General features: G+C 41.2%; 3 protein-coding genes and 1 long non-coding RNA gene across 10 annotated transcripts in view; 3 read left to right on the forward strand and 1 right to left on the reverse strand.

The window, feature by feature from the left end:
• Nucleotides 1–15554: 15554 nt before the first annotated feature.
• Nucleotides 15555–32089, forward strand: LOC130458875 (processed variable antigen-like). The gene is made up of 5 exons (XM_056825872.1): nucleotides 15555–15671; nucleotides 15964–16323; nucleotides 31294–31358; nucleotides 31771–31838; nucleotides 31977–32089. Exons 1-5 carry the CDS (start codon nucleotides 15555–15557, stop codon nucleotides 32087–32089), a joined length of 723 nt encoding a protein of 240 aa, XP_056681850.1.
• ZBTB21 (zinc finger and BTB domain containing 21) lies at nucleotides 30583–81822 on the forward strand. 6 transcript variants are annotated; one of them, XM_056797053.1, is made up of 5 exons: nucleotides 30583–31838; nucleotides 41456–41506; nucleotides 48094–48148; nucleotides 64351–64505; nucleotides 74495–81822. In XM_056797053.1, the coding sequence occupies exon 5, from the start codon at nucleotides 74508–74510 to the stop codon at nucleotides 77655–77657; it is 3150 nt and encodes a 1049-aa protein (XP_056653031.1). In that variant the 5' UTR covers nucleotides 30583–31838; nucleotides 41456–41506; nucleotides 48094–48148; nucleotides 64351–64505; nucleotides 74495–74507; the 3' UTR covers nucleotides 77658–81822. The 6 variants fall into 6 exon arrangements, with proteins under 6 accessions (XP_056653031.1, XP_007493119.2, XP_056653033.1 ...); XM_007493056.2 differs by lacking the exon at nucleotides 64351–64505 and having other exon boundaries at nucleotides 30584–31838; XM_056797054.1 differs by lacking the exon at nucleotides 64351–64505 and having other exon boundaries at nucleotides 30584–31834.
• An 8237-nt stretch (nucleotides 81823–90059) lies between these two features.
• On the reverse strand, nucleotides 90060–107344 carry LOC103092246 (uncharacterized). The gene is made up of 4 exons (XR_008911743.1): nucleotides 106718–107344; nucleotides 104641–104792; nucleotides 95011–95081; nucleotides 90060–91237 (listed from the first exon to the last, which is right to left on the reverse strand). It is a non-coding gene; the product is annotated as an uncharacterized LOC103092246 (long non-coding RNA).
• A 676-nt stretch (nucleotides 107345–108020) lies between these two features.
• C2CD2 (C2 calcium dependent domain containing 2) overlaps nucleotides 108021–144179 on the forward strand; it is an 88763-nt gene continuing 52604 nt past the window's right edge. For both annotated transcript variants that reach the window (XM_056797058.1, XM_016433113.2), the window contains exons 1-6: nucleotides 108021–108272; nucleotides 118736–118831; nucleotides 126887–127006; nucleotides 130154–130258; nucleotides 136839–136961; nucleotides 137541–137664. In XM_056797058.1, coding sequence (XP_056653036.1) covers nucleotides 108021–108272; nucleotides 118736–118831; nucleotides 126887–127006; nucleotides 130154–130258; nucleotides 136839–136961; nucleotides 137541–137664 — 820 coding nt within the window. The remainder of the gene's footprint in view (nucleotides 108273–118735; nucleotides 118832–126886; nucleotides 127007–130153; nucleotides 130259–136838; nucleotides 136962–137540; nucleotides 137665–144179) is intronic.

The raw sequence follows: 144179 nt of genomic DNA on the forward strand, positions 1-144179 counted from the left end.
ACATTTGTTAATGTGATTTCCCCCATTAGAATGTAAGCCTCTTGAAGGCAGAGACTTCTCTCTCTCTCTCTCTCTCTGTCTCTCTCTGTCTCTGTCTCTCTCTCCCTCTCTCTCTCTCTCCCTCTTTCTCTCTCCCCCCCTCTCTCTCTGTCTCTCTCTCTCTGTCTCTGTCTCTCTCTCTCTCCCCCCCCTCTCTGTCTCTCTCTCTCTCTCTCTGTCTCTCTCTCTCTCTCTCTCTGTCTCTCTCTCCCTCTCTCTCTCTGTCTCCCTCTCTGTCTCTGTCTCTGTCTCTCTCTCTCTCTCTCTCTCTCTCTCTCTGTCTCTCTCTCTGTCTCTCTCTCTGTCTCTCTCCCTCCCTCTCTCTCTGTCTCTCTCTCTGTGTCTCTCTCTCTGTCTCTCTCTCTCTCTCTCTTTCTCCCTCCTTCCCTCTCTGCATATATATATGTATGTATGTATATACACACACACACATACACACTATCCTCAGCACTAGCTATATGTCTGGCTTAGAGGGAGTACTTACAAATGTCTGACCTTTTACACATATGTATTCTTCCTCATGGGCAACGAGGTGACACCGTGAAATGGGGTCACGATGATTGAAAACTACCATCAGCGAGTCAGCATTTCACAGTAATAGTAGGTGTCTCTGCTTTTGCTGAAAAAAAGGGGGACAAGAATGGTAAAGACAGAAAAACCGGAGTTCAAATCAGACCCTACCATGTGACTATGCGTATGTCACTTTAATGGTCTCTGCCTCGGTTTCCTCATCTGTAAAATGACACGGAGAAGGAAACGGCAAACTGCTCTAGTCCCTTTGTCAAGAAAGCCCCAGATGGGGTCACGGAGTCCGACACAACTGAAACACTAGAAGAACAACAAAGTGTTCCTCCTAACACGTAACCTCTAGAACTAGCCATCCCACTGTCGGGTTTCATGCGAACTTAAAAAAGGAATAGAAGGTGGGGCGGCTGTCATTATGGCCCGAAGGGCGGCAGTAAAAAGAGCTGGTTTCCAAGAGCGCAGCAGGGAGATGCCGTGTGTTCCCCTTTAAGCGGGACAGCGTCAGCACACAGAGCCCACGTAGCCGCCAGGTAGGTGAAGGGAATCGCTCCCAGAAGAAACGGGCAGCGTGTCCACTGCGGGGCGTCATGGGATCTGCACTGAGGCAAAGCTGAACCAAAGAACGTGAGGCTGGCCACAGCTTTGGGAGGTCTCTGCTGATCACTGAGCGGCCCAGACGACGCCTCTCTCCGACCCTGCTGTGCTCAGCCCCGTCTCAAAAATGACTTGTAGTGGGGAACAAAACTCCTCGTGAGCAAACTCAAAATGGCAAAAAACGAAGAGCAGACTTTACGGATCACAAGGAAATAAACGTAGTCCACCAAAAGCCTCTGAAGGGAGTATTAAAGCATCCCTGGGAACAGCCTGCGAAGAACGGTAATGAGCTAACCAACTTGTCTGAGTATCACGGAGTACTATGAGAAATGATGAATGCCTGGAAGGCAACCTGGAGCTCTGCCCATAGACCATACAACTGGGAGTCCCCTTTGATCCTACAATCTCACCATTGGTCGGTGTGCCAAAAGGATCATAAAAGAGGAAAGGGACAGAAATCTCATGGCCGCTCTTTGTGGGGTCAATTGAGGGGTCCATCTACTGGGGAATGGCTGACAAATTGGGGGCTGTGATGGCGATGGAACCCCCCAGTGCTATGAGAAATGACCCACAGGAGATAGAGCTGGAAAGACCTCCATGCACGATGCAGAGTGAAATGGGCAGAACGGGGAGAATGTACACAGGGCAAGCATGCAACGATCTGGGACAGTTCGGAAGGACTTATGGCCCAGCACGCTATCCACCGCTAGAGAAAGAGCTGTCGGAGACAGGAGCGGATCAAAGCATACCATCTTGGCTTTATTTTCGGCTTTGGGTTTTCTATGAATATTTTCTTACGAGGACCTGTATGGAAGGGTGTTTTGCTTGATAATACACATATAACACAGATCAAATCACCTACCGTCTGATACAGGGGAGGGAAGGATCTTATCATTTCAGAAAACATGTTGAAAATATTTATTACATGTAATTGAGAAAATAAAATATCTGAATAAATTTTTGAGAAATAAATGTGATGATCAGAGAGAAGCAGAAAATTTACATGAACTCATATAAATTGAAACAAGCAGAGCCAATGAACATATGCAGAATGATGAAAACAATTTAAGAACAACAATAAAAAATGAATGCTGCGCAATTACAAAGAACAAGTTTGATTCTAAAGAAAGACGGTCCTGCCCTCTGCAGAGATGAGAGGTCCATGGGTAGCCTCTGCTTATATTTTTTCAGTGTATTCAAGTGTTGCTGATTTTCCCCCTCTTTTATCTATACCTTTTCTCTTTAAAATGATTGATTAAAGAGATGACTTTCTGAGGGGTGAGAGATGGAGATGCTGGAGTAAATTTGCGATACAAAAACAAAAAACATCAATAGAATTAATTGAAGAACAAATAATGATTGAAACTTAGGGGTTGGCAAGGCAAGCTTAAAAATACTCTCAGTATTTGAGGGCAGGAATTCAAGAAGATAGCAGACTACTGAACTGGTTTATCAAGGGTTCTCTTGGAGAAGGGAAGAGAGTATACGTAGCTAGGGCAGAAGTGATGATGGCCTAGGAAGACTGCGGATTAAGGGCCTGGCTGTGTGGGTTTTAAAATGAATAATAACTAAATATTATATTTTATAAAGTTTTATTAATAATAACAAAAGCAAAAGAACTGCCTGACTTCAGCCCGGTCGCAGTTTCAAAAGAGGACGAGGGAGGGGTTACAGCCACTTAAATACAATCCCACAAAACATGGGACACAGGAAAAATGGAATTTTGGGAAATTCTAAGCGACTTCTTGAAGTCCAAGGGCTCAAAATCTCCATTTATACAGTTGTCATGATCTGAAATTGAATGGCCGGTTTCAACGCTGAGGGAGAGGAGGAATAGCACTAGACTGCAACTTTCTCTTGTCTATGATGTTTAGTGGCAACTCCTACAGCCTCAGGCAAGATGGGGAGCAAGAACCTTTTCTGACCACAGAACTACCATCTCTTGCTATGAGTGTCCTTTGGGAGAAGGTGGCAAGGGCTCAGCAAGGCCAATTTTTATGTGCCAGCACAAGATGACTCCCACCTACTTCTGTCCACAGGATCCCCCCAAATTGGATGTGGAGAACCTCTGGTGCAAAGAGGAACAACCTTCCCTTTGACTTCAGGAAAAGGAAGACGAAATGTAGCGAGGAGGCCTTCTATGCATGTTTGAATTCCATTTCCTACTCTGCAATCTCTTGCCAAATCTCTAGCTTTTGGAAGGAAGAGGATGAATAGTGAAATGGGGCCACGCTCCGACATTCTGACCATGCTCCTTCCATCTACTGCTACAGCCTTCTCTGAACCAAACTTCAACCTGCTTTGGGGAAGAGTGGCCCCTTTAACTCAAGAAGGAGCATTTTTACACCTGCTTATTCTCTGCATACCTCAGTGACTCTGAACCCTGTTGGTCATCATCCAACCTTATTTCACATCTGCCATCCAGTTCCTTATTCCCACCTTTACTGTCGATGCCCCAATCCCACGTTCCCAGCAAAGAGCATCCTCCCTTCTCAGTGGTCGAAGCAGAGAGCGGGAACACTCCTTGCTGTCTATTACCACCTCTAGATTTTCTCCTAACTTAATAAACTCTCCTCTTTGGAGAGACATACTATTCCTCTGTAGCACTCAACCAAAATCCTGGTAGCTCTTGTCTGTAAGCCTCCATGTTTCTCTCCTTTCTTTGATGAGCTCAGACACAGCTCACAAGCTTCCTTCCTTCCCAACTCTCATAGGGGACTCCAGCATAAATACTGACTCTCCCCCAAACCCCCTAGTTCAGCCCACACATGTCCCAAGACCTGCTCTCCCATCCCACTTTAGCCAGGATAAATGAAGCTCAAGCTGTTCACCTTGCCATCACTCACAGATGTACCACCTCTATGTTCCAAAAATTCCAAAATCCCCTCATCCAATCAAAATCTTCTGGCTTCCCACCTCTCTGCACCCCTTTACCAAACCCTACTGTTCACGGTGACTTGGCCCCTGAATCCTCTCCTAGACCACCCTGCTGAAATACTCTCTCCTCTTTCTTCCTTCTTGACTCCTTGGTGAGCTGATTCCGTTCTTTTCTCTTGAATTCCTCGCCCCCTTGACATACTAATTTCACCTTGCCTAGCTTCTCTCCGCCTTGCATCAACTCCCAGCATTTGCTGCCTTCATTTCTCTATAAGTGCTTCTTTAAAAGGCTGAGAAAAAACACAACATTCTGACTGGGCTCATCACAAATTTGTTACACAGTCTCAACTGGGCCCTCACAGCCAGTAGGAAATCTTACTCTACTCATCAGCTCACTATTCCACTTTCCAGAATGGCTCGTTCAATCTTCTTAGCTCTCCTCAAACTTACCAAAATTCTTCTATAGAAAACAACTGAGACCATTCACGGAGAACTTCACTTCCTCAGATACCCTCACACTTCTGCCACTATCTCCTCATCACGCTTTTCTCACGTCGTGGCGTGGCATTTCCTCTACTGTTCAAGGGACCCCATGTTCTCTCATCTCCAGGAACAGCCTTCCCAGGCTCGTCAGCCCCACTCTTATGTTTCCTCAATCTTTCCCTGGCTATTGTATTGCTTACAAACATGCCCCATCCTCAAAAAACTCATTTAATACTTCCCTGCCCTTTGCAGCTAAACTCATGAGAAAACTTCCTACCACAGGTATGTCTACTTTCTCTCCTCTCATGAACCTCTCACAATCTGGCTTCCAACCTCAAATCTGCCCTCTCCATAGACCAGATTCAATGGCCTTTTCTGCGTCCGTATTCTCCCTGATCCTCTCTTTTCTCTAGGTTTTGGGGATGCTACCTACTCTTTCCTAGTTTTCCTCTTACAGTCCGACTCTTCCTTCTCACTTTCCTTTGGCACACCCTCATCCAAATGTGTCCTGGGTCCTCTTCTCTTCTCCCTCTACACTACTTCACGTGGGGATCTCATCAGCTCCTGGAACTTATCTCTATGGTGATAAATGCCATCCCTATTTATTCTGCTCTAGCATCTCTGCTGACCTCTAATGTCTAGCATGCTTTTCAGACATCTCAAACACGATGCGCTATAGACATCTTAAATGCAAAGTATCCAAAACCAAACTCATTTTCTTTCCCTCAGATCCTCCCCTTCTCTGACTTTCCCTATTAGTGTCAACGTCAATGCCGTCCTTTAACTCCCTAAGGCTTCCGAACCTTCCTCGGTTCCTCAGCATCCCTCCACCTAATAGTCAAAGCATAACTGCCCTTTGGTACAGTGCTCAGCACTTCATGCCTAGAATATGTAAAAATTAAATTATATCTCAACGATAAAAATATTATATCTTATGAGGCTTATTAAGGATCATTAGAAATCAAGGAATACAGAGGATACAAAATAAAAACCACGTGCCCCCCGCTGATTAGCCCAGTTAAAATCTCCGCACTTGGCTTACCACCATACTAGCTGCATCATTTGCAAAGGAAGAGAGCGTGGGAGGCATGACTGCCAGTTAAATAACAATAACGTGATCTCGCCAGCATGGAGACTCAGGAGTGATTATAGGCAATTCTGGGAAATACCAAGGACTTCTGGGGATTGAAGTCAAAGGCTCAAAATCTCCATTTATACAAATATTATAATAGCCTTTTGATAGGTCTGCCTGCCTGAAGTCTATTCTCACTCTAATACATCCTCTATTCCGACATCAAAGTCATTTATGGGTCTTTCTTTATCTCTTCTGTGCTCAATAAATTCCGGTGTCTGCCTTATGCTTTTAGGATCAAATATAATGCCTTGCATGGCATTCAAAGTCCTTCATTACCTAGACCTCCCCCACATCTTTCTAATCTTATACCCCTTTCCCTACTCTTCCATATAGTTGACACTGGCCTCCTTGCTATTCCACAATAAAGATACTCCATAATCAAAAAAAGGGAGTAGGTATCATTTTTAAAAAATGTTTGGATTTTCTTTTCTATATTTGATAAAAGGAAATACGTCTAAGAATGATTGTTCCATCTCCTTCCACAGTTTTTAGATTTTAGTTATGCCCCCCATATTAGTAATGTTGTAAAAGATAACAGAATGAAAAGAAAAAATTTTAAAGTATGCTTCAAATCTGCAATTCTTTCTCAGGAGGTAGATAGCATCTTTCATCATAAATCCTTTGAAATTGTCTTAGATCATTATATTGTTGAGAATTGTTGGGTTATTAACAGTTGATCATCATCAGATATTACTGTTACAATGTCCAATGTTCTCTGGTTCTGCACATTTCATTTTGCATCAGTTCATGTACATTTTTCCAGGTTTTTCTAAGAGTATCATACTTACCATTTCTTACAGCACAGAAACATTCCATCACAAACATACACAGTTAATGTAGCAATACTCCAATTAATGGACATCCCCTCAATTTGCAATTCTTTGCTACCACAAAAAGTAGTTACAAATATTTTGTCACATATAGTTCTTTTCTTTGTTTTTTTTTTATTTCTTTAGGGTAGTAGCGGTATTGCTAGGTCAAAGGTATGGACAATTTTATAGCCCTTGAGGCATAGTTCCATATTGTTCTCCAGAATGGCTGAAGAAGTTCACAACTCCATCAACAATGCATTAAAGTCTCAATTTTCCCATTTCCTCTCCAATATTTTAGACCTCATATTTCAAGTAATTATTGAGGAAATCTGCCCTGATATCATAGAATCAGAGGATAAAATAGAAATTGAAAGAATCCACTTATCACCTGAGAGTCCAAAATGAAAACTCTGAGGAATATTATAACCAAATTTTAGAGTTCCCAGGTCAAGGAAAAAATTATTGAGATCAGCCAGAAAGAAATAATTCAAATATCACAGAGCCACAGTCAGAATAACATGACATTTAGCAGGTTCTACATTAAGGATTAGTGTGGAAAGGAAAACTGAATCAAGTTCTGGACTTTCTGTCACTAAGGTAGAGCAAACAGCAGTTGAAAGGTTAGAGTGAAATTGATGAACAGTATGACAGTTGGTGGGGGAAGAGGACTCGGAGAGTGACAGTTGGTCTCAAGGGCTCTCTTTCCTGGCCCTCGGACTGGAAGGAGCGCTCTCTCCCTGTCTCAGGATAGAAGGGCCTCTATTCCTGAACTTTTCCCAACTGTGAGCTCTACCTGGATTCCTGTGATCATCTCTTCGAACAAAAGGATTTAAGGGGAGTGGTTTGAACTCTATGGCTGGTCGTTAGGGGCGTCAGCCCGAAGAGACAAGTCCAACCAGCTCTGAAGGTCAGAACTTTTCTTCCTCTTGCTTTCTACTGCTAAAGACTTTGAACTTAAGAAAGCTAGCACAGATTAGCATAGACAGGAATAAAAGAAACCCTCCACCAGCCTTCGATGCCTGGCCTCAGCTCAAAAGCTGAGAGAGACTCAAACCCAATCTAGGGAAATCCCGATTCCCTCTTCCCTGATACCACTTCACTTTTCCAACAATTCCTTTAAATATTACATTAGAGAGCTGGAAATATGATATTCCAAGGACAAAGGAGTTAGGAATATAACCAAGAATCACCACCCCAGGAAACAGTATAATTCGGGTAAATGAATATTAGTGAAATAGAAGAATTTTAAGCATTCCTAATGGAAAAACTAGAACTTAATAGGAAATTTGCCTTTCAAATATAAGACTCAAGAGAAGTGTAAAATGGTAAATAGGAAAGAGAAATCATATGATATTAAATAGATTAAACAGTTTATATTCCTCCATGGGAAGATGATACATGTAACTCCTAAGAACTTTATCAGTATTAGGATATTTAGAAAGAGTATACATAGACAGAGTGCATGAATATTAGTTGACTATGGCTGGATGACATCTAAATTAAGGTTGAGAAAGGAGGATACACTAAGAGAAGAAGGAAAATAAAGGTAGAATGAAGTAAACTGTCTCACATAAAATAGGCAGGAAAGACCTTTTATAGTAAAGGGGAAGGTCGAGGTGGTGGACAATGCTTTAACCTTATTCTTATTGGAAGTGGCCCAAAGAGAGAATAGCACATATTCAGATAGGCATAAAAATCTATCTTACCTTAAAGAGAAGTAGAAGGGGGAAAGAAATAAAATCAGGGAGGCTGATAGAAGGGAGGGCAGATTCAAGGATTTGGTGATCAGAAGCAAAACAATTTTAAGAAGGGACAAGGTAAAAAGAAAGAGAATCATAAATAGGAAAATATAGAATAGAGAGAAATACACAGTAATCATAACTGTGAATATGCCTGAGATGAACTCATCCCTAAAATGAAAGATTTAAAGCCAGAATCTAACAATATTCTGGATTACAAGAAACATGCTTGAAGCAGAGACACACATGGAGTAGAAGTAAGGGTCTGGAACAGAATTTATTGTGTTTCAGCTGAAGTGAAAAAAAGCAGGGGTAACAATCATGATCTCAGAAAAAGCAAAAATAGATTTAATTAAAAGAAAAGCAGGGAAACTACATTTTGCTAAAAAGTACCATAGGCAATGAAATAATATAAATACTAAAAATAGATGTCCCAAATGTTATAGGTTTCAAATTCATAAAGGAAAAGTTGATGAGTTATAGGATGAAATAGACAGTAAAACCATACTAGTGGAAGGACTCAACTTTCTACTTTCACAGCTAGAAAATGTTAACCAAAAACAAAACAAAACAAGAAAGACATTAAGAAGATGAATAGAATTTTAGAAAAGTTAGATATGATACACCTTTGGAAAAAGTTGTGTGGGAATAGAAAGGAATGTACCTTTTTTTCCCGTGGCACATGGAACATATACGAAAATTGACAATGTATTAAGATTAGTGTAAAAGCCTCACAAAACCAAATGCAAAAAAAGCAGAAATAATAAATGGATAATGCAGGAAAAATTATATTCAACAAACTAGACAACATGCCAAAATTTGTGGAATGTATCTAATTAGGGAAAAATTATATCTATAAAAACTTATATCAATAAAATAGAAAGAGAGCATATCAATAAATTGGTCATGCAACCAAAAACACAAAAAAGAACACATTAAAAATCCCAAATTAGATACCAAATTAGAAATCCTGAAAATCAAAGGAAGGATTAATAAAATCAAAAGTAAGAAAATCACTGAATAAATAAAACTTGGATCTGGTTTTATGGGGGGGAAATATAGATGAAACAAATTACCAGTATTCAACAAAGGGCAATAGAAACATAGATTAAAAATTAATTAGAAACCAAATAATCTAATTCTAAAGAATGAGTGGTCAAAGCACAAATCATAGAAACATTGAATGTTACTCTAGCTATTTAAGTTCTTGAAAAAGGAGCTCTTCATGATTTGATCTAGGAAGCTTTTTTTGTGCTTTAGTTGATTAATGGCCAGACTCTTTAAGCATCTTAAAATTTTTGAAATAGAATTTCCCTATCATTGGTTCTTTGGAATTTTTTTTATTATTAATGTACAAATGAAATTGATTTTTAAGCATCTCTTCTATAAACCTGAAACTGTTGAAGTTATCTTAATTAGTATCTTTGCAACTGTAGCTTTTTGGATTCCTTATTGCATAGTAAATATTTTCTCCAGTTACTCATTTTTATTGTATATGCATTTTTATTATAATTTTATTTTCCATAATTTTTCTTAAAAAGGATTTATCCCCCTCATTCTTTCCTTTCTGTCTGTCCTAGACTTTTATTCTTTATTCATGACCTTTATATTTACTCCATTTTTTATCCTGTTTATCATAGAATTAACACTTGGGATGTATCCATTTTGAGTTTCCTAAATAGTTTTTGTTATTGTCTTGTTCTCTGGCTTTTGTGCCTCATTCTTAGAAATACCAGTTGCTATAGGTGATAGAGGATCTTATCAAGGGATAAGATCCTTCCACTGTCCTTGATTATGTTCATTATTTACCTTTGTCTTCCATAGCTACCTTCACTCCCTCTTCTCAGTGTCAATTACTCCAGGTCATGTTGATAAACTTGTGGCACATGTGCCAGAGCATTCTGGAGCATACCAGAGAGGCTGCTCCCTTCCCCCTCTTTATGCATGCCTGAGGATATTGCTCACATGACCCATCCCTCTACCCATCAGCCCAATGGGAGTACTTCCTCCCTCCCCCATCTAGGATAAGGTGGGTGGCTCATGTGTGGGGTGAGAGTTGCAATTTATGCACTCAGTCTCTAAGGTCTCTAAAAGGTTCACCATCACTGCTCTAGGGCCTTGATTCCTCTTTTATTAAGGTTTAATAAGTGGTCTCTCTAGGCACCAGATCCTTGCATATAGTAATCATTATAAGGTCCTTGACTACTTTATTGAATATCTCTTTCCCAAAGGAGGATTCATCAGTAGTATCTCTTCCTACACCAGAAATAAAACTTACCACTTTCTTTCTCCCTGTTTCAATACCTCCCTTGTCTCCTCATTCATTCTCCTATAGACTCTCTTCTTCCTAAGAGACTAAAGGAATTGTTTTCCCTTCATTAGCCTTTAACTAGATTAGGGTACATCAGCTATTTCCTTCCCTCCTGACTTTCATGTGTTCTCCCATTCTGTAATTTAGTCCCACAAAAAAAAAAAAAACCAAAACATTGATTCAACCTGTAGGTCTATGGTCCATGATATTCCAAGCCTGTTTCTCCACTATCATTTCTGACTTCTGCTTTTATTCTTGTTCTCTCATGTATATTTCTTTTTTAAAAATATTTAAATTCCAAATTTTTAAAAAATAAGCATTTCCATATAACAAAGAAAAAGAAAACAGTATACAAATGAAACCACAAATCTATATATTTAGCTTACTTTTCTTCATATCTATATAATAAATCCTGGACCACAGGTATCCCAGCCCCTCTCCATCCTTCCCACATTACAAAAGATATTCTTAGAGTGGTCAACATGTACATATGAATTAAGTCTTTCATATTTCACTTTTCTGTTCACTTTCTGGAGGGTACATTTAGTTTATTCTTCCAGCATTAATTTTGTGGCTGTATGTAATGTTCTCCTGGTTCTACTCATTTCACTGTTCATTATATATTTATTTATTTATTAAAACCCTTACCTTCTGTCTCAATCCACTGAGCTACCCAGCTGCCCCCCTGATGTTTTTTTCTTATTAAGTTTATTTATGGTTTCTTCAATTTTTCTAAAATGGATTTATTTAGGTATTTTTGCTCTGATAGTCTAGGGAGTTTATTTTCTGTAAGTATTCTTCTATTTCACATTCATTATTAATTTAATGTAATTGAGCATAACAACTCCTAAAATTGATTTAATTTTATATTAATAGCTGGCATTTACTCTTTTCATCTTTAATGCTAGTGATTTGATTTTCTTCTTTTTTTATGAGATTAACCAATGATTTATCAATTAAATTTTTTTTTCATAAAACCAACTCACTTATTTATTAATTCAATGATTTTTTAATATTTTATTTTATCAATCTCACCTTTAATTTTTAGGATTTCTAATTGGGTATTTTTAATTTATTCTTTTTCTAGTTTTTTTAAAAATCACATTCCCAATTCATTCATCTTTTCTTTCTCTATTTATTTAGAGATAACTTTTTCTCTAATTACTGCTTTTACTATTTCCCATATTCTCTATTTTGCTATGTTGCCTCATTATTATCATTTTATTTATTGAAATTATTTGTTGTGTCAATAATTTGTTCTTAAACCTACTGATTAAGTTATTTAATCTCCAATTAATTTTTACTTTTTGTTTCCAAGGTCCCTTACAATTTTTATTTCATTATGGTTTAAGAAGGTTGCATTTAATATTTCTGCTTTTCTACATTTAACTATAATATTATGTGCCCTAATACATGATTGATTTTTGTGAAGGAGCTATGTACCACTGAAAAGGTATACTCCTTTCAATTCTCTCCAGATATGTCATTTAACTTATCTAAAATTCTATTCATCTCTTTGACTTCTCTCTTATTTATTTGGTTAGATTTATCTAGTTCTAAGAGGAGGAAGATTAAATTCTTCCAATATAATTGTTTTGTTATCTATTTCTGACTGTAATTCATTTAATTTTCCTTTGAAAATTCAGTTGCTATAACATTTGACCCATATAGATTTGAAATTGATAATGCTTCATTTTCTATGGTACATTTTAACATACTATCATTTCCCTATTTATATCTTTTGATTATATCTATTTTAGCTTTAACTTTGTCAGAGATCATGATTGTTAACCCATTCTCTTTGTATCTGCTGAGGTATAGTATATTCTGTTCCTGCTCTTTATTTTTACTCTATGTATGTCTCTCATTTTAAACATGTTTCTTATAAACAACATAGTGTCAGGTTTTGGTTTTTGATCCATTCTGTTTTCACTTTATGGGTGAATTCATTCCATTCACATTCCATGGCTTAATTACTAGCTGTGTATCTCCCTCCATTCTGTTTTTCCTCACTGTTTATTCTTCTTTGCTATACCTTCACAGATGTTCAATTTCTTTTGTCTGCAATATCTCTCCAATTTGCAATGCTTCTTAGAAATCTTCCCTTTGTTCTTCTAGTTCCAAATTGACTTGCTTTTCTACAGATCCCTTCTAGTCTTTCCCCCCATATCTTTTAGTTCCTATACTGTCCACCTTTTCAAAAGTCCCTACCTTATTCCTTGTATTATTTGTTATGGGTTTCATTCTAAAAATCACTCCTGGGGGCAGTTGGGTAGCTCAGTGGATTGAGAGCCAGGCCTAGAGATGGGAGGTCCTAGTTTCAAATCTGGCCTCAGACACTTCCCAGCTGTGTGACCCTGGGCAAGTCACTTAACCCCCATTGCCTTACCACTCTTCTGCTTTGGAACCAATACACAGTATTGATTCCAAGACATAAGGTAAGGGTTTAAAAAAAAAATAATCACTCCCTTATCTTATACAAAGTCCCTCCCTTACCCCTCATCTTACTCCCTCCCATATCTTAATATCTAATCCCTTCTCAGTATCCCTCCCTTTTCTTATCTCTTTGCCCTCCTTTTTCTTAATATGTTCTTCCTGCTCTTACTTCCTGAATCCTTCAGCTTTCCTTTGCTTGTTCCCTCCCTTGTCCTATTCTAATCCTTCCCTTTCCATTCTATTTTCCTTTACATTAAGAAGATTTTGACTCTTGTAGTTGTGTTCCTTGTTCTCTCTTTATCCAAGATCTGATAAAATTGGGTAATATTCCATATAATATACTAGTTCTCCACTCCCTCTTTCCTTCTCTGTGGTGCTCATTCCCCCTTGATATGAGACAGTCATTCCACCTTCTTCCTGATCTACTGCACTATGATTTTGGCTCATTCCATTGCATTCACCTTGACTTCAAGTTTTCCATCCACGTACACCCCTTCAAAATACCTAGGCAATGATGCTATTCCCAGGAGCTCTAAACAATATTTTCCCATATAAGAATCAAACATTTTGACCTTTTGGGTCACTTGATTAATCTTCATTATCCTTATATATTTCATGAAGATCAAATTTTGAGTTCTGGATTTGTTACCCAGAAACAGTTGTAACTCCTTTAGTCTGTTCAATTCTATTTTTTATCCTTTATAATTATGCTCAGCTTGCTAGATATGTTCTTTTTTATTATCAACTGAGTTCTCTTGCTCTATGAAATGCTGTGTTTCATGTCCTGCATTCTTTTAGTGTTGTGGCTGCCAGGTTTTGTGTTATTCTGGCTATAGCTCCACAGTATTTAAATTTTTTTTCTTGTTGCTTATAGTGTTGTGGGGGGTAGAGGTGTACTCCTCAGGTAATGGAAGGATACCTTTCTTAAGAATGCAAGACTCCAAAACTTAGCTTAAAGGTAAAGAGAGAGATTTATTAGTAATGTTGGGTTTTGGGCCGGCAAGAAGCATGAGTGGAGTAACCTGGGAGGTTGCTCCCAGAATGCCTCCATTCTGGGGTTTTTATAGTCTTTTACAGCAGTGAGGCCATGACTCTGGAGCAAGGGGTTGGAGGGAAGAGTTTTGTCTGAAGGCAGGGGGTGATTCTCGTGATTTGGAGGACAGATGGATGAGGTGTGTCTTTGTCCACTTCAAATCAATGGGACAATCAAAAGAGGACAATCTTCTCAGGGTTAAATGTTTGGGTTGGGAGTCCTGGGGGAAAGGAGCAAAGGAATTTCCCAGATAACAGTTTGCCGAGTTTCTGGGGGTACAAGGCCCATGCTAGTAATAGTTTTTCCTTGACCTGGGAGTTACTGAATGTAGCAGTTTCATTTTTGTGCCTTTTCATCTTTGGATCTCTTTGAGGAAATGATTGTAGCTTCTTTCAATTTCTATTTTAGCTTCTAATTTGATTTGATTTGATTAGAACTTTCCAGGAGTCCAACTCCTTGATCTGGATTCCAAGACTTCCATAAACTGTTTTCAGTATTCTTATTTCTCTTTTAAATCATTCAGGAACAATGACCTCTCCAGAATCCACAGGGTCCCCTCCCTCCTCAAATGCTGACCCATTGTCCAACTGTTGTAGTGGGATATTTCCCGAACTCTTTCACTGAATTTGGAGGACAAATTCTCTTCTGTTATGAATATGCTCCTCAGTGATTTATTATTCTTTCTTAAGGTCTTCGAGTTTTCTTCTGAGCTCTCTAGTTATCTCAGTCTTTCCACTGAATCACATTCTCACTCCCTCTTCTTGGAGAGCATTTTTCCTGGGGTCTAAAAGTGAAAATGTCTCAGACTCTTTCCTCACTTGGGTCACTCGACTCAGACTCTGTTTCCAGTGATTTCTTGAAAGACAGAACTGGTCCCAGGCAGCACTTGGTTTTTTCTCTGAGGCTAAGCACACATATACCTACATCCCTTCCAACCGCCCCCCACACATACACCCTCACCCTTTCTCTCTCTTGCTTTATGGATGGTTGGAAGGAGACTTTGAAATTGTCTCCACTTTCCAGCTGAAAAAGTCTGAACTTCAAGGAACAAGATTCTTACTCCAACCCCTCCCCTGCCCCCAGCCCAGCGTTTCCAGCTTCCTTTTGTGTGCTGTCTTCTCATTAGATTGTAAGCTCAGTGAGGGCAGGGGCTGTTTTTTCCATATTTGTGTGAACACAATACAGTGCTTAGCACAATGCCTGACAAATAATAGGCACTTCATAAATGTTTACTGAAGCAAATAGAATGAGCCTGAAAAGAGAAGAGGCCTGGATCCTGGAAAGGCAAACAATCAGCAACAAAGGACCTGGGATCTGTCTGCAGGGGCCATATGTAAGTGGGGAGTGCCGAAGAAGCCTGGGCACGACACATGCACAAAGACTGGCCGCCAGGGGGATTCCAGAAAACAGGCCTTCATTAAGCTCTTCTGTTGTTCATGGGGTTTCCTTGGTAGATCCTGGAATTTCCTTCTCCAGTGGATGAAGGCAAATCTATGTGTTGCAAGTGGTCGGAATGGCTGGTTCCCAGACAGATTAGGCAAAAAATGGGAAGGTGATAGTTTGAGTAGAGATGCCTCCATTTGATTGGGCTGGAGGTGATTTGTGGAGCAGATCCCGGGAAGTCAAAGAAAAACTGAACCAGTCTGTGCTGAGGGATACAGAGGTGACGTCCAGCTTACAAGCAGAGGTTGGTACCAGCTAGATAATACAGCTAGAGCAGACCAGAAAAGGTAAGGAGACTGGACAGGTGAAGGAGACTGGACAGATGAAGGAGCCTGGACAGACAGGTGAAGGAGCCTGGACAGATCAAGGAGACTGGACAGGTGAAGGAGCCTGGACAGATGAAGGAGACTGGACGGACAGGTGAAGGAGCCTGGACAGATCAAGGAGACTGGACAGGTGAAGGAGCCTGGACAGATGAAGGAGACTGGACGGACAGGTGAAGGAGCCTAGACAGATGAAGGAGACTGGACGGACAGGTGAAGGAGACTGGACAGATCAAGGAGACTGGACAGGTGAAGGATATTGGACAGGTGAAGGAACCTGGACAGGTGAAGGAGCCTGGACAGGTGAAGGAGACTGGACAGGTGAAGGAGCCTGGACAGGTGAAGGAGCCTGGACAGGTGAAGGAGACTGGACAGGTGAAGGAGACTGGACAGGTGAAGGAGACTGGACAGGTGAAGGAGCCTGGACAGGTGAAGGAGCCTGGACAGATCAAGGAGACTGGACAGGTGAAGGAGCCTGGACAGGTGAAGGAGCCTGGACAGATCAAGGAGACTGGACAGGTGAAGGAGACTAGACAGATAAAGGCGACTGGACAGATCAAGGAGACTGGACAGGTGAAGGAGCCTGGACAGATAAAGGCGACTGGACAGATAAAACAGAGAACCAGAAATGAGGGAGTTGTCAAATCCCAAGTTATCATGGAGTCCAAGGAGAGATGGAGAGAGCCCAGAAGCATAGTGAAGGAAGCAATTAAGGAATAGAGGAGCAAAATCCAGTGTCTCAGTGGGGAAGTGATAGCCAAATAGAGGAGTCCTGATTGGATGAGGCCAGAAGTGGCTTAAAAGTCTTGACTAGCAAAATAGAGCAAAATCTGACAATTGGAAGTGAGGAACTGGGGGGTGGGGGTGGGGGTGGGGGGGAGCAGAGTTCAAGTTAAAAATGGGAAAATAATGGTCCAAGGAGAGGTGGCATGGTTGGAGATGGGGGTGAAAGAAGCAGAGACCTACGTCCCCGCAATGTGAAAAGATGATGATCTAAGATGAAAGCGACATGGGCATTGTACCCCCAGAAGCTCAGGCAAACTATTATCAGTGAAATTCCTTTGGTCCCTTACATCCTCGTGACTTAGCCTAAAACATCCAATGACCCCCATAGGACCCTGAGATGACTGTCCTCCTTTAGATTTAAGATGGACAGAGAGATGCACCTCCAGGCTACACCTCGATTCTAGCAGGCTGTATCTCAGACAGCTGTCTGTCCCCTAAAACTAAGGAAGCTTTTATGAGGGTCATTCCCTCTGTCTCCAGGCAGACCCCAGTCAGATGACCAAACCCCTAACTGAATGCCCGAGGGTTTACCACTCTAGAGTCACGTCCACGCCATGACACAGCATCTGTTGTAAAGAGTATAAAGTCCCCAGAACTGATGTCGTCTGGGGGCAGCTTTCCCGTCCATGCTGTCCTCCCAAGGAGCAGCCTTCCATCTTGCTGTTCCACCTGTGCCCTCCTCCTGGCCATTCTCGACACTACTCTCTAAATTAATACATTTCTTTTTTTATTTGAAGCTAAGTTTTGGAGTCTTGCATTCTTGCAGAAGGCATCCTTCTCGAACCCCAGGGGGCACCTCTTCACCCCCTCGACACAATGACTGGAGAAAACCAGGGAGTGCAGTGTGGGCCTGAGCTCTACCAAGATAAAGCAAAAGCTGAGCTATTAGAACCCAGAATCTACTGGAGATTTGATGGTCTGAACAGATACAGAAGAGCGGGAAGGTGCCAGGGAATGGCAGTGGGTATTGGTTAAGGCAAAACCCATGTATCAGACTGAAGTGACTCCTGGGTTAGTTTAAACTTAGCAGTGCCCATGTAATGGGTGAGAGTGGGCAACACCTGACCGGGCACAAGTGACGTCCAGATGACTGACACGAGCCCTGCTGGGGCCAGGCGTGGAATACCGATTACCAGGGCCAGTGGAGAGTCTCACAGACATCTCACAGAACTGATGGAATATGGGTTGGAGCTCAAGTTTCAATTAAGAAGGTTAGATCAAAGACGCCATGGCTTGAGGGGACAAGAACGTCAAATGGAGATCTAGGCTCTGCCAAGATATAATGGAAGTTACCACTTTTTGTCTCTCTCTTTTTTAAACCTTTTCCATTTATCAAACTTTACTAAATATTGGTTCCAAGTGTGGCAAGGACTAGGCAATTAGGGTCAAGTGACTTGCCCAAAGTCACACAACTAGGAAGTATCTGAGACTAGATTTGAACCCAGGTCCTCCTATTTCTAGGCCTGTCTCTCTATCCACTGAGCTGCCTAGCTGCTCCAGCCAACCTACTATTGAAAGAGTTTGGGGGAAAATTCAGATTTTCAGTGCCGTAGTAGACAGTTGTAAGGATGGGGGCAGGGAAAGGTTTGGAACTCTGAGGGGAGGACTGAGAACCAGTGGCAGTTGGGGAGCAAAGGCTGCTGGGAAGGAAAAACTGTTCTGAGAGGATTCTGGAGAGCCTCTGGACTTCTGGTCTAGAACTTGGACGTGTCAGGAGTGGTTTTGGGGGGCTGAGGAATCCCAAAGCCACCTGAGAGGTTCCTGCTCCTTCCTTGAAGCTTATAGCTGATCTCCCTCCAAACACACATCTACTTCCCTCAACCTGAAGAAAAGACATCTGCGCCCCTGGGGGGGGGGGGGGGGGTTGCTGTGCACCCTCAGAGGAGAGCCTGGCTCCCTTGTCCTCCCCTGCCTTCCTGAGTTTATTCCGTCGTAATTCTCTGGGGCCCAATAGATCAATAAGGTCAAGAAGGGAAGGGACGGTCAACATGCCTTTCGGATTCAGGAGCATGCAGGACTACTACAGGCCCCTCTTCCCTCTTCGCTGATCCTGTTTACCTGAAAGCCAATAGAAAACCTTCGCCCAGCAGTCAGAGTTTGTGGAGCGTCTCAGTACAAGTGAAAGGGGATAGTCCAAGAAGGAGCGCCTGGGGCCGCCGCCTCTGAAGTCATCCAGCGCATCAGCCATTTCTCCTGAGGACACAGTAGGGCATCCCGGGGAGCGGGGGCTCTTCCTACTCTCACTCCGCTCTTTCCCCTCACATTGTTCCTGTAGCCCTGACCAGCCTTTCACTGACATTCCACCATCATCAGCGAAGGAGAGTCTTTATAATGCCAGGAAATATCCATTTCTACCCAGTCTAAGCAGAAGTGGTCTGGCCAAAGGTGCCGAGAGCCTCCTGGAGCCCCGCACCGGAGGACACTCTCACGTGATCCACCCTCTGCCCCGCAGCCCCATGGGAGCTAACACGTGGCCCAAGGCTTGCGGCGTGGGCACGTGGTCTCTAAATCACTGCCCTGGAGGCTTGGGTTCTTGCCTTGACTCGGAGATGAGGGGCAAAGGCACAGTTCAAGCCACAAAGGAAATAAGGCTCTCGGGAGAGAGAGCCTGGGGTGAAGCGGGCCTGGAGGTCCAGTGGAAAAATGGACCCCAGCAAGTTTTTGTAGCCAGGGCAGAGTTTCCGCTGACCTGGCAGGGAGGGGACGATGACTCACGGTGGTCTGGTGTGGAGGGAAGCCTGGCTGCAGAAGGCAGATTAGTAACGCAGAAGCGATAGTCTAAATAAAGGCGGTATGGCTGGAACCAGAGATAGGACCGGAGGCGGATGGCTCGATTTCAATCTAAGATAAGAAATTGCTCAACTAAAAAGCAAGAGCTCCAATTTCAGTTCTGTTCTTCTCAAATTCTAATCCATTACCAACTAGACCTCTTCCCTGCATTAGAGTGTTCCCTACAGGAAGAGAAATCTGCAAGAAAAATCCAGATTATTCTTTAAGAACTATGTATGTAAATTCCCTCAGAATAAACCAATCTCTGGGTGATGCTTATTTGGTTTGATTGCCCTAAAATGTTCGAATTCTTCTGTTTCAAGCTAAAACATGGAAATATATCCAGTAGAGGGGCAGCTGCGAGGCTTAGTGAATGGAGAGCCAGACCTGGGAATAGGAGCTTCTGGGATCAAATAGGACATCACATACTTCCTACTTCTGTAACTGTGGGTGAGTCCCTGAACTCCAATTGCCTAGTCCTTATGGCACTTCTGCTTTGGACCGGCTACTCAGTATCAATTCTAAGACAGAATTTAAGAGATGGAAAAAAATTAACTAAAAAAAATCAAAAAGAACACTAGATTCTTAATTCCAAAGTTTCCCTGGGATACTGAGCTGTTGTTAAGAAGTGAAGCACTCCAGTTCACGTTAGCTTATCATCTACCAGAGGAATCCTGACAAGGCAGCAGGAAACATACAATAGCGGCCCAGACAGGCAGCTAGGATCTGAAAAACTTCATGGATAATCTGGAGGCCAGCTTAATGATTCTCATTTGATTTTAATTGTTCTCCATTTTTAAAAAGTTTTTAATCAAAGGTCATAACATTTTTAAATTGGGGAAAATCTACTTGATTCCAAAATAGTTCTAATAGAACACTGATCAAGTGAAAAAGTGGAGGTTTCAATTTGTTAGATTCCTGCCTATTAGAAGAAAACTTAAAATCCTTCAGGAAACACATAATCCAACCCCAGCGTTTGGAACTAGGAATTTGGGATGATCTTCATATCAAATATGTGGTACACAACTGAACTCACAGAATCTTATTTGATTTCTGTGACTTAAGAATCAATGGGATAGGAGCAACAAGGTGGCTCAGTGGATAGAAAACCTGGCCTAGAGATGGGAAGTCCTGAGTTCAAATTTGAACTCAGACATTTTCTAGCTGTGTGACCCTATGCAAGTCACAGCCCCAATTGCCTAGACCTTTCTGCCTTGAAACTGTTTTTTTATTCTAGGACAGACCTAATACACAACACAGAAATCTAGTTGATTAATTGTTCCCAATTTCTTGAATTTTAAGACTTCTACAGTATTAACCTAATCCAACTACACATATGATACATTCTTTGGGGATCAAACATGAAATAAGGCCCAATGAGCACGTTTTCATTGGGTTTCCACTGCTCTCAAAATTGGAATTCTTAAGAATGTGATCAAAGTTTAAGGCTAAGGATCGCAATACTATAATCCCATGTGGTTCCAAAAAAATACCAATACGCTTATTTGGTAGAGAGTTTCGTTCGCGTTAGGTTGTTAGCAAAAAGCTAGTACTTGAAAACTCTATAGGAGAAACCCAATGTAACCTGTAGAGATGGAGGTGTGTAACATATATGGTGGTTCTCTAATTGGACTACGTAGACTCAAGACCACCAAGTTTCTTGCTATTTCCTTGGTTTTGTCGTCAGTTGACAGGACATTTATTTCAAGCGACTGCACGCAAACCAATTGTGGAAGACACTCCACCCCAATACCTTCATCAGAGTAGGAGGCTCCAAGAGCGAGGAGAGTTCATTTCAGGTTAGATAACGACAGATATCGGTACTGCTGAAAAACCTGCAAAGGAAACTCAATACAACTGAAAAGCAAGAGACGTCATTTCATTACCAGGTTCCATTGTGAGTAGTGAGTTAGAAACCTAACCAAACTGAAATATTATAGGAAGATCTAAGTAACAGGAATCCTAAGTACAATGGGGATTAGGAAGAACTTGGAAAGAAATAAAGCAGGATGAGTGTGGAAGCTGGAAAAGTATCCAGAGGAAAATGAAGCCAGCCAGTGCTAAAGCGGGGAAAACGTCCTGAGGAAAAACGTCTGAACGTGAGACAAAATCCCTGTCTATTAATGAGCAATCTCAAGGAGATCGTGTTCAAGTGAATGGATATTGTTTTATGGGGCCTATAATGATCTTCACCATTTAAAATCCCTTTTCTTACTGAGAATCGTGAGGCCATTCAAATGATGTTCATTTGAATGAGCCTCTTCCAAGGCAAGTGCATTCATACAAATTTTAGGAAGCTGGATCTAGGCAGACTTCTCTTTGGCCGATCAGGGAGTTGGCCAAGTTTCCATTGCTCCAGATATATAGTGAGACCTCTTTTACTTATCAGCTCTTACTACACACATTCATTAACAAAGTCCCTCTTGTAAAGCTGGAAGCCCTGGTGGGTCTTAAAGTCCAACCCTCTCATTTTACAGATGAAAACGAGGCTCAGGGAAGCTAAATGACTTAGCCAAAGTCACACGGTAAGCACCAGGGGCACGATTTGAGGCCAGATAGTCAAATACTCTTTCTACTGTTAACAGGCAGTATCAGCTGTCCAGGTAAACGATTAAAGAGAGAAGGATGATTTGGAATGAAATTTCCTAGAGAAGGGCATGAATGGGATGAGTGATTGACAGCTTATTGTCAGATAGGAAATGAGGAAAAACTAGGGATAATGTCAAGGGCTTTGGAGATGAAGGAAAGAAAGAATAAAAAGTTTATAGAGAATGTTTTTAAAAATCCGTATCTTATTTTTCAACAGCAGCCAGTTTAAACATCAATCTCAGTTGTGTATCATAGTTTCTCCTACTTATTTAGTTTTTATATTTATTTAAAATATTTTTCCATGGTTACATGATTCACATTCTTTCCCTCCTCTCTTCCCCCCCCCCCCCCCCCCCCGGAGCTGATGGACATTTCCACTGGGTTATACATGTATCATTATTCAAAACCTATTTCCATGTTACTCATATTTGTAATAGAGTGATCATTTAAAGCCCAAACTCCCAATCATATGCCCATCTAACCATGCGATTAATCATGTTTTTCTTCTGCTTTTTTCCTCCCACAGTTCTGTCACTGGACGTGGATAGCGTTCTTTCTCATAGTCCTTTGAAAATGTCGTGGATCATTGTATTGCTACTAGCAGAAAATTCTGTTGCATTTGATTGTGTCATAGTGTTTCTGCTTCTGTGTACAATGTTCTGGTTCTGCTCATTTAGCTCTGTATCCTCCAGTTTATCATTCCTTACAACGCAATAGTATTCCATCACCATCAGATACCATAATTGGTTTAGCCATTCCCCAATGAAGGGACATCACCTCGTTTTCCAATGTTTTGCCACCACAAAGAGCGTGGCTATAAATATTTTTGTACAAGTATTTTTCCTTCTTATCTTCTTGGGGTAGAAACTAAGCAGTGGCATTGATGGATCAAAGGGCAGGCGGTCTTTTAAAGCTCTTTGAGCATAATTCCAAATTGCCTCACAGAAGGGTTGGATCAATTCACAACTCCACCAGCAGTGTATTAGTGTCTCAATTTTGCCACATCCCCTCCAGCATTTATTATTTTCCTTTGCTGTGTTACAAGGGAATCACTTTAAAAGACTGATATATATTAATTTAAGGTCGCCAAGGAATCAGCTATGAAATTCCTAAATGAAAACTTAAGTCAGCCGTCAATCTTTTATGGAGTTTAATTACAATAGGAGGAAGTAATTAGAGATAGAGAGAGAGAAAAGGGAGAGAAGGAAATAGGGCTTAAATACCCCTTCTGTTTAGGCTGGGCCAAAAGGCCCAAGCCCTTAGATAGCTGGGGCAAAGAAAAGATAGGGTGGAGATTTATTCCAAGTATCTCCATTGTATCAATTCTAAAATCAATCATGACTCAAAGAAATTCCTGTTCTATGCTTAAGCATAGGTCAAAGTCCTTTCCATTGTTCAGCAAAAGGTTTCTGTCCTCAAGTAATCTTAAGAAGGGAAGAGAAGGAACCTCCCATGCCAATGGGGTTCCCATTCCAATAGACTATCAGTAAGAAATTTTCCAAGTATGAAATATCCCAATGGTGAAATTTCCAACATTTATAAGTCTAAGGAATTTTGAGGTTTACAGCTGTCATATTGGCCAATCTGCTAGGTGTGAGGTGATACCTCAGAGTTGTTTTTATTTGCATGAACTTTTTCATGTGATTATTGACAGTTGATTTCTTCATCTGAAAACTGCCTATTCATATCCCTTGACTATTTGTCAGTTGGGGAATTGGCTTGATTTTTTTGTAAATTTGACTTAGTTCTTTATATATTTGGGAATCTCATTTTTATTTTTAAACAGCCCCCCTCTAAGAGATTTCACTCAGAAACAATCAAGGCCTCCATATTAAAAAAACTGATCCCAATTGTATTTCCAAACGAAAAGTAAGTTTGGAAATCAAGCCTTTGGTTCTTTTGACTTTGAGGAACTTTCACTGCAAAAGGTTTTGTGGGTTTGGGGGATAAGACAAGGGTTGGGGCAAGTTCTCTCCCCATCTGAATTACTTTCTCTTATCACCTAAACTAGAAGCCTTTCAGCAATTTTTTTAGTTTGGAAGGTCTCAAATAGATACGAAAAACCTATGCATTTGATATGAGATAAATTTGGTGCATTTGTTCTTCTGTAGGGACACAATCTGACTTTGGAAACAGCTTCATGGGTTGTAGAGTAGGGGTGAGGAGGATGTATGCAGGAGGACCAATCCCGTTCAAGAACCCCGCAAGCAAGCCTCTTGGAGCAGTGGCAAAGTTTAACGGGTGGGGTCTGCAATTTATAGGGTAAATGGTGTAGGTAAAGGGATTCGGTAAGCTTCATACAGAAACAATGACAAGTAATGACTGATAAGGACAATGGAAATGAACTACTTCAGTGACTCTCGACCAGAGTTTCTATTGGTAATAGACCAAAGGTAAATATGTAGCCATCTATCTTGATTCTCAGGGAAATGTCTGGCTTCATTGGGTAGAATGAGGACAGCCAGTTGTTGCCAAGTACAGGAAGGGTTTTGGGGGCCTCATGTGATGCCTGGGTGGCATGACTGATTTTGGCCAGACCGATTTTACTGGGGTCTACTTTCACTACTGGGGGCTACAAGGTAGAATCTTTCTTAGTTATCCTCATGAGCGTTTACAATAAAAAAGCTGAAATTATAATTAAATACAAAATATATTTAACAAAAATTCTCTGTATAAAACTTCAGAAAGTCAATTGTTTCAACTAAAAATAGTAAATACATATTGATTTAATATTTTTCAATATTAACATTCTTTAATTATCAAATAATTATTCCTTATACTACTTATGAATTATCATCAAATAATATTTAAGCATTTAAATATTATTTGGTTACATCAAAGAAAATGTCTAGATACAGTATATGCTATTGGTGAAGGTGTAAACTGGTCTATTCATTTTGGAAAGAATTTTGCAACTATGACCCTAAATTTACTAATGTGCATATCCACTTGACCCAGTGATAATACTACTAAATCTATATTCCAAGGAAATTTAAAAAGAAAGAGAAAAGGATAATATGTACAAAAATATTTTTAGCAGCACTTTTTGTGGTGGCAAAAAACTAGAAACTAAGTGGGTGCCCATAAATTGGGGAATGGCTGAAGAAATTATGGTATATGGAACTTTCGGGTAAGCATGGGGGCAATCTAGACCCGGGACGCTTCCACTCCCCAGCACCCAACAAAATAGACTACCTCAAAAGAACATAGAAACCATTTTCAGAAGAACGGAGAGACTCAACAGTAGGGCGCAACATTGAAGGTACGTGGGGTTTGAGCATTTCCACACTATAAGAGGGTGAAAAAGCTCCCACCCAAACGCGGGTCGATCTAACCTCCCCCACCCCACCTACGGAGCCACAGTCAGAGCCAGCTCGTGCCAGAATATCAGCAAGTGAGCCAGGGACACCTCTAGAGTGAGCAAGGGGCACCTCTAGGTCCTTGGGAGCTGACCAGGACCTCCGGGGACATACCCCTGAGAGCAGTTACACCGGAAACCCCTGCACACTGGGGAGCGCAGACTGTGTGTGCTCTTGTGAACAGCAGAGACTGCAGAGATTCGAGAGCTTGCCTCAGGCAAAAACCTTGCTCCTTAACTCCACAAACAGAGAACCTGCCCAACTCACTCAAATGTCTGACTAAAAAGGGAAGGAAAAACCACCATAGGGATGGCTAATTGTGCCCAGGACCAACAAACACCCTCTAAGAAAAACAGGAAGAAGGTATTGACCCTGGAAAATTTTTACGGAGGGAAAACCCAGGCTATAGAGGAAAAAGAGGAAGAAATTCAAACAAAATCAAAACTCCCTCCCCCCTCAATGGAAATTGTCCATAACTTCTAGAAGAATTCAAATTGGAGCATATCAAAAAGATGGAAGCCTTCTGGCAAGAAAAGTTGGAAGTAATTCAAAGAGAAAACAAAAGTCTAAGGACAAGAACTCCCAATTGGAGAAACAGCTGGAAGCCACAAAAAGCAGAATAGACCAAACTGGAAAGGAAAACCAGTCTTTAAAGACCAGAATTAGGCAACTGGAAGACAATGATCTTGCAAAACAACAAGAATTAATAAAGCAAATTGAAAAAATTAACGAATTAGAAGAAAACATAAAATATCTCACTGACAAGGTGACAGATCAGGAAAACGGAAGGAGAGAAAATTTGAGAATCATTGGTCTACCTGAAAATCCAGAAATAAACAGACTTGACATCATAATATAAGAAATCATCTAAGAAAACTACACTGATGTTCTTGAACAAGGGGGCAAAATAGATATTGAAAGAGTTCATAGAACACCCTCAACATTAAATCTCCAAAAGACAACTCTCAGGAATGTAACTGTCAAATTCCAAAGCTTTCAAGCTAAGGAGAAAATTCTATACAAGAAGCCAAAAAGAGACAATTCAGATACCAAAGAGCACCAATCAGGATCACACAAGACCTGACAGCTTCCACACTAAAGGACTGCAAGGTCTGGAACATGATAGATATTCAGAAAGGCAAGAGAACTGGGTCTTCAACCAAGAATTACCTATCCACCAAAACTGACTGTATACTTCCAGGGGAAAGTATAGGCATTCAACAAAATAGAAGATTTCCAAGTATTTGTAAAGAAAAGACCAGAACTAAGTGGAAAGTTATCCAAACACAAAGATCAAGAGAAACATGAAAAGGTAAATATGAAAGAGAAGGAAAAGGAGAAAAAAATTGTTTTTATTCAAACTCTCTTCTTTAAGGGCTACAATTAGATCAAATTATATATATTAATATATGGGGAAAATGTTATTTGTAACTCTTAAAAATTGTTTTCATTATTATAGTAATTAGAATAATCACTCATAGGAAACAATTGGGGCATTAAGGGCTATAAGATTATATGCCAGAAAAAGAAAAAAGGTGAAAAGGTGGAGGGGGCGGAATCAATGATGGTACCAAAAGATACTTGAAGAAATAAAATAAATAGACTAATCTTTGTCAACACATGGGAAGGGGAGGGGAAGAATACTCTTATAAGAAGGAGAGGAAGAGAGTGCTAATAGGTAATACTTAAACCTTACTCCCAGTGAAATCAACTCTGAGAGGGAAGAGCATCTAGATACATTGGGATCCTGAATTCTATCTTGTCCTACAGCATAAGGGAGAAGAGGAAACTAAGGGGGGGGAGGGTAGAGGGGAGGGAGTACAAAAAGGGAGGGAATGAGATTGGGGAGGGAACTTAATAGACCCTAAAAAAAAAACAAGAAGGGAACAAAAAGGGAGGGACCAGAAAGGGAAGCATATCAAGGGAGGGGATTAGGGGGATTGATTAAAAGTAAACCACTGGTTTAAAAGGCTATAGCAAAAAAAGAAAGGACAGAACTAGGAGAGGATATCAAAATGCTAGGGAATTCACAAGTGACAATCATAACTTTGAATGTGAATGGGATGAACTCACCCATAAAACAGATGAATAGGAGAGTGGATTAGAATCCAAAATCCTACCATATGTTGTCTACAAGAAACACATCTGAGGCGGGTAGATACTCACAAGGTCAGAATTAAAGGTTGGAGCAAGACCTATTGGGTCTCAACTGATAGAAAGAAGACAGGAGTTCCAATCATGATATCTGACAAAGCCAAAGTAAAAATAGATCTGATTAAAAGGGATAGGGAAGGTAAATACATCCTAATAAAAAGGAGTATAGACAATGAGGAAATATCACTAATCAACATGTATGCACCAAATGGTATAGCATCCAAATTTCTAAAGGAGAAACTAGTGGAACTGAAGCAGGAAATAGATAGTAAAACTATACTAGTGGGAGACCTGAACTATCAAATTTAGAAAAATCAGATCAAAAAATAAATAAGAAAGAGGTAAAAGATGTGAATGAAATCTTAGAAAAATTAGAGTTAATGGAAAAAAATAAATGGGGACAAAAAGGAATACACCTTCTTTTCAGCAGCACATGGTACATTCACAAAGATTGACCATGTACTAGGTCCTAAAAACATGGCATACAAATGCAGAAAAGCAGAAATAATAAATGCAACCTTTTCAGATCATAAGGCAATAAAAATAATGATCAGTAATGGTACATGGAGAGCCAAATCAAAAATTAATTGAAAATTAAATAATATGATTCTCCAAAATCAGTTAGAGAACAAATCATAGAAACAATTAAAATTTTATTGAAGAAAATGACAATGATGAGACATCCTTTCAAACTTTATGGAATGTAGCCAAAGTAGTACTCAGGGGAAAATTTATATCCTTGAGTTCATATATTAACAAATTAGGGAGGGCAGAGATTAATGAATTGGAAATGCAAATCAGAAAACTTGGAAGCAAACAAATTAAAACCCCCCAGAAGAAAATCAAATTACAGATCCTAAAAATTAAGGAAGAAATTAATAAAATCTTAAGTAATAGAACTATTGAACTAATAAGTAAGACTAGAAGCTGGTATTTTGAAAAAACAAACAAAATAGACAAAGTACTGGTCAATCTAATTAAAAAAAAAGAAAGAAGAAAACCAAACAAACAGTATCATAGATGAAAAGGGAGAACTCACCTCCAATGAAGAGGAAATTAATTAAATCATTAAAAATTATTTTGCCCAATTATATGGCAATAAATATGGCAATCTAGGTGATATGGATGAATACTTATAAAAATACAAATTGCCTAGACTAGCAGAGGAAGAAATAGACTACCTAAACAACCCCTATCAGAAAAAGAAATTGAACAGGCCATCAAAGAATTCCCTAAGAAAAAATCCCCAGGGCCTGATGGATTCACAAGTGAATTCTATCAAACATTCAAAGAAGAGCTAATCCCAATACTATACAAACTATTTGACAGAATAAGCAAAGAGGGAGTTCTACCAAATTCCTTTTATGACACAAATATGGTGCTGATTCCAAAACCAGGCAGGTCAAAAATGGAGAAAGAAAATTACAGACCAATCTCCCTAATGAATATAGATGCAAAAATCTTAAATAGGATACTAGCAAAAAGACTCCAGCAAGTGATCAGGAGGATTATTCACTATGATCAGGTAAGATTTATACTAGGAATGCAAGGATGGTTCAATATCAGGAAAACCATCCATATAATTGGCCATATCAACAAGCAAACCAACAAAAATCACATGATTATCTCAATAGATGCAGAAAAAGCCTTTGACAAAATATAACACTCATTCCTATTGAAAATACTAGAAAGTGTAGGAATGAAAGGGCCTTTCCTAATGATAATAAACAGTATCTATCTAAAACCATCAGCAAACATCATCTGCAATGGGGATAAACTAGATGCCTTCCCAATAAGATCAGGAGTGAAACAAGGATGCTCATTATCACCTCTATTATTTGACATTGTACTAGAAACACTAGCAGTAGCAATTAGAGAAGAAAAAGAAATCGAAGGTATTAGAATTGGCAATGAGGAGACCAAGCTGTCACTTTTTGCAGATGACATGATGATCTACTTAATCCCAGAGAATCAACCAAAAAGCTAGTCGAAATAATCAACAACTTTAGCAAAGTTGCAGGATACAAAATAAACCCACATACATAAGTCATCAACATTTCTATATACTTCCAACATGGATCAGCAGCAAGAACTAGAAAGAGAAATCCCATTCAAAATCACCCTAGACAATATGAAATACTTAGGAATCTATCTGCTGAGACAAACACAGGAACTATATGAACACAACTATAAAACACTTTCCACACAACTAAAACTAGAATTGAGCAATTGGAAAAACATTAATTGCTCATGGGTAGGAAGAGCTAACATAATAAAAATGACCATCCTACCCAAATTGATTTACTTATTCAGTGCCATACCCATTGAACTACTAAAAAGCTTTTTTACTGAATTAGAAAAAACCATAACAAAGTTCATTTGGAAGAACAAAAGATCAAGAATATCCAGGGAAATGATTAAAAAAAAATGCAAAGGAAGGAGGCCTTGCAGTCCCAGATCTCAAACTATATTACAAAGCAGCGGTTATCAAAACAATTTGATACTGGCTAAGAGACAGGAAGGAGGACCAGTGGAACAGATTTAGGGTAAGTGACCTCAGTAAAACAAAAAACAAAAGAAAACAAACAAAAAGAAATTATGGTATATGAATGAATGGCCACTATTATACTTTATCAAATAAGGAAGGGGATAGGCTAAAAGAAATCTGTCAAGACTCATATGATAATGAATGAATAGAGAGCCAGGGGAGCAGAATCAGAAAACTAACTCATAACAATGACCACAAACAACTTTGAAAGACTTAAGAACTCTGACCAATGCAATGACTAATAAGGATTCCAGAAAAGCTATGATGAAACATGTTACCCACTTTCTGACAGAGTTGATGGATGGGCTTAGAGTACACTCCACTTCTGGATATGGCCAATAGGAAATTAGTTTAGCTTTACTATTTGTATTTGTCACAAGGGCATTGTTTTTCTTTTTCTTTTTTCCAATGAAAAGGGGAGAGGAAAGAAAATAGAATTTCAATTCAAAATTTTCAAAATTATTTCTGCTTTCAAAAAAAGTAGTAATTAAATACATGGCCAGGCAGAAATGATAAGCTAGTCTAGACAAAATGACTCTATAGCATATTCTTAATTTCTTGACTTCTTATATTCACTAAGTAGGTAAGAACTACGAATATTATATTTTCATTATATCTTAATATCTTTGCATTCATTCATTAATTCTCAAGAACAGTATGCAAATGACCAAAATTCCAGTATTTTCAAGTTAAGGAATAGTTGTAAGCAAAATACTTTTTAAAAAGGGAAAGACTAAATTGGAATCTACACTTCGTTCCAGGGTACACCAAGATGAATTGAAGACAAGCTTACTTGCAGTGGTGGAGGGAGCTTCCCTTACCTGTCGCTGAAGTATGCTAAGTACTTTTTGTTTAACTGTTGATTCAAGTTAGTTTCTTTGGAGTGCTTGCACAAAATGGAAAATACTCCTACAAAGGCTTGACTATTTTGAGTAGGAAGCACAGTTGTCAACTCGTGTCACCTAGGGGGAATGAAAACCTTTCTTTCTCCCACCCCAGCCCAGCCTTCGTTTCTGGGGGGAAGCGGAGCACAGTAACTGGACCTTAAGCTGGGTTTCGGAGAGAATCTGCACGTTCTAAGGACCTGGGCTCCTCAAAACGATCCCCGAAGCTTCAGATTTCTGTTTTCTCCTAGAAATAGCCTGAGAAGAACCATGTTTTTTGGTGTGAGGCAGGGAAGAGGACCTCTAAGGATAGCTAGTAGGACCACAGATTTAGAGCAGGAAGGGACCTTGAAAGCCACCTATGAGAATTCCACCTCCACCTTTTTTTTTTTTAACATGAAGAAACTGAAGTTGAATAAGACTTCTGGGACCTCCTTTCAAGTGTCCGAAGTAGGATTTGAACCTAGACTACGGGACTCGAAGTCATGGGCTCAGCTGCTCAACGGAGAAAGTGGAAAAGTATCTTCGATTCTCCCAAAGGACGGCCGGCCTCTTTCGGCTTTCAAATCCAACGGTTCCGATGAGAAAAGCGTGCAACAAGGGGCAGGAGTCATTCTAAGTCCAGGGCTATTAATGACTAGCAAGCAGCAGCAGCAGCTTTCAGTTGCTGATTTCAGAACACGCTGCCTCCTCTCGCCTTTCCCCAAGTTTAAGAAACTTGAGCACGTAAACACTTTTTATGTCTCGACCCCCTTATCCTCTTTCTCCCCTCTCCTCAGTCCCCTAACCAGAGGGCGGCTTAGCCACAGCTCCCTCCCCTCCCCCGGCGTGTGGCGGCCAATCGGAAAGCTGCGCACGTGACGAGCTCTGCCTGCGATGACCTCATCCCTGGTGTGGGATGACGTCAAATTCAAGATGGATGGAATCACAGCGGCGGCGGCGCCCGCGAGCTAAGCGTCAGCGACCTGGGCCTGTGGTCCGACTCCGAGCTAAGGGTCGGTGAGTAACCGCCAAATCTTTCGCTGTCTGAGAACTTCAGGGGTCTGTAGTTGGCTTTAGCCTCCCAATAAAACACGGCCTTTCCTGACGTAACTCTGAGGTGATCTCTCGCCTCTTTTTTTTTTTCTCCTCCACCAGCGGGTTGCGGTCCTCAGTGCGCGTGCGCCATGTTCTGGGTCGCGTTGCGCATGCCCGTTGTCCTCACACGCAGTCGATTGTGTCTCCATACTGCGCACGCTCTGTACTGTTAACCTCGTTCTTACTGCGCACGCTCTATTCCCTGACTGGCCTTATCTTTTTTTTTTTTTTGGTTGAAGGCCCTTAGCTAACGTTCTCTCACCCCCTCCACCTTGTTTAAATGAATGCGACTGCGCCTAGATGTCAGCGCACGTTCTTTGCGTAAAGCAGTTGAAACGCCGTCACGTAAATAGCGCGTGTTCGCGTTCTAGGCTAGAGTTAATGTGTAATTGTGTCACCTATCGCCTTCCACCTATAAACTCGGCCCTCTGTGGGGTTCGGGCGCCGGGGCGTGGGAGAGGAGCCCGGAAATGAGCAGCCTGGGGCAATCCCCGAGGCGATTACCGAGGTGGTTCACTCCTCCCGCCTCCAGCTCTCTCTCCTCCTCTGCCGCTGCTGAGCCCGCCCTGCTCTGGGCGCGGAGTAGGTCCCCCCCCCCTCGAGAAATCAGCCACTTCGAAGTTTGGGCACTAAAGACCTTTAAGCACAACAAACACACTGACTCCTCCGACGCCTTCCCCGGAACTCCGTTTCTCCCGGTCCTTCGTCCCGAGCTACGGGAAACGTTAAGAAGACAAACCCTTCCGACTCGGTTCCGAGGGACCCGAGTGTCTGGTTTCGGTTCCCCGAGATTAGAATCTTATTCCCGGAGAATCCCGGGGAGTTTTTGTATCGCCTTCCTTGGTGCCCGGGAAGTGTGTAGGGAGGCTCTGTGGGGGATGGGCTTCCTCCGGAGCTGGAAGGGCCGACGTAAAGGCTTCGTTATTGGATGCAAGTATAGCCAGAAGACGCCCCCCTGACCGTCCGCCGAGCCCTACGGCGAAGCCTCAGGAGGAGGGCGTCCAACCACGTTCTCGAAGGACAGGGAAAAGTTTCGCAGTCCGGGGAGTGGTAGATGATGTAGAGTTTGGGTGGTGTGAAATCAAAGATCTCTGAAGCAAGGAGTTATTAGAGCTGCCGTTGTTTGATTCTGCCTCATTTCAAGGTAGAATGTCCGAAATGGAGATAATGGAGGAATCTATTTTGAGCATTTTTTTAAACCCTCCCCTTCCGTACTGGGTATTGGCTCCAAGGCAGAAGAGGGGTGAGGGCCAGGCCATGGGGGTCAAGGGACTTGCCCAGGGTCACCCAGCTGGGAAGTGTCTGCGGCCAGATTGGAACCCAGGACCCCCCATCTCTGGGCCTGGCTCTCCGTCCACGGAGCTACCCAGCTGCCCCCTATGTTTAAGATGAGATGAAACACATAATAATGGAAGGAAATTCCTTATTGCTTTTTATCAAGTTAGTGATTTAAATTTTGTGTTCTGCATCCACAATTCAGTAGTTTTTCATGGATGAATAGAAAGTGACAGAGCAGGAAAAATGGAGGTGAGGATTTGCCTTTGAGTAAGAAGAGTTGTACTGGCTTAGACTTAGCCGCCAAACCAATGGCGAAGGCCTCAGAAGTTAATCAGCTCAATTTGGGGGTGGGGTGGGGGGGCAGGTAAGGGTCCGAAGAGTGGTAGCGGTTATTCTATTACCTGGAGGCAGTTTTTGCTGAGACTTGTTTTACTTTTGTTAGTGCTTAACTAGTTATGAGTATCGATCAGTTAAACATATCCACGTATTTTTTGTAAATAGCCCTTGGAGCTATAAGCTTATTTGGGTCATGTGCTCACATCAATTTAAGTACATAGATAAAAATCAGCATCTTGATCATACCGAATGTTTGGGCTTTTTTCTGCTTTTTCATGAATAGTTGAAGCAGGATTCAGAAATGCAGTCATGAGGGCTTGTCACTGTTAATGAGGGCCTCAGGTAATATGAGTTATTTAAACCATTTCATTCTCCTAGTGCTTCCTGGGGGGAGGGAAGTTACCATTTCTTTCTTGATTTTGTGATAGTTGGGGAAAGTCTGACAGGTACCCTAGAATTGGAGAAAGCAGGTGTCAAAAGGTTCAGAGGAAGCCTGAGGACCTCTTGGCCCAGAACTCCAAAGGAGAAGGTGGCCAGGGATGGATAAAGAATTTCTCAAGAATGAAATTCTGAAGACACCCAGAAAAGCAGTTCCAGTCAGGAAGAAAAGGGGAATTGGCTAAAGCAGGAATTCTTAGCCTTTATCGTGTCACTGATACTTTTGACAGCTGAAGCTTAATTTTACTGTACATTACTAAGTGAAGAGAATTCTAAATTTCAGTTTGAACTTAGTAAAAATAAAAATGTAATTTTTATTGCTTCTCCAACTTAAGAACCTGAAGTGCAAAGGGGCTGGGTTAATGAAGAGGAAACTCACTTTTAAGAACTGACAGTAACATAGTTTAAAGAATAGTGTGGTTCATCTCCTACCTGATGAGCTTGGTTAATTCATTTAACCTCCCTTGGCCTCAGTTTCCTTATCTATTAAAAAAAAAGGTTAGATTAGGTGACACGTCCAGCTCTAGATTTATGATTCTTTGTATAAATTCAGTGCAATTCAGACATTTATTAAATGCCTTCAGTGTGCCAGGCATTGAGAATAAAAAGATAAACACAAAACAATCCCTGTCTTCCAGTAACTTGCCTTCTGTTGAGGAGAAAACATGTACATTAGTAAAAAATATATAAAATATATGGAAAATATGCACAAAATAAGATTCCGGAGGAAGCCACTAGCAACTGGGGATGTAGGGATGTATTTCCCATAAGGGGAGATACAGAGTTGACCTTTAAGGAAACTATTGTTTGAGATTGTATGAAGAAGCTTGGTAGAATGTTCTGTATGGAGAACAGCAAACAGGTCAGTTTTGACTATCCATCTTAGTCTTAAAAAAAAAAAGTCATGTGGAAAACAAGGTCGAGAAACAGGATGCATAAATATATAAATGCATAGTAAAATATTAAAAAAATAGTTTTGGGTGTACTAAAGTTTGAGCCGTGGGCAGGAACGAAAGCTGAGGACAGCAAAGAATGTTTTGTTTGTTATATTGGGGAAAATATCAAAGAATCGATCGAAGAAAAGATAGAACTGTTGCTTAACTTGGATGACTCTCACTGACCGGAGAGAAAGCAGAGAGCTGTTCGCTTTTTTTTTCTCTGCCAAAGAGAATATCCTTTGATTTAGAAAAGACAAATATGTCTAGACTAATAAAGATTTAAAATTCTATAAGTAAGGAGATTAGTAAGAAAGTACTTAGGTATGGAAAGAATTGGCAGATATGATTGACAAACAATTTTCTGTCATCTTTGAAAGATAGAAAGAACCTTAATGTTAAAGATTATAGTATTAAAAAATGAGAAGAGACGTAGAAGTTGTATCCTTAACAGCTATGAGTAGGAGATTTATTCCTATGAATGATGGAGGCAATTACAAAAGACGATATTGTTCGTTCAGATTAAATGAAACAGAAAAGCTGTAAAGACAGAATTAATGTACTTAGGATAAGAAGGAGAAACAGTTAAATGGGAAAAAAAATCTTTGTCATCAGATTTCTCAGAGAAGGGTTTGATATCTGATAAAATGTGATCAATTAACAACTGTGTGTGTCTGTATGTGTCTATGTATAAGCCATTCCTCTGTAGATAAGCTGGAAAAGGGATATACATATCAAATTATTAACAAACAGAAAAATGCTTCCTCTCGTGAATAAGAAGAGGTTTCCCCTCACATCTGCACACTGGCAAAGATGACAAAATGTGGAAATAGTGCTTTGTGGGTGTAATCTACCTCCACACATTCAGACCAGAGCCTGTTCAATAGAAACTTTTGAGTTTTGATCAGTAGAAGAATTGTTTCTGTTGTGTTGTTATTTTCTTCTAATATAATTTTTAAGTTTCAGAGTTCTTAATTGAATGCCTCCTGTGTAGAGGGCCAAGTAACAGTAGGGAAGAGTTCTAGGAGACAGGATCTCTGCTTGGGGAACTTAAAAGTCTAGGGGAATACAACCAGACCTTACTGTGCCAAGGCATTGGGTTTGGTGCTTTGGGAATAAAGAGTTTTGGACACCAACCCTACTTTGTGTGAAGAATATGTAACCTTACTAGAAAGATAAGCTTTATTTTCATTTAAAAATAATATTGTAAGTCAGCACATGTGAAACACCAAGTACATTTCTCTCTGAACTTTCTGGAGGATTTCAGAAAAGAAGAAAGCTCATTGGAGCGGAATTAGGATGGGATTTCATTGTTTTTATTTCACCTTAATCTGTATAGCTGTAGATATTCATTTTACACATACATATCTATATATGTATGTGTGTTTTATTATTCAGACGGATCTACAGAGAGAAACATTCGCACGATTTCACATATGTAATCAATCTCATTGCTCAAAGATGTAATTCCGTGTAATACACAGTATAGGCAGAAAGCTATCCCCTGTACACAGAATGAACAACATTTTTCTTTCAATCAGCAAAAATCCACTTTCTAATTCTCTCACCTTAAATGCCCTCCCAGTGTGAGAATAAAAGAAAAACACCACCTTCTGCTAGAGCTATAGTCAAGCAACACAAGTTTCTGGATTGCCCCCAGCCAAAAAGACGGTATATGTTTTGCACCTCTATCAGAACAGGAGCCGCCCGTCTCCTGTGGGTCCTTAGCGCATACATTGCTCTGCTGGCTCCCTTCACTTTCTTCCATATCAGCTCGTACAAGTTCTCCAGCTTCTGGGAAACGGCCCCTTTCAGTATATCGTAAAAGAACAGTCGTGTTGGGTCGCTTCATCTGCCATCACTTGTCCAGCCCTTTCCCAGTCTGTGGACATCCCCTCCGAGTCTCATTCTCCGCCAACTCTCCAAAAAAGTGATATTTTCCTGTATCCTTGGGCTGGGGGGCGCTTTGGAGCCCTCCCTCCCTTCATGTTGCCTTTCACCTGTCCTCTCCTTCCCCTCTTCCCTTTCCACTTCTACATCCAGTCGTGTGTGTGTGTGTGTGTGTGTGTGTGTGTGTGTGTGTGTAGCTTGCGCCTTCCTTTCTTCCTTTGACCAGTTCAGATGAGAGTGAGGCTGAAATGCCAGCTGCTCTTCCCACTCTTCTTCCTGGTTTGGTTTTGCAGAAGAGAGGTGAGGGCTAGGCCATGCACAGCAAATGACTGGCCCAAGGTCAGACAGCTGGGAGTGTCTGAGCATAGAGCTCCCATCTCTAGGCCTGACTGAATCCACCGAGTGGAGCCGCCCAGCTGTTTGCCAGCTGACCCGAGGAGATCAGCTTCTCTGAATGGCCCCCCCCCCCCCCCATCTCCCATGTAGTTCTCCCTTTAAGGCTATCAGAATAGAGCAAAACTGTGCCCAGCCCTTCTAATTATAGTCCCTCGGTTAGGCCTGGTAGGGTGATCTCCCCTTATCGCCCCATATTTGAACGGAAATTCTTCCTTCGTGTTTGCCCTTTTATGCGGTGTTTGACGTTTGAAGTTTCAGTACAGCCCCCGTCTTTTTATGGGGGATGCTTGGAAGGCCTTCATTTCGGGAAAGGCTAATTTTCCCTTCTGGGAAAGTTGCTTTTGCTTTCCAGAATGCCTTATGTGGGCTTTGCTCTTTTGTAGTGGTAACTGCCGAATCTTATGTGATTTTTATAGGGTTTCGTTGGCACTGTATTATTTCTGGCTGCCTGCAGCATTCATTCATTCATTCATCGTATCGTTCTCTCTGTTTAGTTTGGACAGTCCAGATTTTGACAGTCATGTTTCTGGCAGTTTTCATTTCAGAGGAGTCAAGTTATTTCCACTTTGCCCTCTGGCCAAGAGAGTTCTGGGTAGTTTTCTTTGAAGATTTCTTGAAATATAGCATCTAGACCTCCCCTTTTATTTGTCATGGTGTTTAAGTAGGCCAGGTTTTTAATTTTGTCTTGTATTTTTTCAGTTCATTTATTTTCTATGAAATATTTTACATTTTCCTTTACTTTGTCATTCTTTTGATTTCACTTTAATATTTCTTGTTGCCTTTTGGAATCATTGGTTTCTCTTTGGTTCATTTGGATTTTCAGAGACTGTTACTTTTGCACGGATTTATATCTCTTGTGCCAACCTGTTCATTCCTTTCCCAATTCTTTCTTCTCTCACTCTTATTTCTAATTCAAATTTTTCTTCAAGCATTTATTTCATTTACAAAAAAATTTCTTGCCTCTTTTAAAAATGCTTTTTAGCTCTCTTCATCTCTTTCCGGAATTCTCCTTTTTCTCAGAAGCTTGCTTGTGGATGTATCGGGGTAATTCTTTTCTCTATTTCTGTTTTAGGGATCCTTGCCACTATAATTGCTGTTTATGTTGGGATTCTTCATTTGTTTGTTCATTCTTCCAGCCAGCTTCTTGGCTTCAGACTTGATCTTAGGGCTGGGCAGCTTTCTTGGGCTCTTGAATGTTTTCTTGTTCAGGACCTCAGGTCAAAGTTCCCAGTGTGGCCTGATTGCTTCCCTCCAGATCTGAGTTCTGCAAATTCCTGGTCTGGCTTTCAGACTGATCCATAGTAGACTGCAATTGTTCGTAGATCCAGCACCCAACACCTAGCTGGAAAGCTCTGCGGGCCCAAATTTAAAAACTGTAAATTCCCCTTTGGCTCGAGATTCCTTCAAACTAAGCTACATGCTGGAATTTACTTAATTCCTGGGTCTGAGCCACATTGTTGCTGCTTGTTTCTAAAGTGTATCCTTTTTCTTAGGTATTTATTGAAAAGATTTTCCCCCAACTTCCCTCCATAGCATAGAGTCCCTTCTTATCTTCTGAGCTGGTGGTTCCATGGATGTAGTGCTGGGCTTAGATTCAGGAACACTCGAGTTCAAATCTGGCTTCAGACACTTGCAGGCTATGTAACCCTGAACAAGTCATAGAACTTCTGTTTGCCTCAGTTTCCTCAACTGTAAAATTGAGATAAGAATAGCATCCACCTCCCAGGGTTACTGTGAGTATCAAATGAGATCATCTTTGCAAAGTGCTTAGCACAGTGCCAGACAGCAGGCATTGCCGTGTTTGCACTCTTTGCCTTATCTCTTAGGTGGGTTAATTTTGCCTGTGCGCTGTTTCAGTTTTGTGTAATCAGAGCTCGCTGATGAATGTGTCCTTTGTCAGGATAAGAATGCCACGTCTGCCCATTCCTGTCAGTGATGTAGGATCGCTTCTCTTCTAAACTTGTAATCGTCTTCTCTTTACATATCCATTTGTAGAGTTTTGAGAAAGTCCCTGCATGGCCTTAGTTGGTTTATACCTAATTCTTCCAGCCTACTTTCTTGTTTAAGCAGAAGTCTTTTGTTCTACCCCAAGTTAAAAAGGGAGCACTTTCCTAAATGATTTCTATTTTAGCTTTATCGGGTACTATTATTAACTTCTATTGTTTTTATTTTCATTATCTCGTCTTTTATTAAACACTTATCTTTTGTCTTACAATCAATACACAGTATTGATTCTAAAGCAGACGAATAGTAAGGGCTGGGCCTGTAATGTTGAACCTTTTAGAAACTGCCATGCTGTGCGCATCCCCTGGCCCCCATGCCTGGTTCCCATCCCCCACACACACACACAAACACCCCACACAGGGAGGGAAAAAAGCGCCCACTACTGAGCTGAGGGGTGGGAGTATGAAAAAATGGCATCAGGTATGGTGGAGATGGGGAAGGGAGCAGCTCCATCCAAGTCCCTCTGCCTTTCTCATAATGAATGGGGGGGGTGGCAGTGCTCGTGCCCACAGAGAGTGCTCTGTGTGCCATCTTTGACACATGTGCTGTAGGTTCACCATCACTGGACAAGGCAGTGGGGGGTAAGTGACTTGCCCTGGGCCACACAAATAGGACGTCCTTGAGGTCAAATTTGAACACAGATCCTACTGACTCCAGGCCTCGTAGTCTATCCATTATGCTTACCTAGCTGCCCCTGCCTCTATTTTTTTACCCAGTACCAGATTGTTTGGATGACTACTATTTTATATTATAGGTAGAAATGCTAATCACCCTTTTCCCTTACCTCTTTTCATCATTTCCCTTGATATTTTGGAGTTTTTGTTTTCCCAGATGAATTTTGTTATTATTTCATTAAGTCTATAAAGTATCCCTTTGATAACTTGATTGGTGAATCAATAAAAGTATAAGCTTTGGTAATATAGTAATTTTTATTATATTGACACTGGCCCAGCCACAAGTATTGAATATTCCTCCACCTATCTTAATTATTCTTTATTTCTTTACAAAGCATTTCATAAGTAAATCTGTAGCGATTGGAATGGGGTTTTGTTTTCTTATATTGCCTCGAGTTTTATTTCTATTATATAGAAACGCATTTGATTGTTGAAAACTTATTTTGAAGCCTGCGGTTCGGCCATTCTTTATGTCACTTCCTGTGTCTTACATGTACCAATGGTGGCTTAAACTTGACTTTGGACCTCCCAGGGGGTCAGTCAATTGTTTCTGATTTGTCACTTGCACACGTGGGTCATAGACCTTCCTCCCCCACACTTAATTTAAGTGAGGGTGTATACAGTCCTGGTTGCTATAATTCTAAAGACTAAACAGAGTGGAGTAAATCTAAAATTCACACTAGGCAATGGGAGTCAAATGACTTTCCCAGGGTCACAACAGCTAGGAAGTGTCTGAGGTCAGATTTGAACCCAGGACCTCCTGTCTCTGGACCTATCTTTCAATCCACCCAGCTGCCCCTTGTAGTTTTCCTTCTATGTTTTAGGGATTAGGACTGTGTTGCAGAAAAGGAGAAATTGTAGTAGGATACCTCATTTTTCAGTTTAAAAATTCATTTATGTAAAGGCAGTTAAACTAGAGCCAGGCTTGGAGACAGGAGGTCTTGGGTTCAAATATGGCCTTAGATCCTTCCTAGCTGTGTGACCCTAAGCAAATCCCTCAAACCTAATTGTTTACTCCTTACCACTCCTCTGCCTTAAAACCAATACTTAATATTGATGATAAGATCGAAGGTAAGAGTTTTATAAAATAACAATTTGTGTAGCATGGATATTAATTGTCTTTTAAACGTTTAATAGATTTCTTTAGGGAAACCATCAGGACCAGCAACATTCTTATTTGTTTGTTTTAGTAGTTCCCTTGAGATAGGGTAATTTAATTCCTTTATCTTATGTCAGTTTAGGAATTCAAAAGTTTTGAAAATACTCTTATATTTCTTTTTCTTAAATTTTGTTAGCCTAAGATATATCTATGTAAACTATTCTGATTAGTTTTATTTCTTCTGATTCTTCTGATATTTCATCTTGCTAATTTGCTATTTTATTGATTTTATTTTCTGCCTTCTAATTTTTAGTTATGGTTTTATCAGTCTTTCCAAAAAACCAGCTTTGTTTCTGTTTTTCTTCTAATTTTTTTTAATTCTCTACTTTGGGTTTATTTGTTAAATTTATCATTTTAAAAAATGCAAATCCAGTTCTTAATTAATCTTGTCTTTTTCTATTTTGTTTTTATATATATGTATATATACAGGGATATGATTTTCCCCCTGAAGACTTCTTTTGCTGCATCCCAGAAATTTTGGTATGTTGTTTCATTATTAACATTTTCTTTCACATAATTATTAATTATTTCTATGATTACTTCTTTGACTCAATTATTTAGCATTTCATTGTTAAAGACTGAGTCTTATTTTAGGTATTTATCTTTTTATTTTTTTAATCTCTGAATCAACTATTGTATTGTGTTTTTGGACCACTGATGATGTTTTATCTCTGTGACCTAATACATGGCAATTTTTGTAAAAATTCCATGTGGTAATAAGACTTGCATATAATCTTTGTAGTGCCATTGAAAAGATGTGTAAGCTTTTATCTCTATTTTTCCTCCAGCAATTTGTCTAGTTCTATATTTTTTTCTTTCTGTTAGAGTTATCCAAAAATGAGAGGGAGACATTGAAATCTCCTGGCCCCATTGCAGTATTGTCTTTGTATTTTTGTAGTTATTTTACTGTTTCCTTCATGAATTTAAATGTTACTGCATTTGGTGTATATAAATTTTAATACAGATATTGGTTTACTGTCTATTTCCTTTCAAGATAATATATTATCCCTCTTTTGGGGGATAAGAGGAAAATACTTATTTTTGCTTTGATTATGTAACTACAACTTCTTTTTTTTTAATTTAATTTTATGCATAGCAAATTTTTTCCAGCCCCATATTTTTATTCTATGTATGTTTTTGTTTTTAAAATATGTTTCTTATAAGCAACAGGTTGTGAGGTTTTGGTTAGAAGTTGGATTTCTTTAATCCATTCATGGTCTACGTTATGAGAATTAGTTTTATCTTTCCATCAGTTGTCTATGTTTTCTTCAAGTAATGATTTCTTTTCTACTTTATATTAAAAATAGAACTACACTTCTTTGGTTATTGTAACTTAATCTTTTTTAATCTGACTGGTGACACTTGTTCACTTCCCCTCATCCTTGAGCTCCACCCCTCTCCCATTTGTTAACCCTCATCCTTTGTGAAAATTTGCTTAGTTTCTTTTGTTCTTTCATCTGTTTGTTTAAATCTTTTCATTTTTTCCTCTCAATTATATAGAATTAATTAAAATTTTTATTCTTCCTCTTCTCTTCATTTTGTTTTTGTTGGTTAATTTAAAATTTCATTTTCTGCATCTTTTTCTTTCCCTTACTCTCTTTATTATATGTCTTCCTTTTCTATGTATTAGAGAATTTTATTCTTTTGATTTGTGACTCTTCTGCTTATTTAGTCCTTTATTCTTTGTATCCCTCATGGAATTAAAACTTTTTGAGGTACCTATTTTGAGTTCTTTATTAAACCATTTTTTCCTTCTTGAACCAGTTCCCCCTTTTTTTCTAGAGCCTCACTCTTAGTGAAATACCAATTCCTTCCAGGTAATAGAAAGGATATTGTTGGTGGTAGGATTCTTTCTTTGTCCCTGATTATGTAGTTCATTACTGACCTTTCATCTCCTCTTAGTAGTTTTTTTCCCCAAGGTCCATGCTCCCTATTCTTCTGGAGTGTCAGTTACTCTCAGGATCTCAGAGTCCCCTTTACCATTGTAAGGTCCTCCTCTCCTTTTATAGAATATCTCTCTGCATCCATCAGAGCATTAGAAACATTTGAAACAATTGACAGTGGTATCTCCTCCAACCATTTAAATAACATTTCCTTTCTTTTTACCTCTTCTCTTTTAGGCTTTTTGTTTTTCCCTGAGAGACTGTGAAACTATCAGCCTTTGACTCAATTAACACACATCAAATATTCCCCTTTATTTTCTTTCCCTCTTGTTTTTATTCACCCTCTCAATTTGTAATTTAGTCACACAAAAAACATTGATACATCTGTAAATAGGATATTGTATAGGCTAGTTTATGATGTTTAAGGCTTGCCCATTACCTATTTGATTTTTGTTTTCACATTTGTCTTCTTGTATACATTTCAGAAGGAGTCTATTAATGGTCTTTGTTGTTATTTTGTTTTATTGTCCCTGGTTAGTCTGTTCATTTATTCTTCTTGCATTTCTTGTAGTGATCAGATTTCTAAGTAAAAAAGAATATGAGACCATTTCTCTTGAGAATAACATTGTTTATTAATAGGGGCTTGTAATTCCCATAAACAATGAGTGGATCTATGGGGTTGACTAGCTGGCTCAATGTCTAAAGAGCCAGGCCTAGGGACAGGAGGTCCTGGGTTCAAATTTGGCTTCAGACACTTCCTAGCTGTATGACCCTGGGCAAGTATCTTAACCTTCATTGGTTAATCTTTACCACTCTTCTGAGTTGAAACCAATACCCAGTGTTGATTCTAAGATGGAAGGTAGGGTGGAGTCAGCCTTTATTGGTAACTTTTGTAATGAGATCAAGATAATTCAGATAGTTCAACTTCAGTAATAGAGGCTGGACTCTTGCATCTCAGCTCCTCCCCAAGATGGGAGTACAATTTATATAGGAAGGGGCCTGATAAGACTACAGGACAAATATCAGGTAATACAAAGCTTCAGACCAAGTGATGCCTTCCTCAACACTGATTGACAAGCAGGTCTGGGAACAATGGATCACTGAATCAATATAACTTTCAATAGTATGGAAAGCATGCTTTTTTAAAATGTCACTGCTTCTTTCTTCTTGATTGTTTTTTACTTCTATGTATTTACATTCCTGATGGATTTTCTTCTCTTTTGTTTCTTTTTTGAGACTTGCTATTACAATCTTTTTACACACACACCCCCCCCCCCCATTTCCCTCCCTTGTATTGCTTCCCTCCCCACCAGTCCGTTTGTTGCCCTTCTACTTCCCTATAGGGCGCAAATCAATTCTCTGCCCCAATGTATTGGATTATTCTTCCCTCTTTGAGTCAATTTCAATGCATGTAAGAATTGATTATTTCCTGTCTCCAACCTCTTTATCCTTCCAGTGTATTATTCTCCCCCCTCCCACCATGAGCTTCTTTGTGACATATAAATTTACCCCCTTTTATTTATTTTCCCATTTCTTTTAGTCTTAACCTCTTTTTTTAGCTCTAGTTGTGTGTGTGTATATATTTACATATATATGTATTTATGCATACATATATCTATATACATATTTATGTCTTTGCATTTTATCCTATACAGTTTGTCACTGTTCCCTCTAAATGTAATTCTTCTAGCTGCCCCAGTGATAATAACAATTTTTAATAGTTACCGAAGACCTCTTTTCTTAATAGGGATACATATCATTTTAACTTATTGGGTCTCTTAAAAAAAAGTGGGTTTTTTTTGTTTGTTTTTCTTTTTTCCTTCTTTTAAAATTACCTTTTGATGATTCTCTTGAGTTCTGTGCTTGGGCATCAAATTTTTTGTTCAGGTCTGGTCTTTTCTTTACAAATACTTGGAATTCTTCTATTTTGTTAAATGACAATACTTTCTCCTGTAAGAATATAGTCAGTTTTTCTGGGTAGTTGATTCTTGGTTGTAGACCTAGTTCCCTTGCTTTCTGGAATATATTCCATGCCTTTCAGTCCTTTAGTGTAGATTCAGCCATATCCTGTTTTATCCTAACTGTGATTCCATGGTATCTGAATGACTACTTCTTAGCAGCTTGTAATATTTTTTCCTTGGTCTGATATTTCTTGGATTTGGCTATTACATTCCTAGGTGTTGTCAGTTGGGGATTAAGTACAGGAGGTGATCTGTGGATCCTTTCAATCTCCAATTTTCCCTCTTGTTCTAGAATATTGGGGCAGTTTTCTTGGATAATTTCCTGTAGTATGATGTCCAGGCTTTTTCTTTTGTCGTGGTCTTCCAGTAGACCAATGATTCTTAAATTGTCTCTCCTGGAACAATTTTCTAAATCTTCTGTATTGTGAATGAGGTGCTTCATATTTTCCTCAATTTTCTCATTCTTTTGATTTTGTTTTATAGTGTCCTGCTGCCTTGTGAAGTTGCTTGTTTCTAGTTGTATTCTGGTTCTTAAACACTGGATTTCATCCCCGACTTTTTGGTCATCTTTTTCCATCTGGTCTGATTTTCTTTGGAGGCCATCTTTCAACCTCTTTACCTCGTCTTTCATCTCCTTTGCCTCATCTTTCATCTCCTTTACCTCATTTTCAAGCTGGTTGATTTTGGCTTTCAAGACACTATTTTCTTGTTTTAGTTCAAGTGCCTCTGTTTCCAGATGACTTATCTTAGTTTTTAAGATCTTTTCCCAGTTGTCTTGAGTTTTTTCCAGAGCCTGCATCCAGTTCACTGGGGTTTCTGTTTTTTTGCTTGGTGTTCCCTCATCCTTCTCTGTTCTGTTCTCTCTTTGTTCATTTCTTGTATAGAAGCTGTTGATTGTAATTTCTTTTTTCTTTTTCTGTTGTTTGCTCATATTTACCCCTTATTTACTCCCTGCAGTTGCCTGAGCTGTTGCTCCTCTCTTTTTTTTTCTTTCTTTCTTTCTTTCTTTCTTTCTTTCTTTCTTTCTTTCTTTCTTTCTTTCTTTCTTTCTTTCTTTCTTTCTTTCTTTCTTTCTTTCTTTCTTTCTTTCTTTCTTTCTTTCTCTCGTTCTCTCTCTCTCTTTCTCTCTCTCCCTCCCTCCCTCCCTCCCTCCCTCCCTCCTTTCCTTCCTTCCTTCCTTCCTTCCTTCCTTCCTTCCTTCCTTCCTTCCTTCCTTCCTTCCTTCCTTCCTTCCTTCCTTCCTTCCTTCCTTCCTTCCTTCCTTCCTTCCTTCCTTCCTTCCTTCCTTCCTTCCTTCCTTTCCTCCCTCCTTCCTTCCTTCCTTCCTTCCTTCCTTCCTTCCTTCCTTCCTTCCTTCCTTCCTTCCTTCCTTCCTTCCTTCCTTCCTTCCTTCCTTCCTTCCTTCCTTCCTTCCTTCCTTCCTTCCTTCCTTCCTTCCTTCCTTCCTTCCTTCCTTCCTTCCTTCCTTCCTTCCTTCCTTTCTTTCTTTCTTTCTTTCTTTCTTTCTTTCTTTCTTTCTTTCTTTCTTTCTTTCTTTCTTTCTTTCTTTCTTTCTTTCTTTCTTTCTTTCTTTCTTTCTTTCTTCTTTCTTTCTCTTTCTTTCTGCTTTCACCCTTGGAGCTTTGTCAGTAAATCTCAGTGTAGTCTGTGGGGGAGGGGTTTTGGAGCTTGAGCTTCCCTGCCCTCTGAAGGCTTTGATGGAATTAAGTCCAGCTGGGTTGCTGGATGTGCCCTGAGGCCAAAACCACAGGAAGGGGGAACAATATGGAGTGTCTCTGCTGCTTCAACTAGGCTACCTGCTCTGAGGTTCTTGTCCAACTGCTTTCCCACTGGCTGTGTTGGACTCTCTGAGCCTCTTACAGCTTTGCCCACAAGGTGCTCCCTCCATACCAGCTCCTTTGCCTGCCCAGAGGTTCCCACTGCTGCTCGAGGCTTAGGGCTCTAGATGGGGGAGGGGTCTTGGGACCTTCCTTCCTCCTTCCCCTTAAACCTGAGTGTTCTCAAATTCATGCTGGGGGATGGGGGGTTTATACCTTTTAAGTTGAGTCCTGCAGGAGGGTTCCCTGGCTCTGTCTTGTTGTTAGGTTTGATTTTCAGTCCTCTAGGAGCAGTCAGTTTGTAATCAGTAAGGAAGGGTTTTCAGAGGTCTGAACATTTGCTGTCTCTATGTTGCCATCTTGACTCCCTCCTAGAGTCGAGACTTGCTATTACAGATTAAAGTTTGTGATATCGAAATCACTTTAAAAGACTGATATATATTAATTTAAGGTCGCCAAGGAATTCAGCTATGTAATTCCTAAATGAAAACTCAAGTCAGCAGTCAACCTTTTGGAGTTTTTAATTACAAACAGGAGGAAGAAAGGTGAGAGAGAGAGACAGAGACAGAGACAGAGAGAGAAAAATAGGACTTAAATACCCCCTCTCCTTAGGCTGGGCCAAAGGCCCAAGCCCTTAGATAGCTGAGGCAAAGAAAAGAGACCAGTCTCTATCACTCACGTGACCAAAATGGAGAAACAGTCTCAGGGGCCTCCACCTCCAGACTCCTTCAGAGCAAAACCTCTCAGAGCAAAACCTCTCAGAGCAAAAAACTCTCCTCCTCTCTCCTCAGACCCCGCTATCTTTAAGGAAACCATCTAAGTTCCCTCCCCTCAGTTCTCACATCTACCAATCACTGTCGATGTCTCCCCTGTGCCAATGGTGGCTCTAGTTTAACCCAGGACCACCCAGAGGTCTGTGGCTTTGCGCATGTCTGTTGAAGGTCATATTCTCAAATAATTAAATCTTGATCTTTGCTGCAGTCCTTCCTAAATCCTGTTACTCTAAGTAGGGTGGAGATTGTAGTTTCCAAGACCTGGTTCTGTCATTCCAAGTATCGCTATTGTATCAATTCTAAAATCAATCATGACTCAAAGAACTTCCTGTTCTATGCTTAAGCATAGGTCAAAACCCTTTCCATTGTTTAGCAAAAGGTTTCTGTCCTAAAGTAGTCTTAAGTAGGGAGGAGAAGGATCCTCCCATGCTAAGGGTTTTCACATTCCAATAGAGTTCTTACTATCAGTAGGAAATTTTTTCCAGTAGGAAATTTTCCAATGGGGAAATTTCCAACATTCATAAGTCTAAGAAATTTTAAGGTTTACAAGTTTTTCCATTATGCCAATTATTTCTGCTGTGTAGCCTATGCATTCTGCTCTAATAATTTCAATTTCTCTTTTAAACTACTCAGGAACAGCATTCTGTGGTTCCATGCCTTCTGCAAATTCACACCCCTGCCTCATCAGGTATTCAGTCATTTTCTCTTGTTATGTACTGTTTATATATAGATGCCTGAACTCATTAACTAGAACAGAAGGCCATTTCCTTCTTTTGCTAGTAACTTCTCTGTAAGTTTATCTGATTATGTTCAAGATCATTTTTTCCTCCTGAGAGTTTTAGTCTTCTTAGTTTTTTCCCCTTATTTTCTACTCCTCTGAGTCCTTCCCCTCTGATGATAGTTTCCCTGGGGACTGGATTCCAAAACATCTAATCCTCTTCCCATATTGGACAATTCATGGATCAGTAATAGCCTTTTCCTCTGCCCCATGTGACCTCTGGGAGCATAGAGCTGGTCCCAAGTGGATACAGAACTCTCTCCTTCCCTTTTAGTGGATTGCCACATAGCCTCACACACACACGTCCTGCTCTCATGCCCTCTGTTCTCTGGCTCAGCAACATAGAGCAGGGTCATACTGCTACTATTGTAGCCTAAGTAAATTTATGTCTTTGGGAGTTTGGCTTTCCCCAGCCCTGGGAATTGGGTGGGTTCAGGTGTACAGTAGAGTTCCATTTCCCCAGCACATTTCTGTCCGGTACTTCCTTCTTCCACTCTGGACAAGTACAGAATGTTGCCATGGTGCTATCATGGGCTAAGAGCAAGTTTATGCCATTTAGAGCTCTTATCTGTGATGCACTGGGAGGAGGGAGGAGTATTGAGTGTCATTCTATTGCAAGCCTATAAGTTTAGTCAGTTCGCACAGCTTTGCTAATGGAATTGCATTATGAGGTGGGAGGGGGATAGTATCAGTTAGGTTAGTGCTGAGGGATTTCAAGCGAGGCATTAGTTCATGAAGGTTTTATTTGGGGGGGGTCTTAGTATTCTAGACTTCTAGCATACAGTTTCTATGTTAGAGAGGCTTGAGAGGTAATGAGGATCAGAGAAATTGGCTACATACATCCAGTTGGAGCTGAACATTTAAGAAAAGGCAGTATTTCAGTGGAAAAATGGACTTCCAAAATGGGAAAATGATATGAACAAAATTCTAAAGGTGTGTTCAAAGGATACCTGGAGTATAGATTTTTGAGTAAGAAAATAGTGAACAGGAAGGAAAAAATAGTTGAGTAGCAGATTGTAACGTACTTTTAATATCAAGTTTTTGTACTTTAATTTGTAAATAATGGATATTGAAATAGTGGGAGAGACAGAGGGGCTTTAAAATGCTAGGACCAGGAAACCAGTTGTTGTTGGGGACTGATTTCTAGGTAGCACCTTCCTTCTTCTTCCACTAATGTGGACAACTTTCATGGAGTCTTGCCTTGACCAGAAGGTGAGTCAACCCCTCCCAACTTTCTCCTTCGACTTTGAAATCCTCCCTCCTATTATAAAACTTAGAGACAGTCTTCTGTAAACTAAGATATCTAATTTATTTCTTGGAGAAAAAAGTCAGGGAGAGAGAGGGGTAGAGGGAAGAGGTGGGAGGTCCCTAGATATCTTTTTCCTATCAGCTGTTTAAGGCTTTGGCCACAAAGTCTCTTCAGAGCAATGGTTTGACTTTCCCCTAAGGGAAAGTTAGTTTTAAATCAGCAGGTGTCTTCAGTGGGCAAGAACTGCCTTCAGCTCAGCCAGGTAGAAGGGGTATCAGAAGAGCAGCTCTCCTCCCTAGTCCTTGTCAGAGTCTTTGGTAAGAGAGTGACCAGAATCAGCCCTAGCCAACAGTTTTGCTGCTTTTGAATCTTCCATGGAACTCCCTTCCCCTGCTGGCTGAATGTTCCATCTGCCCCTCCTGGGTCCATCTTCTTTAAATCTCAGATTTTCCTCTGCTTTGGGCCATTTCTCTTGATTATAATCCCCCATTTCTGTTTTCAAACAAAGGCAACCAGGCTTTGTTTGCCCATTATTTATACTCACCCAAATTATATGCTAATTTATTCTGTTTATTCTATGAGAATATACTATTCTAAATATTCCGCCCACCCCCACCAAGCAATAAATCCTAATGTATCTTCGCTATCCTAAATCTGTCTAAATCCAAATCTTAAGATTTGGGATGGTAGGAAAATGGGAGAGGTCGTGAAAATCAAATTCCAATGCAGACGTATGTTTTTAAACACAAATAACCACTTCTACAATTAGTAACGTTTTTGTAACAAAGTAAACTTTCCTTCACAATGAACATTTTCTAAGTAAGAACTTGTATAAGCTCTAGTAACTCCTAAGGTAACTATGTCTCATATAATATCATTCTGTCCCTAATATACCTTGAGTTTCAAACTTCCCTAATTGAAACTTTCCCTGTGTGTTACATTTTAGTATACTAAAATTTTTTATATTAGTAGATTAATTTATTAGTATTTTAGAAATGTACATTGTTCTTTCTATACACATTTTACATATGTACATGAGCTCACAATGACCAGAAGTCATTGTGACAAGAATTGTTTTATAATTTTCTGCCTGCCCGAGTCCTGCAGAAGCTCAATTAATATATCAGTATGAAATATGTATGTGCCCTAATTATCAGTTGTTACATTCTTACCTCATCCATGCGTCCTCTTCATGCTATGCTTTTGTGTGAATGTATATGCATTTACCTATATGTGAAGTTAACATGTACGACGAATAATCTCACCTTTATCATCAGTCCTTGATTTCAAAATTCTTCTGGTATTCTTGGTGTTGGTTGCATGAAAATGTACAGGTCCTGAGCCTTTCTCTTTACAGCATTCACTTTTTGCCTGTCGTCTCACCTTGATTGAAGTCCTATGTGCTCTGATGATTTTAACATACAGGATCATACATGTGTGTAAGATTGACTTTTCTTCATGTGTTCATAGGCATGGAAGTAAGTATGAATTCTTCATGTGTGCATGTCAATTTTCTATGGTGTGAAATCTTCATGTGTGGATGCATGTAATTTATTTATTTAATTTGAGGTTTGATATTGAAATTTTTTGTAATTAGGTGTATGGTTCTTTGGAGTTTTGGTGTTATGGAGATTTGAATATTGGAAGATTTTGTTATTTGAATATTTCTAGAGATAGAACTTTCTTTTACCCTCAATATATCCTTTCTTGTTGATATAGATTATTCACGATGTGTGTTTTAGCAGAGATGTGTTTGTGTTTTTCTTGTTAATAAAAGTTCGTTTGACTATTAGCAGAGATCTGATTCCTATCTGGAGCCATTCTCTTTATACCTGAGATTATCTCAAAGTTTTATGCAGTGCCATTATTCTGTTTTGTCATCTTTTACTCTCATTTTTCTCATTTATAGGGACAATTAGAGTTGCTGTTAGGGCATTTGGCATTACTGTAGATTTTCCTATATTTCCTTTTGGTTTCTATTCAGCATGTTTACTCTAAATCTTCTACAGAGCTGTCAGTATTGTGAGCATAATGCTGTTTTACATGAGAGGCATGATACCATGGCTCCTTCCCAGAAACTTTATTGAAAGTAGGAGTAATCATAACTACTTCTAGAGGGCTATTCCATCTAGGTTCTATAGATGTTTCTCTAACAAAATGCTTCACATACACTTTATCTCTAGGCTTGATATTGTGTAGTGAGAAATCCAGTGGTATCCTTTGTACTAATAATCCTAGCTTTCTTAATTCTTCCAACCTATTTTGTATTTCTGCTAAATAGGTATGGAGTTGGCATTCTCCTTTTAGCATGGATACATATGATGGTTTTGTTGTTCTACCATGCCATAAAGGTTGACCATATAGAATTTCGAACAGGGAGATATGCAAGTCATCTCTGGGTCTAATTCTCAGTTGAAATAAAGCTAAAGGAAGAACATCTGTCCACTTTAAGTGTGTTTGTGCACAGAGTTTTCCTATAGTAGTTTTCAATTCCTTGTTCATGCGTTTGACTTCCCTGAATTCTGAGGTCTATATACATCTTGCAAACTATTTTTTACCCCCATGTTCTTATACATTTCTTGTAGGATTTGCAAAGTGAAATGCGAGCCCCTGTCTGAGTCTATAACATCAAGAATGCTATACCTAGGAATTATTTCTTTCAGTAATGATTTTATTACTGTGGCTGTGTTGTTGCACCTAGCCGGATATGCCTCAATCCATCTAGTCAAACGATCCACTATAACCAATGCATATTTGAATCCCTTCTCATTTGGCATGTTAATGTAGACTATCTGCAGACATTGGAATGGCATGTAACTTAAAGGTCTACCTCCCAATGCTACGTTCTTAAAATGACCTTGATTGAATTTCCTACGTATGCCATGTGTCTGACAAACTTTTAATAGCATTTGTAGATATTCCTGGGGCTGTGCAAAGTCTCCGTACCACATTGAGAATGGATTTTACTCTGTAATGATCTTTGGAGTGAATCACATTGCACAGATGTTGGCATAGTTTTCTAAGGAGAATTGACTTCCCACCTTCAGCCAGCCAGATGCCTTTCTCTAATTTGGCTCCTAGATGGTTTTTTTTGTTTGTTTGTTTGTTTGTTTTCCCATGACTGAATGTCATCCCTATGGTAAGCTTTGGTAAGATCGTGCTTTTCCACCAGGGAAAGATTCAGAACATGGTAGGGACCAAATCTGGCTGCATATTTTGCTGTTATATCTGCCCTTTGGTTTCCCAGGGATATCTTTTCCTTGCCATAGGTGTGTGCTTTGCAATGAATAATTGCAATTTCCCTTGGCAACTCCACAGCAGCTATCAGATGGGATATCAGGTCTTTATATGCGATTTGTTTTCCAGCTGTTGTAATAAAATCTGTTTTTCCAACTAAAAGCGTTAGAATGAACAAGTGCAAAAATGTAAGCGAAGTCTGTGTAAATAGTAACTCTTTTGCCAACTTGAGAGCTTGGAGCAACAGTTTTAATTCCCTTCCCTGGGCACTGACATGACTAGGCAGTGAAGCATGCCATAACGTCCTATCATCATTCACTACTGCTGCACCTGTGACCCTGTGTCCTCACATATGAGGATCCATCAGTGTATAACTCCATATCTGGGTCACTAAGGGGTGTATCTTTAAATTATTTCCTAGGCTTATATATCATTTCTACCTCTTTGTTTCAGTCATGTAGTGGTTCACCTCCCAAAGGCAAATCTGGAATCAGAGTAGCTGGATTTAAAGGTGCACACCTCTGAATGGCTATGTTGTCCTTCCCTAGCAAAATGGCCTCATACTGAGACAGACTGGCAGATGTGAATGCATGCATATCCTGTGACCTTAAGAGTTTTTCATTTTGGTGCACAGAATATACACATTCAACTTGCATCCCAGTACAATGTCATTTGCTTCCTTTACCATGAGGGCGGTTGCAGCAATGCTCCTCAAGCAGTGTACCTGTGCTACCTTGTTGATTGTACTGTAGAATGCTATAGGTCTTAAATTTAACCCCAAATATTGTGCCAACACCCCAGAAGCTATGCCCTGAGCATCATGAACATACAAATGGAACTCCTCATAATTTGGTATCCCTAACACTGGAGTCGTGAGAATTGCTTGCTTTAATTTTGACAAAGCATGAAGGTGTTCTTTTGTTAACTGCAACAGTTCTTTTATCACATTCTTTGTCAAGTCTGTCAAGCACTTTGAAATATGGGAATACCCTATGATATACTGTTGTGAGAAACCTTCAACCCCTAGGAATGCTCTGAGTTGTTTCTTAGCCCTAGGGATGCCTAGTTTCTGTATATCAGCTATTCTCCTGCTTGAGATTTTCCTGGTGCTCTCTTCCAGGATAAACCCCAAATATTCTACTTTTGGGAGTACCCACTGAATCTTCATCTTAGAGACCTTGTGTCCTCTCATATATATCTCTGTCAGTAGTCTTTTCAAGTCTTCTAAACATGTCTTAGGATCTGATGACGCTAGAAGTAAATCGTCAATATAGCGTACCAACTTGTGTGCTTGAACCTGATATAGTTGCGAGGTCTCCCCGAAGCAATTGGCAGGAGATAGAGGCTGATTCACAATAGCCCTGGACTAGACGAGTCCAGTAGAGCTTATTTTGTCCCCACGAGAAAGCAAAAATGTTTTGGGAGTCAGGGTGCAATGGTATTGTGAAATATGCTTTGCTCAGATCAATCATGGTGTACCACCGGGTATTGGATGGAATTTTTGTAATAATATCATTTGGTGAAGGTGTAATAGTGTGAGTCTTCTTTATAAAGTTGTTCACTGCCTTAAAATCCTCAACAAATCTCCAGGGAAAAGTGCCATCTTCATTTGGTTTCATTTTCTTAATAGCTAAAATTGGACTATTAAATTCCGACACTGTTGGTCTTAAAATGCCTTGCTCCAAAAAACTGTTGCTGATTGGAGTTATGCCTTGAATGGCTTCCTTACTAAACTTGTATTGCATTGTCTTAGGAGTTACACCATCTTTGACTTCTATTTTAACCAGTGCTGCAGACTTAATTCTACCCACATCATTCTGATGTTTTGCAAAAACCCCTTCTGGTATATCTTCAGGAATTTCATACGTTGATGTTAATGCATGTAGTTGTTCAGGTTTTTCCTCTAATTGCTCCAGATATAGCAATGGATAATGCTTTAGTGAATGTTTGGGTAGATGTAAATATATATTTCCAGACTGTTCACATTGAAGGGTTGCCCTGATTTGACATAAAAAATTGCATCCTTAAAGGTTATCTGGACATCCAGGAATTAGGAGGAAAGTATGGTCAATGGTGGACCTAGTTTAACATTGTACTTTTGATCTCTGGGACCTGCTGTATTTCCCCAGTAGCTCCTGCCACTGAAATCATACCCCCTACAGTGGTATCTCCTGGGAATGTCTTTAGCCTTATATTGCTTTTTCCCCACCTTACTCCACAATATAGTTCAGGTCTTTCAGTTGTCAATGAACAGTTGTCATGTTGTTAATTTGCACTGACCCTTCATCATCAGTTGACTGTATGGTAGTACTAATTAAAATTTCTTGGTTTAATTCATTTCCTGACTGATCTTCTGTAACACTCAGGTCTGTAATGTGTTCCTCTGTCTTTGAACGTGAATCTAAACCATGGATATCTGCCTACTCTTTTTTTTCTCTGAGATGGTCAGACCTCCCCCCCTGCATTCAGAACCATGGCTTCATGGAAGCTTTTTGAATCTTGAGCCACCATGGCAGTTGTTGTGCCCTGCATTCCATCCATATTTTCAAATCTAACAGTTGCCATATTTCCAGTATCTTGAATTTGATTTTCAATATCAAGCCCATTACTAGATATATAATCATTGAGATTTGATTTTTCTATATTATAATGTACAGGGTGAAAGATCTTATCTTCAGGATTCAAGCTAGTTCTAAATCTGTACCAAGCAGCTTTTTGTACTTTTAATCAGTCCAAGTGGGGATTTGTTCATGTCTGTGAGAGTATTTACATTGTATTTAGGTTTTAAAGATACAATTGTCTTAGTATTAGAATCATTAGAATTATCTGTGCAGGCACATAACTGTCTTGGTTTAGAGAATTAAAATTTTGTTTCCTTGTTGTTGCTATCAACTTATGGTGTTGTTGATGCAAGTTTTTATGACTTTTTCTTCTCTGATCAATCCCTAAACCAAATCTGCACCCGAAGAAATTTTCCAGATATGTTTTGATTTTTCTGGTTTTCTCTTGTCTAGTTACTATGCTCCCTGTGTATGAACTTTCTACATCTTGTTTCATCTCTGCTATTGTGTGTTTAATCTCCATATCTATTCTCTCTGCTTTTTACTAATGTTTTGTTTTGCTCCTTCAAGGGAAACTCTCACAGAACACATAAATTCATGTGCAGGTACCACCCTTGTAATCTCTTCTCCCTTTTTGTATTTTGATTTCAAACTTTTTAGTCTATTATTATTATTATTATTATTTTAAACCCTTACCTTCCACCTTGGAGTCAATTGACTCCAAGGCAGAAGAGTGGTAAGGGCTACGCAATGGGGGACAAGTGACTTGCCTAGGGTCACACAGTTGGGAAGTGTCTGAGGCCAGATTTGAACCTAGGACCTCCCATCTCTAGGCCTGGCTCTCAATCCAATGAGCTACCCAGCTGCCCCCAGTCTCTTATTATTTTTGACACTATTCCAAATCCTTTATCCCAGGCCCAATCTTTTTCTGTATTAATTTAGGGTCCTGGCTTCATGCTGTATATCTCCCTTTTGCCACTATATCAGAGTATTGTGGTTTTGCTCCAGATTGTATAGCTTGACTACATTGATTTCAAATCCGTTGTTTCCAAATTTTTCAGAGAGCAGTGTGTGCAGCAAGTGTTTGTGGACCTGTAATAAGTCTTGTGCTGATTTCTTGTGCTTTTGTTATTGCCCTATTCTTATTTTTTCTTGAGATAACAGTCTTTTACAATGTGGCCAACCTGTTTACATAAAAAACACTTTCTTGTTTCTCTCTGACTCCTCTGGTTTTGATAAGAGGGTCTAGAGTATGTTTTTATTTCATTTAAACTCTTTAATTTCTTCCATTTCCTTCTGCTTCAAAGATTCTTCTGTATTGTGTAGTTTTTGTTTTAGTTCATCCTTTTCTCTCTCTTGCTCTCTTTATTTGTCATACAGATATGTTTATGTGTCCCTCAGTTCTGTAATTGAGATTGAATCATACTTGGGGAAGAAGTTTCTAAAAAAGTTCCTCAACTACATGTTACATCCCCTTAAGAACTGTCTCTTTATATGGGCCATTGATTCCTGCGAGTCCATATTTATCCCCATGATGGACTCAATACTTTCTGATAACCTATGTTATCGTATGTTGTAGGGCGTTCATTTTTCTCTTGCATCATTTTGTCGAATTTGTTCCATGCATTGGACTTTGAACAGAAAGATTCAATTGCTTGCAGAAGATCTTCTCTGCATTTCCTCAGACAAGCAAAATTTGATGGTCTGGCAAAGTCAAAGTCCTCTCTTTCATTTGCCCTGGGCCAGTCTGTGAAGGTGGCATCCTGCCTAGTTTTTTCTACAGATTGCCGTTATTCGTGGGGGCTAAATACTTCTGACATAATTAAATCTGTATCATCAAAGTCAGGCTCAAAGATCTTGAAGACCTGTTTCAGCTCTTTTATACATTTATAATGTTTGTACAGAAATTTTGCTAGGACCAGGAAACCAGTTATTGTTGGGGACTGATTTCTAGGTAGCACCTTCCTTCTTCTTCCACTAATGTGGACAACTTTCATGGAGTCTTGCCTTGACCAGAAGGTGAGTCAACCCCTCCCAACTTTCTCCTTCGACTTTGAAATCCTCCCTCCTATTATAAAACTTAGAGACAGTCTTCTGTAAACTAAGATATCTAATTTATTTCTTGGAGAAAAAAGTCAGGGAGAGAGAGAGGTAGAGGGAAGAGGTGGGAGGTCCCTAGATATCTTTTTCCTATCAGCTGTTTAAGGCTTTGGCCACAAAGTCTCTTCAGAGCAATGGTTTGACTTTCCCCTAAGGGAAAGTTAGTTTTAAATCAGCAGGTGTCTTCAGTGGGCAAGAACTGCCTTCAGCTCAGCCAGGTAGAAGGGGTATCAGAAGAGCAGCTCTCCTCCCTAGCCCTTGTCAGAGTCTTTGGTAAGAGAGTGACCAGAATCAGCCCTAGCCAACAGTTTTGCTGCTTTTGAATCTTCCATGGAACTCCCTTCCCCTGCTGGCTGAATGTTCCATCTGCCCCTCCTGGGTCCATCTTCTTTAAATCTCAGATTTTCCTCTGCTTTGGGCCATTTCTCTTGATTACGATATCCATTTTTGACCTGGAGGATGACTTGGTAGTGTAGAATATATTTATTTTAAAAATAATTTTATTCATTCGTTTTTACAAGCACTTATTATCTCTACCCAATCCCCTACGTACAATGAACAACTTTTTAAAATAATGAAATGCTTATAACATATATAATTCCTCAAAAACAAACTCCTACATTGGCTTTGTTCAAAAATATGCGTCAGTCAGTCCTTCACTTCTCTGGCAGGACATGGGGTAGCATGTTTCATCTTAATTCTTCTAGAATCATAGTAATAAATACAGATTATAGTTCTGAAGTCTTTCAAAATTATTTTTATTGTATAAAGTATTCCTCAAGTTTTGCTTATTTCATTCTGCTTCTGTTCAGAGATCTTCCTACTTCCCTCAGAAACTGTCCATTTTGTCAATTCTTAATGGCCTAGTTTTCATTTTATACATATGCCATAATTTTTTATAAGCCATAAAATGTTATGAGTATTTCCCAATAAGTAGTCACCCTCTTAATTTCTATTTTTTAAAAAATAGGCATTCATTTTATTAAATAGTGAGCCTTTCCCTAATACCTAGAACTTTGGGTTTATCAGACACTAGATTACTATGCTCATTTTTTTTCTGTATACAGTAGGGCCCCTTTATCTATGGTTTTATTTTCTGCAGTTTCTTATCTACTGTTAACCAGAAGCACTGGAGGTCAACCCAGAAGTCTATCAGTAAAGCTTAGAAGTCAACTAGGGGAGCTGACTTTTTTTTAGGTTTTTCTTTTGGTGGGAGGATGGGAAGAGATCACAGAGCTGCAGGGGGGGGGGGAGGAGTAGGGAGAGAGAGTACATGTATATGGAGATCAGCAGATGTTCGATTATTTCCAAGGTTTCAGCCATCCTAGTAGGTCTTAGAATATAACCCCATGGGATACATTGGGTACCTAATCAATTCTACTGATCTGTATTCCATTCTCTTTATTACCCCTTACCAAATTATTTTGATGATTACAGCTTTGTATATAGTTTGACAGCTAGTATTAGTAGGCACCCTTCCATCCCTATGTTTCTTAAAAATTCCATTGATATTCTTGACCTTTTTTGTTTTTCCAGATGAATTTGATTATTCTTCTTTCTAATTCTATAATTGTTTGGTAATTTGGTATACTACTGAATAAGTAAATTAGGAAATATTGTCATTTCTCTTATATTGGCTTGGCCTACCCATAAACAGTAGTTATCCGTTTATTTAGATTTCTCCTTATTTATGTGATGAGTGCAGTGTTCCTAACCCAGAACAATGTAGAACTTCCTAAATATGATTCCTGAGGACAAAAATCTTCCCATTGTTGAGATTATGATGTGTGGTTAGGTCTTCTCATCTATCAGTAGTAACCCCTTAGGTAGATGTGAGGTCCGGAATTGGACAGAAAAAAAGAGCAGACGGATTTGTTCTTCAGAAATTAAAGAGTTTTCTTTGAATGATTATTTTAGGCATCTCCTTGTGGCAGAGGCCCATATCAAAATACCTTTATTTGTCTCCTAATATTATATAGCATTGTTATAGAATATTAAGAAATACAAAGAAATAAAAGCAAGGATCAACCAGTGGGCTGTGAAGAAGCATATGATAGACAAGAAGAAACGGCAATATATTTCTTTTTAAAAAACACTTACATATTTATATAAGTATATTTTTTATTTGCATGAATGTTTATTAACACACTATATGTATATCTATATATGTTGGAAAATATAATTCAAGAGAAGAATATTGTATTTTTTTCACTCAGGTTACTTCCAGCTCTAAATCTATGATCTCATGGCGCCTGTCTCTCTCAGATACTTTAGAGATTCAGCCCTGTCTCCTAGGGCAGCTAGGTGGCCAGGTGGAGAGAATGCTGAATTCAAAGTCAGGCAGTCCTGAATTCTTCCTTAAACTTTTACTTTGTGACCCTAGGCAAGTCACTTTCTCTCAGATTTAGCTTTTTGCTACAAAAAGAAGATAATGATAGCACCTTCTTTCTAGGATTTGTGCAGGAATCAAATTAAATAACATTTATGATAAAGCTCTTTACAAACCATAAAGTGCTATATTAATGCTAGTTATGATCATATCTCCTACATCCACATTTAAGCACATTTTCTCATCTATAAAATGGAGGGAAAATAATATGTCACAAATTTTTATAAAAATATTAGCTCTTAGAATGAACCCTCCTGCTTTTTGCTTTGATTTTTTGTCACATTATATAATCAGTCTTGAATCTGAAATAAAACCTTCTAGAACTATACTCTATAATAGTCACTATTAATAATAGATTACTTATTAATAATAGAAACAATATATTTCAAGGAAGAATTACGCAGGAAAAATTGGAAATAATGTCATCAAATAAACAATGGAAAAAGAAAATTGGTTGTTGAAAGTGAAGAACATCACCAGTTGACACCATGTATTAAGAGCCACACGATAACAAAAGTCTAAAAGAGAAGAAGCCTCTAAGATGTTGGGTAGACCCTCTGCAATGATTTGGGGATAGAAGAGTGAGTTTCACAGGATGAGGAGGACTGTTCATTGCAATAGTATCCTGGGAATTCACCTTCTGTGTTTGTATGAAATGAGGCACTCAAAAGTTACTGAAGAGTTCATAAAAGATTTGCTTTGCTTTCATACTGTAAGGATAGGCAGCAAGGATACTGTGGCCCTTAGCCTCCCTGGGTCTCAGCCCAGTGGGTGGGGGAAGGGTCCCAGGAACTTCCTTCTTTCTTTTCCTTAAACCCCAGAATTCAACCTTCTCTGCGTATCTTTGAAGTTGAACGGAGCAGGAGAGCCCCTGACTCGGTCCTGTTGTTGGATTGGTTTTCTGTCCCCCTCGAAGGGCTTTATTTTTGATTGATGTGGAAGGGTTTTCCTAGAGGACTCACCTTTTTGATGCTTCTGAGCTGCCATCTTGACTCCACCCCTCAGTCTCCACTTGGCTTCCCTAGATGCAATCCTGGTCCGTGGGGCAGTCTTTGTCTGATCACTTCTGTCCTGAGGCACTGCAACACTCAGTGTGGTTAGCTAATAATTAAATTCCATTTCTAATAATAAACATAGTATATTTCATGAGGCTTATTAAGGATCATTAGAAGTCAAGGAATACAGAGGATGCACAATAAAAACCGTTTAAAATCCCCGCACTTGGCTTACCACCACACTAGCTGCATCTTTGCAAAGGAAGAGAGCGCGGAGGCGTGACTGCCAGTTAAATACCAATCGGGGTCTCGCCAAGGTGGAGCCTGAGGAGAGATTATGGGGAATTCTGGGAAATGCCAAGGACTTCTGGGGATGAAGTCTGGGGTTCAAAATCTCCATTTGTACAGTTAACTTCTTGACTTTTTGTTTCTGACGAGGGAGGTAAAGTCCATTCAGTTCTCAGGGATAGTTTGTTGTAAAGTAAAAATTACCTGAAGTCCCATGGATTAGGTACTGCTTTCAATCACTAAATCAACAAAGCAGAAATACTTAACTGCAGCAGCTTCATATGGAATATGACTATATGAGCAGCAATAAAAAAATGGAGCTTTACCGAAAGCAGGAGAGGAAGATGGGGGCAACCACTAGCTAATCAAAATGGAAATGTGACTTTTTCCCCAGCCTTGATACTGTTAGTAGTATGATTTTCTATCTTCCCGAAACAATATCTGTACATTCGAAATAGAGCTTGGGGCAGTGCCCTCTTCTTATCCGAGAGGCATCAAGAAATGTGGGTTGTTTCTTTGCCATCATAGAGGTTCTCTTCTGATAACAGCAACAAGAAGCCTGAGCTAGAGTTTCTCTTGTCACAGGCCCCACTTTCATCAAACTTTACGTATTTGTATCTCAGGCCATAGTTTGGAATAACCTAGCGTTTTCTCTTTGAAATACCTTCATATAAGCTTTATGGCAGGCACTTCCACAAGTAGATACAAGTACTGAGAAGCTGTGAACACCACAATAAATCGAAATTAATACAATAACAATGATTAGTGTTATAAAACAGGCTTTTCAAAATTTCCTTGATCCAGCCCAGCCCTGGAACCAATCCCACAGATCCATTTAGATCTCCCTTCATGTTTAATCTCTTGGAGAACTTTTCCATCACTCTCCAGTTTCATTCAGGTGCTGAGAAATAGTAAGGGTTTGGTCAATCATATATATGAAACATTCAGTTAATGTCTGTTATAAGCAACAGATTTTTTATTCTGTAGTCTTTGGGTTTAGCTATCATCTGGGAAATACTTTCACATGACAGAGGCAGGTAGGTGGCTCAGTGGACTGAGAGCCAGGCCTAGCGATGGGAGGTTCTGGAGTCCGATCTGTCCTCAGATATTTCCTGCCCGTGTGATCTGAGTAAATCACTTACTCTGAATTGCTAGTCCTTACCAGTCCTTAATCCCAGCCTTTGGATTTGCCTAGCACTGGGCTAGGGGAGGGGGACAGTGCTTTGGTCTTTGTTAGTGACTTACCAAGTGTGTAGTAGGGCGACTTTAAATTCTTGATTGAACTTAAAATAGACAAAGGCAATACAAATTCCCCTTCACCATACCATGATCGTGTATTTATCTGTACCATATACATATAGTCCACTAACTTAAAACTTCACACTGAAGCACCATTGAACATGATTTTTCTTCAATTCAGAAAATACATCAGATTTGTAGGGACTTAGAGCCGTCTTTATGATCATGAATTATCACTGTGAATAATGGTATTGGAGATTTGTTGATTTATTGTGAAGGCACAGGAAAAAGCAAGTTGATGAATATGTATTGCCTACATAACCTATTGAGTTAATCAGTAAATTTATCTTGCACAGGTATTGACTGCAGGTAGACAAAAAACTGGGCTCATAAATGTTCTTTAACTTTATTTTTTTATTATAAACTAAATCATTAATAGACCTTACAATTAAGAATAACAAAAAAGGATTGTATAAGAGACCATGAACTCATTATATACAATTTTTAAAGAATGTGATAAGTTTAACAGAATAACAAAATTGTTTTATTTGAACCTCATTTGTAATTTTAAAATATTTAATCTTTTTTATTCCTTTTTTAAGCATTGATAAATGTGTAAAAGTATAGTCAAGAAAAATGATTCACTATATTAGTCATGTCATAATTATTGTCTTCTTAAATCCTTTCAGAATTATGTGGTTGCCCAGTAAATTGTCTTCCTGGTTCTACTCATTTCATTCTGCATTGACTCATATAAAATATTAGTATATCAAGGAGTTTGTATAAAGGGAAAAAGAAATTGGCTATAGAAATTTTGTAATGTAGCCAAATTGAAGGACAGTAGTAACATGGATACTAGTACAGATCAATCTTTCAGGAAAGAAGTCATTAAGAATTGTCCAAAATGAGAAGACGTATATTAGTTGTATCACTACTAGTAATTTCACATTAATGAAAATGCAAAGCCAATGAAGTACTTTTTTTTTAGCAAGGATGAGTGTTGAAAAATCCAACACTAAGTGAAAGAGTATTACAAGTGCAAAAAAAAAAGAATTTTTAGCTTATATTCAAAGTAAAATAAAGTTCATGGTAATGCAGCAAAGCACTGTGGCGTGCTCAGGGCGTGTTGGAGCACAAAGGACAGCACGGCCACCCAATGCAGCTGAGGAAGTCTCCAGGTGTAACGACTTTTCGTGCCTCTGGACCCAGGCTTCCCACGCCGAGAGAGTGGGACTGTCTGTGCATCGGCTTTTCCACTGAAATCTCCTTCACGCACAAGTGTTTTTGTGCACACTCATCTATCATAGATAAAAACGCGCAAAGACAATCATCATCCTCGGTTACCAAGAGACTACTACTACTATAGTTCATGGAAGTTCTTCCAGTTCATATAACAATCAATGGTAGTGATTAAAAAAAAAAGAAAAGAGTGTCAATTAAATGCCTAAAAATATACAAAATATATAGCATAAGGAAAACAAAGACAGTGTTGGTACTACCATGATAAGTTGATGTGTACTTTAAAAATAATAAACTGTTCTGGTAGCAAAGACCTGGAAATTGAGAGAATGTCTAACAGTTGGGGAATGGCTAGACAAATTTATATATGATTGTGATAGAATATTATTGTACCATGAGAAACAAAAGCAGATTAAAAAATTTTTTTTAACTTGGAAGAATCTACTTGAAGTAATGAGGAGTGAAACAAGTAGAACCAAGAGAACATTACATACAGGTATAGAATTAATATTTAAAAAATAACGTGTGAATGTCCATCTCCAGAGAATGAACTAAAAGATAGAAACATGAAAGATACAATCTATGAATATATGTCTTTGTGTTTGGTGATACCATCTACAGTGTAGAGAGAATAAGGAGGGACTAAGATACCTGAGAATAAATTCTATTAAATAAATATTTTTTAAAAAGAATAAGCTTTGATATGTAAAATAAAATTCTAAGAAATTAGTATCTGGATATGAAAATTTAATTTATTGACTAGGTTAGAAGTAATCAATAAAGATCAATGATTCCCTTGTTTATCAAAAACAAAGATACAGGTCAAGATGGCGGCATAGAGGCAGCAAACATTCAGACCTCTGAAAACCCTTCCTTGCCGATTGCAAACTAAAGGCTCCTAGGGGACTGAAAATCAAACCTAACAACAAGACAGAGCCAAGGAACCCTCCTGCTGAACTCAATTTAAAAGGTATGCCCCCCCCCCCCCCCAAAAGCCGGAATTTGAGAACACTCTGGTTTAAGGGGAAGGAAGAAGGAAGGTCCTGGGACCCTTCCCCCACCCAGAGCACTAAGCCTCCAGTGGCAGCTGGAACCTCTGGGCAGGCAAAGGCGCTGGTATGGAGGGAGTACCTTTCAGGCAAAGCTGTGCCAGGCTCAGAGCATTCAACACAGGCAGTGGAGAAGCAGATAGAGGAGAATCATAGAGCGCAGAGCGGGAGGCATAGTTGTAGCAGCAGAAACACTCCATATTGCACCGCCCCCCTCCCCCCTTCCTGAGGTTTTGGCCCCAGGGCACATCCAGCAACCCAGCCAGACTTAATCCCATCAAAGCCTCCAGAGGACAGGGAAGCTCAAGCTCTAGCACCCATCCCCCACCCACCTCTGAATTTAATCCCATCACAGCTTCCAGAGGGCAGAGAAGCTCAGGCTCCAACACCCCTCCCCCACAGACTGCACTGAGAGATTTACTGACAAAACTCCAAGGGTAAAGGCTGAAAGAAAAGCCCCAAACCACCAAAAAATGGGAGGAGCAAGAGCTCAGGCCACAGCAGGGAGTAAAGAAGGGCTAAATATGAGCAAACAACAGAAAAAGAAAAAAGAAATTACAATCGACAGCTTCTATACAGGCAATGAACAAAGAGCAAACAGAGCAAAGAAGAATGAAGGAACTCCAAGCAAAATAAACAGATAACCCAGCAAATTGGATACAGGCCCTGGAAGAATTCAAAATACAATTCAAAACACAATTAAGGAGGCTGAAGACAACTTTAAAAACAAAGATGTAAGGCCCTAGGCCATCTTGAATGCTCCTGCTGTTCCTGTGACAACTCATTATTTGGCTCTCCCCTGAATATCAAAAATTGATTCTGAGTGAAAACAATGTGGAGATGGGTTTAAGAGCTTTTGGCTTCTCCCTCATCATTAAGAGGAGAGGATAGCTGAGAAAGTAGCCTTGTCATGAGACTTTAATAGCTCTTATTGATCCAAGGGGGAAAAAATCAAGCTTGTTCTTGTCAGACTCCCCTTTACAGGCCATATTACCTTATACTTCAATATCAAGGACCAAGGGCAAAAGCTCATAGACCCTAGGGTTTAGGGTAGATTTTGTTTATAGAGAAAATAGAACTTAAACTCCCTTCCCAACTTAAGAGATACCTCAGAGAAAGGACATTTCTAGAGCTATCAGAGAAATCTATTTTGAGCTTGGACAGGAAAAGCAAATCTTTATATATAGATTAATATCAAAAATCAAATGATACAGCATTAAAATTAATTTTCCTTAGGTAGATGCATAGTTTTAAGTTTAATTTTTGAATACTTAAATGTTTGTGTTTGATGATTGTCAAGTTCTGACTCAAATATGATTTTAAAATAAATTTAATTTGTTATAAATTTATCTCATTGAAATTTAACATAAAAATGACAAATTTTTGTAGCCTATGTTTGAATTAACTATTAATACATTATAACAATCTGCTTTGGAGCTTACAAAATCATCTGCGAAGTACAGATTGTTATAATGTATTAATAGTTAATTCAAACATAGGCTACTTTAAGAATGACATTTAGTATACAGCATAGGAGATTATATTTTGAGTAGTGCCTTCAATGTTGCCTGACACATTTCAGGAAAGACATAGAAAATCTGTAAAGAATAAGAGGGCTGGGGAAGACAATGGATGAAGATAAGTACATGAGTTGGGGAGACCTGATTTCACACGTCTCTAGATGCTAGCCATGACCCTAGACAAGTCATTTAACCCTATTTTCCTTAGTTACTCATCTGTAAAATGAGCTGCAGAAGGAAATTGCAAGTCTCTCCAGTATCTTTGTCAAGAAAATCTTAAATGGCTTCACAAAGCATCAGACAGGACTAAAATAACTGAGCCACAAACAGCAGCACATGAGAAGAAATGACTGTGATATTCTGCCGGAGAAGATGGGATGGAAGGGAATCGCTTGTTATAGAGGGGTTAACTTGATAAGGAAAACAGCTGCTTGGGAAATGGATTGAAGGAACTGATGATACTGTTGAGAACATCAGAGTGATGTGAAATGAACAGCTAGAGAGAAGAAACTCGGTGAAAGAACTTTTTTCCCCAGTGAATTGTGCCTGGTGCTTTCAGCTGATAAAACAGTGGAAGGAGGAGCTAGATGAGGCTTGAGAAGGAATGAAAGAGACTTAAAGTAGGCTGTGGTGATAGTGAAGAGATGTAGAATAATACATTGATTACTATTATCTTGACCCATTTGAAATGATGTAACATAAGTAGTGGACCCAGCCAGCTTTGCCCAGCATCATGTGAATATGAGAGAGGGCAGAAGATGGTGGCGTTTATAGCAGGGCAAGTTCTTCAGTAGGATCAAAGGGCAAGGAACCCCGGGGAAGAGGACTGCATAAAGCTGAACAAGTTCTTCAGAAGATCAAGATAGGGAAGGAGTGAGAATGTCGCTAGTTCAGAGGCGATGGCCGGAGGGAATTGAAGGGTAGAGGGATTAGAAGTCAAGAATGAAGGTTTGGGAATTGCCAGGCTGAATGACCACAGATTATGATGAGGTCATTTGAGTTTATGAACGTGGATGTTGGCCTCTTGTGGGACTTGGCAAGATTAAGGATTCTGTCTCTTATATGCACTTGGGGTGGAGCGGATAAGTCATGAGAAAGGAATAAAAGTTGAGGACCTGAGAAGTTGGGGTGTTTCAGGGAGTATCCAGTGAAGTGAGCATGTAGTTAATCATGAGTTTCCTTGGGATGGTCTGGGTTAGGCCCCTCTCTAGGGTTTCTGCTCTTACTTTCCCTTTTGCAGCTCTTCACTGTTTCCTGAACCAATACTGCTAATGTTCTTCCACTGTGTTTCTTGGTTATTAACAGATTTTAAACTAGTGTTATCCTTAACTCGTACGTCTCTCAGGACGGCGAGCAGATCAAGACGTTTTCTGGTTGTTGGCTTTAGGACTCTTTTTACCGTCTCATTGTGATGTTAGCTTCACATCAGTTAAACTTGTATAAGAAATAGCATTACTCTGGGTTACCTTCCTTTATCCTCTGTCCATTTTTTAAGCACTGGTAGTTTAATAGTACACTGTATCAAAACAGTTGAGATGCTTTCCATCTATTTTATACCCTCTTGACTGACCACATCTCCTTTCTAAACATGCATCTCTCCAGTACCACCTTTTATTCTCTTTTGTGCTCACAGTTTATGTTGGGCAATAGGTTGACTGTGGGTTTCAATGTTTTTGTTTTCATGAAATGTACCCTAAAGAATCAAAATTATAGATTGTAATTTATGTAACCATGAAGCATCACCTACAAAACTGTTGAGAGTGTTAGATGTCTTCCACCTAACAGGAAAGTCAGGAATAAGTAAAAGTTTGGTTTTCATCAGTTCCTTATACCTCAGTCTTCCACCTATTTTTTCAGTCCATTGACACTGGTTTTCTGGCTTTTTTTACATTTCATTTCTTGGCTCTGTTTATTTTCTTTGTCACCCATGCATGGGCTGCTTTAACTCCATTCTTTCACCAGAGACCCTTCCCAACCCCCTTAATTCTAGTGCCTTCTCCCTGTTAATAATTCTCTATTTATCCTGTATATACATTGCTGCACATATATTTGTTAGCATATTATCTCTCACACTGGATTGAAAACTTCCTGAGGGTGGAGACTTGTCTTTTGCCTCTTTTTGTATCATCAGTATTTAGCACAGTGCCTGACATGTTGTTCTATCCTCCACTATCTCTTGAAATCTGTACCAAGTTCATAATCATTGTTTCCATAACACTATCTACCCATCTCAATCTCTGCTATCCCTTTCTTCTTTTGCCTTCAATCTTTCCCAACTTCAAGTCTTTTCCAGTAAATCTTGTTTTCTTATTATGTAGCCAAAATATTTAAGCCTCACCTTCAGTATTTGACCTGATTTCCTTGCTGTTCAAAGGAGTCTTAAAAGTCTTTTCTAGTACCACAATTTGAAAATGTCAGTTTTGGAATTCTCAGCTTTCCTTAGAGTCCAAGTCTCACAGCCATATCTTACTACTGGAAAAACCATAGTTTTGACTGTATGGCCCTTTGTCAGTAAAGTGATGTTTCTGCTTTTTAATATGATTTCCAGATTCACTATAGCTTTCCTTCCAAGGAATAAGTGCCTTTTAATTTCATGACTGGTAGTCATTGTCTGCAGTAATCTTGGAACCCAAGAATATAAGATCTCAGAAAGCTTCCATTTCTTCTCCTCTATTTGCCAGGAAGTGATGTGACCAGTTGCCAAGATCTTAGGTTTTTTGTTTTTTTTTTAATGTTAAGCTTCAAGCCAACTTTTACATTCTTCTCTTTCACCCTTATCAAGAGGCTTCTTAATTGTTCTTCACTTTCTGCCATCAGAGTTGTATCATCTGCATATCTAAGATATTGACATTTCAGCAACCTTAATTCTGGATTTTGATTCACCCAACATAACATTTTTCATGATGTACTCTGCACAGAAGTTAAATAAGTAAGGTGACAATATACATCCTTGTACTTCTTTCCCATTCTTAAACCAATTCGTTTTTCCATATTCAGTTCTTCCTATTGTGTCTTGGTTTGCAAATGGGTTCCTCTGGAGACAAGATCTGCTATTCCCATTTCTTTGAGAACTTGGCAAATCTTGTGATCCACACAGTCAAAAGCTTTAATGTAGTCAATAAAGAAGAAGTAGATATTTTTCTGGAACTTCTTTGCTTTCTCTATAATCCAGAAAATCTTAGCAATTTTGTCTTTAGTTTTTTTTTTCATTGGAAATTTGTATTTAATTAATTCATTTAGAATATTTTTCTGTGGTTACATGATTCATGTTCTTTCCTCCCCCCCCCCCATCATACAAGCAATTCCACTGGATTTCCTATTTCCATATTATTAATATTTGCATTAGTGTGATTGCTTAGAGTCTACATCCCCAATCATATACCCATGGACCCATGTGATCAAGCAGTTGTTTTTCTTCTGTGTTTCTACTTCTATAGTTCTTTCTCTGGATGTGAATAGTGCTCTTTCTCATAAATCCCTCAGAATTGTCCTGGATTATTGCATTGCTGCTAGTAGAGAAGTCCATTACATTCAATTGTGGCATAGTGTATCAGTCTCTATGTATAAGGTTCTCCTGGTTCTGCTCCTTTCACTTTGCATTAATTCCTAGAGGTTGTTCCATTTCATGTGGAATTCCTCCAGTTCATTATTCCTTTCAGCCCAGTAGTATTCCATAACTAACATATAACATAATTTGTTGATGAAATCAGCTTATCATTATCCATAAACTAGAATATCTAGAGGACTTCACTATTTTTCTGTATTATATTTCATGTGATACTAATTATCAGAAGATTGTCAAAGAAAATTTTCCACTGCATCTGTCAAAGACTATTCTACAGTTTTCATATACTTCACAGAAACTTTGTTAGATAATTAAAAAATTTTATTTATAGTCAGTAAAAAAATAAATATAATAGGATCCTATGTTCTCTATACCTTTTATTGAATTTTGTGATAGAAAAGATATCCTCCCTAATACAATAAGTACCTTGCGTATAGGAGTTAGATAAATGCTTGTTGAATTAGATTGTTTTGGACCAGTGATGGCAAACCTATGGTACAGGTGCCAAAAATGGCACACAGCCACCGGCGCAGTCTCTCCTCTATTCTTCCCTACCCTTCTCATTACTAGAAAGGCAGACTTGGGTGGAAATGTTCTCCTCCCCCTCCCCCATGCCTGATAACATTTTTTCACATCCCCTGCCCCTCTGCCCAACAGCCCAATGGGAGCTCACAGAGGGTAAAGTGGGTGGCTCACAAGCAGCAGAGCTAGAGGAGAGGGGAACACTCATACCACTCTCCTTCCCCTCTCTACACTCACTGAGGGCTTTCTTCACTTCACCCACCCCTCTACCCAGTAGCCCAATGGGAACTCCCCAGTGTGGGGTAAGGGGATGAGGCAGGGTGCACCTGGCACTTGGTAGGGGGGAGGGGCATGGCACTTGATCTGGGGGAGATGGGGTCAGGGTAGGTCCCAGTACTCCATCTCTAAAAAGTTTTCCATCCCTGCTATATAATATAGTTTGCTGTGTTGCCTTTTCACTTTTTCATCAAGAATAGCATATCAAGTAATAAACATTGTGGGAAAATCAAAAGTCTAACAATCAAATACTAACAACACTGCAACGACCCAGGACAATTCTGAGGGACTTATGAAAAAGAATGCTTTCCACCTCTAGAGAAAGAACTGTGAGAGTAGAATTGCAGATGAAAGCTTATGATTTATCGCTTGTTTATTTGGGCGTATGATTTGGGGTTGAGTGGGCTTCGTACAAAAATGAATAATATGCAAGTGTGTTTTGAGTGATAATACCCATATATATAGCGCACTGGAATTGTTTGTTAACTCCAGGAGTAGGGTGGGAAGAGGGGTGGGAGACAACATGAATCATTTCACTTTGGAAAACTTAGGTATACCTTTGTTAGTGGAATAAATTAAGATAAACTTTTAAAAAAAGGATGGCACATCAAGTGTTATTGCCAAGATTTTGTAGAAATAAGAAGTTAAGCATATGACTTTCTAGTTATGGATAGTTTCTTTTTTTTAAAAACCCTTACCTTCTGTCTTAGAGTCAATACTGGGTATTGCTTCTAAGGCAAAAGAGTGGTAAGGGCCAGCCTGGGGGTTAAGTGACTTGCCCAGGGTCACACAGCTAAGGAGTGTCTGAGGCCAGATTTGAATCCAGGACCTACCATCCCTGGGCCTGACTCTCAATCCACTGAACCACCAAGCTGCCCCCTGTATACTTTCTTAATTGCCTTGTTTCCCCAGTCCTCCTTTTTATCAGACATTTTGAAAGTAGATTGTGAAATTCCTTTAAATTTGTGTCACCTCCATCACAGCCCTCCTTTGTATATATTTGAACTGATCTGTTTGCTTTTGTCTTCTTTGTTTTCTTTGGTGTCATTTCTATTTCTTCATAAAATACATTGAGTTCAAATGTGGTGGCTCTGTTGATGTTGGTGGACAGAATTATTATAGAAATTTACTTTTCTCATTTCATGCTCAGGAATGATCTAGCTTCACGTTCTTTTCATAACATCTTGAAAAATGTCTGAACTTCTGCTCTACTTCGCCATAAGATTTTGAAAATGAATTTATATGACTAGGTCAATGTTGCTTATACTGTATCACTAAATTATTGTTGCGAAATTATAATTATTATGATATTATTAAACCTAACTGTATTTCTTAGCTTAATAAATAAGGTAAAGTGCTTACCCTTGAGGTACCTAGAAATAGATTTTTTTTTGGCCTTCATTAAGGTGATGCCTTTATAGGAATTTCTGTTCCTTTACCCATTTTCATTGTCATATTTTTATCCTAGTTTTTAGTTTCCATTTTTGTGATTTTACTAGGTGCTTGCCAGGTCCAACTTCTGTCAACTCTCTTGAAGGAAGTATTCAGCATCTATAGTGAAGCATATCTGTGTCCAGCATTCCTTTTGGATTTTTTATTCAGGATCACATTTTACACTCAGTTTTTTGTCTCTCCTTTCATCTCTTTGCATTAAAGGCACTGATTATTTTAACATATGTTTGAATTTGGAGGGTCTTGAGTTCTTCCCAGGATTTTTCTATTTCCTTGTTTTCAACAGAATAGATGTCTCAGATCCTACTATTATCTTCATAGTAATCCTTTTGCTTATTCTCATCAAGAGTACTGCAAAACAATATAACCAACTTTCCCGTAAAATTATATTTTCTAGTCTTTGGACACATGTCAAAACCAACTGTTAACTTCCTGTATGTGCCTCTTATAGGAGAGCTTATGAAACATTCTTCATTTAGCTGCAACTTCTTTTAATTTTATTTAGAATATTTTTCCATGGTTACATGATTCATGATTCCCTCCCCCCCTCCCGGAGCTGACAAGCAATTCCAGTGGGTTATACAAGTATCATTGTTCTATGTTATTCATATTTGCAGTAGAGTGATCTTTTCACATTAAAACCCTAATCATATCCTTATCAAACTACATGATTGATCATATCATTTTTACATTTAATTTCTTAAAATTAATCAACTAATTAATTTGATGAATTTAGAATATTTTTTCATGGTTACATGATTCATGTTCTTTCCCTCTCTTCCTCCCCCCTCCTGTAGTCAATGAGCAATTCCACTGGGTTTTACATGTATCATTGATCAAAACTTATTTTCATATTATTAATATTTGTACCAGGGTGATCATTAATGAGTCTGCATCCCCAGTCAAACCATGTGATCAAGGAAATGTTTTTCTTCTGTGTTTCTTCTATTCCCTCAGTTCTTGATGTGGATAGCATTCTTTCTGATAATTCCCTCCGAATTGTCCTGGATCATTACTTTGCTGCTAGTAGAGAAGTCCATTACGTTCGATTATACCACAGTGTATTAGTCTCTGTGTACAACGTTCTCCTGGTTCTGCTCCTCTCGCTCTGCATCACTTCTTGGAGGTTGTTCCAGTCCCCATGGAATTCCTCCACCTTATTATTCCTTTTAGCTCAATAGTATTCCATCACCATCAGACACCACAATGTGTTCAGCCATTCCCCAATCGAAGGGCAGCCCCTCATTTTCCAATTTTTGGCCCCCACAAAGTGTGCAGCTATGAATATTCTTGTACAAGTCTTTTTCCTTATTGTCTCTTTGGGGTACAAGCCCAGCAGTACTATGGCTGGATCAAAGGGCAGACAGTCTTTTAGCTCCCTTTGGGCATAGTTCCAAATTGCCCTCTAGAATGGTTGGATCAGTTCACAGCTCCACCAGCAATGAATTAATGTCCCAATTTTGCCACACCCCCTCCAGCATTCATTACTTTCCTTTGCTGTCATGTTAGTCAATCTGCTGGATATGAGGTGATACCTCAGAGTTGTTTTGATTTGCATCTCTCTGATTATAAGAGATGTAGAGCACTTTTTCATGTGCTTATTAATAGTTTTGATTTCATCATGTTGAAAACTGCCTATCCAAGTCCCTTGCCCATTTGTCGAATTGGGGAATGGCTTGATTCTTTGTAAATTTGACTTGGCTCCTTCTATATTTGGGAAATTAAACCTTTATCAGAGTAGCTGCAACTTCTTAATCTCTGGTTTCATTTAGAAAGAAAAAGTCAGTGTTGCTATGGTGCAGTTCCTGTGCATCACTGAATGAAGAACTGATATGATTTTTCATGCTTTTTCCTCTCTCTTCTACCACTGTCAAAAGAGTTTGTCACCTAGTGACCAGCCCACTAGTGATAAGCCTATTTGTACTTACTCAAACTAATAGCCATAGTAGGTGGTATAATCCGCTGGTTTGCATGCCTACTACCATAGCCTTTTAGTTAATTTATTTTATATTTTAAACCCTTACTTTCCATCAATACTATGTATTGCTTCCAAGGAAGAAGAGTATTAAAGGCTAGGCAGTGACTTGCCCAGGGTCATACAGTTAGAAAGAATCTGAGATCACATTTGAATCCAAGACTGCCTGTCTCTAGGCCTAGTTCTCAATCCACCGAGCCACCTAGCTGCCTTTTAGAATCCAGGGTCAACCCAATGCCAGGATAAAAATTAGAAGTAAGACTTTTGGGGAAGATAATATCAGCCATATTTCCTAAATGGTATAGTTTAGACTTTTTTTTCCCCCTAATTTAAGTAGGTTTTCCCTTCCAATTATGATGAACCCATGAAGAAGATTATTGGGCATCTTTTTAAAGAAATTTGTGCAATAAAAATCTTGTATGCCCCTTTTAGTCTCTAGTTCAAGGAGCCTCTGTCTAAAAATGCTTGTTTAAAACCTTTAATTTAATGAGTTCTTTAGTAGGGATTAATTAAAATGTAACTTATTCACATCAGAAACATGACATTTTGTAAGTGTGTTTTCAATGTATTTAAGATTGTTCATACAATTTTTTTTTCCAGATAAATCCAAACAATGGAGGGACTTCTGCATTATATAAATCCAGCACATGCCATTTCTCTTCTAAGCGCTCTAAATGAAGAGCGTCTCAAAGGACAGCTCTGTGATGTTCTTCTAATAGTGGGAGACCAAAAATTTCGAGCTCACAAAAACGTCTTGGCTGCCAGCAGTGAATATTTTCAGACTTTATTCACAAATAAAGAAAATGAGTCCCAAACAGTATTTCAACTTGACTTCTGTGAACCAGATGCTTTTGATAATGTATTAAATTATATTTACTCTTCATCTTTATTTGTAGAGAAAAGCAGCCTTGCTGCTGTGCAAGAACTTGGCTACAGTCTTGGTATTTCTTTCCTTACTAACATTGTTTCCAAGACTCCGCAACTCTCCTTTCCAACATGTCCCAATAAGAAAAAAATATGTCAAGAAGCAGATGAAAGTAGCTCTCAAAAAAGAAGTGTTATTGTTTGTCAGAGCAGAAATGAAGCCCAGGGAAAGAATGCTAGTCAGATTCAGCATGACCTAAGCCATACTTCAAAGGCTTCCCCTAGCATTGCCATCAAGACTAATACGAGTCGACCACAAGTCACAAAACCAGTTGAACCACTTCACAGTTTGTCATTAAATGAAGGAAGGTGGGCAAAAGAAATGTCACTGGCTTATAGCAACCTTATTGAGCCTTCTGGATCTTTGGATGATCAGTGCAGAAGTAGTTTGGGAAAAAGAAATACCCTGTTGCCTTTGAAACCCCTACAAGACAGAGACACTTCGAATGATAAACCAGGAGTAAGTAGTCAGCCCTCAGGAGAGAAGGTGGTAGAAATGTCTTTGAAAAAACCCCAGCCATCCGTTTTGTCTCTCTGTAGCTCGTCAGAGGCGCCCTATCTGTTACAAGAAACCGGCAAAGGAAGCAGTCAGGGGAAAGATAGAAACTTACTGTACTACTCCAAACTGGGACTGGTGATCCCGTCCAGTGGAGCCGGGCCTAGAAACCAAAGTGTCGATGGAAGCGGGCCACTCGTGAAGAGTCTTCTCCGACGATCGCTCTCGGTGGATAGTCAGGTTCCCGTGTATTCTTCAGTGAGTCTGAAAACCCCCCCAGCATCCTCCTCAGCAGCAGGTGATGCACCGGAGGATACATGCAGTGCCGCCTCTCAGACGGCGTCTTCGAAAGAGCCGACCGAAAAAACAGTGCTAGTTCATCCGACACAGGTCATCCACCCGCATCGCCTTAGGTCCTTCAGTGCCTCTCAGTCTTTGGAAAGGGAGCTTGCCTCGCCCGTTACAGAGGTCCGAATCAAAACGGAGCCCAGCAGTCCACTCTCGGACCCTTCTGAAATAATCAGGGTCACTATAGGAGATGCAGCAGCCGCAGCGAACAAGAACTTCTCTTTGAAGCTAGAGGACGATCCAAGTAGACTCATCGCCAAAAGGAGATTTCAAGCTGAGCGGAGGCTCCCCTTGAAGAAGCTGAAGGGCAACGAGCAGGGTTCCCTCGGCTCCGAGGAGACGTTCGAGGAGAGCTCGAGTCCTCGCCTCGACGGCGACTTCCCGGATTCAGATCTTGGCAAGGAGGAGTATAGCGAGTTGGAAGAAACGAGACCAAATAGGAAATTTAAATGCAAGCATTGCCTTAAAATTTTCAGATCTACGGCAGGACTTCATCGCCATGTTAATATGTATCATAATCCAGAAAAACCTTATGCTTGTGATATTTGTCACAAACGATTTCACACCAACTTCAAAGTCTGGACACACTGTCAAACGCAACACGGAATCGTCAAGAATCCGTCACCAGCTTCCAGTTCACATGCGATCTTGGATGAGAAATTCCAAAGAAAGCTGATTGACATAGTGAGAGAGAGAGAAATTAAAAAGGCCCTGATCATTAAATTAAGGCGTGGCAAGGCAGGTTTTCAAGGGCAGACCGGTACACAAGCACAGCAAGTCATCAAGAGGAACTTCCGATCCAGAGCCAAAGGAGCGTACATCTGTACTTACTGTGGCAAAGCGTACCGTTTCCTTTCTCAGTTTAAACAGCACATAAAGATGCACCCAGGAGAAAAACCACTCGGAGGAAATAAAATTGCCAAACAAAAAGAACAAGTTCTGCACGAAAGTCCATTAGAAAAGGAGGCTTATCAGTGCCATCTCTGCAGCGCTAAGCTCGCCTCTCTTTTAGAACAAGGAAATCACGAAAGATTATGCAGAAATGCCACAGTTTGCCCTTATTGCAGCCTTAGGTTCTTCTCCTCAGACCTGAAACATGAACATGAAAGTAAATGTGAATATAAAAAACTGACTTGTCTTGAATGTATGCGCACCTTTAAATCTTCTTTTAGTATTTGGCGCCATCAGGTTGAAGTGCATAATCAAAATACTATGGCTCCCACAGAAAATTTTTCTCTTCCTATTCTCGACCACAATGGTGAGGTAACTAGTACTTCAAAACTACAGGCTCAATCTGAGTCTAATAAAGTCAACCATTTTGTTAGTGCAAAAGAAGATGGAGTATTCAGTGATTCCTCAGAACAAATAAACTTTGATTCGGAAGACTCCTCGTGTCTCCCAGAAGACCTGAGTGTTTCTAAACAACTTAAAATTCAGATCAAGGAAGAACCCATCGGCGATACTCAAAATGATGCTTCTGGAACTCATTTGGTTCCAAAAGAGACCGTGTGTAATAAAGACACTGGTGTGTGGCCCTGCGAAAAGTGTGGGAAAATGTTTACTGTGCATAAGCAGTTAGAGCGTCACCAGGAGCTCCTGTGCTCTGTGAAACCATTCATTTGTCACGTGTGCAACAAAGCTTTTCGCACTAACTTTCGTCTCTGGAGCCATTTCCAGTCTCACATGTCCCAGACCACAGAAGAATCGGTCCGTAAAGAGCCCGAGTCATGCCGACCAGCTCACTCTCCATCACCACCACCCCTGCCTCCACCATTGCCCAAAATTCAGCCTTTAGAGCCTGATAGCCCGACTGGTTTATCCGAGAGTCCATCCACTACTGAGAAACTCTTTGTTCCCCAAGAATCAGACACACTCTTTTATCATGCCCCACCCCTTTCAGCAATCACGTTTAAAAGGCAATACATGTGTAAGCTTTGTCATAGGACATTCAAGACTGCATTTAGTCTTTGGAGTCATGAACAAACACACAATTAAGAAATTCATTTGTTAAGAAATTGGAAACTTTTTCCAGAATATTTAAGAAGTCCAACCTAAAAATTCAAAAAGTGCTCAGAGACGAAAATGGAAGAAAAATAAAGGTTGGAATTTCTTGGATTTAAGATGAATTAAACTAACTGATATTAGAAGATAGAATCCTCAATAGACTTCAGAAAAACAAAGTATTATGGTCTGGGATCCTATCGCGTAATAATTTAAATGTATTCGCATTGGAATTTTATCATCATTATTGTATGTATAGTTCTTCATTCCATGGTGTCACTATAATTTTCAAATCTTGGCTGCTAACAGTGAGTTGGAATTAACGGAATACTATAACTGACTTCTTGTTTTGATTATCCTGAACTCATATATTCTGTTGAAACTCCATTAAATACTTGTCACATTCTTAAATACTTGTCACGTTCTTGAAGTTCAGTTTATAGGGAAATGATTGAAGATTTTGCTGTATCGACATAGGTTTTAGAATCCTTTAGCAATAATACGTAGAAACCTCATTAGAAAAGCCATGAGTTATCCTGACATTTAGTAGAAAGATTTTTATATCTTATGGTCATGTGGTGGAATTGTTTCATGATGTGTGTAAAATTCTGATGAAGCAAAGTTCAACAGCAGTAATAGTAGTGCTTGAGTTGATATGAATGAAGCGTATAAACGACCAGTCACTTAGTACCATTATTTTTATTAACAGTGGTCAGATGTTTGGGAAACTAAGTTGTAATCTTTATAGGAGGATTTAAAAGTCAGTTTACAATAGCTTCAGTAATTGTAATAAAACAGTACTCCATAGTTTATAATAGAAATATAGCACTCGAATACAAAGAGTGTTTGAATGGATTTTCAAAGTTCTGTATTTCTTATAGTTTATACTATTTATGTTTCTCAAGATGGAATGTATTAGGACTTGAACTCCCACAAAGTTAAGATAAAAAGAACACCATTCATGTGACACTAATTTTTCATTATAATACTAGTCATACTTTTGAACAAAAAGTTGGAAGAGATATGCACATAGATATCAAGTACCCTGAAGCAGGTAGACTATGTTTTACAGTAACATCATATGTGTTATAGTTCAAAGGAGAGGGAAAGCACCAAACTCTACATTTTTCTACAATGGTATATCTATATGTATGTATTTTTTTTTCTGTCCACTTTGTGTGTGTGTCTCTGATTTCTGTTAAAATTTGTCCTTTGTTTTGTTTTGTCAAAAGTATGAAATCCTTCTTTGGCTACCACAACCCAGCTGGGAAAGTTAACATCAGTAATAATTCCTTACACGTTTGTTAAAAATGAGGGCAAAGGCCAAAATTAATTTTTGTCAGGGTGTGAAGTTTCTAAAACTGTTTTAATAAGTTATGCCTTTTAGTAGATGACCAGAATACAATGGTGCATATTAAGTGAAAAATTCAGTTTCGTATCTTTTAATGGTAATTAGATTAATATAATTTCTAAATCATTTCTAAATTAAGGTAGGGTGGAATAAAATGAAAGTATTGAATTCTTGTAAAGATAATATGAATTAAATTACAGAGTTTTAAAAAGAATATTCTTTTTGGTAGGTAGGGGAAAGAAGCTCCCTTGACTAGAAAAGGATTTACTATTGCTCTAGTAGAGCAAGATTATGCTACTCCTATCTTAACCGTATTTACTCATATTCCAGATCAATGGAAAGAAGATATTACTCTTGCAATTTTTAAAATTATAATACATGGAAGCATCTTTTTATGAAAAAATGTAAGAATTGGTACACTTCTTGTATGAAATTTTGTCTTTTACTCCTCTATGAAAATCTACTCCAAGTCATTTTTAAAAAATTCTAAAACAATATTCATAATTATATCCTGTTTTAGCTTCTAATTTTTTTAACTTAAGAAAGCTAACTATTGCCATATTTACATGTACTTAAGAGAGGGAACTTATGCTGCGGAAAGCTAAAATTGGGAAATATAGTATTTTTTTATTCCAGAGATTTTGGTGTTTATTAGTATGTCATCATCTATAATATGGTACAACTTAAATCTTGAATACTTGGGAACGATTACATATTTTTTTGGTCAAAAAGATATCATTTAGAAGTTATTATTACCTGTATAATTATTAATCGGATTAATTTCATCTGGAATAATTCAGTAATGAAGTATCTTTTTAACTATAGGATTATATATCACAAGTTTAAGTATTATGCTCTGTTTTTGAACATTTTTAACTATTACTTTTAAAAATCAGTTACAATTTTTTAAAAAATCTAAATATAGTCTTCAGTATGTTGTTAAAGTAAAATTTTTAATTTTGAAGGTTTTTGTCTTGTGTTTTAAAATTAATGTTCTTATCCAATGAAAGAACACAAGATCTCCAAATAAAGTTTTGTATCTGAAATATTTACATGGCAATTATATTGGTTTTTCTGTTTTGTTTTATTTTCATGTAGAATCCTAAAATCATTTGGATGTGAAAATGTTTACTTGTTGAATAAGAAATGAAATATGCTTCCATTCATGTGACCTTAGTAAATTTCCATGCATAAAGTAACAGAAATGTTAGTTTATTTTATTTCCTAATGAGCTTTTAAGAAGTTTTAATCAATGTCAACATCTCCACAGCAAGAGGCAAATTGATAATTAACAATAAATTATTTTTATTTTTGCAACCCCTTGTTGAGATACTAAAGATTCATGAGGTGAAGAGGGCTTGAGTAGGGTCTTTTTGCATTGTAGTTACTTATTTAGAAAATTCATATTATCCTTTGTAAATATTCAAGTTGTCTACTTTTTTCAGAAATGGATTTATGGGAACGTCGCAAAAATGTTTTAATGTATATTTTGTTAATGTGAGAATTAAGGTCTTGAGTAACCATTTTCTTACATTAAAAAAAAATAAGATAAAGACATTTTTACCAATCATTCAAAATAAGCAATGAAAATAATTATATTTATATATTTAAAAGTAGGGGACATGAACTTTAATATTAATTGATGTTTTTAAAATTAGTTTTTATACATTTACAATGAATAACATTTTCAGCTGTATTGAACTATATAAAGGACAACAGTTATTTTAGCTGTGTTTTTGTGAGAAAAATAGATAATTTTGTCTTTAGACATTACATGTGGGGAAACAATGCATAGCACGATTTCCCATTTCAGAAACACAATTGTAGACTTTGCTCCCAAATGTACCATAACTTAAGGAATATTGTGATTTTGCATGCAACTTTGGTGCTGAGTGATTTATGTGAAACAAGAGTTAAAGGTAGCCATTAGTTGAGAATTGACTTGGGGAAGAGGAATGTAGTATAACTAAATTATTCTGAACATAAGCTGCCATTCATCTTTCTACTAAATGTAACCATTTGGTTTATTCAGCAGAGTTAGCGTGTATCACTGGCACTGCTACTCGCGAGAGTATAATTATTTGCATCACTTAGATTTTTCTCCCCAAAAGGACTTCTCAGTAATGCAAATCGGATTCTTTACTTTTCATTCTATTAATGATCAGCTTTTCGTGTCTTGCAGACACATATTTCTAAAAGGCAAAGGATGCCATGGAATTGGATCGTTTAAAAATTACAGTCATATTTATTTGAATACTAAATATTGTTAAGCCTGAAGAAAGTTTTTAAAAATAGATTTTTTCTTCTTACTCTTTTTCGATTTGTTATTTGAAGCACTTGTTTGGTTTTCTCGAAATTTAATATACCATTTTAGTGCTTGTGTTTATTTTTTGTGGCCTGTGTTATTGGGGTATTTCTACCCCAAAGAGGGGGGAAGACAAATAATGGGTTTTGAAATAAGGAAGATATTCTTATCAGATTTTGTAAAACTTTTAAAAACACAAGACTGAATTGAGGAAATTCCTTACCAATAACGTAATTCAGAAATACCTAGTCCTACTTCTTGGTGTGTAGAGAAGGATTTTCAGCAAGCTGTTCTAACACAGATGCCCTGGTTTTCAAGTGGCAATGCTTTTCCCTCTTCGCATTAACCTCTTGGAGCTGCTTCTAAATTCTGATTAAAATGGCTGCGAAGGGAAGAAAAAAGCACTGTTTTATAATTCTGCATATTTTGTAGTTATATATACAGTAAATCATTGTGGAATTTTGTTTAAGAATAAATAAGGTTTTTTTAATTTCTAACTAAAACTTTGTCTTTTAATCTACTGTATTAACATTGCTTCATTGGGACATCCAGTAAATGCAAACAACCCTGACATTTTCTTTGTACGCCCTTAAGTGACTGGCAGTCTGGTCCATATGGCCAGAAACGACCAGGAGATCCTTTGAAGGGAGTTGCCCCTTTGATCCCTGTTCCCGACAGACCAGGGAAGCTGTGTTGCGTGTTAGGGAAAAAAAGGACTAATCCTTTTTGTGGAGAAAGAGGAGCTGGAAGCCCCGGCAGGGCTAGTTCTGGACCCTGATTAGGCACCCCAAACCTGCAAACAAGGAACGGGAAGATGCTCCATTTTAGAGGCCTGTGTAGGCACCATCGCCCAGCTCACAAAAATAGAAATAAAATGAGTAAAAACGCAAAGAGAAGCCAGGAGACTCAACAATTAGATTTCAAAAGAAAACTAACAAAAACTCTGTGATCAAAAAGAGAATTCTATGTAAAAAACCTTGAATGGCCAAAGATAGGAGCCAATGTAAACACTAAGTACCCCCTGCAGAAACCGAGTGTGCTGGTCAATGGGGAAAGACAGAGTTTAAGACAAGCATTATTCTGCTCTCAGAGCTTATAGACTAGTCTGAATAACTATGCAGATAATGACTATTAAATAAAATGTTATTTATTGTAAATCGGTGACGTCTGCCTTCCCTTATCACATAATTAGCATCATCAGGAATTCTTCATTAATAAGCCATCCCTTGAGTGACCTACTACAGTCTTGAAGTCACTCATCGAGAATCCCATGGGCGGTAGCTAGGTGCCTGGATTTAGAGACGGGAGGTCCTGGGTTCCAATCTGGCCTCAGACACTTCCCAGCTGGGTGACCCTGGGCAGGTCACTGGACCCCCATGGCCCAGCCCTGACCACTCTTCTGCCCTGGGGCCAGTACACAGTATTGGCTCCAAGAGGGGAGGGGAGGGGAGGGTGTTTGTTTCTTTGAATGAAGTATGGATGTGGAGGGTGTTCAGGGAAGAGCAGTGTTTGGTGCGAGCTCGTGCCCAGCTCTGAGAAGGGATGCTGGCTTTCTTAGTGCCCATCTGCCACCTAGAGCAGACTGACTGAGCCATCAGCTCGAGGAGAAGCGAGTTGAGGGAGGCGTGTGCCCCCAGCGTGGGCAGATAGAATAGGCCGTGCGGAGCCCCTGGAGCTTGGTTAGAGGATGAGGACACCAGGGAGTCCGCCACACCCACTGCCAGCCATCCCCGGGGCTGCGGCGCACCTCAGTCCAGTTTGGGCTTACGTGGCCCGTGACGTCATCTTGGTCCCTTTCGGGAGGATGGCGAGCAGCGATGCAGCAGGGCCGCCCGAAGCTGATGGAGTCACTCAGACCCCCTGAGATGCCCGTGTGGCTCAGCCCCCTTTTAGGGCCGTCTCTACTCTTTGTAATTGCCCACCCTGGGTTGCTTGGACATGTGGCCAGGCTCCGCGGGATTCCAGTTTGTCCTGCTGATTGCCAAAGTGGAGTGAAGATTCTTAGAACCCGCCTGGGAGCCAGATTCAAATCCACTGTGTCAGGTTGCTATGGGCCCGGCTCTATCTTCAAGCCCGGAGTCTGGCGGGGGAAGAAAGGAGAGCACTAGACGAGCGCCCTGATCGCAGTGCCCCCAGCAGAGCAGGCCCCATGTTAGTCCAACCCCCAAGCCCCTCTGGCCTTGATTGTGCTCTCTGCCACTGACTCGAGCCGCGCCTCACCTCACTGTCGAGCTCCCCAGCGGAAGCTCAGCCTGCCTCATTGTCCCTTCCCGTAATTGCTGGCTTTTCTGCTGAGCCCAGGGGGGCGCCAGGATGAAGGTTCTGTCCTGACCATCAAAGTCCCCTTAATAAGCGCCTTCACACACTTGCAGAAACATTTTGCATGAAGTCCAGGAATAGAAGTCGCATTAGTTCGACCTTTTAAATGCTTTAATTACGAAAACAACCCCCCAAAGGTAAACTGGATCACTCCGCGGCGTTTTCTCTTCTTCTCTACGTGTAGTGTAGAATTGGCCGCCTTTGACATCTGCCACACAATCTCTGTGGTCTGGGCCTTTAAGACATACTGGACCTGTTTGGCCACTGGGCTCGCCTTGTTTCCAGGGCAGGACCTTTTCCCTCAGCGTAAAGGGAACCCTTTCCTCCTGGTATGTTTGTGAAGTTGACTACTTGTGCGTCAAGCAGTCTGTGTCCGTTGTATCACATTAGTAGCCGCCCTGTCTGCCAGAAGAGAAGGGGAGAAATCAGATTCTGGAAAGGAAACGATGAGGGTGTTTAGATCGCAAGCCAGCTTTTTATGCAGAGTAAGAAGCAGAAACATTAGAACCTGGAAGACATGATGAATGGTTTTCCAAGAGAATGGAGGCTTTATGAGAGGCAACGTGCGAGACAGAGACGGGAATTCTCACAAACGACCACTCGCCTCACAAATTATATGCAGAGATAAAGATTAGAGAAAATGATGTGGAAAAGATGACAAGTGAAGAGTTCCTAAATGTCAGTCCATAGGAAATAATAGCCAAAAGGCTGCCTAGACCTTTTGAACAAAGACAGTGAAGCATAAGTAAGTTGAATGCACAGGTGACCTCCGCCAGAGAAAAACCCTAAGATTGAAATTCCCAAGTATATCACGCTTAAATTCATGGTCCGAATGCCAAAGTTCACATTGTCTAAGCAGCCGGGAGAAAGGCTTTCAGATGTGGATGAATAATTAGGTGTGACTCAGCAATCTTTCTGCCTTTTGAGGGAGGAGGACTGGAGGCTGGGGGATTGAGTTCTGGCCTGGAGGCAGTTTGGTCTCTAAGAACACCTCAGGAGCAGGAAGTCATAGTTCCCTAAAGAAGAGCAAACCACTTCAGGTCAGAAACATCTGGTCAAAACCTTCCATGCCCTTCAGTAATGGAATTAATTGGGCCTGTGAATGTCCAATGTGGTCAAGATTGGAAGACCAAGTCTGAAGAGGAGAAGGAAAAGAAGGTGCAAGTGCATGGCAATTTGAATAAACTAGGATCATCCATGAAAACAGTCATGAAAGAGAAGAGAGTATTTAAAGCAAAAGAGCTCAGCCTTCAATGTTAACCATCAATCAGGGTTGGGGGGGGGGGGGGAGGAATGAACCTCCAACAAGAAAGAAACACTTTTAAGACATTCTTCCAAAAAAGAAACTCTAGGTGACCAGAATACTTAAATTACAACAAAGAAGAAAGCAAAAAAGGTCAACGAATATACTTCTCAAGAAAAATCAAACAATGAAATCTATTATATGTATAGTCTACTTAGGGATTAAATTTTTTATTTTAATTTAACTTTTAAACATATTTTTCCATGTTTACATGATTTATTTTCTTTCCCTCCCCCCTCCCAAGGCCAACAAGCAATTCCACTGGGTTACCTATTTCCATATTATTCATTTTTTGCAATATGGAAGTCTTTTAAAACCCAAACCTCAAATCATGTACCCAAATAAACAAATGATAAGTCATGTGTTTCTTATGCATTTCTACTCCCACAGTTCTTTCTCTTGATGTGGATAGCATTATTTCCCATAAGTCTCAGGATTGTCCTGGATCACTGCACTGCTGGTAGTAGCAAAGTCCAGTTCATTAGATCATGTCACAAAGAGCATGGCAAAAAATTGGAAAATGAGGGGGAGTCCCTCCATTGGGGAATGGCTGAACACATTGTGGTGTCTGATGTTGATGGAATACTATTGTGCTGTAAGGAATGATGAACTGGAGGATTTCTATGTGAAAGACCTCCTGGAATTGATTCAGAGTGAAAGAAGCAGAACCAGGAGAACATTGTATACAGAGACGGATACATTGTAGCATGATCGAATGTAACTGACTTCTCTACTAGCAGCAATGCAATGATTCAGGTCAATTCGGAGGGACTTTTGAGAAAGAATGTATACACATCCAGAGGAAGAACTGTGGGAGCAGAAACACAGAAGAAAAACCTATGATGGATCACATAATTCAATGGGGATATGATTAGGGTTTTGATGTTGAAAGATCACCCTATTGAAAATATGAATAACATGGAAATAGGTTTTGAACAATGATACAGCTCTCCGAGGGGGCAGGAAAGACGGGTGGGAAAAATCATGAATCATAACCATGGAAAATATTCAAGATTTAAAAAGAAAAATTTTAAAAAGAGTACGGCTATGAAAATTTTTGTACAACCCTTTTTTATTATCTCTTTGAGGTACAAACCCAGTAGTGATATGGCTGGATCAAAGGGCAGACAGTCTTTTAGTGCCCTTTAGGCAGAGTTCCAAATTGCCCTCCAGAATGGTTGGATCAATTCACAACTCCACCAGCAATGCAGTAGTCTCTCAATTTTGCCACATCCCCTCCAACATTTGTTTTTTTCCCTTACTGTCATATTGGCCAGTCTGATGGGTGTGAGGTGATACCTCAGAGTTGTTTTGATTTGCATCTCTCTGATTATAAGGGATTCAGAGCACTTTTTCATGTGCTTATTGATAGCTTTGATTTCTTTATCTGAAAACTGTCTTTCTTAAAAAAGAAAGAAATCCCTGGGCCATCAGAGCTGAAGATCCAGACTTGAATTGTGGTTCATTGGAGCTGGAGGTCTCATCACACCCAGCCTGCCGTGGAGACCCCTTTTAGATGTTTATCAGGGCTTTCTAGGTTGCTGACCAGGCAGAAGGTAGATGGAATGGGAAGAAATATGCTCTAGCATTTGGCAACAAGGTTTGGAACATTTGATAGGAAGTCCTAAGTTTGGTACCAGGTTAACTCTCACACTGCTTAGCTCAAAGGAGCCCTTCTTGGCCATAAGAGCCTGTAGTTGGCACCAATCTCTAACCAATCAAAGTGCCCCTGCGCTGACGAGCTCCTCAGGCCAGCTGTATGCTTGTCGTTCCCAGTGAAACCAGCTCCTTCTGAGTGCCTGTCAGGCTCCCCAGATAACACTGCACACCCGGAGCTTTCATTCATCCCACAGGAGGTCTGACTCTTGCTCTCATGTTCCAATATACCAGGCGATATCGTTTCTGTTCTGAGGTTGATGCTCTGGCCGCAGCTGATGCACGACTTAGTGTAACTCTACAAGGGATCACTGCAGTTCCTGATCCAAAGGGTTACTCGTGATCATCCAAGCCTGGGAGCCCAGAGAGGCCTTGGACAGCCCTAGTCTGGGGGCTGGGGGAGGGGGGATGATTCGCTTGTGAACATGTTCGGTTTTAATTCATAGTCATCCAACATACAGTTCGAGGTGTCTAAACGCAGCTGAAAATGTACCACTGGGGAGCTTGGCGAGATCTGAGATCTGGAGCCTGGAGGTGATCGATTAATCCGCAGGAGCTAAGGGAGAAGAGAAGAGGGTTCAGGGAGAGCCTTGGAGACGCTGGGGCTATTAGGCGGTCCATTAGAGTTAGGAGCACCAGAAGAGAACGGCACAGAACTTGAGAAGGGAATAGCGATGCGAGGACCATGGACGATGCCAAAGCCCCAGAGAGGGCTGATGCAGGACCACGAGATTCCGCAGGGAAGAGCTGGCGGGTAATTGTGGAGAGAACATCCAGCCCGCTTACTTGAGAAGGAAGGGTCCGAGACAAGGGAATGGAGCTCCATATTTTAGATGACTTTTGCCCCAATGGAGGCAGGACACGAGATGTTAGCAGACATCGAGTGAATTGTTTTTTGTTTCTGAGGATGAGGGGCGCGAGTGCATCTGTAGGCATTAGGGAAGAGGAGGGACGGTAGTGGGAGGCGAAGAAATGGAATCGCTTGCACGGGGTTAGCTTGCTAAGAGGAGCCACCTTTTGATGTTTTACAGAAGTGGAGGAGGGGATAAATAATGACAATTTATTTGACCCATGTAAAGTGAGCAGGAAGGGAGGAGAGGCTCTGAACAGATAGCAAGCGTATTTTTCACTGAAATAGATATAAGGTGCATTTCTCATTTGATGGGTGGTGGGAGGGGAACCATTGCAGTGGGGAAAATAATGAAATGGTTTAATCAGGCAACAAGAATCTAACTCTTTCTGTTCAGGACCCAATGCTAAATGCTGGGAATACAAATGCAAGCGAAGAGTGCCTTTCCTCAAGAAGTTCACATTGTAAAAGGGAAGTCAACACAAATGAAGACTGAAAGGAGAGGACAAGTATTGCTGGAACTGCAGAGGAATTCATCTTGGTGGGAAACAAAGCCACGACGGCCCAGTGCCCTCCATAAGTGGAGATTCCGGGAGGAACCCTGCTCCACCCTCCAGGTAGAGGAAAGGCTCTCCGGGAACAGAGCACCTTCCTAGATGTGAGTTGCAGGGCTAAAATGAACTTGCAGGATGGACATTTTTCTTGAGCGTGACAGAAAAAGTTCAGAGGACTGCCGCCTGGTGGAAAGTGAAGAGAAAACCAGCTGTGCCCAGGGGAATTGTGGGATAGGAAATCTGTTCAGGAGCCCTTAAAGGGTTGTGCAGTTGAAAAGATATAACACAAATGTGTGGTCTGCCCATGCAGCACGGTGACTGGCGGAAAGATTCACGTTGACGAGAAGTGGTGTGAAAAGTAGAAAGAGCTTGGGCAGAAGCTGGGCTTAAACCAGCATTTCACACCATATACCGAGATGAATTCCTGACCGATAACATAGACAGGCGTGGGGCGTTCCTTAAGGACTTCCCTGACCAGCAGGGTCCCACAAGGGAAGGGGCTCCCCTTTGTGATGGGACCCGAGGAGAGGTAGGAACTGAGAACCAGGGTGGAGATGAAAGACACGGACAAGTCAGTGGTTGGATAGGGCAGGCAACCCCTATGATACTCCCTTTGGTAGGAGAGTATGAGTACAAAGGAACACGAGGTGGAGGAGGAGATTAAGATGGAGAATGCAGGATGGTTACAGCCTCGGGGAAGGAGAAGGTCTAGAGAGGGAGGGAGACAGAGACACCGCTAGGAAGACTGAAGATCCAAGAGGAAGATTCCTGGTCGCCGCCTCTGTGTTTATTGCCTTCGTCCGTTTAGGGAAGTCTTCTCCAGCCCGCAGTAACCCGTTACAGAGCGAGGATTGGCGGGTGAGGTGAGGGTGACACCTTTGTGGGCTGTAGAGGGCAGAGGAGGCCCCCGCATGTTCATGAGTCTGCCCTAGGCGGCGCGCATGGCCAGTTCAAGGTTACATCCACAAACCTTATTGGCCGCCGCACCGTCATTCATGATTCACAGATGTGAGTATGCTGGGGACGCTACACCGGGAAAGAACAGAACAGAATCATCTCCGGGATCTGTGCAGAGGGACGACTGTGACTAAACAAGGTGTGTGATTTTATCATGTAACAGTGAAACTTTTTTATTTTTTATTTATTTTTAGCCCTCCCCTTCCGTCTTGGAGTCAATCCTGTGCACTGGCTCCAAGGCAGAAGAGCGGTCAGGGCGAGGCCATGGGGGTCACGGGACTTGTCCAGGGTCACCCAGCTGGAAGTGTCTGAGGCCAGACTGGAACCCAGGACCTCCCGTCTCTACGCCTGGCTCTCCATCCACTGAGCCACCCAGCTGCCCCTGAAACTTTTTTAGACAAATTGAATCCGTTAAAATGAGAAGGGAAGCCTCTACCTGAAAAAAAGGCTTTTAGAAAGTTTCTCTGACATGGGCCTTATGCCCACAACATAACTTAATTGGAATTCTTAAGACGAAGTACTACACGCACTTGAGACATGGTGGCAGAATATGGGAGCGGCAACTATTAAAGCAAGAAACCCACCTGATCAAGTGCACGGTGAGAAAGTGCTCCAAGTGGCAGTAGGAGAAAGAGAACAGCTCTAAGGCTCCCCTTTGCATCTCTCCCAGCGACAAGATGATCAGATTAAAATGACAGCTATTGAGGGGACACCCAGAAGGCCAGCGCAGTGGTGCATTTTTAGTGGCGCCGGAAAAGGCAAGTCAATCCCCTTTAGCCCAACCATGCCACCATCACATCTACATCTCCAAAGAAATCAAAGAAGGAGGAAAAGGTCCTCTCTAGGTAAAAATATTGGGGCAGCTAATCAGTGGTTAGAGCACCAGGCCTGGAGTTGGGGGGTCCTGTGTTCAAATTTGGCCTTGGGCACTTCCTAGCTCTGTGTCTCTGGGTAAGTCCCTTAATCAGGATTGCTTAGCCCTTGCCACTCTTCTGCCTTAAAACGGATACTAAGACAAAAGTAAAGGTTTAAAAAGTTTTTTGCTGATATTTTCACAATAGCTAAGTAGAGGCTGTAAGGGCCAGAATGTAAGGGGTTAATATGAAAGGTTGGACTGGACTATTCAAGACTAGGGTCACCAGGAATTTTAATCAATTCCAAAATGTTGTTTTTAATTTTTTAGCAATTTATTTATAAAACACAGAAAGAGTGAAGTAAGAAAATCAGAGAGGATGGGTAAGATATCTCGTCTACGCACTGAGTATTCTGCTCCAACCCCTGGCTCAACCCAGGCAGGGGAGTTTAGTCCTTAGCCAGAGAGGCCTCTGCCTTGAGACAGGACGAGGACCTGGGGATGCAGGGAGCCTCTCTCGAGAGGGGAGGCCTCTCCTGAGGCTGGTCCCTTCAGAAGATCCAGGAAAGGCGTCGGCCTTTTTCACTCACCCCATGTGATAGTTCTAAGGGAAAAGTCCAAGAGCAGTCTGAGGCCTCAAGCTGGAGCTCCTTCAAGATCAAGTTCAGGGCAAAGGAGCCCTCACAGGAAGTTCTTGCATTTTGAAAGACCTTCCTCTTCATCACTTCCTGTGACTTCCTTCCATTTGGCATGTACCAATTACAGCTAAAGCTTTGCCTAGGACTGCCCAGGGGCTGTCAGGCGATTCTGATTCATCAGCCACTATGGCCCATGTGGGTCACAGACCTCCCCCACTCAAGGGTAAGTGGGGTGTATACACTTCTGGTGATGAAATCTAGAAATGGGCAGGGGAGAGTGAATCCCATCTTCACAAGGAAGCACCCCCCCATTGGAGACTGGCTGGACAAATTGTGGTGTATGAATGTAATAGAATTCTATGTGAGACATAACAGAGTGGATAGTTTCAGAGCAAACTGAGAAGTGAGTAAAACTAGAACAACGTAAACAAGGTAGAGAAAAAACAACCTTGGACGTCTAGGGCAGAATCCACATGGCAGAGTGGGAGTCCTACCCTCACTGGGCCAGATTCTTATTGGGAAAACCAAGAAGATATCACCAAGTCATTTTTCTATCCCAGGGCACCTTAGGAAGATAAAACGTCTGCAAACAGGGGGCAGGGACTGGCAAGGCTCACACTGAAATGATAGCATCAAGGACCATTCCAATACTTACAAGCAATAAAGTAGGCAGAGACTAAACACCAGAGCAGGAAGTATCAGGGAAGAGAGAGATCCCAAGGACCCCTTGAACAGGACCTGGAGAAGGAACCGGGGACAACTGGCAGCCATGGCAGTCATCGTCTGTTCTAGATCACACAGTTCCAGGGTAGAGAGGAGTGGATACAAGCAAGAGGGACATGAGTTATGTACTGAACAAGGAATAAGTTCCATACATTTAGCTGCAAACAGTTCTAAGCCCGAGAGCAGAGTGGAAACACCTTTATAAACTTGAGCCTTGCATATAACAGAATAATCAGATCAGAAAGCCAAGGGGGAACCAGCAGTTCAGTCTCTCTGAATCTACAAAGTCTCCAGGTGGGTTAAGAGCTCAGTTAACAGGAATCTACCTGAATTCAATTTCCAGATATTCCAGCACACATTTCAGAAACAAACCTAGGTCAGGATCACACAGAGCTCTGACCAAGACGTTAGTGGATAGATTTCTCCCAAGAACATACCATTTTGGAAGCCCCAAAAACTTGTAGAACCCCAGAATGAGAGGAAAAGTAGGATTACATAAAAAGAATTCTGTCCAGGTTTTCTGACCTGAATGTTGTACTATAGTCTTATATACAGGGCTAAATTTTAGAATTGAGTTTCCACTCTACTTAGGACAAACACCACCATCACCAAGAAGTGAGAAGAACCCAATGCTAACAAAAAATACAGAGCCAAAAAGTAGGCTGGAAGAATGAGAAAACAAAAAAAGACATTCAACCACAAAGAACTACTATGGTGACAGAGAAGTTCAAGTTACACCAAAGAAGACAATGACTTGGAAACAACTACAAGCAAAGGTTCATTGAAAAATGTAAATTGGGCACAAGCCCAACAAGTTTTAGAAAAGTTAATGAAAGATTAAAACCAGAACATTTTAAATAGGAACAGTAGAGGAAAAATGGGAAAAGAAGACCTATGTAAGAAAATTATGAAAAAAGAAAAATAACAGCTTTATAAAAAGAAGTCTAAAACATTACTGAGTAAAATAAATCCTTTAAAATTAGAATTGGCCAAATGGCAGCTAATGACTAAGACATCAAGAAATTGTTAAACAATGTCAAAATATTTTCCAGTCTTTTTCAAATAGAGGTATGAAATATCTCAAAGGAAAAGCAACTGACTTGGAAAGTTGATCAAGGAGAGAACATTTAAGAGTCATCTTAGAACTAGATGGCAAAACAGAAATTGAAAAAACCCACCAGTCACCTGATGAATGAAACCCTTAAATGAAAACTCCCAGGAGGATTTTAGCCAAAATTTAGTACAAACAGCTCAGAAAAAATTCAAGTACTGTGGAGTCACCGTCAGGATCTTAGAAGATTTTTTTTTTAATAACCCTTACCTTCCACCATAGAATCAATACTATGTATTGGTACCAAGGAAGAAGAGCAGTAAGGGCTAGGCAATGGGAGTTGAGGGACTTACCCAGGGTCACACAACTAGGAAGTGTTTGAGGCAAGATTTGAACCTAGGATTTCTCATCTCTAGGCCTGGCTCTCAATCCACAAGAGCTACCCAGCTACCCCCTCTTATAAGATTTAGCAGCTACCACTATAAGGAAATAGGGATGTACCTCTAATGAAAGGGAGGGCTTAAAAACTTTCCTGATAAAAAGACCAGAACCGAAAAGGAAATTTGATATTCAACACACAAGAAGCACAAAAAGGTAAATATGAATGATGACAGACTAAACAAGGTTAAATTGCTTACATTCCTATATGGGAGATGGGAGAGGAGAAAGAAGATTCCTGTAATACTTCAGAGCATTATCATCACCAGGGGTTTCAGAGGGAGTCTAAAGGTAAGTTCTGTTATGTTGAGATCATCACAAAAGGAATGGAAGAGAGGAAGAAGACGAGAAAAAGATTTGGGGAAAGTATCTCCTGTAAATGGGGCACAAAAGAAGAATTTCTGCAGTGGAAGGAGAGGGAGAAAATACTTGAACTTCACTCTCATTTAAACTTTTTTGAGGAGGGAAGGATACAAATATGTGTACAATTGGATACAAAAATAAAATCTATCCAACAGAGAAATAAAAGGGAAAAGAGAAGTGACAGTAAGCAAGGGATAAGAAAAGGAAGGATATTTTAAGAGATACATTAGCCAGAAGCAATACTATTGAAGAGGGGATCGAGTAAAAAGGAGAAGGGTGAGTATAAGAAGATAGGGTAGAGAGATTCACAATTAGCAATCCTACCTGTGAATGTGAATGGGTTGAATTCTTCTATTTAGAAGAGGATAGCAGAATGGATTAGAAACCAAAATCCATTAATATATTGTTGATGAGAAACACACTGGAAATAAAAGCTACACATCAAATTTAAATAAGGAGCTAGAGCATAACTATCCTGCTTTAGCTGAAGTAAAAAGGAGAGTAGCAATCATGATCTCAGACAAAGCAAGAACAAAAATAGAGCTAATTAAAAAGGGCAAACAAGGCATCTAGCATAGACAATGAATATCAGTATTGAATATATATCCTCCAAATGGAGTAGTATCTGGATTTTAAAAGAAATAGCTAAATGAGTAATGAGAGGAAATAAACAGTAAAACTGTATTAGTGGGAGACTCAATTTACCTCTTCTTAGCCCTGGATAAATCTAGACAAAATAAAGAGGAGAAAAGTTAAGATGAATAGAATTTTAGAAAAACTTTTAATAGGACAGAACTCTGGAGAATACTTAATGATAACAAAAAAGGAGGGTACCTCTTTCTTAACTGTATATGGAACATTCACAAAAATTGACCATGTATTAGGGCACAAAAACTTCACAAACAAATTCAGAAAAGCAGAAAAATGCATCTTTTTCTGACCATGATCCAGTAAAAAATACATTCAATAATGGGTCTTTAAAACAAAGATTAAAAATTAATTGGAGGTGGCTCAGTGGATGGAGAGCCAAGCCTGGAAATGGGAGGTCCTGGGTTCAAATTTGTTCTCAGCACTTCTAACTGTGTGACCCTTGGTGAGTCTCTTAACTATAATTCCTTAGCCCTTACCATTCTTCTGCCTTGGACCTGATACTTAACCTCAATGAGAAGAGAAGAGAAGAGAAGAGAAGAGAAGAGAAGAGAAGAGAAGAGAAGAGAAGAGAAGAGAAGAGAAGAGAAGAGAAGAGAAGAGAAGAGAAGAGAAGAGAAGACAAGAGAAGAGAAGAGAAGAGAAGAGAAGAGAAGAGAAGAGAAGAGAAGAGTTTTAGAAAAAAAAATTAATTGGAATTGAAGTAACTTAACCTAAAAGAATGAGTGGGTCAAAGAACAAATTACAAAAACAATTTCATGAGAGATAATGACAACATAATGACAGAACCAAAACAACATAAGATTCAGCTAAAGTGTTTAGGAGGGGAGAAATTTTGCTGGGAATTATGTACCTAAGTAAAAGTTAACCCACGATAGTCTTTTGGGGATTGGGTTTGAGGGTCTTTTGGTGAAGTTTTGGGGAATTAGGGTACAGGTGTTTTGCTCTTGCATTATTTCTTTTGAGACTAGGGGGAATAACAATCATGTTCATTCATAGGTAAGGGGCATGGATGGAAGAGGTCATGCAAAGGGGATAGAGTAGGCAGTCACATCTCTGTGGTCTCCCCAGCTACCACACGTGACTCTGTCAAGGCATGTGGAGTGATGGTCCCCAGCAGCTTTGCTCTGGCAGGGCTCCAGAAACTCAGCTGGAGGGCCCAGAGGTAGATTAGGTATCACCCACGTAACCTCTGAGAGAGACAGACAGACAGACACAGAGAGGGAGAGAGAGAGACAGGCAGACAGATAGACAGACAGAGAGACAGACAGACAGAGAGAGAGGCCTATCTAGTGTTATTTGGAAGTCAGGAAAGGATGGTCATCTTTTTCCACTCACACACGGTAGTCCTAAAGGAAGATCCAAAAGCAGTCTGAGGTCGCAAGCTGGAGCTCCTCCAGGGTCAAGTTCTAAGGAGAAAAAGCTAGACACAGGAAGTTGCAATTACTTTTAAAGACTCTTCTTTGTGTCACTTCCTGTGCCTTCCTTCCACTTTACATGGACTAATCACAGTTTTAGAATGTTCCCAGGGGGCAATCAGTCGTTTCTGAGTTGTCATCCAGTCTAGCACATGGGTTGTACACCTCCCCTCACTTAAGGAAATGTAGGGGTATATACTCTTCTGGTGATTATATCTAAAAGTTGGTGAGGGGAGAGTTAATCCCATTTTCACACTTGGGAGTACTTTCCAAAAGCACACCTTCTAACCACTGATGAACTATTGACTGTTTGAGAGCATGCAACTTAGAAATGCTAGAAAAAGATCATCAATAAAACAAATAGCAAAATAGAAATCTTGAAAATTGAAGGAGAGATTTTTAAAAACTGAAAGTAAAATTTTAAAAAATTACCAGTGTCATAGCACAAAAACTCACAAAATAAAAGCTAACTAAATAAAAAAAAATAAACTAAATAGCAAAAAGATGTAAATAACAAAAAGTGTAACTAGTAAATGTTTTTATCTGAGAGCTAAATAACTCTGGCAAAAAGTTAAAAAAGGAAAATATGGCATTGAACATACTATTTGGGAAATTAAATCTGAAAGATATAGAGTATCTTATAGATGTGTACATTAGAGAATACACATATTCTTCCCATTACCTATGCAAAAACAAAATAGACCATTAATATGGATACAGAGAAAATATAACAATCATAAAAAATTCTAATCATGCTCTTTTCATATCATAGTTCAAAAATATAACTAAAACAGGAAATAATATGTTGAATAATAAGTCAAAAACACATTTTAAAAAAACTATGAAAGGGGACAGTTAGGTAGCTTGGATTGAGAGCCAGGCCTGGAGATGAGAGACCACTGTTCAAATCTGGCCTCAGACACTCCCTAGCTGTATGACCCTGGGCAAGTCATTTAACTTTCATTGCCTCGCCCAGTGATGGGCAAACTTTTGAGCTTGGGGTGTCAAAATTTGCCAAAAAAACAAGCATAACTCAGGTGGTGTGTCACTTAAAAAGAAACATAATTTCGCGATATTTATAGTTTAAATAAGAAAAATGTATAATTGTAATATATAAACTGTATTTAATAAACCAAAAAGTAATTATTTAACTCACCTGCTTAGTGACTTCTTTTTCATCTGTCAGTTGGTTTCTTTTGTTGGTCTTGATATTATTTAACTTATGTGGGGTGCCATGAACTAAGATAAGTGAGGGGGAGGGGGAATTCTTTAACCTGCCTATTAGTAACTTTTTTTGTTACTGAATTTCATTGACTAAATCTTCAATTGAAAGTTAATATTTTGTACGCTTCAAGCCCAAGCAAACACTACTAACTTCATCTGTCAATCTGTTTCTTTTGTTGGTTTTGATCTTATTTAACACTGAGAATAAGGTCTCACAAAAGTGCATAGAGGGAAAAAATTGTGAGTAAAGCCATTGCTATATTTTTCAGGGTGCTAAAAGTGTCTGGTAATCAGTTCCAGGCACTCCTCCATGGCACATGGGCCAGAGCCCCTCCCAGTCTTCTGCTGGCTCAGGGACACTATGACAGCAGCCAGCCTGCCCACGCAAGCTCCTCCTCCCCACCCCTGCAGGAGCCCCATAGGCCTCAGCTGCCTAGTGTGCCACTAGCCACTTGCCCCCTGTCCCCCCCCTTGTGGCCAAAACATGGAGCAGCCCTCACCCCCTCCCACCCCCCCAACCCGCCCACCCCTGCTGGGCCGGGGCACGGCTACTGCCACAGCTGTGGGTACACGGCTCCCCAGGTGGTTCCTGGGCCTCGAGTCACGCTGAGCCCCCATGTGGCTGTGTGTCATTGAAAATGGCTGTGTCAGTGCTGACACGTGTGTCATAGAGTTGCCATTAAAAAAAAAACAACAAAAGGAGAATTTTAAAATAATCCAGCATAACAAAATTTGATATATAGCTAAAAAGGTCTCTGAAGAAAGATTATAATCCTTGAAAACATACATGATCAAAGTTTTAAAGAAGGGATTAATTAACTGATTAATAACGTAATAGAAGAAACCAACAAATCAATAAGTAAATAAATCTAAAAAATCACAAAGAGGAATCATTGAGAATTAGAATAAAGAGCAGTTAATATCTATGCTAGGAGGGCTAAGCCAAATTGACAGAGAAGGTCCACAGGCTCATCTCATCTACCAAATTACTCTTCAACAAACTAGAATACCTCAGAACCAGAAGGAAAAAACACCCAGAGGGTGATGTAATGCCCCGCCCAGAACCCTCGCTGAGGCGAGCCCAGAAGATCTAGTGCAGGGAGGCAGCGAATCAACAACAAAGGCTCCGGGCTCTCCCGCGGGCAGGACGATTGCTCCAAAGCAGGACCCCTTTGTTGGCTCTGGTCGTGTCCCTTTGCACATCTCGGTGTGTCCCAGCTTGGGGTCACAATTCAAGGCAGAAAAGGCGGCTTGTTGTCCACAGAAGCTGGGCCTGCTCTGACTGTCGTCCAGGCCATCCTTCAAGAGCCCTTCAGAGTCCGTCTCCACAGGAAAAGGGGGGAGCGGAAACAAGACGGAGCCCTGCCTGGATCTGCCATTAGAGGGGGCAGACTGATCCCGAGGCTGGCCTCGGATCCTCTGCCTGAGGCCCCAGCTCGGACAGCAGCAGGCGGGACCGGGGTCCACGGGGCACCTCTGGCCTCCAGGACGCCCCAGGGCAGAGCACCTCCAAAGGCCTCCTGGGGCTCCTTTACCTTCCCCAGAGGAGAGGGCTGGGGAGGGAGAAAAGGAAAACCAGGTAAACCCCAGAAAAAGAAGGTAAATGAAAAACCTGCGGCATGGAGAGCCAAGAGCCAGACCGCGGAGGAGGCCAGCTTCCAGGGAGCTCGAGCACGCCTCTCCCTGCCGCCTCTCCCTCCCTTTGGAAGAATGGAAGGCACAGAGACACCCAAAGCCAGCTCTGAAGGCAACTGCACAAGAAACTGAGGCCCTTCTCCTCGGAACGGAGACCGGCTTAACAGCTTTTTAAATTAAATTAAAAGGAAAGGAAAAGGCAATGAGCAAACAGCAAAGAAACGCCACAAAAAGTTGTTTTGACAAATGATAGAAGTCCACTGCCTCAATATCGACAATTTGGGTAAACAAAATCAAAAAGCCAAATTTCTCCAAGTTGAGACAAAAAATTAGAAATTTATCGGAAGAGGGCCAAGTCCTCAAATAAAAGCGTTCTCTTATTTGTATTACATTATCAGACCCTGGCAAGAGACAACGCCCAGAGGCAGAGACCTGGTTTATATACTGGGACAATAACAAAATGAATATTTCCATACAAGGTTGATGACGTATTACAAGACATAACATCATATTAACCTTATTTAGAAACAGTTATCCAATTACAACACTGATTGGTTAGTTTGTTCCTGAAAGTCCAAATTAGTCTAAAGGCCAAACCACAAAGCAATACCCTTATTTAGGCAGATAGTGGTGACCATTACCTCAGACTCATCTGATCTGGGGGGAAGGATGGCTATTTCCAAACAGGGAAGGATGCATGATGAGTGCATCATATCGGGTCCTGAGACTCAGAGGGTCAGCTTCTCATGAGAAAGGGGAAGCACAAACTTAGGGAGGGGTTGGAAATCCTCTCAGAAGCAGTTTGTATGCTTTAGTTAGAAATCCTTATAAAGATCCTGAGTTCTGCTGATGGTATTAAGATTATAATGGAACTTGTGCTAATTACTTTAGAATCACAACCTTGATTATCTTAAACCTGTCACTGTCACTAAAATCCAATCAAGCATAAGGGGGTAACAACAGCTGACAATTTACGTGGAACTGAACAAAATTGTCACATTGCCACACTATATTGGACAGAGGCACAAAAGAGACCTCCCTATCCAAGGGTAATGAAGTCCATCCTATTGTTGACATAATGTTTACTCTTCTAAATGAAGCCCTAAATTAGATGGTGGGTCATATAAGGGATGAGGAGTGGGAAATCCTGGAAAATCAAGAATCAATCAGCAAACATTTATTAAGTACCTAATATGTGCCATACGCTGGACCAAGTACTGAAGAAAACTATGTACAAAGAAGTTACATATGTATGATAAATTGAAAATCATTAACCTACAGAAGACATTAGAAATAAGAAAGATCAGGAAAGGCTTACTGTAGGTGAGATTTTAGCTGGGACTTGAAAGAAGACAGAAAAAGCAAAAGACGAAGATGATGACAGAGAGAACACTAGGCATAGAGAAAAACCAACGAAAATGGCTACAATCATGAGATGGAGTGTGTTGTGTGAGGAATGGCAAGGAGGCAGTGTCACTGGAGTGTGCACATAGTGTGGAACGTAAGGTATAAGAAGATGAGAAAGGTAAAGGTGGCCAGATTAGGAAGAACTTTGAAAGTCACAGGAAGTGATAGGGAATCATTGGAGGTTATTGAATGGATGGTTGATATCATCATATTTGTGCTTTAGGAAAATCCATTTGAGTGGAGAGATTGTAGCACAAAGAACAACTATCAGGCTATCACAGGGGTGAGATGATGAGAGGATAATGGTGGTGACAAATGAGAGATTATGTATTTGAGACATTATGTAGACAAAATCAATAATCTCCAGAAACAGGTTGATTATGATTATGAGGAATAAATGAGCAAGGAATTGAGGATGACCCCTAATTTGTGAGTCTGAGTGACTGATGGGATACTGGTGCTATTGACAATAATAGGAAAGTTTGGAAGAGGAACAGGATTAAAGGAGAGATAATGAGTTCAGTTTTAAACAGGTTAAGATGTCAATGGAATATCCAAAATGAAATGTCTAATAAACAGCTGGAAACTTAAGACTGGAAGTTAAGAGGAATATGAAGCTGTATAAGTATATCTGAGAATCACAAGCATTGAGGTGGCAATTGAATCCATAGGACCTAATGAGGTCACTAAGTGAAATAATATAGAGGAAAAAGGGAAGAGTGCTCAGGAAAGAGCTTTGGGAAACATCCACTATTAGTGGGATTGCCCAAGATGAAGATCAAGCAAAGGAAACTGAGAAAAAGCAGTCAGGTAGAAGGAAGAACAGAAGATTGTTATGAAAACCTAGAAAAAAAGTCAGGAAGAAGAGGTTGACCATCATTCTAAAGGGTGTAAAGATGTTAAGAAGCATGAGGATTGAGCAAAGAACATTAGATTTGGTAGTTAAGAAATTTTCAGTAACTTTGGAGATAGTAGTTTTGATGAAATGATGATGTTGAATAATAAAAATGACAATCCTACCCAAACTAATTCACTTATTAGTGCCATGCCTATCAGACTACCAAGAAACATTTTTACCGAATTAGAAAAAACAATAATAAAGTTATTTGGAAGAACAAAAGATCAAGAATATCCAGGGAAATCATGGAAAAAATGTGAAGGAAGGTGGCCTTGCAGTCCCAGATCTCAAACTATACTATAAAGCAGCGGTCATCAAAACAATTTGGTACTGGCTAAGAGACAGAAAGGAGGATCAGTGGAATAGACTGGGGGCAAGCAACCTCAGCAAGACAGTATATGACAAACCCAAAGATCCCAGCTTTTGGGACTGTTAAAAAGTCAATATAATTTGAATAGGAGTAGGGAAAAATATATAAATATTGAATTTATTTTAATATAGAAGGGATGAAGGAAAGAGAAAGGGGAAAAGATGAAATCTAAATTCTTTAACCCACTATATAAACCCTATCTGACTTCTCTAAACTAAACCCTAGGTTATCTAAAAGCATATCCAACAGAGGATGGGATCAGTTTCTCACAAAGAGTCCTTGATGAGCCAGAGACAGGAGTCCAGCTGATGTCTTCAGTTGTCACAGCAGGGTAGTGACCTATTCTCCAGTCTGGCTGTCCACCAGGAATACTAGAGATATTCCTTCACCACAGCTAGAAGATCCTCAAGGCCTTATATATATATATATATATATGAATGGGTTCAAGATGATTCAAAATTACACCTGTCTCCTCTTTCTCTCAGGTCAGTTGGGGAACTGTCTCTTCAACAGTTTGGAATCCTGACAGCCCTGGGAGAATTCTGAGTCTCAAGCCCTATCAATCATTCTTTGCATAAGTTTTATTCCCCTTTGCTACAGGACAAAAATCCACTATTTGACAAAAACTGCTGAGAAAATTGGAAAACTGTGGGAGAGATTAGGTTTGGATCAACATCTTACACCCCACATCAAGATAAACTCAGAATGGATGAATGACTTGAATATAAAGAAGGAAAGTATAAGCAAATTAGGCGAACACAGAATCATATACTTGTCAGATCTTTGGAAAAGGAAAGACTTTAAGACCAAGCAAGAGTTAGAAAAAATTACAAAATGTAAAATAAACAATTTTGATTAAATTAAAAAGGTTTTGTACAAAGAAAACCAATGCAACCAAAATTAGGAGGGAAGCAACAAATTGGGGGGGTCTTTATAACAAAAACCTCTGGCAAAGTTCTAATTACTCAAATTTATAAAAGAGCTAAACCAGTTGTACAAAACATTAAGCCATTCTCCAATCAATAAATGGGCAAGGGACATGAATAGGCAATTTTCAGTTAAAGAAACCAAGACTATTAATAAGCACATGAAGAAGTGTTCTAAATCTCTTATAATCAGAGAGATGCAAATCAAAACAACTCTGAGGTATCACCTCACACCTAGCAGATTGGCCAACAATCAGCAAAGGAAAGTAATGAATGCTGGAGTGGATGTGGCAAAGTTGGACATTCATGCATTGCTGGTGGAGTTGTGAATTAATCCAACCATGCTGGAGGGCAATTTGGAACTATGCCCAAAGGGCAATAAAAGACTGTCTGCCCTTTGATCCAGCCATAGCACTGCTGGGTCTGTACCCTGAAGAGATAATAAGGAAAAAGACTTGTACAAGAACATTCATAGCTGCGCTCTTTGTGGTGGGAAAAAATTGGAAAATGAGGGGATGCCCATCCATTGGGGAATGGCTGAACAGATTGTGGTATATGTTGGGGATGGAATATTGTTGCGCTCAAAGGAATAATAAAGTGGAGGAATTCCATATGAACTGGGAGGACCTCCAGGAAGTGATGCAGAGTGAGAGGAGCAGAACCAGGACAACATTGTACACAGAGACTAATATGCTGTGGTACAATCGAATGTAATGGACTTCTCCATTAGTGGCAATGCAGTGATCCTGAACAACCTGGAGGGATCTATGAGAAAACATTATCCAATTAGTTAATTTTTAAGTGTTTCATAGAATTCACTTGTAAATCTATCTGGTCCTAAGGCTTTTTTTTTTTCCCTCAAGGAAGTTAATTTATAGCTTATTCAATTACTTTTTCTAAAAAAAGGTTTATATAGATATCCTATTTCTTCCTCTGATAGGCTAAGCCCTGTGTTGGCAAAGCCGTGGTACAGGTTCCAGGGTGGCACAGAGGGCAGGCTGTTTCCTCTCTCCATTGCGCCCGAAGACATTTTTGTATGCCTTGCCTCTCTGTCCAGCTGCCCAATGCAAGTACTTCCTCTGCTGTCAGGGGTAATGTGGGGGCCTCAAAGGCAGTTTGAAATTGTAGATTGGGCACATGATCTTGAAAACATTAACCAACCCTGGTCTAGGCAGTTTATCATTCTTTTTTTGGGTAAGTATTCTTCCATTTCTCTTACATGATTAAATTTGTTTACATATAATTGAGCAAAATAACTCCTAATAATTGCTTTAATTTCATCTTCACTGGTGGTATATTCACCTTTTCTATCTTTAATGCTGGTAATTTTTTTTCTTTTTTAAATCATGTTAATCAATATTTTATGTTATCAATTTTTTCATAAAACCAACTTATAACTTATTTGTTAATTCAATGTTTTTCTTTCATTCAATTTTATTGATCTTACTTTCAATATTTAGGATTTCTAATTTAGCATTTAGTTGGGGTTTTTAATTTATTTTTTTCTAGTTTTTAAAATTGCATTCCTAATTCATTGTTCTTTTCTTTCTCTATTTTTAATATAACTATTCAAAGATATAAATTTTCTTTTAATTACTGTTTTTGCTATATCCATTAGGATGTTATCTCATTAATTATCATTCTCTTTAATGAAATTATTTATCATTTCCATGATTTGTTCTTTAACCCATTCATTCCTTAAGATTAAATTATTTAGTCTCCATTTAGTTGTTACTTTTGTTTCCATGGTCCCTTATCATATAAAATTTTTATTGAATTAAGGTCTGAAAAGGATGCATTTGATATTTTCTTCTTTTCTAATTTAACTATAATGTTTTTGAATCCTAATATATGGTCAATATTTTTAAAGGTGGCAAAATAAAAAAACAGTCACTCATATTAAAAACTGGAAAGCATAGGTATAAATGGATTTTTTTCTTAAAATGATATGAAATGTGGTTGCCAAGCTGTAACAGTTAAAATTAAGAAAGACTGTTGGAAGAGACCTAAAGAGCTATCTAGTCAAACCTGTGCTTAAACAAAGATACTTGTGAAAATGTCCTAGGAGTGATCATCACTACTGTCTCTGATTGAAGAACTTCTCTTGGGATTAGGAGTGAAGGGGAAAGAAGGAGGACAGGATACTACTAGATAGCTCTATTGAAAAAAAAAAAACCCTAATGGAATTTAGCACACAGATAATGTATATATAGACTATATTTTTTGTGTTTCCATTTCAGTTCATTCTCTGGAAATGAACATTCACAAATTATTCTTCAAATATTAGCTCTGTCACTATATATAATGCTCTTTTGGTTCTACTCATGCCACCATTCTTTATTTCACATAGTCCTTTCCATGTTTTAAAAAAATTAATCTGCTCAATTTTTCTTAAACCACAGTAGGATTCCATCATAATCATAGACCACAGTTTGTTTAACCATCCCCAATTTCCATTTCTTTGTCACCACAAAGAGAGCTGCTATAAATATTTTTGAACAGAAATATTTTTTTCCTTTTCCCTTAATTGGATCTAACTATAAACTATACAGTTTTATAGTTCTTTTGGCATAATTCCAAACTGTTCTCTAAAATGGTTGGATTAGTTCACAGTTCCACCAATAGTGTATCAGTGTTCCCACTTTTCCATATCTCCTCCAACATCTGTCATTTTGCCCTTTTGTCATTTTAACCAATCTGATTGGTGCGAGACACCTCAGAATTGTAGTGATTCAGAGCATGTTTTCATTTGCTCATATATGGCTTTGATTTTTTTCAGCTAAAAACTGCCCCTTTATCAGTTGGAGGATGGATCTTATTCCCATAAATTTGACAGAGTTCTCTATTTTAGATACTAGAGATAGTTCTAATTGTTCTAATTTGCTTCCATCAGTATTAATTCTATTTTCCTATACCACAATTTCCACCAGTTTCTACTAGTTCTTCCTTCTGGGGTCAAATAAAATAAGTCTAACATCTTCTGAATGACAAATCTTCAAAAGAAATGGAAGATTGCTATCCTATTAAATGAAATAAAAAGGGAATTCAGTGTGTTTTTCTCATGGTAAAGCATCCATCTTACTTACTTACTTAATCTTGCTTGATACTTGAATTATTTTTTTTCTGGCTCTTTATATTTTCTTTGATTTGCAAGCTTTGAATTTTGACTGTGGCATTCCAGAGTATTTTCAGTTTGTGGATTCTTTTGTCTATTCTTTTCATTTTCATCCCGTCTTTAGGTTCTAAAAGAGAGGAGCAATTACTTTGATGATTTCTTTAAATATAGTGTCTAGGTTTTGGTTTCAAATTATTTTTAGGGAGCTCTATGTTCCTTTAGTTCTTTCTTTATAATCTGTTTCCATTACAATCCCCCCCCATCCCCCAGTAAATGCCTTGCCATTTTTTTCTATTCTTTTTCTCATTTCTCTTTCTAAGATTTCTTCAATTCTATTTACTCCATCCTTTTTGGAGGGGGATGGGGTGTATGACCGGGAAATCTACTACTTGTGTAAAGTTTTCCCATTCTGTTTTAAGTTTATTCTTCTTCCAGTTTTTTCCTCATGAATTTTTACTTCATTTCTAATTTTATTTTTAAAAAAAATCTCTCGTGTTCTTTCTCCCAGCCAATCTTGCAGTTCTTGTAAGCTGCGACTTTTTTCTTCTTCTGAAGCTGTCCTAATTATTATTGTGAATTTATTCTTTTTTTTTTTGGTATTTGTCTTTTTGGCATTTCTTAATCTATGGATTATGCAGTTCTTCATTTTTTTTGTTTCCTTTTGCTTACTCATTTCTAGCCTCATTTCACACATTGCCACAGTGGATTGATAGCAAGGCCCATAGACTGGAGAGTGTGGATTCAATCTGGTCTCAGAAACTTAGCTGTATGACCCTGGGCAAGTCACTTAACCTCTATTGACTAGTCCTTACTGCCTTTTTGCCCAGAAACCAAAGTCTGAGATAGAAGGTAAGGGTTTTATATTTAAAAAAAAAAGACTGTGCTTGTGAAGTTTTTCCAGTTCTCTTGGATTGGTTGAGCCTTTGCAGTCCTCTCTTCTGTATCATCTCAGTGTCATTGCTAAAGCTCTTCTGAATGGAATGAGTGTCTCTAACCGTCACCCTATGCCTCAATTCTTCTCTTCTGTCTCAGGCTCCAGGTCATACAGTCCTAAAGTTAAATTATAATGGCGAGTAGGTGTTTACTGCCAGACTCAGACTCTGTCATACCCTCCCACACCCTGAGGTCCTGAGGGGGCAGGGTAGACAGACAGACAGAGAGGGAGAGAGAGACAGACAGACAGAGAGAGAGACAGAGAGAGAGACAAAGAGAGACAGACAGACAGAGACACAGAGAGAGAGACAAAGAGACAGAGAGACAAAGAGAGAGAGAGACAGACAGAGAGACAGAGAGAGACAAAGAGAGAGAGACAAAGAGAGACAGACAGAGAGACAGAGAGAGACAGAAAGAGAGACAGAGACAGACAGAGAGACAGTGAGAGACAGAGAGAGAGACAAAGAGAGACAGAGAGAGACAGAGAGACAAAGAGAGACAGAGAGAGACAGAGACAGAGAGAGAGACAGAGAGACAGACAGAGAGAGAGAGAGACAGAGAGAGACAGAGAGAGACAGAAAGAGAGACAGAGAGAGACAGACAGAGAGACAGTGAGACAGAGAGAGACAAAGAGAGACAGAGAGAGACAGAGAGACAAAGAGAGACAGAGAGAGACAGAGAGAGAGACAGAGAGACAGAGAGAGAGAGAGAGAGAGAGAGAGAGAGAGAGAGAGAGAGAGAGAGAGACAGAGAGAGAGACAGAGAGAGAGAGACAGAGACAGAGGGAGGGAGAGAGACAAAGAGAGACAGAGAGAGAGAGAGAGGGAGGGAGGGAGAGAGAGAGACAGAGAGAGAGACAGAGACAGAGAGACAGAGACAGAGGGAGACAGAGCGAGACACAGAGAGAGAGACAGAGAGAGAGAGAGAGAGAGAGAGAGAGAGAGAGAGAGAGAGGAGAGAGAGAGAGAGAGACAGAGAGAGACAGAGAGAGACAGAGAGACAGAGACAGAGAGAGAGACAGAGAGGGAGGGAGGGAGAGAGATGCATAAGGATTACATTAATATGAATTTCCGCAGGAAGCAAAACTATTAGTAATGTGGCAGGTAACAACTGACTCACTTTGGGAAATTTTCTAGAGAATTTTTCTCAGCCGCCGCTTCACACAGGCGTGGAAGGCGCCCTCGGAGTGGGAACTGTACTGGAGAAAATTCTCGGAACAGAAGCCCAATCCTTCCCCTCGTCTTGCTCGTTAATGGGAAAGCATTGTGTCTTGCAGACATCATGAGTCATTTCTAAAGGAGCGCTCCCCCCCCGCCCCCCCCCCGCACCCCGCCTTCCCAAAGGCGACTGCCCGAGCCTTGCAAGAGGAATGTCGGGGATTCACTGAGGCTGAAGTTTGCTTGGTGGGATCGGGCTCAGGGAACAGTGGCGTCCGGCGGATTACAGAAGCTGCTGGGAGGACGTACGTGGCGCATGTCCAGTGTCTTGGGGAAATGAGGAGGCCGGGGAGGAGCGCTAAACGTCCTTTCCCCGGGCGCCCCCGAGCGCAGGAGGCTGCCCGCATCGCTTCTTTTTTCTTCGGAAAGTGTGCCAGGGCTGTGTCCCGGGAGGGAGGGAAGGAGGTCGCGCTTGTGGATTTCCCTCTTTTGTCCACTAGGGGGAGCCCGGCGCTCAAGTTACAGAGCCGGCAGGCTGGCTTGTGATTGGTGCAGCTAGTCTGGGACGGCCTTTTTGTGGGTCTCGGGCGGTGGGTGAGGCCGGCCGGAGTGCTGCCCGTCCTACCTAGTTTGCTCCGGAGCTGCTGCTCTCCTCTTTCTTCCCACTTCCCGGTCCCTTTTGGCGGCTACGCCTTCGCTGCGGTCTGGCTAGGTTTGGGCCGGGTCCCAGAGAGCCCGGGCGGGAAATGTGGACGTGCCGCAGCAGTGGAGCCGTCTCCCCGCGCCTCCAGAAAGGCGTCTTCAGCGACTGCTCGGGCTAGTTTTCCTTGGCTTCCCCGAGGCCCGCTGGGTGTCTTCTTCCCTTGCCTTGGCTCTTGGTGCTGGACTTCCACGGTGACTTGGGAGCGCTCGCTGTGCGGCCGTGCTTACCGCTCGGCCCCCTCCCCTGGGCTGGGGTTTGTGACCTCCGGGAGTTCCCCTGCAGTCCGGCGGCCCGGCTCGCCCCATCCCGGGACTTTCTCCCTTTCCTGTACCGCGCCGAGGAGCCAGACTTGGGCAGAGCGGCTGCTCCGACGGAGAGTGCGCCGAAAGACTGGCCGCTCCTCCGGCCTCTCCCTTCCCTCCCTCCCTCCCTCCTTTGCAGCTTTAGAAACCGAACTCCAAACCGGGACTCCCGCACTGGCTGGGAGGTCTGGACTCGTCACTCCCGCCGAGGAGCCCGGAGAAGCAGCGATTTCCTGGGAGTCGGAACGAGGCTGCCCGACATGGCTTGTCCGGGCTCCTGGACGGAGGCGATGCCGTGGCTGGCCGCCGTCACGCTGTTCCTCGCCGCCCTGGTGACGGTAAGCCGGCACTTGGTGCAGTGTGCCTGCGGGCCGTCAGCCGACTCGTTGCAGCCAATCCGGAAGGACGATTGGGGTTTCCTGCTGAAATGGGTCCTGTCCCTCCACAGCTGGCGGAGCCAGTGGCGAGCGGCGTGGCTGACAGCTCTGAACGAGGAAGCGAGGCAGAGCGGGGTGAGTTCGGCGGCGATAGCTGTGTGAAATGAGCCGGGGCTCCCCGGAGACGGAACGGCTTCCTTCCCCACCCCCACCCCACCCCACCTCCTACCTGTGGCTAAGCTTTGCAGGCCGCCCAGAAGGGACTCAACCAGGGAGAAGATGGGCCCTTCGGGGACTTCCTTCAGTGCTAGGATGGAAGAAAGTGCCCGAAAAGAGGGAGAAGGAGCCCAAGGGAGGCGCTTGGGGCGATGGAGTCCAGGCTGCCCATGCTTGGCGCAGTCCACCCCAAAGCCTGGGCTGCGCACCTTTGGGTGCACTCTTCACGTCTACACTGGCGTCGGGGCTGAGCTCCGGGGGGAGGTGCGCGTGGCCTAGTTTGTTGTTGAGAACAGAGTTGTCGCAGACCAGGCTTCGACAGCTAAGAGACACTTGAGGGACTTACGAAAAGCCGGACTTCCATTAGACCTTGTTTAAAAGCCAGGAAGCGACCAAGGAGTTCCGGTCGTGGCTCTGCATTTCTAGTACGAGCCTTGTTCATTGAATGCCCTCAAAAGAGCTCCCTTCCCGCCCTTGGCTCCGGCTTCTGCACACCTGTGCTGACTGGAGGAGCGGCCTTTGAATGGCTTCTGACCCCCCCCCCCCCCCATCTTGGCACGTGCCTTAAGATGCCAGCCCCGCCCCCAGTTCTCCCCACAGTGCTCTGTCCAGCAGTGCGTTCTTACCCCAAAGCCTGCTTGCAGGCTTCACTTTTCTTTGCCGGCACCAGATACTGCACTCGCCAATTGAAACCGGGACTGCTCCACCTACTGCCTTTACATTTGTAAATGGATTCCTTTGACAGCCTGCAGTTTTTGCTTTTCCAAATGAATCGGGTTATTTTTTTCTAGCTCAATAATATAATTGTTTGGGGTAATTTAATTAAATGGCACTAAAAAGGACATTAACCCCAGTCACTTCCTAGCTGCATGACCCTGGACAAGTCATTTAACCTAGCTCTTACAGCTCTTCTGTCCTGGAACCAATACTTAGTCCTAAGACTAAGGTAAGAGTTTGAAGGAGAAGAAAAAGATTCTGTTTAACATAAACGTTTAGTTTCGATAGGACCGTCATTGTAATGGCGTCCATGGAAAAGGAACATTTCTCCACTGATACCAATCCGATTTGATGTGCACAAAGTCTTTTAGAAGTAGGCTTTGGGTGGTTGTGGCAGCCCCATTCGCAGCTGTTTCTTTGGTCTGCTTGTTTTAAATGAGATCTCTTTGCAGTCTTCTTGCAGGACTTGGCTAGTGATGTCCAAAAACGCTGCTGAGGGCGGGTCTGTTGTTATTTTATGTCCTGCTGCTTGGCTTAAATGATTGTTTCAAATCTTTCGGATTTTCCACATAAACCATCGGATCATCTGCCAAAACCAGGTCGTTTTTGCTCATTCTGATTCCTTCAATTTATTTTTCTTCTCTTATTGCTATTAGTAGCATTTCTAATCCAATTTGGAATAGTAATAGTGATAATGGGCGTCCTGAGCTTAACTGGGGAGGCTTTTCTGGCTTACCCATTTCAAATGACACTTGCCAATAGTTTTAGATTGAACTTTCTTGTCACTTTAAGGAAAAACCCCCTCATTCCTATGGCGCCAAATGTTTTAATAGGCGTGAGTAGCATACTTTGTCAAAAGCTTTTCCTGCATCTATTGACATCATAATGATTTGTTACTTTTATTGTTGATGTAATCAGTTACATTAGTAATATTTCCTTATAGTAAATCCGTCTCTGCATTCCTGGCATAAAATCTATTTGATCACAGTGTGTAATCTTGGTGATATATTGTTTCTATTTTCCTAACTAGTATTTTAGTTAGAATTTTTCACATCTGTATTCATTAGTGAAATTGCTCTATAATTTTCTTCCTTTGTGTTTAGTCTTCTTGATTGAGTACCATCTTTGTTTTAGAAAAGGAGTTTAGTAGGGCTCCTCCTTTACCTATTGTTTGAAAAAATTTATGTTGGAATTGGTTGATGTTGCACAGTAAGAGCAATCTTTTGATGAACACGTGTGAAAGACCTAGTTAAGTTTTAGCTATACAGTGATCCAAGACAGTCCCAGAGACTCACGAAGAAAAATGCCATTCACCTTAAGAGAAAGAACTGATTTCCCTTTTTTTTTTTGGTTTTAGATTGCTTCCAAAAAATGGCTGATGAGGAAAAAATATTTTATGTGATTGCACATGTGAAATCTATATCAGATTGCTTACTGTCTCAGGGAAGGGTAGTGGAAGGGATGAGAGAACTAAAATAGGAGGGATGGAGAGAATTGGTGACTCAAAAAAATTTTTTTTAATGTTAAAAATTGTTTTTTCATGTAATTGCGGGAAAAATAAAATATTTTAAAATTTAATTTCTTCCTCTTTTGGTCTAGGCAGTTGATGTTTTTGTAAGCATTCTTCCATTTCACATAAATTGGTTAAAATTGTTAGCATAGAATTGGGAAATATAACTCCTAGTAACTGCTTTAATTTCATCTTCATTTAGTGATCTATGTGCTCTTTTCATTAGTGGTTAAACTCAAGATTTGCAGGGTAAGTCACCCTGGGCCACATCCTGAGCTCTATTGCTCTTTAGAACATATCCTTTCCCTCCTGCATTTTCTAGAATAGTTTTACATTATTTGAATGTCCTTTCCTTTTAATCGGAAGGTCTTTCTTTTGATTTCTTTATGGAACTTGTTTCTAAATTTAATTGTTAATTTAACTATAATATTTCTTGGGGCAGCTAGATGACAATAGTGGATAGTCTCAAGCCAGAATTTAAAAGCAGAAAGACTCATCTTCTTGAGTTCAAATCAAGCTATGTGACTTTGGGCAAGTCACTTAACCCTGTTTGTCTCAGTTTCCTCATCTGTGAGGTAGAAGAGGAAGTGACAAATCACTCCATTGCCTTTGCCAAGAAAACCCAAATGAATGAAAAAATAACTGAATAACAACTGAAATGTATCTTGGAGTTTGCAACGTTGTGGTTTCTTTTCCCTTTGAGGTGATCTGTGAATTTTTTCAATTGCCATTTCATTTTTTATGTTCATGAGTTCTGGGCAGTTTCCTTCTATTTCTTGCATTTTAGAATGAAGTTTTTTGGTCAGCTGCATTTTTCTGCAAAACCTATGACCCTTATGCTGTCGCTACACCTTCTTTGCTGTAGAGCTTTGTTTGTAAGCACATTTTCTTTTAATGTTATTAGTTGTTTCTTCTCTGGTAGGTTGTCCATCACTTCTCTGCATTGCATTGTATTGTATTGTATACATTGCATGTATTCTCATTGCATTGTTCCCTCTTTTGTTTCTCTGGTGAGACTTGCTGTCACAGATTTCAGTTTTTTTATTCTATTATTAACTTTTTCTGTGCAAGCCATAAATTCTGCTCTTATAATTTTCATTTCTCTCTCTTTTGGGGGTGAATTTTATTTAGTCAATTTAGAACATTATTCCTTGGTTACAAGAATTATATTCTTTCCCTTCCTCCCCTACCCCCAACTCTTCCCATAGCTTATGCCCAATCCCATTGGGTATTACATGTGTCTTTGATCAGAACCCATTTCCATGTTGTTGATGTTTGCACTAGGATGATCATTTAGAGTCTCCATCCCAAACCATGTCCCCATCGAGCCATGTGATCAAGCACTTGTTTTTCTTCTGTGTTTCTGCTCCCACAGTTCTTCCTCTGAATGTGGATAGTGTTTGTTCTCGTAGATTCCTCCAAGTTGTTCAGGGACACTGTATTGCCACTAATGGAGAAGTTCATTAGGTTCGATTGTACCACAGTGTATCAGTCTCTGTGTACAATGTTCTCCTGGTTCTGCTCTTCTCATTTTCAGGATGAGATTCAGCTAATTTGCACATGAAAGCGCTGGTCCTCTCCCCTGATAGCCCCACTAAGAAGGCTTTCACTTCTGCTGGGGCGGCGACCATGATGTCCAGCCGCTGGCAAACCCGCTTCGATGGTGGGATGGACGGCCTTGTGTTTCACCAGTTACCATAGTAACAAATCTGCACCCAAGTCTTCTGAAGTGATAGGACCCAGAGTGCTTCTCGTCCTCCCTCCCCTCCTGGAGCTGGCGAGCAATTCGGTCCGGGCCATTCATCTATCATGCAAATGCCGTCCCATAGTTCCCCTTTTGTGAGTGACCATCTTGTCAACCCAAACTGCAAAACAGACAGTGAAACACGGGAACACAAGCGGAAAGCGCGTGCTTTCCTACTGCAGCAGTTCTTTCTCCGGAGCGGGTACCAGTCTTTGCCCCAAGGTCCTCGGGATGTTCTCGGACCACTACTTTGCTGAGCGTGGCTCAGGCCACCGTGTCCCATCACGGAATGAGCTGCCCGTCCAAGGAAGGTGGCTCACGTTTCTCACGCTCCTGAGTTCACCTAAAAATCACCACCTCGGGAGAGGGTGCTATTTCTAGCAAATGAGCCTTAGGAGTGGCAAATTTCTCCTTTCAAGTTAGAAAGGTTTCCCCTATGGGAGAAAGTACCAAAGATAGTCAACGAGAAGCATCCATCATTGCTCCGATAATTTCTGCCATTCACAAAACTGAATTCTCAGCCCAGAAGGCTAAAAGAATATGCAGGCATTTCCTGTTTGCCTTCAGCACGGCACCTTCCAGCTCCTGACCTCAGTGGGAAGGCTTTGAGCTTATCCTGGTCGGAGACAAGACTCTTCAGTAATTTTAGGTCGATGCTTCTTATCACTTATTATCGATTTAAGAAAAGTCCATTTTACGGATGCCTTCAAGGGTCTTTAAACAGCCAGAAGCTCTGCATTTTGCCGAAAGCCTTTCTGCACCTACTGATATAACCACGTGATTCTTGTGACCTTTACTCTTGATGTAATCAATTATGTCGATGGTTTTCCATAACTGAATCCCCCTTGAATGCCTGATATACATCCTACTTGCTCACCATGTATCTTTGTGATATAGTGTTGTAGCCGATGTAATGGAGAAAAGGTTGGGAGGTGGTAAAAGGGAACAGGATCGAGGAGAGACAGCGGATGTTTAGGGTTGGCTCAGAGACAGGAGAGGGGCTGGCTTTGAAGATCTCCCCCCTTCAGCCTTCCCTCCGTAGCCACGGCTGCTCTCCCCCATTTGCTCTTGTCCCTCTTGCCCCCCCTCCTCCACTACCATAGACGAAAGGGTTTCTCCTTAGGAAGATGTCTCTCCCCCATCTGTTCTCAGGCTTGATTCAAAGCTTGGGGAAGAGATACCGACTTTCATGTCAATGAACGTAATCGGGACAATACAAAGGAATAGCTGACAGGGAGAATGGGGATGGGCAGGGGGTTGTCCCTGTCTCTGTCTAAACCCTTTTCCCTCCCTCCTGGAGTTTGGGGGGAACTCGGGCTTTGGCAGCCTGAGCCCCCGAGAGATAGTCAGGTGGGCTGACGCTGGGTTTGGTCCCTTGGCCACAGTTCAGACCGAGGGCAACAGGAGCTCAGGTGAAGTCTGACATTCCAAATGCCTTTCTCAGGTTTCCCTCGATAGTCTTTTCAGTTGGGAAGTGTTGGGGGGCTAGAGTTGTAAAAGTACCATGAGCCACTGAGAAAAAGGCATATTCCTTTCTATTCAGTTCTCAAGCTCTCTAGAATATCTTGCCTGTCCAAGATTCTATTCATTTCCTTGACTTTTCCTCATTTGTTTTTTGCTGATATTTATGTAGTTCTGAGAGAGGAAGGTCAAAATTTCCCACCATTATCTATTTCTACTTGCAATTCGTGGTTCTTTTTTTTAGAGATTGGAATGCTGTAGTGCTTTGGTATTTTTTTTACTGTTGATGCTTTACTATCTATAGCACCCTTTTACACAGTATGACTTCCCTGTGTATTTCTTTTCATTGAATCTATTTTAGCTAACTTTTGTGATGCCCCTGGGTTGTTTTTTGTTTTACATCAGCGGAAGCATAATAAATTCTTCTCCAGTCCTTTACTCTATGGGCATCTCTAATTTTAAATGTAATGTGTTCCTGTCAACAACAGATTGTCCGTTTCTGGTTTTGTTCCATTTTGCTGTTTCCATTTTATGGGCGCATTCATGCAATTCACATTCAAAGCTTTAACTCTCTCTTCAAAAGTCCGACTTTCTTCTGATCGCTCAGTGCCTCCCTGATCCACATACCTTTCTTAGAGTTCTTCTGTCAGTCTCTTCTCTTGTCCTCTTCTTTCTTAATCTGCACACACTTCTGAGTCTTTGGTTCATTCCATACTCTTCCCCTCCGATTTTTCTGTCAGTTAAGGAGACTTGTGTAGCTTTTTGGTGTATGTGCGATTCCCTCTTTAGTCTAGGTCTGATTAGAATAAGGTCCCTGCACTAGCTCCCCCCCACCCTATCCTCCCTTCCAACTGTAACCGTTTTCCCACAGCGATCCTGAGCGCATGCCTGTACTCATGGCTGCTTGCTCCTTGCTCAAAGCCACAACCTGGAACTGTGTCTGGTCAAGAGGCCAGTACAGGGTCCCCACAATCTTACCCTGTCCAGCCCCCTGACCCTCACACTATTTTATGGGCTGAAAGCTCCTGAAGCTAAGGCTGATCCTAGCATAGATGCTCCCAGGACTTGGTGTTTGTGGACTCTGAGATCAGCCTTGCACTCAGACCAGACCTGGGGAGGGCATGTCTTTCCTGCTATCTTCCCAAGCTATCGTAGGCAGAATGATGGCTTTATCCCGACTTTTAATTATTTCTGCTATTTTAGAATTCACTTTGAGGCTTTATTTTATGTCATCTGTGGGGGGAATTTGGGAAACCGAGGTAATCTTACCTTATTCTACCATCTTCTCAAACTCCTTCTAGAAAAAAACATTTTTTTTTACAAATTTCTTTGATAAATGCCTCAGTTCTCAAATATGTAGAGAACTAAGTCAAATTGATAAGAATATAAGTCATTCTCCCATTGATCAAAGGATATATACAGTTTCAGAAGAACAAATCAAAATGATTGATAATCATGTGAAAAATGCTCTGTCATTATTTATTAGAAAAATGAATATTAAAATAACGCTGGGGTACTACTTTCTCCCTCCTTCTTCCCTCATTCCAAGAGTCCCATGTAAAAATTTCAAAGCAAAAGAGAAAAAGGACCCCTTGCCCAGTAAAATCAGCCAATATGTTAGAACAAGTGTTTCATACGCATGGGCCTCCCATCTCTGCCAAGGGACGGAATGGAGTATCTTCTCCTGCCCTTACTTATTGTTTGCATTTGCTTTTCTATATTTGCTTTTGGGTTTTTCCTTGTGTGTGTTCTTTCTTTTCACTGACTTTTTTAATCGTTGTAGGAATTGTTGACTCTTCTTACTTCCTCGCCATTGGACTGTAGGAGAGTATCACAGGGGAGACTGTTTGGTTTCCCCCAAAGATGGGGCTTTCTGGAAGTGGCTCTCGAGGGTAGACGTGTTTGCATCTCCTCCTCCTCCTCTTCTCCAAGAGGGACTTGATTCCTGCCAGGAAGGCGAGCAAGAGGTTGGAGCTCAAGGCTGTTATCTCTGTTCTTCTCTGGAAAAGGAAAGGCTGGATTAGGATGACATCTGTCTGACCCCTCCCATATTCGTCCTCTAGGGGAAGCAGTGTTCAAAGTAAATCCTGATCACTCTCCAGTAACGGGAAAGCGTGGCCACAAGTCTAGAACCAAGGCTTGACGGCTCCCTGGACACCAGTTCCACAATGCACATGTGACAGGCCTGGAAATGCCCATCCGTGCATTTGTGGGGAACACCTCAATGGGTGTTTGGGGAGAGCCACGCCCCCAGCTCGGCACTGCAGCGCGGTTGGCTGGGAGTCGGGTGTCAGCTTGTCCTGACCAGCAGAGACAGCTGAAACCTGTGTGGCAGGCTGAGAGCTTTAGAAGCCAGACAGAAATAGAGCGAGAGCAGAGACAGAGAGACGGGCAGAGTTTATCAGGTGTAATATGGGAGCCCAGACTCTGATTTATTGAGCATATAGGTGCAAGATTTATATAGTTTCTACACACTTATGACCTAAGGAAAAAAACGTCTCATGGCATGTCTCTGGTGCCAATTAGAGCACGTAGGTGTCAGCTGCATTGAGGAGTACAAACATTCATCAATAGTAATCTTCAGAGGTTCTCTAGAAGTACAAAGGTGCCAGGATATAGCTGATATGTAGAAAACCATTTTGTCTCTGAGATAGAACCCAAGCTTTGTGATTATCTAGTAAGGGGTGAAATTGAGGGGTTATTGACTGAATATATTATACTAGTGGTCGCCAGGGATTAATTCAATCCCAATAAAATACTCAAGTCAGTTTGGGATTTTTATGGTGGTTTTAATTACAATAGAGGGAAGAAATTAAGAAGAGAGAGAGAGAGAGAGAGGACAGAGAATTTAAACTGTTCCAGCCCGGGCTGAGCCAGGCAGGAGTTCAGAGGCCTAGGCCAAGGGGCCTTCTCAATCTGGCTCGGCTACCAGCCACGAGGCCTCCTCTGAAATGAGGGGTCTCCTAGGAGGATAGCTTTTAGGAGGTAAAGGGAAAAGGAATCAGCCTAAACCACTCTCTGGGAAATCAGCAAAGGGCGGAATTTCAAAAGTCAAGTGGCAAGAATGGAAGCTTTCACAGTGGCCGCAGGTAGGAATTATGGACTGTAGGAGCAGTAGGTGAATGGAGAGAAAACAAGTTGGCTCCTTTTGGCGTCCTTGTGGAATGTGATGCATTTGGACGCTCTTCATATTTATTTGGTTCCAAAGTGTTCGAGTGAGATGGGAAGAATGCCATTACTTCTCCATAATTCCTTCAGGCTCCATTTTGCTTCTGTTCGCCCTTTTCCAAAGCACCACTGACACTGAGTACTTGTCATTATTAGTAACGCAGCTTCAAGGTAGGAGCAGCCCTCATTCAGATTTAAGAGGGAAGCACGGCTTTTCTGTGGCAGCAGGAATGTCGGGAGAGAACTCTTTGCTTATGTCGGTCCTTCTTCCTCTCCCCCCAGGCTCCGACCTTCCCTTCTTGGGGAAGAGGAAGGAAGTGTTTGCCAGCACGTGCCTGGAGGGCACTTCGAGGCATTCAGCATGGACAGTTGTGAGGAGAATGAAAACATAGACAAAAGGTTTTCTATGACTAGCTATGGTTTTATTATATGGATTTTCCTTGCTAGGTTGTTAGTATGTCTTATTATTTGAGTTCTGGGGACTTGCTTGGTCTGTCAATAGACGAATAAGGGAACGTTAACAAAATATATTTTCATTTATACTCATATTTCTTTATATTTGTATTAAAAACATTTAAAACCCTTACTTGTCATGTGGGTCTAAGGCAGCAGAGTGGTAAGGGTTAGGCCAGCGATGGACAATCTTTTGAGCTTGGTGTGTCAAATTTCACCAAAAAAACAGGGCATAACTTGGGTGGTGTGTGTGTCACTTCGAACCTCCCCCCCCCCCATAATTTCACGGTACTTAGAGTTTAAATAACAAAAATGTATAATTGTAATATATAGCTGTATTTAATAAACCAAAAACCAATTATTTAACTTGCCTGCTTAGTGACTTCTGTGTTCCTCTGTCAGTCGGGTTTTTTTGTGGGTCTTGATATTATTTAACTTGCGTGGGATGCTGTGAGCTAGGATAAGTGAGGGGGAGGGGAATTCTTGAACTAACCTGCCTGTGAGTGACTTTTTTGTTGCTGAAGTTCATTGGCTAATCTTCAATTGAAAGTTAACATTTTGTACGCTTCAAGCCCAAGCAAACACTACTAAGTTCATCTGTCCATCTGTTTCTTTTGTTGGTTTTGACATTATTTAATGCTCAGGATAAGGTCCCACAAAAGTACACAGAGGGAAAGATTGTGAGTAAAGCCATTGCTATATTTTGCAGGGTGCTAAAAGTGTCTGGTAATGCATTCCAGGCACTCCTCCATCGTACTTGGGCCAGAGCTCCGCTCAGGCTTCCGCTGGCCCCGTCCCACCCCGCCTCTTCTCAGCTGGCTGGCCAGGGGGCACAGGGAGAGCAGCAGCTACACGCGCTCCTCCCTGCCTCTGCAGGAGCCACACACACCCCAGCTGCCGGCTGCAAGCAACCCTCTGCGCGCCCCCTGCCCCCGCAGCCAGTGTGTGGAGCAGCCCTCACCCCCAGGCCGGGCTGGGGCATGGCCACTGCCACAGCTGCAGGTGCATGGCCCCCCAGGGAAGCTCCCAGGCCTGGAGGGACACTGAGGTCACGTGTCACCGAAAATGACTAGGCACATCAGTGCTGGCACGCCTTCCCTGTCACGGGGCTAGGTAATGGGGGTTAGATGACTTGACCAGGATCACACAAATAGGAAGTGTCTGAGGCCAAATTTGAACCTAGGACCTCCCATGTCTAGGACTGGCTCTCCCTCCACCAGGCCACTCAGCTGCCTCCTCTTTATCTGACGTGGGAACTGTTTGTTATATAAATACATCGTATTTATCAAAAGAGCGCCATGACCATCGCTCCTCTTCTTCCTGTCTCAGGGACCACCATTTCTTACATTTGAGGAGGAGCAGCTTCAACAGCCCTTCGAACTCGCAGTTCACCCAGTTGTGAATGCTGTCAAGTCTGTCCAGGAGGTAAGCCGCCATTTCTCATATCTGGGGGCAATATATTTAAGGCTGGGCGTGGAAGTTATTTTTTATGTAAGTTCTTGAAACAAGTAAGAATATCTTCATCTGAAATCGAAATCTTCTAACGGTACCCCAAACCCAACTTTTAGGACACACAAGAATCTGTTTCTCTTTGATACAATCAAGGCTAACTTAATCTTCCTGTTCTATCTATTAAGCCAATTTCTAACTATCTATCCTAAAACTAAAAATGATCAGTTATAACCATGAGAAAGATTTTTATTTCTTTCCTGCTGGTTAGATGGGAAAAACCAGCAAGCCAAAATTTTCTAAGCTTTGCTGCTTTCTGCCACCAGTCGCAAAGCAGTGATATTTCACCACAATCTCCTTCTTACTTGGATAACTCTCAAGGAGTAATTTCACCAGATCTTCCCCAACTTCCAACAGTTGAGCCAGAGCACCCTTGGACCTCCTTCCTTGAGTCAGGACAGACCAAGAGCAAGTAAGAGTTTGTTGGGTGCATCTGTCCCTTTCTAGAAACTCCGAGAGATTCTTTCTATTTCCCATGATTCCCTCTTGAAATTCAATTTTGGCTTCAAGAAATCCAGCTTTTCTCAAAGTTCTATATTTATCTATTAAAACCAATCCTATTTCCTAATTGACCCTTAATTAAATCTTAATTAACAATATCCTATTACAGCTGGAGTCAGGTAGACCAGAGTTCAATTATGATGTCAGTAGCAGTGTGACTCTGAGTAAGTCACTTAACCTATGTCTGTCTCAAGTTTTAAAATAAAGCCTATTAAAATTTCTTCAAGCTCCCTGACTGCTCCGTTTCTCTTCCTACTCACTTCCCATGACCTCCTCCTCTGTCTTACTTCAGCCACACACAAAGATAACCGTAATCTTCATCTTCCTCTCACTCCAAGTATACAACCCACATATTCACGAATTCCAAAATCCCCCTCCCAGACCAGAGCAGCTTTCCACTTCTCCCTCTGCCTTCTCTCACAAAGCCCTATTCTTCATCCCCTCTATGAGTTCCAATCTTTAGACTCCTCAGTTCTTTCCCATGCCATTTCCTCTTACACTCAGCACTCTTTCTTCTTCTCCATCTTGACTTCTTGGGGAACCAATTCCATTCTAGATGGTCCTCCTTTTTTGAATCTCTGCCCCCTTGTACTACACCAATTACATACTGCTACGTTTCAGCCTTGGATAAGTGCCACTATTTGCCACTGAACAAAGGTGGAGAAAATCATGCAATTATTCTGACTGAACCCACTACAAATTTGTATTATACCAACTCAGCTGGGTCCTGTTACTAGGCAATCCTACCTCACCTTCCTTATCAACCAGACACTTACCAGGAATTTTATAGAAAAGATTGAAGCCCTTTGCCATGAGCTCCTTCTTCTTCCTTCTTCCTAATTTCCCATCACTCAGATGCCTTCCGCTGTTGTCTCCTCCTTCACTCCAGTCTCATATGATTGGGTGACCTTATTCCTTTTTTAAAAAATTTTATTTAATTAGTCAATTTAGAACATTTTCCCCTTGTTACAAGAATCATGTTCCTTCCCTCCCCTCACCCCACCCCTTCCCGTAGCCAACACTCAATTTCACTGGGTTTTACATGTGTCCTTGATCAGAACCTATTTCCACGTTGTTGATGTTTGCACTAGTTTGATCATTTAGAGTCTCCATCCGTTGTTTTTCTTCTGTGTTTCTACTCCCACAGTCCTTCCTCTGCATGTGGATAGTGTTCTTTCTTGTAAATCCTTCACAGGTGTCCTGGATCATCGCATTGCTATTAATAGAGAAGTCTTTTACATTTGATTGTACCATAGTGTATCCATCTCTGTATACAGTGTTCTCTTCACTCTGCATCACTTCCTGGAGGTCGTCCCAGTTCACATGGAATCCCTCCAGTTCATCATTCCTTTGAGCACAATAGTATTCCATCACCAACAGATACCACAATGTGTTCAGCCATTCCCCAATTGAAGGGCATCCCCTCATTTTCCCATTTTTGGCCACCACAAAGAGCGCAGCTATGAATAGTCTTTTTCCTTATGATCTCTTTGGGGTACAAACCCAGCAGTGCTATGGCTGGATCAAAGGGCAGACAGTCCTTTGAGTATAATTTCAAATTGTTCTCCAGAAAGGTTTAACCAGTTCACAACCCCATTAGTGTAACTGTTTCCTCTACATCTTCATCTGCATTTATCATGTTTGATATGTGTGAGTTGGTACCTCAGAGTTGTTTTAATTTGCATTTCTCTAATCAGTAATGATTCAGAGAATTTTTCCATTTGACTATAGATTGTTTTGATTTTTTTTTTCTGGGAACTCTTTGCTTATATTCTTTGACCATTTATTAATTGGGAAATGGCTCTTATTTTTATAAGTTTGACTCCGATCCCTGGATATTTGAGAAATGAGGCCTTTATCAGAGACACGTGCTTCAAAAACTTTCCTCAGTTTCTTACTTTCCTTCTACTCTTGGCTTACTTGGTTTTAAATGTGCAAAATTTTTTATATTTCACGTTCTCAAATTAATCCATTTACTTTCTGTAATAATTGTGTTTAAATAAGGCTTGAATATTTGAGGCTTGGTAGATTGAGCCCAGTATCTTTTACATTTTGTACTTATTTTGAATGGAATTTTCCCTTCTTTTCCTGCTAGATTTTGTTATTGCTGCACTGAAATGATTTTTGTGAATTTATTTTTGTATCCTTTTACTTTGATAACTATCAAGGGGAGATAGGGAAGAGGAAATAAGCATTTATGTAAAGCCTAATATGTGCTGAGCTCTGAGTTAAGTACTTTTTACTACAAATTTCATTTTTTAATTTTATCATCTATTTTCTTTGTCAAAACCAAACATCACGTCCTCAACAAATTAGATTTTGTCTCTTATGCTTTTGTTTATACCTTTAACTTCTCTCTTTTTTTTTTCCAATTCATGAAATTGCCAAATAATAGTGAGGAGAGTGGGTGACCTTGCTTCTAATAAATTGTTTGGGATAATTCTCACGTTCTTTTTACAAATATTGCTAGTTTTTAGTTTTAGCTATATAGAGATGTGCACACACATGTACATATTTAAGCCTTTAACCTTCTTTTCTTGGAATCAATGCTAAGTATTAATTCAGAGGCAGAAGAGCAGTAAGGGCTGGGCAACTGGTCTGAAGTGACGTGCCCAGAGTCACTGTGCCACCTGGGTGCTCCTTATTTATAGCTTCTTAATATCTGTAAGCCTATTATGAAACCACTTGGGTTAGGGGTAAATGTTGGGGAATATTTACTGCAGCCATTCAGGCGTGATTCTATTTGCAATTGGTGCGCCCCCTTTCATCGGGAATATTGGGGCAGTTCTGGCTAGTTATGATTTCTTCCCTTTAAACTACTCCACGCTGGCCCTTTATGAACATACCCTAGAATTTCAGGAATGCATGAAGCTCCCCAGCTGTGTGTAATGTGGGATCCTGGGATCCTGGGCTTCCTTTGTAGGAGAATCATGACGTGTGTGTGTGTCCCTTAGACTCCAAAGGGGGGGAAAGGCTTCCGGCGCGTGGAGAAGGGGAGGGCAGGCTGGTCACATCATTGATCTTGGCCTGAGTGGCGCCGCCGCTTGCTGAAGTCGGGGAGCCTTTGAAGTCCCCCCCAACAGAGCGCACGGGAGACCCTTGTGGAAGCACGGCCAAGAGTCTGAAGGGGCTGAGCTACTGTGTCCCACAGGGCAGAGGGAGCTGGGCTCGTAGACAGATTTCGTTTCTTCTGAAAACGGCCTCTTGGTCTCCTTTGACCACTTCCTAATTGGAGAATGGCTCATGTTTTCATAATTTGACTCCGTCCCCCTAGAATTCAGGAAAAGGCCTTTATGGGAGGAACGAGTTCTAAATTCATGCTGCTGCTTCCTTATTCCTTGTAGCAGAATGCACTTAGCCCCGGGGTCTCACTTAATCAGGTTGGGTTTTGAGCTTGCTTTGTCCACGATGACTGCCCAGCATAACTGCTCCCCGTAAACAAAGATGATTGCTGGATTCTGGTTCCGAATCCGTTCTGCCCTCTACTTCTCTTTGGAGGGTCCGCTCCTCCCACTGCCATCCACAGCTGTGACTTGTGGTTTCCTCTTTCTTTGCGCTCTTCTGGACCCTATGGGCTACACTATGGGGTTCTTGGCAAAGATAACGAATACTTTGCCATTTTGGATTAAATATCCGGGGGACCTCCAACCCCAGCGGATGGACCAAGGAATCACAGAATCTTGTCTGGGCCAGGAGGCCAGGAGCTACAGCATGGGGGGAAGGGCTTAGAGCGAGTCTTGGAAAGCCAGTGGGGGAAGCTTGAGGGTCGCCCAGAAAACGAGTCTGGAAACCCAGAAGTTCAATTATTGGAACCTTTACTTATTGATCTGAGTTTCCTGGCCAGGATGGACTTCCCTAGTGGCAGCTGGACCGGACTGAACTTTCAAGACAGTTCATATAGCTTACCAGACACGAGGCCATTTCCTTTCCCGTACAGGCTCTTATTGTGGTCAGCAGTGCGTGTGCAGCACTCGGTTCACTCAAGGGTTGCTTCTTTTTCACACACACTTAATCACTTGGACTCAGTGATATGTTACTTTGCATTCCGTCCTGACATTTGTTTATCCTGATGTGCCTTTGTTTCCTGACCCTTTTCTCAGTCATAGGTTCAGTGGATTCTAGCCTACCACCTGCATAAGCTGCCTGACCTCCAGGAGGGACTGGGCCAGTTTCCTAAGAAGTGCAGGAAGGGATTAATTAATAAGATATATTAATTAATTAATTAAGTATCCATCATTAATTAAAATAAAATGCTTTATTTACTTCACATACGCTTTATTCTCTAACCTAGTCACTTATTCAGACTACTTCCCCTTGGCTCGTGTCCCTCTCTCTGCTCTTGCTCTCTGAGCTGTCCTGGCACTGGCGTATCTGGCAAGCAGCAGTGTGGAGGGAACCAGCTAGAATCTGGGACTTGATCTTACTTTTAGCTACAAAGACTGGAAATCTTATTTCTATCTTTCTTTCTCTTTACTAATAACTACTTACCAATTTAGTATAAAGTCTCCAAGTTTAATTTTTATTTACAACACTTACCTTTTCCAGTGGATTAAGGCAAGCAGAGGTTAAGCCATTTGTCCAGGGTCACACAGCTAGTAAGTGTTTGAGGTCAATTTGAACTCAGTTCTTTTTTACTCCAGGGCCAGGACTCTCTCCCTTAAGACACCTAGTTATTCCCCTCTATTCTCTTTTCCTTTACTTGTCCCTTTCTCTCTCTTTTTACCCTGTCCTTCCTCAAAAGTCTGTTTTGGTTCTGACCACTGCCTCTCCAGCTAGGAACTGAAGTGAATAAAGGACCAGAACTGGCAGCAGAAAGACTCATTTTCATAAATTTAAATCTGTCCTCAGATACCAGCTGTTTGATCCCTGACAAGTCCCTTAGTCCTGTTTGCCTTAGTTTTCTCATGTGTAAATTGAGCTGGGGCAGAAAATGGCAAATTAATTAATATTGTTTGTCAAGAAAACCCCATATAGCATTCTGAAGAGTTGAACTTGACTGAAAAACAACTATGACAACTGCCTGTCTTAATCTGCCTTCCTTCTTATCCTCCTTATGCTCTTTTTCTCTTACTTCCCTGTAGGATAAGGTCGACTTCTGTATCTAATTGAATCACATATATTCTTCCCTCATTGAACCAATTCTGAAGAGAGGGAGGTTTAAACACGACCTGTTCCCCCCACCCCGACATTTTCTTCTCTCTTGTAAAAGCTTTTCCTCGTACGCCCCCTTTATGTGAGATCATTTCCCCCAGTCTTTCTCCCAGGACTTTCCTGTTTCCTCACTCCATTTTTGGGGAGATGATCCCACACAATCATGCCTTCTGTCTATATTGATTCCTTCTATCTGCCCTAATGATGAAGTTCTTAGAAGTTACGTGTATCATCTTTCCATATAGAAAGGAAAACAATTTAACCTTATTGACTCCTTTAGGGTTTTACTTCCAGGTTTACCTTTTGGTGCTTCTCTTGAGTCTTGTGTTTCAATGTCAGATCTTCTATTCCGCTCTGGTCCTTGCTTCAAGATGCCCTTGTGTTTTATTAGCTCTCTTTTCTTCCGGAAGGATTATATTCATGTTTGTGACGTAGGTTATTCTTGCTTGTAATCCCACCGTCTTTCTGTTTCAGAATATCTTACTGCAGCTCCTCTACTCCCGTCATGTAGAAACGGCTAAATCCTGGGTGATCCTTTCGCTGTTTTCCCATTACTGTCTTCTGCTTTTGTGTCTTGGTTTTCCCCCACCATAGTAGCTTTCTATGGTCACGTTCTTTTTCTGTCACTTGTTCATTTCTCTAGTCTATTTCTTGACAATGAGGTCATGGTAAAGCTGGGTCCTGCTCCCCTGAGGTTCAGAGGCACAGCCTCCACCTTCAGACTTTTCCATGCGTTTTTTCAGCTTTGCTTCTAGACGTTTGAAAGTTTTCGGTGCTTCCAAGGCACTGTGATCTGGGGAGAGACACGGTTGTTGTTGTGGTGTGCACCGGTGATTCAGGAGGGGCCCTTGCAGCCTGCCTCTCCAGACACTCACCTGTCTCAGCCTGAGGCTTGTGCTCCCTTCCCTCCCTCTTGGCTCTGTGTCTCCACACACTGTTTCCAGTAGATGTATATCGCCTTCTCTCCACTCACATCTGCACTGCCCGAGGTCAGCTCTCCTCTTTGCGCTTTATTATTACAGTTTCCTCCTCTTGCTCTCCCAGACGCATCTCTCCACACACATGTTAAGGTGACTTTCCTGAAGAAAAGACCTGGCCCTGCCCCTGCCTTTCTGATTCTTCAGGACCCAGATAGGATTTCCTTGGCAAAGATAAGGGAGTGGTGCGCCATTTCCCTCTCCCGTGGATTACGGCCAGCTTAATTTTTTTACACCCTCACCTTCTATCTTAGACTCTTTATTAAGTATTGGTTCCAAGGTAGAAGAGTGGTAAGGGCTGGGCAGTGGGGGTCAAGTGACTTGCCCAGGGTCACACTGCTGGGAAGTGTCTGAGGCCAGATTTGAACCCAAGTCTTTTTTACTTCAGGCCAAGTGCTCTAGCCGCTTAGCTGCCTCCTGGGCAAATAGAGTTTAAGTAAGTTGGCTAAGGTCCCCCAGTGAGTGTCTGAGGTCTTCCTGACTCCAGGCTCAGTGCTCTAGCCACGAAGTCATCAAGCTGTCTACACCAGCTCTCTTGGCTGCTAAATGAACTCCAATGGCCCCCCTTTGCTGCTAGGATAAACCATAAACTCTGCCATTTCGTTTCTGTGCAGTGTTTCTCTTCACTCCTTTTCTGGTCCTGGCTATGGCTCCCCGTTACACACTCTGGCTCAGCCTCTTCCACATGAGGCGCCTGATGTTGCCCCACTTTCTTCTCATTTGGTCTTCCCACCCTGGCCCCCCTTTTCTTTATCGTCTTATACTTTAGCCCACCACCCGCACTCCGATCCAAAGGGCTGCTGGCCATTTAGCACACAGAATGCTCCATTTTCTTGGTCTGTCTCTCCTGCTCTCCTTCCTGATATCTGACTTGTGGATTCTGGGATTCCTTCACACCCCGCACAGGCTAGAATAGAAAGAAGGCCTGCCTGGTCTCTGGAAATGCTAATGACTTCCCTCTAGTTAGAGACTAGCTCTGCACAGACTGTGAGCTCCTGGAGAGCAAGGACTGCCTTTCTATGTATCCTTATTAGTTCTTAAAGTAATTCCTAGTGCATCGCTGTGTTTAATCAATGCTTTTTGACTCATCGAGCTGCTTACTTACTAATTCCTGGGAAAAGGAATTGGTGTAGGAAGACATTTTAGAATGTGAATTCCAGGCTTCCAAAGCCGGGTGATGTTCAACCAAATTAGAAAATTTAAAGTGACGCCTCGCTGGGGAATTCTGGGAAAGGAAAGCATTTTGCATAGGAAGTGATGTATGTGTGATTCTTATTACTCTGTAAAGTTTAAAAATCTTTTTACAGTTTAATGAGATCCTTTCTCTTCCTTCCTCCCCAAGGCAGTATCATGGAATGTCGGAGGAGACTCAATTTCATTTGTTGTTCATGTGCTTTCAGCCTCATGTGGCGCTTCACAAGGCCGGTCATATGATGTCCGACTATCTCCATTTCACTTACAGGTAAAATCTGGTTCTTTTTTCTTACCGTGAAACCTTGCTCTGGAGCCCCCTCAAGCCACATCTTGTGTAGTGAAGTGAAGGGAGAAGCGTTCGAAGTTCACTGATATGTGTCATGTCCACTACGGGTGAGATCAGCCGCGAAGCCCCTTCCCACCCCCGCTGCCACATACAAAACGCACGAAGGCCCCCTCTTAAAATAGGGCTCCAAGTAAGGCCCGAGTGCCTCAGACGTGGCCTGTCCAAACAGCCGTGATGGCGTCACCTCACCACAGCGTGCCGAAAGCCCAGCCAGATCCTGCCAGAAGCATTGACAGGAAGAGCAGCAGAGGGATGCGGGAGTGGAAGCGAGCCGCGAGGAGTCCGATGCTGGACTGACACGGCCACCTTCGGCCTCCACCTGTCCATTTCCAGGGAGAAAATGGCAACGATCTCCAGGAAGCGGTCATGCATGTACTTACAGCTAAAATCAGGAGTGGAGGGGCCGTGCCGAAGCGTTGGAAGGATCCTGCCATGCTGTTCCTCCACCCCCATCCCCAGGCCAGATGAAGAGGATGGCGGGAATTAGCCATTCAGCGCCTTTCCTGTTCGTAGCGTGTCTAAGCAGGGAGGGTGCTTCAGAGGTCATCGAGTCCAGTGTATCCATTTTTTAGACATGGGACCGGAGGGCCAAAGCGGGTGAGTGGCTCACCAGGGTCACACAGGTAGTCGGTATCCGAAGCTGGATTTGAATTCCGGTGCTGATTCCAGAGCCAGGAAGCCAGTTGTTTCACGCTGTTTCCTGTGTCTTTTCAAATTGGTATTGTCAAGAGATTATCCTTAGACGTTAAACTCATCAGAAGGTGGCGGAAGCGTCAAGATCAAAATTCTCCTGAGACTGCCTCGTCATTTATAATTGCTTGCTAACTAATTTAAAAGTGGATCAGAGAGCCCTATAGCCACCTGTGGTTGGCAGGTCCTGTACCAAGCCTTCTCAGAGCTCAGGAAGGATGCTCACAGAGAACACATTCTTGCTCTAAATTCCTGGCAAAAAAGACTCAATTTCCCTTCAAAAGCCCAGTTTAAGCTCTTAATGATGCCCCTTTCAAAAGCCCCTCTGATGGGAGGATTCAGATCTCTTCAGGTCAGCAGAAGCTCAATTGGGATCTTCAATTAAATGAAATCCCGAAGCTTTCATTTTGGGGGTAAAAGAGTCAGTTTTAAAAGACTGACTATTTTATAAAAGTACTATTGAGAGTATATGTTGGGTCCATTAGAGATTCAGTGTAACTTTCTAGCGTAAACTTGTTTGAATGATCTCTCTTACAAGACTTCCTTAAGACATCAGACGAACCTCATTCTTTAAAGAGATGTGGTTTTACTAGACAGCATATTGCATATTTGTACCAACACATTTTTAAAAGATTTTTCCTTTAGACTTCCTTGTTCTTAAAGAATTCCAGCTTTATTTTGTCCCTCTTTTGTGGGGAAAGATCCATGGAGCGAGATCTCCTCGTTTGTGGGCAATTTATACATGGCACATTTTTTTTCAAGATGTATATCATTAGAAAATTGCCCCCAAAATGTTGAGACATCTTAAATACAGTCCCACATTTGCCAGGGAAATTTCATTATGTTCTGTGTTTTTACCTGGTTATGAGCAACAACATTCTTGGAAATTGTATTTTCCCTAGTTTCCCCTGATGATTTGAATGATTGAAATCAATGTGATAAAATTGAATCTGGTGTTCAAAATAATTTAAAAATGTAATATATGCATTACACCTAGTATATATGGAATCATCAAAGATTTAGTACTGACACTAAGAGCGAATCTCTGTCCAGTTTCCTTGCATTTTTGTAATGAAAAATCATGATGATGCCAGTCTTAAAAGAGACTCCTATACCTAATGAACTGCTCTTTTGAATCATTATTTACTAATTGTGCTACACGAATGAGGCAAAAATATCTGTTCTGTACATCGTTACTTTGATTTATAGGGAAAGATGAAGGATGGTAGGAAATGATGCGCCATTTCTCTTATGTTATTGATGTTATTTGGCTAGAGCTCAGTAATTCTGTTCCACAAAGTGGGTGGGTTAGAAAGTAAAGGGATTGGAGGCAGAGAGATTACTTAAGAAGCTATTATATTAGAATAGAACAGAGGTGAGGAGGGCCTGGACTAAGGTGATAACCCTATGAATAGAAAAAAATTACCGATGTGAGAAATGTAGAGGTAGAGTTGACCTGACTTGAAAGTGAGTTGGATGTGTAAAGGGTAAAATTATGGCTGAGACTGAATGTAATAATTATTTTTGTTGCCAAGGACTTAATTTATAAAATTCTAATGAAAAAAACAAGTCAGCTGGAAATTTTATGTTGTTTAATTGATATTGGAGGAGATTAAGGAGAAGGAAGAAGGAAAGGAGTAGATCTCTTCCCCTCCCCTTCCCCCCCCACCAGCTGGTCCCGAGCGAGGAGATTAGGAGATAAGGTTTTGGAGTATGAAGGAGGAAAGAATCAGCCTGACCTTCAAAGGGGCTCAGCTAAGATGCCTGAACCTGAAATCAGCTCCAGGGCAAAACTCACCACCCAACTCAGACAATAGCCACTACCACGCCAAGATGTCGAAATTCCTAGCAAGCTCTCAGCCAGAGTCATCTCTCCAGGGAAAGAGGAAGAGACAGGAAGTGGCATGCCTTATATAGACAGTTTTACATCACTTTCCTGTGTCTCATCTGTACCAATGATGACTTGACTTAGGACAGCCCAGAGGTCTGTCCTTTTTTTTGTACATGTCTGTTGAAGGCCATCTCCTCAGATAATTAAATCTTGAGTTTGGCACAGACCTTCCTAATCTTGTTAAACTAAGAAGGGTGAAGAATGTAGAGTTTCCAAGACCTGATTCTGTTATTCCAAGTATCTCCATTGTTATTGATCAGGAAATAGCTGAATCAGATCTTCTAAAGAATGGTCTGATTAGGGTGGAATACTTTTAAAATTTACAGATGTGAAGCCTGAGAGAGATGTAAAAGTTAACCAATATTTAATTTTATTCTTTCTCCCCCTCTCTATTCAAGGAAAATTTAATAATATGAGAAACTATTACTTTTGTTAAAATAGTGACCATGGCACAATAAATCCTATTAATTGATTTTTTCCATTGATAGCTGGAACTTCATATGAAAGAGAAAAGAGAAGATATATTGATAAAGTGGTCTTTCCTTAATGTGTCGGAGATGAATATAAAAATCCAACCTAAAGCAAGACAGGAGGTGAGTCATTTTTTATAATTTTCAATATAGTTCATATCACAGAAATTTTTTTGACATTTTTCTTCAATAATCTATTTTTTCTTTTATATATACAGTTAACATTTTTATTTAGAATATTTGTCCATGGTTACATGATTCATGATCTGTTTCCCCCCCCCCCCCCCCCAATCAGACAAGCAGTTCCACTGGGTTATGCATGTACCATTGTTCAAAACATTTGTTTTTTTAAATTTTGAGTTCCAAATTCTCTCCCTCACTGCCTCCCTTCCCTCCTCCCTGAGATGGTTTAATATAGGTTACGCATGCAAAAAACATTTTGTATTCGCCATAGTGAAAAATAGCATGATTTGATCTGCATTCAGACTTTGCCTGTTCTTTCTCTAGAGGAGGATAGAATTTTTCAGGATCAAGCCTTTGGAGTTGTCTTAGATCATTGGATTGCTGAGAATGGCTGTCCTTCACCATGATCATCATGACAATATTACTGTTGAGGTGTGCACGGTTCTCCGGGCTCATCACTGCACTTCCCATTAGTTCATGCCATTCTTTCCAGGCTTTTCTATACTTATAATCTGGCTCATAATTTCTCCATTTCTTAACAGTAACATATTTTTGGTTTCTGGCTTTTCGTCTGTTCTGTTTTGTTGGTGGAGTTCGTCTCACTCACGTTCATGGTGATGGCGTTTTTCTCTCCATCCTATTTCTCCCATTTCTTCTTTCTCTCTTTTGCAGTCTCTCCTCAAAAGCCCCTTTTGCGTTGGATCCCTCCCTCTCCTAATCTCCCTTCCCTTCTGTCAGCCCTGCTTTCCTTTCTTCATCCCCTTTCCCTTCTCCTTCCCGTTTGGGGACGGTAGAGTCCTGTACCTGATGGAGGGTGTCTGTTATTCCCTCTGAGCCAATTCTGATGGGGCTAGTTTCAAGTGTTGCCTCCCCTCCTCCCATCTTCCTTTCTTCTAGGGTGGACGGGGAGCCCCCGCCCCCTTCTGATAATGGTATTAGCCGTCGTGATTATTCGCAGAGCAGTCATTCGTGTTTGAGTTAATCGTCAAATAGCACAGTTTGCCAAGAAGAAAACAGCCAGGTGGTCTTAAACCGTGCGGACCACCGGCCGGTGACCCAAAGTGTCTACCCTGCTGCCTGCAAACCCGAGGCGATCACTGAGGAGGGGCGGGCTGCCTTGGGGGTGCCTGGTGGTGCCGACTCCCAACGCCAGAGATCGTCAGCAGAAATCATCAGACCTAAAGGCAGAGGCCTGGCAAAGGCCAGTCTAATAACAGATATTAATTGCCACTCGCAGGGATGGTCTCTCCTCTGGCACTGGCCTCACTAATTAAGACCTGCGGTCAGCCTCCTTTCACTTTGACTGCATTTTCAGGCTCCAATACGTGCGAGGCCACCTGGTTTCTGTGCACATAAAAGGCTGCCTCCCGAGGCTCGCTCGGAGACTGTGTGGCAGTCTTTCACCACAACTGTCAAAGCTCCTCTTCCTGTGCCTGCCGCTTCTGTGAGAGATGATTCTCTTCCTCTTCCCTCGTCTCCCTCTTCCTCACCCTTTCATTGGCTTTTCCTGAAATCCTCTGTTTAGACTTCCAACTGCCCCAGGGACGGCTCCTTCCTCCAGAGTTCATTGGATCATCTGCTCATCCTTATCGACGCCCTCAGGATTCTCCTTCTGGTCCGCCTTTTCATGCTTCTCTCAGTCTGCCCTGAAAGCAACCTCGAATAGTCTGCTCTGCTCTTTGCGTCGGGGTGCTTGAGCGTCCTCTAGTTCACCAAATCTTCATCTAATCGGCATTAAACCCCGCCTGCTGGCTCTTCTTGGGGGGGAGACTAGCCCCTCCTCCAGGCCCTCCAAACTGTCAAGAGGAAGGAGGAGTCTGCAGGGGATCCATGCAGGGATGGAGGCGACCAGGGAGAGTGCTGGAGTGTCGGGAAGAGGGTTGGGCTGAAAGACTGAAGAGCGGCGAGCGTCCCTCTGGGGGCTTGCTGAAGGCAGGCATGCAGGGGCTTTGCTGCCCGGCCCCTGGCGGACGCCCTCACCTGTCCATCGGGTTACGGCCTGCGATGACCCTTGAAGGGAGGCTGACCTGACTCGGCGTGCAGGCACGTGCGGCTGCCGGGCAGTGAGCTCTGCGTCCGGCTGGACTTGGACTTCCTGGGGCCTGCCGAGCTTGCCTCAGACCAGAACCTCCAGATCAGCTCAGGGGGGTGAGTGCAGAATGAGCTGGAGCAGGGCCTGGGAATGGAGATGACCGCGGTGAGGACGGGGCTGGCCGAGGCTGTGAAGACAATCCTGGGCACCTCAGTTAGAGAATTGGCCTCAGGGTCACCCTGGCCCCATCTCAGCCGTTCCCTATTTCATCGCCGCCTGCCCCAGTCGGGGTGGGCTGTGTGCGGGCCTCAGGCGCTGCCCCGTTTGAGTGGCCTTTCCACTCACACTTCACCCCGTCCCGTCCCCCAAACGTCGCCCCAGGACAAACCCTGCCGTGTAGAAGCTGCTGTGTTTTGTGTATGGCTACGACTGGCCATCTTGACCTGGGAACTCTGGAATGTGGCTGCAATACTCCTTGGGGTTTTGACTTGGGGATCTGCCTTAGGACATGACCCGTGGAGCCTCTCAGTTCCTCTTTTGCTCTCCGGCCCAAGAATATCGGGGCCGTTTTCCTTGATATTGTCTTTAAAGAGGATGCTTAGGCTTTTTTTGTCATGGCGTTGGGGTCCGAGCGGAAGACCACCCCAAGGAGCTCATGGAGACAAGGCAATCCGGCAAAGGGAAGTCTTGATTGCTAGCGTGCCAGGGCTGCCCCAAGAGAGGGGCCGTGCTGGCTTGGCTGGGGGAGCACTTTTCATAGTGTAGGGGGCTAGTATGAACAATAGGATTTCGTGGTTTGGCAGGTGCAGCTGGCTGAGGGGTTCACAATGCAGGGAGTGTCTGCTTAGCTGCTAGGATGGTTATGCGGACTTGGACAAGAGTTTACTTCTGGCCCCCAGAGGTTGTTCTGACCTCCTTCAATGGCTTTCAGGTCGTCCAATAATTCTTACATTTTCTTTCCCTTGGATCTATTTTCCAGGTCAGTTGTTTTTATGGTGAAATACTTCACTCTTCCCCCTGCCCCCCTCCCCATTTTCCCATTCTTTTGAAAATGCTTTATTATTTCTTGGTGTCTCATGGAGTCATTAGCTTGCCCAATTCTAAATGTAAGGAATTAGTGATCTTTTGTACCTCTTTTTCTAGTTGTCCAATTCTTTTTTTGTTATTTTTCTTAGTATTTTTTGTGCCTTTTACCAAGCTATTGACTCTTCTCATAATTTTTTGCATCATTCTGCTTACTTTTAATTTTTTTTCTTCATTCTCTCTTATTTTATTTTTAAAAATCTTTTCTGAGCTTTCCTGTGGTTTCGTCTTGGGATTGTATTCAATTTACATTTTTCTTTGAGGCTTTGCTTATAGCTGTTTGATGTTTTGTCTTCTGGGTTTATAGCTTCCCTTCCATCGTAGTTACATTGTTATAATTAGTTTTTTTTGTTTGCTCATTTTCTAGTCTATTTCTTGAGTTTTATCTGTGTCAGAATTGGCATCTGCTCCCCAGGGGGAGGGAGCACTTTCCTAAGGTTCCCTTCAGGCTTTCCTTGCTTCTGTTTTCAGTGTACCTCTGAATGTCTGTAAGTTTGGTGTTCCCAAAGTGGTGTGATCTAAGGTCAGGGGTGGTCACTGCTCTCCTAGCCTGGGGCGTGGCTCTGGCCTAGGAAGAGACCCGGCTTCGGCGTCGTTTGAGCCTTCTTTAGCCCTTCTCCTGGCCCTGGAACTGTGGCGGTCCTCTAGCGCCCCCCTTTCTGGGATTTGAAACGAGCCCTGCTCTTCAGTAAGCAATCAAACATTGCTGTACACGCCGCAAGCAGGGCCCGCGTCCTGTTCCGCAGTCGCCATGCACGCCGCTGACCCTTTGGGCCGAGGGCTCATCCCCCAGCCGGACGTCCTGAGCACGCTCTCGCAGCGTTTCCCTTCGTGGTCTCCTCCCCCCATTGCGCGGCATCCGCACTTCCCTTGTCTGAGAACTCAGGAAAGGGCTGCTGCTTTTCTGGGAGCGGCCTGGCTGGGTGGCGTGGGGGGGCCCAGGCCCACCTGACTGGCCCAGGGAGCTCCCCCTCGGCGTAGCCCTTTCCACTGACCTTCCCTGCCCTTCGGCACTGGAGTGGAGGCCTCGTGGCTCGGGAGGGACTTGGGGAAGCTCGGCCGAGGGCTGCTCTGCGATGGCTTGTGCGCGGGGCAAGCTGGGGTCAGGGGCGGCTCCCGTCTTCCTTCCCATCTTCCACTGCTCGCCTCCAGAGGCCTCGTCCCTTGCTCACTCCGGGGAAAACGCTTCTTAAATAGTTCTTGACATGGAAGGTGCGCACGCTCTAGGAGGGCGGCCGTCCCCTTCACCCTGCTCACCCACCCCAGCGGCGGCCCGTTATGGCCCCTTCGGCCCCGTGGTACGGCGCGGGCCGTGGCGGCGCTCGGCGATCCTGCGGGTGGCCGGGAAGTGGGCTTCCCTGTAGTGTGTGAGCTCCTCAGAGCGAGGGGCGCGCTTTGCTGCCTCCCTGTGTGGGGCGGCCCCAGAACGCCTGGTCAGCCGTCGCCTTGTGCGCCTTTGCTTGACTGACGTCATGGACTAGTCGAAATGACGAGCTCGTGGACTTCCTGGCCTGTCCGGTCAGCTGTCGCAGCACTGCAGTCGGGCCTTTCTTCTCTGCTGGGCCTGTTCCTGTGCTGTTGTGCAGCTGCCATTTGTGACGGGACGTCCGACGATAAGGACGTCCTTGTTTCATTGTTGTCGTCACTCTTTGCTCTCCGCCTCCGTCCGAGTCTCGAGATGGAAGGGCGAGGCCGGACAGACGGACTGAAGCCCAAAGTCGGAGCTCAGACTGGAACTCGGCACGTCCCGCCTCCAGGCCCGGCTGTCTCTGCACCAGGCCGCCTGTTACAAGGGAATCACTTTAAAAGACTGATATATATTAATTTAAGGTCGCCAAGGAATTCAGCTATGTAATTCCTAAATGAAAAACTCAAGTCAGCCGTCAACCTTTCATGGAGTTTAATTTCAATAGGAGGAAGAAAGGAATTAGAGAGAGAGAGAGAGAAAAAGGGAGAGAAGGGAATAGGGCTTAAATACCCTCTCTGTTTAGGCTGGGCCAAAGGGCCCAAGCCCTTAGATAGCTGGGGCAAAGAAAAGAGATCAGTCCCTATTACTCACGTGTCCAAAATGGAGAAACAGTCTCAGCGGCCCCCACCTTCAGTTTCCTTCAGAGCAAGCCTTCTCAGAGCCCACACGAGCCACACCGAGCAACTCTCCACCTCCCCCTTGGAGTCTCCAGACCCTCTATCTTTAAGGACACCATCCAAGTTGCCTCCCCTCATTCCTCACATCTACCAATCACTCTTCATCAATTTCCCTGTGCCAATGGTGGCTCTCGCTTAACCCAGGACCGCCTAGAGGTTTCTGGCTTTGCACATGTCTGTTGAAGGTCATATTTTCAAATGATTAAATCTTTACTCCTTTGCTACAGCCCTTTCTAAATCCTGTTAATCTGAGTAGGGTAGAGATTGGAATAATTAAATTTTGATCTATGCTGCAGCCCTTACTCAATCCTGTTAGGACTGAGTAGGGTGGAGATTGATTCCAAGTATCTCCATTGTATCAATTCTAAAATCAATCATGACTCAAAGAACTTCCTGTTCTATGCTTAAGCATAGGTCAAAGCCCTTTCCATTGTTCAGCAAAAGGTTTCTGTCCTAAAGTAATCTTAAGAAGGGAGGAGGAGGAACCTCCCATGCCAATGGGGTTCCCATTCCAATAGACTATCAGTAAGAAATTTTCCAAGTATGAAATATCCCAATGGTGAAATTTCCAACATTTATAAGTCTAAGGAATTTTGAGGTTTACACACCCCACTGCCACTTCCCCGGGACTGGGCACGATTGGGAATCTGTATGACCGCAAGCGCAGGAAGAGCGCGTAGAGACGTTTGGAGGCTGCTTTGTTCAAGCTTATTTCTGGTGGGACGCTTGAGACGGCTGCTGCTCCACTTCCTTTGTGGCCCCACTAACGGCCTCCGCCGTCGCCACGCGCCGACTTGGGTGGCCCTTGGGGGTGCCGGGCCCCCTTACACGGCGCAGCCTGTGAGCAGCCGAGCGTCACGCCTCTGCCCGTGTTGTTTTGGGGTGCCCCCAACAAAGCTGCCGTACAATGTCCATTTGGGCAGGCCTTGGAGGCCATCGGCGCCCGCTCTTTGGCTTTGTTGATGAGGACACTCACGGCAGAGAGACGGTGGCTCGCGTGAAGCCGGACGTCAGGACGGAGCAGCGTCCAGACCCAACCCAGGTCTGGCCCCCGAGGGCAGCTCCCTCCTCCTTAGTGGGACTTGGGCAGCCCCCAGGTCAGCCATTCCGTGAGCCTCTTGGCTTGCCAGAAAGGAGGCCAGGCCTCGCTGTGCCATTTCTCACAGCCCACATCATCGCTGGACTCACTCGGCCGCCACGCCAGGGCTCTTCCGGCTGCTTCTCCGGAGGGGCTGCTAATGGTGTCTCCTCTGTCCCCAGGGTCCGATCATCGGGGCCCTCGGACTGTGCCGAACCCTCGAAGAGACTCTGAAACGTTTATTTAGCTCCGTCTCCCCGTCGGTCCTGTTGAGCACAAAGACCCTGGACGTACGGAATGCCCAGGTGAGCCTTTTCTGTAGCGCTTGGGGGCACCGAAGGCCCCCTTCGCTTCCCGCCTGCCGCCTTCCCAACCTTCGGGGCCTTCAGCCCTTTGCGGAGGCCGGGTCCCAGACGCCATGTTTCTGTCCAGTAGAGAGTTGTAGAGCACGTAACGCACACACACATCTCAGCGAAGGGGTGTTTCATCATGTTTGCACGACTAGTCCTGAAACCAGGAAGACCTGAGCTCGTATCCTGCTTCTGGGATATCTAGGCCGTGTGCTGATGGCCACGTCACCCAAACTCTCAGGTAACTTTCTAAGCCTTTAATTTACAGAGAAAGTATTTCTGTCAGTGGAGGAAACTTTGCAGTGAAGGTTTTGATATTTTAGCCTTTCACCTGATTCTACTGGAAGTTTTTTTGTTTTCTTATGAAAACTTATTATTCCGTGTTTCGGCGAGGGGTTCTCACCACGGCACGTCTCACTGATGGACAGGAAATGGATTAGTGTCTCTTTCAATCATTTTATCCCAGTTGTTTGGTAAAATGTGGAAAACAGGTTTTCTCTCATTCTCTTGAGTAATTGTCGGTTTTACACCCAGGATATGCTGTATACCTCCACCATCCCTCAGGACCTCTGCCCTCCTAAACCCCCACGGGCCCACAAGTTAAAACTGTTGGTGAAGAATATCCGAGCAACCCTGCTGAAGAATGCCGGTGCTTCAGGTAGAATACTGGAAACAGTCGATGTCGTTGCAAAAAGATGAACTAGCCTGGGGCTTTTTGTGAAATCAGTTATGCATTTTGGCATGAAGAAGCACATGCAGGGGATAAAAGGCTGAAGTTGCTTTTAGGTGGTAAATACTGTTCGGTTATGCTGTGCTTTCAGATTCCGTGGTCCAGATTTTGGAGAAAGAAACCTAAAAGATCAAAGCAAAAGAACTGAAGAAAGTTAGAAAGCCAGTTCATCTAGGATTCCAGGCAGTATTTTTCCCTTAAGAGTTACAAGATCTTGCCATGAAATAAGGTTATTCCTTTTTTTTGTTCTTTTATTGCTGGTCAATGATCTGAAGTGAAAATATTTTATTCTCTAGAAATTATTATCCTTCTTGTCAAATTTATCCCCCCCCCTTAGGAAAAACAGTGGGCTTGTAAAATAATTCATAGCTCTTATATGCAAAGTACCTCTCTAATGGGGCATCCCTCTTCTTCAAAAAGCAGATAGTTTTCTATCTGGATTAAGAAAAAAGAATGATGATAAAAAACACGTAGGAAAGCTTTTATTTGTCAAGTGGCTCAGGATTCAAATGGGGACAGGGGTGTTCTGGAAGCAGCTGACCTGGCTTGCCAGAGCCAATCGTTACATTTGTGGTGTAAAGCATTTGTACCCTGGGAATTGGCAAATGCTACAAGTCAGGGCTTGTTTTTTGTTTTTAATTAATTGACTAGACTTAACAAAGTGACAGGGAATTATTAAAAATTGAGACTAAGCTTAAAGTATATTTCTTATGCTTTTTTTCCCCTTTTGGAATGCCAATTATTAATTATTTACTAGCACACTCCTGGGTGGCAGGAAGGTGAGTCGCCCCCTTATCCTAACTCTATGTGCAGCCAAATAGTGTATGTTAGGGATTAGGGAGATTCTCAGTCAGATATTGGTTGTTACATACAGGTAAAATTTCCTTGAGCCCCAAACAATTTCATTGCCAATAACCTACTAAACTGAGTCATCTTACCATTCCAAGAAAGCACTCTGCAACATATTTTTTCTTGTGCTGAAGTAAGTACATATGTGTGTGTTGCTAACTCAGTACAAGAAAACTATAGGGGTTTTCCTGTTAAGTTAGTAATTTTAACTTCACAAAGATCTCAACTTAGAAAAGTCTCCTACTTATTTGATGAAGGAAATTAAAAATACCCTATTCATTATAGTGTGATTTTATCGTAATCATTAGTTTCTAAGTTTGTCCAAGAATAATACATTATAGTGTAATAGTTAAAGGAATTGTAGAGGATTAAGAGGGACAGGGGATAAGGAAGGTTTTGTAACAGGGAATGGAGAAGTTGAAGGGAGAGAGGGAATATGGTTGCCAGTGAGGTAAAACAAGAGAGATGCCAGCTGCCGAGAGGCTGTCTTTGAAAAATGGGGTTCCCAAGAAATGGGACACCTATGATAGACTGAGGGGGCATCTTCTCTATAGAATGATGTAGCAGATACCCCGGATCAGGTAAGCACAGACCCTCCTGAGGGACAAGCTTCCCCGTGACCAAGGTCGCCCAGCAGGCGTCTGATAAGGACCATTTATGATTGAATGGCTGTCCTGAGGTTCAGCCCCTGAATGACAGACAGTCCTCCTATCTGACTACGGGTTATTTAAGCAAAGATGAATTTTAATAACAAGTTTGGATTGGGGAGGTATCAGGGAAGAGGGAATCAAGATTTCCCTAGATTGGGTTTGAGTCTCTCTCAGCTTTGGAGCTGAGGACAGGCCTCACAGGCTGGTGGAAGGTTTCTTTTATTCCTGTCTATGCTAATCTGTGCTAGCTTTCTTAAGTTCAAAGTCTTTAGCAGTAGAAAGCAAGAGGAAGAAAAGTTCTGACCTTCAGAGCTGGTTGGACTTGTCTCTTCGGGTTGACGCCCCTAACGACCAGCCATAGAGTTCAAACCACTCCCCTTAAATCCTTTTGTTCGAAGACATGATCACAGGAATCCAGGTAGAGCTCACAGTTGGGAAAAGTTCAGGAATAGAGGCCCTTCTATCTTGAGACAGGGAGAGAGGCTCCTTCCAGTCTGAGGGCCAGGACAGAGAGAGTCTCAGTCAGGAGACCAACTGACACTCCAAGTCCCCTCCCCCCACCAACTGTCATTCTTGTCAATATCTTCTCTCTAACATTCCAGCTGCTGTTTGTTCCACTCGAGTGGCAGAAAGTCCAAAACCTGATTCGGTTTTCCTTTCCACAATAGTTTATTCTCTGTGTAGAAAAATTTGAAAGTCAACTTCTTAGAAAGAAAGGCAAACTACTTAGAAAGTCAAATAAAAGTTAATTGAAGTAATCACTTCAACAAAATTGTAAGATATTAAATAAATGCACACAAATCATTGACTTTCTTCCACATTACCAATAAAAATCATTAGGGAAAAAAAAGAGAAGATCCATTTAAAATAGTTCCAAAATTATAAACTACTATCAAGACACCCTTAGGAACTAGGTGGATACAACTCTATAATATTCTTTATTGAAATAAAACCAGACTCAAGTAATGGGAGGAATGTTAATTTCTCTCAAGTAGGCTTGGCCAATATAAGAAAAATGACACTGTTCCCTAAATTAATTTATGTATTCAATGTCATTCCAAATTATCATAGGAGTACTTTGTAGAATTTGAAAAAAAATGAATAAATTCATCTAAAGCAACAATAATCAAGGATCTCAAAGATAAGCATTTTTTTAAACCCTCACCTTCCATCTTGGAGTCAATTCTGTGTATTGGCTCCAAGGCAGAAGAGTGGTCAGGGCTAGGCCATGGGGGTCAAGTGACTTGCCCAGGGCCACACAGCTGGGAAGTGTCTGGGGCCACATTTGAACCTAGGACCTCCCATCTCTAGGTCTGACTCTCAACCCAGCTGTTCCCAAGATAAGCATTTTTTAAGGAAATGAAATGATTTGTTAACCAAAGTTAGAATTGTACAACAAAGCATTATTTTTTTAAAAACTGTTAAAAAAAATAGATGTGTATAAATTGTGGGCAGCATACAGAAAAATCCTGAGCTATTGAAGTAAGAACTTATTATTTTACAAAAATTTCTATAAAAACTGAAATTCAGTCTGACACAAAGAGGTATAGAGCATCATCTCCCATAGTTTTGGTCCAAATGGATGAATAAGATTGAGTTAAAGGGTTAGATATAAAGTAGAGGAGCAAGGAAAAAATTCATTATTAGCTTGATGAATGGGGGGAATATTTATGACTAAACAAGCAATATAGAAAAAAAGGACAATTTTTAGTACATAATTAAAAAAAAACACCCTAAACATTTGGTCTTAGTGTCAATTCTAAGACACATGAGTGGCAGGTTTAGGTAATTGGAATTAAATGACTTGGCCAAGGTTACACATCTAGGAAGTATCTGAAGCCAGATCTGAAGCCAGGTTCTCCCCACTCCAGGCCTTGTGCTTTATCCACTGTGATACTTAGCTGCCTTTGATTATGTCAACTTTTATTTTATTTTCCATGGGTCCATGATTCATGTTCTTTTCCACCACCTCCCCATAGCCAATGAGTAATTCCACTGGGTTTTACATATGTCTTTGATGAAGACGTATTTCCATATTATTAATATTTGTATATGGGTGATTGTTTAGAGTCTACATCCCCAATCATATCCCCATTTACCCATGTATTCAAGCAGTTGTTTTCCTTCTGTGTTTCTGCTCCCACAGTTCTTTCTCTGGGTGTGGAAAGTGCTCTTTCTCATAAGTCCCTCAGAAATGTCCTGGATCACTGCATTGCGGCTAGTAGAGAAGTCCTTTACATTCAGTTGTACCACAGTGTATCAGTCTCTGTGTACAATGTTCTCCTGGTTCTGCTCCTCTCACTCTGCATCAATTCCTGGAGGTTGTTCCAGTTTACATGGAATCCCTCCAGTTCATTTGTCTTTTGGGCTATGTAAACTTTTAAAAAATATTTGCTTAGGGGGCAGCTGGGTAGCTCAGTGTGTTGAGAGCTAGGCCTAGAGACGGGAGGTCCTAGGTTCAAATCTGACCTCAGACACTTCCCAGTTGTGTGACTGTGGGCAAGTCACTTGACCCCCATTGCCCAGCCCTTACCATTCTTCTGCCTTGGAGCCAATTCAAAGTATTGACTCCAAGGTGGAAGGTAAGGGTTTTATTTTAAAAAAAAAATTTGCTTAAATAGATCTAATGTAGTTAAATTAAAAAAGAAACAAGTAAATGGGAAAATATCTTTGCAGCAAGTTTCTCTGATAAAAGTATCAACTTCAATATAAACTGATTAAAGATGAGACCAAAAGCCATTCTCCATAAAGAAATGGTCAAAGGAATTTTTCAAAGGAAAATATCCAAGCTACTGACAACCATTTGAAAAAAAAATGCTTTAAATCCCTAAAAATTAGATAAATGAACATCAAAACAACCTTTAAATTCTGCCTTACACACATGAGACTAACAAAGACTACAAAAGAGGAAAATGAGAAAAGATGGAAAATAGGCCCATTTAGTGGAGCTTTGAATTTGTCCAGCCATTCCAGAAAGGAGTTTGGAACTGAACCCTAAAAGTTCATAAAGTGTACATACACTTTTACCCAGGTATATGCCACCACTAAGCCAGAGATGAAAGAAAGAGGAAAAGAACTCCTTTGCATCAAAATATGTCTATAGGCCTTTTTTATAATAGCAAAGAATTGGAAATTAAGGGGATTTCTTTTGAAGAATGGCTGAATGAATTTGATTTGGAAACATAATAGAATTTTGTTGTGCCATAAGAAATGATGAAAAGGATGGTTTCAGGGAAATTGAAAATATTTGTATGAAATTATGCAGAATGAATTGAGCAGAAGTGAACCTTTCATTCAACAGTAACTATAATATTAAAGCAAACAACTTTGCATATATTAAAATTTTGCCTAGTGTTACAAGGGAATCACTTTAAAAGACTGATATATATTAATTTAAGGTCGCCAAGGAATCAGCTATGTAATTCCTAAATGAAAAACTCAAGTCAGCCGTCAGCCTTTTTTGGAGTTTAATTACAATAGGAGCAAGAAAGGAATTAGAGATATATATAGAGAGAGAAAGGGGAGAGAAGGGAATAGGGCTTAAATACCCCTTCTGTTTAGGCTGGGCCAAAAGGCCCAAGCCCTTAGATAGCTGGGGCAAAGAAAAGAGATCAGTCCCTATTACTCACGTGTCCAAAATGGAGAAACAGTCTCAGAGGCCCCCACCTTCAGCTTCCTTCAGAGCAAGCTTCCTCAGAGCCCAGGAACCACACCGACCCAAAAACTCCACCCCTCTCCTCCAGACCCTCCTATCTTTAAGGACACCATCCAAGTTGCCTCCCCTCAGTCCTCACATCTACCAATCACTCTTCATCAATTTCCCTGTCAATGGAGGCTCTCGCTTAACCCAGGACCGCCCAGAGGTTTCTGGCTTTTGCACATGTCTGTTGAAGGTCATATTTTTCAAATGATTAAATCTATACTCCTTTGCTACAGCCCTTTCTAAATCCTGTTAACTTGAGTAAGGTAGAGATTGGAATAATTAAATTTTGATCTAGGCTGCAGCCCTTACTCAATCCTATTAGGACTGAATAGGGTGGAGTATCTCCATTGTATCAATTCTAAAATCAATCAAGACTCAAAGAAATTCCTGTTCTATGCTCAAGCATAGGTCAAAGTCCTTTCCATTGTTCAGCAAAGGGTTTCTGTCCTAAAGTAATCTTAAGAAGGGAAGAGAAGGAACCTCCCATGCCAATGGAGTTCCCATTCCAATAGACTATCAGTAAGAAATTTTCCAAGTATGAAATATCCCAATGGTGAAATTTCCAACATTTATAAGTCTAAGGAATTTTGAGGTTTACACTAGAGACAGGAGGTCCTAAGTTCAAATCTGACCTCAGACACTTCCCAGCTGTGTGACCCTGGGGAAGTCACTTAACCCCTATTGCCTAGCCCTTACCACCCTTCTGCTTTGGAACCAATACACAGTATTGATTCCAAGATAGAAGGTAAGGGTTTGAAAACAAAAGAAAGAAAATATTAACACTTTGAATCCATGCAAGATCCAGCCATGATTCCAGAAGAATGATAAAGAAGCATCATACCTCACTCTTGACAGAGAGACAATGGACTCAGGGTACAAACTGAGATATAATACTTTTTGGTCATGGCCAATATAGTAATTTGTTTTGTTTATTGTCAAAAGCAGGGTTGTTTTTGTTTGTTTGTTTTTAATACACCCTTGCCTTCCATCTTGGAATAAATACTGTCTATTGGTTCTAAGGCAGAAGAGTAATAAGGGCTAGGCAATAGGGGTCAAGTGACTTGCTCAGGGTCACACATCTAGGAAGTGTCTGAGGCCAGACTTGAACCTAGGACCTTCCATCTCTAGACCTGGTTCTCAATTCACTGAGCCACCCAGCTTCCCCCCAAAAGCAGGGTTTTGCTTTTTAAGTTCTTTTCCCAGTTGTCTTCAGCCTCTCTTAATTGTGTTTTGAATTCTAT

Source organism: Monodelphis domestica, chromosome 4 (genome assembly GCF_027887165.1).
Source record: "Monodelphis domestica isolate mMonDom1 chromosome 4, mMonDom1.pri, whole genome shotgun sequence".
NCBI classification, from domain to species: Eukaryota; Metazoa; Chordata; class Mammalia; order Didelphimorphia; family Didelphidae; genus Monodelphis; species Monodelphis domestica.

Bases quoted from the DNA above. Each gene is read 5' to 3' on its own strand.
- LOC130458875 (XM_056825872.1), top strand. From the start codon at position 15,555: ATGCCTCCATTTGATTGGGCTGGAGGTGATTTGTGGAGCAGATCCCGG. The intron at 16,324-31,293 runs GTGAAGGAGCCT...TGTCCGAAGTAG, and splicing joins AGATCAAGGAGACTGGACAG to GATTTGAACCTAGACTACGG. The intron at 31,839-31,976 runs GTGAGTAACCGC...CTCCTCCACCAG, and splicing joins CGACTCCGAGCTAAGGGTCG to CGGGTTGCGGTCCTCAGTGC.
- ZBTB21 (XM_056797053.1), top strand. From the start codon at position 74,508: ATGGAGGGACTTCTGCATTATATAAATCCAGCACATGCCATTTCTCTT.